General features: G+C 41.9%; 12 protein-coding genes across 12 annotated transcripts; 9 read left to right on the forward strand and 3 right to left on the reverse strand.

Annotated features, from left to right (window-relative positions):
• Positions 1-2,117: 2,117 nt before the first annotated feature.
• LOC128644412 (uncharacterized) lies at positions 2,118-66,503 on the reverse strand. Its single transcript, XM_053697037.1, has 5 exons — positions 66,061-66,503; positions 65,578-65,585; positions 4,333-4,734; positions 3,847-3,910; positions 2,118-2,587 (listed from the first exon to the last, which is right to left on the reverse strand). Exons 1-5 carry the CDS (start codon positions 66,463-66,465, stop codon positions 2,162-2,164), a joined length of 1,305 nt encoding a protein of 434 aa, XP_053553012.1. The 5' UTR covers positions 66,466-66,503; the 3' UTR covers positions 2,118-2,161.
• LOC128644416 (histone H2A type 1) lies at positions 4,194-4,810 on the reverse strand. Its single transcript, XM_053697041.1, has one exon. The coding sequence runs from the start codon at positions 4,719-4,721 to the stop codon at positions 4,329-4,331; it is 393 nt and encodes a 130-aa protein (XP_053553016.1). The 5' UTR covers positions 4,722-4,810; the 3' UTR covers positions 4,194-4,328.
• Positions 4,985-5,546, forward strand: LOC128644419 (histone H2B type 1-J-like). Its single transcript, XM_053697043.1, has one exon. It carries the CDS (start codon positions 5,017-5,019, stop codon positions 5,389-5,391), a length of 375 nt encoding a protein of 124 aa, XP_053553018.1. The 5' UTR covers positions 4,985-5,016; the 3' UTR covers positions 5,392-5,546.
• Positions 6,847-7,256, forward strand: LOC128644422 (histone H4). The gene has a single exon (XM_053697047.1). It carries the CDS (start codon positions 6,900-6,902, stop codon positions 7,209-7,211), a length of 312 nt encoding a protein of 103 aa, XP_053553022.1. The 5' UTR covers positions 6,847-6,899; the 3' UTR covers positions 7,212-7,256.
• LOC128644414 (histone H1B-like) lies at positions 28,308-28,969 on the forward strand. Its single transcript, XM_053697039.1, has one exon. It carries the CDS (start codon positions 28,313-28,315, stop codon positions 28,967-28,969), a length of 657 nt encoding a protein of 218 aa, XP_053553014.1. The 5' UTR covers positions 28,308-28,312.
• On the forward strand, positions 37,696-38,549 carry LOC128644415 (histone H1B-like). Its single transcript, XM_053697040.1, has one exon. It carries the CDS (start codon positions 37,696-37,698, stop codon positions 38,350-38,352), a length of 657 nt encoding a protein of 218 aa, XP_053553015.1. The 3' UTR covers positions 38,353-38,549.
• On the forward strand, positions 40,098-40,640 carry LOC128644421 (histone H2B type 1-J-like). Its single transcript, XM_053697046.1, has one exon. It carries the CDS (start codon positions 40,111-40,113, stop codon positions 40,483-40,485), a length of 375 nt encoding a protein of 124 aa, XP_053553021.1. The 5' UTR covers positions 40,098-40,110; the 3' UTR covers positions 40,486-40,640.
• LOC128644423 (histone H4) lies at positions 41,989-42,331 on the forward strand. The gene has a single exon (XM_053697048.1). It carries the CDS (start codon positions 41,998-42,000, stop codon positions 42,307-42,309), a length of 312 nt encoding a protein of 103 aa, XP_053553023.1. The 5' UTR covers positions 41,989-41,997; the 3' UTR covers positions 42,310-42,331.
• Positions 63,716-64,574, forward strand: LOC128644413 (histone H1B-like). The gene has a single exon (XM_053697038.1). The coding sequence runs from the start codon at positions 63,721-63,723 to the stop codon at positions 64,375-64,377; it is 657 nt and encodes a 218-aa protein (XP_053553013.1). The 5' UTR covers positions 63,716-63,720; the 3' UTR covers positions 64,378-64,574.
• A 1,420-nt stretch (positions 66,504-67,923) lies between the features above and the next one.
• Positions 67,924-68,756, reverse strand: LOC128644418 (histone H2A type 1-like). The gene has a single exon (XM_053697042.1). It carries the CDS (start codon positions 68,613-68,615, stop codon positions 68,223-68,225), a length of 393 nt encoding a protein of 130 aa, XP_053553017.1. The 5' UTR covers positions 68,616-68,756; the 3' UTR covers positions 67,924-68,222.
• Positions 68,757-68,873: 117 nt separating this feature from the next.
• Positions 68,874-69,440, forward strand: LOC128644420 (histone H2B type 1-J-like). The gene has a single exon (XM_053697044.1). The coding sequence runs from the start codon at positions 68,911-68,913 to the stop codon at positions 69,283-69,285; it is 375 nt and encodes a 124-aa protein (XP_053553019.1). The 5' UTR covers positions 68,874-68,910; the 3' UTR covers positions 69,286-69,440.
• Positions 69,441-70,509: 1,069 nt separating this feature from the next.
• LOC128644424 (histone H4) lies at positions 70,510-71,129 on the forward strand. Its single transcript, XM_053697049.1, has one exon. It carries the CDS (start codon positions 70,796-70,798, stop codon positions 71,105-71,107), a length of 312 nt encoding a protein of 103 aa, XP_053553024.1. The 5' UTR covers positions 70,510-70,795; the 3' UTR covers positions 71,108-71,129.
• Positions 71,130-135,000: the final 63,871 nt, after the last annotated feature.

Raw genomic sequence — 135,000 nt, forward strand, 5'->3', positions numbered from 1 at the left:
TAAAAAGGCCGCTAATCCCAAAGCCAAGAAGGCGGCTGCTAAAAAGTGATCGCTCCCTGCTCAGTCCTCACAACCAAAGGCTCTTCTAAGAGCCACCAACACTTTCCAGCAGAGCTGTGACATTGTTCACGTTTAAAGTGATGGTAAACTCTCCCCTTTTTAAAATCAGATCTGGAATGTAAGCACTATTTTAGATGGAGTTTAATTCATTAGCTGTAATGAAGATGCAGTATAACATGCTTTTTAATATAGATATGAAATTCAAATACTGCATGCTCCTCCGCCCACTTCAAAAGTAACATTTTCTGTGAGCTAACAGATTGAATTGTTGTCCAGTCAGCGCTCTCCCCATATGGCACTTTTGTTGTAGCTAGAGCATTGATTGGAGAGTAATTCAATCATTTAGCTGACAGGAAAATTGACCTTTGAAGTGGGTGGTGTAACGTGGGGTATTTTAATTTCATATCTATATTAATAACTAAGTTATAGCGCATCTTCATTGCACATGATGAATAAAACTCCATCTAAAATAGCGCTTACATTCCAGATCTGATTTTAAAAAGGGGAGAGTTTACCATCACTTTAACTTCGTTTTGTTTTTTATTATGTAGCTGATGATTCACATCAATCTGTTCTGCAGAGCACTGAAGAATAAGTTAAAATGAGTAATAAACCTACAGTAAATGGATTGTAAATACATGTAGTTGACTAATTACTTTAAAATACTTGTCTATAGTACATAAGTGTTGCCTTATCCTGTACAGTGAATGTCTGCGCTAATGTATGTTGGTTAAAACAGTAATTTTCACATCACGGTCTGTAATTGTAGAGCAGAAATCTCAGCGATAATAAGATTAATAATACTAGTAAAACGCAGTTCAGTTTATAAGGGGCAATAGTTTAGCTCCACTGTAGAATACATAATTGCTTTGCTGATACCGACTGGAGCTGCAGCTGTGAGTATCTGATTATGAAATAGGGAAGTGCTCCGTTTATTAGCACATTGTGCAGAATGACCAGTGTATATCTTGTTAAACCCCAGTCTCAGCTGACACCGAGGCATTGGCTCAGGGTTTGAATACAGAGAACGTCCTATGTGTAACATTTAGTTCATTATGGAAATGATTCACAAATACAATGCATAACCTAGGAATAAAAGTTACATTGTTTCCATTCAGTTTATTATGCTGTATAACAGATAACTTGTTAAAATGAGGGTACAATTAATTTGTTCTTCCTCCTTAATGTACTAATGTAATTTCCTAGTGTAGACTTTAATATAGATAAACCCTGTGTGTAAAGAGGTATATCAAATTATTGACACTCATTTAAGTCACCAACACGTTTAAAGTGACATTTGCACATGTACTGCGCTTGGTCTGAATCTTCTAGAGCTGATGCTATAAATGTATCACTAGTGCACCTTGAAGATGGAAAAGGGTTTCAATTTAATGTTCTTTGTCTGTTATCACTCGACTGATCTGCAACATTATAAAAACACTAGTAAACTGGTTAAATTTGTGTTTAATATATAATCAAATTACAGAAAAGCTTGATCATTACGCCCATGTGTTTGAGGTGCCTCTTGCAACCGTGTTACACCTATTGCATTGTGCAGCACATGAGCAAAGAAGCTGCTGTAAGTATACAAAAAAACAAACAAAAAAAAAACACCTCATGTCAGGGGGTACCAACCTGTAAATCTAAAAATATATGTAAATACAGAAAGTATATAAAGAGATAGCAGCGGATTAAAGTGAAAATCTGTTGGCTCTTTTCAGCCGTTATCAATAGTTATCACAATGCAAGATACCGACAGGTATGAGTGGTGAACTATATTGTGAAGGGATCATGATTAGTGTAGTTTAAAAACTAGATTTGTCAATAAAAAAAAAAAAGTATGGTTTGTGAAACAACAATGGCACTTAGGTAATATAAAGCTGAAGTCTTTAGCTGAGAGAATAGTAAGATTGTATGTGCGGTCTAAAATAAAGCAAGTGAATTTCCTGACTAACCATTGAGGTTGCGCGAACTATATACACATTGAAGTAGAAAAAAGGTTTCGGTGGGAGAGATTTAAAATAGCAGTGCAGCTCGTTGAAGAGACAATTTGGTGGCTCTTAAAAGAGCCTTTGGGTGAATATTGGGGTGTGCGGTGGGTCTAAGCTCTCTCCCCGCGGATCCTGCGGGCCAGCTGGATGTCCTTGGGCATGATGGTGACTCTCTTGGCGTGGATAGCACACAAGTTGGTGTCTTCGAAGAGCCCCACTAGATAAGCCTCGCTGGCCTCCTGCAGCGCCATGACCGCAGAGCTCTGGAAGCGCAGATCGGTCTTGAAGTCCTGGGCGATCTCACGGACCAGGCGCTGGAAGGGCAGCTTGCGGATGAGGAGCTCGGTGGATTTCTGATAGCGTCGGATCTCCCTGAGAGCCACTGTCCCGGGCCGATAGCGATGAGGCTTCTTGACTCCGCCGGTGGCTGGGGCGCTCTTCCTGGCAGCCTTGGTGGCCAACTGCTTGCGGGGAGCCTTCCCTCCAGTAGATTTGCGGGCGGTCTGCTTGGTACGGGCCATAGTGACTACTGAACTCTACTAGTCTGTTACTATATAATGTACTAGGGGAGCCAGAGAGGCTTTATATATAGCGTGCAGAGCGCCCTGATTGGCTGCAGTTTTTCCTACCTTCCTAACGATTGGCTATTGCGACCGTTTGGATATATATTAAAAAGACCGCCCTTTCAAATAATAAAGATTGATATCGATCAACGTAGAAATTATACCAAGTCTGATATTTAAGTAGCAGATATTTAGCGATAGAACCATACATATTCTTATAAAACCCACAGAGCACATCTGTTCCCCCTCAGCTACTAGTTATATTAAGCACCGAGCGTTATATCAATTAGCAGAGCAACAATATATCAGGCTGCGGTGAGGATGATACATTTAACGTTACCTTTAAAAAGAAGAGACAACTACAAAGGCGCTTTTGACTGTCTAGGAAATATAATATCATCAGCACCATATGACTGATCATATACCCCTGGGAAAATCTGCATCGGGGCTAAGTACAGTTTCTGCATTTATCTTATTGAAGAACATTATGAGAGTTTGTGTATGGAAAGTTGCAGCATAATAAGTGATCAGATGTTTTATGTTAAGTAAATAGCATACAGTTTGTCGGCAAATCAGGCGATATAGATTAGAAGAGCAGCATTAAAATGTTTCAGTCTTGTTTATCACTAGGGATGTACAATTTGTAATAAATATAATCCATAATAACTATACAGTGATAACTTATTAAAAAAATAAACACTTGTGCTTTATACTAAACTCTCCCAGGCTAATGCTGGTAAAGGCTCAGAGCTCCGTGATTGGCTGTAGTTCTCTCTCTCCTATTTACTGATTGGCTCCTCTGACCGTTAAGATTTAATTTAAAAATCCCGCCTGTTCCACAAACCTTTGTTAGTTACATTTCTATTCGGAACTTAATACATAATAAGTTTAATTAGCGTTATAAAAATGCGTAGCAGATCTTTACTGATGATCAAAACGTGAGAATCTGAAAAAGCCGCTCACGGGGGTAGCGATGTGTGCACGTATGGTATTATAGTCCGTGGAACATGTCTGTATATACAGTATGAAATTGAATAAGTCGATCTTTCTATAACAAATGCAGTATTAATAGTATCAATGATGTCAGGGCCCGTTACAGAGTATTTCATTTTGACTGCTGCCATAGAGCTTCCTTTACCTACTTGATAAGAAGTCATATGTATATAATGCCAGTCACCATCTAGCGATTATATCATATGGTACAAACGATGAAATGTATAGACATTTGTTACTTTGGAAAAGTGCAACAATGATTCAGTCTGAGGTATATTGTTTTGATTCACTATATCGTTTTCTCTACAAAACAACGGTAGGACGTGGGTGTAATATCTACATACCCTAATAGATTTTTATAACCATATTCCATTAAAGATGCACATTTTTCATTGAATGTATTGCTAGTTGGGAAACGATCATACAATTCTACTCATATTTATTAGTGACAAATAGTACGATCAAAGCTCTGCAATAAAAGCTTTTTACACCAAATGATGAGACGTTATAGTGTAAGTCAAAATTTAAATGTTTACATATTGTTATATAAACCATGATATGTTATAAACTGTGGGGTTTACACAAATGCAAAAGAAAATATTTATTTTTACTTTGAAAAGTAAATGGTATAAAATAGATAAGTGCAGCTGCTTTATGAAGGGTTGGTGGCTCTGAAAAGAGCCTTTGGGTTGTGATAGAGATTACAGTTCGGGTTCTGTGCTCACTTGGCCTTGGCCGGTTTGCTGCTCTCCGTTTTCTTGGGCAGGAGCACAGCCTGGATGTTGGGCAGAACACCGCCCTGAGCAATAGTGACACCACCGAGTAGCTTGTTGAGCTCCTCGTCGTTCCTCACAGCGAGCTGCAGGTGCCGGGGGATGATGCGGGTCTTCTTATTATCCCTGGCAGCGTTACCGGCCAACTCCAGGATCTCAGCGGTGAGGTACTCGAGCACTGCAGCCAAATAGACAGGAGCACCGGCTCCCACACGCTCAGCGTAGTTCCCCTTTCGAAGCAGTCTGTGCACACGACCAACTGGAAACTGCAGACCGGCTCTAGATGAGCGAGTCTTGGCCTTAGCACGGACTTTACCACCTTGTTTGCCTCGTCCTGACATGTTTACTAATACTCTTCGAATAACACGGAATGTAACTTAATTCTCGAGATGCATGGTCACATATACCCTGATTGACAAAGCAGAGTTCTCTGTGATTGGTTAGTTTTGGAGGGAACCAATGACGTTCAAAATTTGGTATACACCACTCATAAACTGCAGATTATATCACATGACATTTTCAACTAATCAACTATGAGTTTCAATAAACGCCCCTTTGATTGATGCAAATAAATAGAGCTGTTGGATTTGCCATCAATTATTAGTTATTTTGTTGTGAAGAGCTTATTTCCCAGCAATGCCTGAACCAGCCAAGCCAGCGCCTAAGAAGGGCTCCAAGAAAGCCGTGACTAAGACTCAGAAGAAGGATGGGAAGAAGCGGAAGAGGAGCAGGAAGGAAAGTTATGCCATCTACGTGTACAAGGTGCTGAAGCAAGTGCACCCGGACACTGGCATCTCCTCCAAGGCCATGGGCATCATGAACTCCTTTGTTAATGACATCTTCGAGCGAATCGCAGGGGAAGCCTCACGCCTAGCTCACTATAACAAGCGCTCCACTATCACTTCCCGAGAGATCCAAACTGCTGTCCGTCTGCTGCTGCCGGGAGAGCTGGCTAAGCACGCAGTGTCTGAGGGCACCAAGGCCGTGACCAAGTACACCAGCGCCAAGTAATCCTGATCCCATTGTTCACAATATCTTCTACAAACCCAAAGGCTCTTTTAAGAGCCATCCATATTTTCATTATCAGAGCTTATACTTGTTTCTCAGTGCGTATATAAAATATTTACGCCTCTATAAATAACTAAATATTGAATATGACACTACAAGTTTAGTTGTGGGGAAATGTTTTGTCGATATATTCTTTACTTTACATTAGTGGATATATGTATTTAAACTGAATAGACTTAAATTGTAACAGCATATGTTCATACACTTGCACTTTTCTTGCATTCATTTATAGAGAGACGGGTCTTTCACCAATTTAATCAATTTACAGATGCGCCGCCGCCTATAGGTTTAACTCCTTAATTTGGCCCAAAACGTTACCTATTATAACTGAGTAGGGATATTGAAACAATGTTTGGAAATCAGGAACATAAGTTTATTAGATTTAGTAACCGCTAACATCAGATAATACAGAGAACACACAGGAGACCGGGCTTATTTAAACCACTAACGGTCATACAGAGAAATGGCGGCAGATATGGAAGAAAAGGAAACGCCAGCTGCACGTTGATCCTATGCAGCAGTGAGAGACTATAAGAGTCGCTGTGTGGTTTGTTACGACTTTGCTGCTCTTTCTGTGAAATCCATTATGTAACATAAGATGACTGTTTATTTGCTTTCATTAATTCCGAATGAATAAAATTATCACAAGCTTAAAACCCCAGACATTTCCTCCCCTCACTTCACCTCTGATAGGCAAAGAGCCGTTGACTCACTGAAGTTCAATATTGATCGTATTAATATAATATAAACGTATACAAGTTGTTTTACTTGTCTATTAGGAAAAATCGCCGACTATTGTTCAGGTTCAACTAAATAGGGAAATAGAATTATAACTTTACTTCAGAACATGTTTTTATAATAGAATGAAACATAAAGTTCGAGCCTTTTCCCTCACACAAAGCTTATTTTAGCTAAATCATATGTTGTGATTATAACACAAGTTCATTTACGATTTCCTTCAAAAGATTTTGACAAAAAACTATGACCAGTAGGTGGTGCTGAGGGATAAGAAATCACATTAAAGGATGCAACGGCTCACAGATTGCCTTGGATGTGTTAGGTTTTCATGAATTTCAAATTGGATACTTTTTTTTTACAGTTATTACAATGATTTTATTAGCGCATATATTAATTTGTAACAAACGAGCATTTCTAAATTAATGTACAAATTATGCCAGTTAATTGTGCATTTAGTAAATGTTTCCAAAGCTTTGTACACATGCAAGACATTGTCAAAATCATATATAAACTAAGTATATTGTGACTCACAGGGGATTAATTGAGAAAGTAATTTCGGCTCTTGTAACCAACCAGAAGATGATACAATAAATCAGCCAATCAGAAAAGGCAAGTAAAAAAAAACACCTTTCAGTTCCAAATCAGGTTCTCGTCAGTACCATATAAGGAGGCGCTTTGGCTTTTTCGGAATCAGTTTACTCATTGAATTTACAATGTCTGGACGCGGTAAAGGAGGCAAAGGACTAGGAAAAGGCGGAGCAAAAAGGCACCGTAAAGTGCTCCGCGATAACATCCAAGGCATTACTAAGCCGGCTATTCGGCGCTTGGCACGTAGGGGAGGTGTCAAGCGAATCTCCGGACTTATCTACGAGGAGACCCGCGGAGTGCTCAAGGTCTTCCTGGAGAATGTCATCCGAGACGCCGTCACCTACACTGAGCATGCCAAGAGGAAGACCGTAACCGCTATGGATGTGGTGTATGCTCTGAAACGCCAGGGCCGCACTCTCTACGGTTTCGGGGGTTAAGCATTTTTTCCCCATTCACACAACCAACCCAAAGGCTCTTTTAAGAGCCACCCATATATTCATATATGGAGCTGTGATCGTTGTCTATTTTTTTTTTTTTTTATGATTTAGATTTTAATTTTCAAATATTGTAAGTTACTACAGATCTTTCATGAACTACTTATTTAACTTTATACATTTCTGCAGAGAAACGAAGGAAAAATGCAGATAACCTAATCTAAGAGGCAATGTGACTGCCCTACATACTTCTATAGTATAATCAGGTGATAAAACAACACTAGTTTGCCCACAGCCCCATGTTACACATACACAAAAGCTCCATTGATCTATCAGCTTTAGGGAACACTGTGTAACGTATCTTAACAATTGCATTAAACTATATGTTCTAGATAATGACCTTTATATAATGGTATCACGGATTATGATTTTCAAAATGTAGGCATAACGTGCATATTAATAGATACAGTAACATAATTCAATAAAGGATTTGACTTTATTTTTTCCATTTATAATATTTAGAGGGTATGTAACTGATCCTGCGATGTCTATGCAGCAGCGTGTCTACAGCTCTTTATATACACTGCGGCACATATAGATTGCATTATTAAATCAAATCCTGGATGTTTTGAGAGCTGCATTAATTGGCTCACTTTCTCGCAATTTGATTGGCTGGATTATTCCATTTAAACTATACACGTTTTAATAAAAAAAAAATAATCGTATTTACTTTGCATTTTTTATTTATTGTAGATGTAGCTAATAAAAAGATTTGGAATTATTGAATTGTAACGTTCTCTGTAAGATCAGTCTCTGTAGTACCAGAGATAAATGTAAAACTTCTGGTTACAATGAAGCTTGGCGATAGTTAATAATCTAAGATCCATGTAAGCCCCCCTCTCTGCCTCAAACTCTAAAGCCTAATGAAAAGCTGTACCTGGCTGACTATTTAGGTGTCGTTGTATATCATTTGCATAAAATTGTAAAATGTTATAGCTGAATCAAATACATTGTTTCTAATAAATAACTATACAAACAGACGAGTCATTTGTTTCAACCTCAAACCTTATTCTCTTGTCCCCACTGTAAAAAATATATCTCTATCTCTGTGTAATGGTTCCTGTGCTTCTCTGTTATAACCGTTGTGGACAAGGAGAGATAACATTGTATTCTACTAAATCACCACATATTATACACGAACACACAATAGAAGCATCATACAGGACAAATATCGCTCCCCCATGTGCAGTCTTTTTTGAAGTCTTCATCATTTTATCACTAACGATCTGCTGAGTCCGTGTCCGACTAATTGCTGTAATTATTTATATTGAAAATTGTAGTTCATATGTAGTGATGTGCAGTTCATGAACGAATCGTTCATTTGAACTGGTTCTTTTTACTGAACTGTATGAATCAGTTCACCAGACTGAACTGATTCGTTTGTAACAGTTCAGTTCCACAGGCAGCATGTAATATGATCCTAGAGTGAGGTCTCTGTTATAACTCTGGTTCTGCTATGAGACCTCACTCTAGGATCATATTACATGCTGTTGAATCAGTGTACTGCATCAGTGTACTGTGTACTGTTAACTCAGTGATTCATTAGCAACTGAGTGATTCATAGCAGAACCAGAGTTATAACACAGTTGCTAATGAATCACTGAGTTAACAGTACACAGTACACTGATTCAACAGCATTATATCATCCTAGGCTAGAGTGAGCATTGCAAATTAACCCTAAGGACCCCCTGTTAAATAAATAATGCTTTAATAAAATAGTGTCAACTTATTTTAAAGAACATAAATAAGTGTAATAACAAGAAAAAAATGCACTTACATATTTACTTAACTTAAACAATACTTTATTCTATCTTGATACACCAATGCAATTTTAAACAATTTACTTCTAATATATATATATATATATATATATATATATATATATATATATATATATATATATATATATATATATATATATATATATATATTTTAGAAGTAAATTGTTTAAAATTGCATTGGTGTATCAGGATAGAATAAAGTATTGTTTAAGTTAAGTAAATATGTAAGTGTATATGTAAGTAAATATGTAAGTGTATATGTAAGGATACTTTGAGAACAAAACAATATATATATATATATATATATATATATTGTTTTGTTCTCTAAGTATCCTTAAGAGTGTCAAGCTGAACTGAAGCAATTAGCAGCAGAGAGCAGCAGCAGAGAGCAGTACAGACACAGTGACTCAGGACTCATTCTAAATGATTCAGAATCGCTGGGTCTGTACTGAATCTGCGATTCTTCTGCTCTGCCCCTCAAGCGCATCATGTGATCAGTAGGTGAACTGATGAATCGGTTCATGAACCGGTTCAGTTAATCGAACTGTCCGAAATGAACCGATTCATCAGGATGAACCGAACTTCACATCACTATTCATATGTAAAACCGGCGGGCTTTTTTAATATTTACCTTAACGGTCACAATAACCAATCACTAAGAAGAGAGCAAAGCGAAGCAGCCAATCGGGGGGTTTAGACCTGCACTGCACTTAGTAACGGAAATATATTAAATAGTAAAACAATGTATTTCTGCATTTACTTATTAACTATTTGTTCACACTGTGCATTTATACTTGTTTACACTTGTTTTCTAACCCCTCTAGCAAAACCTCACTCGTCTCCCTAAAATGTTTATATTTTGTATAAAATAAAGTAAAACTACTTACATTTAAAGGGACACTAAACCCAAAAATTTTCTTTCGTGATTCAGAAAGAGAATTCAATTTTAAACAACTTTACAATTTACTTCTATTATCTAATATGCTTTATTTTTTAGATATCCTTTGTTAGAAAAATAGCAATGCACATGGGTGAGCCAATAGAACGAGGCATCTATGTGCAGGCACCAATCAGCAGCTACTGAGCCTATCTAGATATGCTATTCAGCAAAGAATATCAAGAGAATGAAGCAAAATAGATAATAGAAGTAAATTAGAAAGTTGTTTAAAATGGCACGCTCTATCTAAATCACGAAAGAAAAAATGTGGGTTTAATGTCCCTTTAAGCACAAATATACTCAACAACTCATCTAGATTTAATAGTTCCGTGACAGTTATAAAGTATAGAAGCTCCAGCTCTGATAGTGAATAAGTGAGTGCCACTAACACAAACGTCACGTGATATGTTCTGTTATACAGCACAACCCAGGTATTTACTCCGTAATACTATACTGTATCTGTTCTGCATTACACAGGGCATAGGGTTTCTCAGGACAAAGTAGTGTGCCAAAGTTATATAATAATAACAGTGCTGAAGACTAACAGGAGTTAAGATTATTATTTTTTTTTTATTATTATTATTTCATATGATTACAGATAGAGGGACAATGAGCAAAATATCTCATCTGCATTAAAAATACTAGACAAAGCCAGAGTATAGTAGCAGCTATGTATTATATACCCAGATATTTAATTAATCATTAATAGTAGAAAAGCACATTAAACACAAAGAATTATACACTCCCCAGACTTCCACTCACTAATACTAGGTGACAAGCAGATTAATAACTGGTCTACATTATACCCAGAGTTGTACTTACTAATTACTTAACACCAGAGGAAGAAGTACAGTAAATGCTCTTTGCATCATTCTAATATCAGTATGTGAGTACCATATCAGGGTGTAATGCAGAACAGTTATTGTGCTAATTGCCCCCCCCCCCCCCTAGAATTCATGAGTGAATATATGCGCTCAACAGGTCATAAATGGTCACTGGAGGTGAATATAACTATTAAAAAGGATCTGGGGTCAGATGTTCAAAAGTAACATGCATTGGGTGTTGGTAAATCTGCCACACTAGACCTAGGTTTTCCAGGTCACACAGGTGCAATGTGTGAGGGTGCTGCTTGTATACTGGGCGTTGTATTCAGCATGGCACACAGTGGCACTAGGCTTGGTATTGCTTACACACTGAGTCTGTGTTGAGTAGGACATTTGCAACTGGTATGGTTGCTGCTGGTAAACTGGTTCTAGAATGAGCCGGTCACACATGCATTCTGTGTGGGTGTAACCTGCACACTGGATCTGAGTTAACCAGTAATTTCCTAATGTAATAATAAATAATTCTAAAGAAAGATAGCATTCATATCTAGATAGGCTCAGTAGCTGCTGATTGGTGGATGCACTAATATGCCTTGTGTTATTGGCTCCACCAGGCAATTCCTCTCTGAAGAAGGAACACAGCAACCCCAGACAATCATTTTGGCCTTCATTAGGCCTCGTCAGTAAGGTGTAGCCATATTCCTCTAAGCACACTGAGCAAGAAGTCTATGTCTGGTTGCCCCTTTTCCCCATAGGGAGATTAAATACACATAGAGAGAAGCACAGTCACAAGAATGAACAACTGTCTCAAAACTATATATATATATATATATATATATATATATATATATATATATATATATATATATATATATATCATGTATTGTTACCAGCACAATGTATTAAATGCATTTAATTTAAGATGTATTCCATGCACTTTTTATGTGAAAAGCAGAGAATAAGCTATATTTCACTTTTTACCTCAGGCTGTGAACAATGCCATATCTGACATAAAATTGAAGCTTATCTCGAAATTCACATTTTTTTTTTTTTTTTAAATTGACATATATTTTGAACTCCAAGTGTTTTTATAAATCAAATATGACTTTTTTTATGAGACATCCACTATGTTAGATTGATCTCACATTGGGGGGGGGGGGGTTTATTTGTTACTACTGTAATATTTGTTTTAGCTCCAACAAAGGCTAACTCAACCACATTTGTGTTTTTTCCCAATACACTTTTATTTACTATAACTAGGCCTTTCTTTTTTAAATGACATTTACTAAATAACCAATTAAAGGAGAATGCATCTGAACTCTAATAGCCCTTTGCATGACTAAAAAAAAGGCTTTTCAGGCCTATACAATACTCACTGTAGGGGCACAATCCGATATACGGCACAGGTTTCGGTAGTTTCAGCTCGCACAGCAAGCTATCACATATACGGCGCCAACAGTTGCTAAAGTGCCGTAAGTCTGACAAACTAGCGATGTCCAGAAATCTGCGTATGTACAAATTTCTGGAGTCGCCAGTGACTTACGGCACTTTAGAAACTACCGCCGCCTACAAAAACTGACTAAAATATTAAATCTCCCGTAACTGTCTAACACGCCTCCCAAACATAGCCCAACATGTATACCCCTCTATCCGCAATCCCCCATCTCACTCCTAACAATAAATTTATTAACCCCTAAACCGCCACTCCCGGACCCCGCCGCCACCTATAATAACTGTATCACCCCCTAATGTGAGCCCCTACACCGCCGCCACCTACATTAAAATTATTAACCCCTAATCTAATCCCCCTACCCCGCCGCCACTTACATTAAAATGATAACCCCCTAATGTGAGCCCATACCCCGCTGCCACCTATTTAAACTACATTACTCCCTAATGTGAGCCCCTACCCCGCCGCTACCTATTTAAACTACATTACCCCCTAATGTGAGCCCCTACCCCGTCGCCACCTATATTAAAATGATAACCTCCTAATGTGAGCCCCTACTCCGCCGCTACTTATATAAACTACATTACCCCCTAATGTGAGCCCCTACACCGCCGCCACCTACATTAAAATGATTAACCCCTAATCTAATCCCCCTACACCGCCGCCACCTATATTAAAATGATAACCCCCTAATGTGAGCCCCTAAACAACCGCCACCTATATTAAAATGATTAACCCCTAATCTAATCCCCCTACACTGCCGCACCTATATTAAAATGATTAACCCCTAATCTAATCCCCCTACACCGCCGCCACCTATATTAAAATGATAACCCCCTAATGTGAGCCCCTACACAACCGCCACCTATATTAAAATTATTAACCCCTAATCTAATCCCCCTACACCACCGCCACCTATATTAAAATGATTAACCACTAAACTAAGTCTAACCGTAACACCCCCTAATGTAATTATTATTAAAATAAATCTAATTAATATTAATAATATTAACTAAATTATTCCTATTTAAATCTAAATACTTACCTATAAAATAAACCCTAATATAGCTACACTATAACTAATAATTACATTGTAGCTATTTTAGGGTTTATATTTATTTTACAGGTAACTTGGTATTTATTTTAACTAGGTACAATAGCTATTAAATAGTTATTAACTATTTAATAGCTACCTAGTTAAAATAATTACCAAATTACCTGTAAAATAAATCCTAACCTAAGTTACAAATACACCTACACTATCAATAGATTAATTAAATAAACTACAATTATCTAAACTAAAATATAATTAAATACACTAAACTAAATTTTAAACTAATTACACCTAATCTAAGCCCCCTAATAAAATAACAAAGCCCCCCCAAAATAAAAAAAACGTCCCTACCCTAAACTAAATTACAAAAAGTAATCAGCTCTATTACCAGCCCTTAAAAGGGTCTTGTGACACTAAACGGGTCCTGCCTTGTGACACTAAACGGGTCCTGCTTCGTCCCTGCCGATTGCAGCTATGTAGCTGGCAAGTGACCACAGCCTGTAGCCACCCCTGATGCCTGACAGCACCAGTACTCAGGTTCCCACCCTGTAGCAGACTCCAGCTACCAGACTAGGTAGCTCTGTCAGAGTCTCCTTCCTCTGCCTGGAACAGGCTGCTATGTAGCCCAGGAAAAGTGATTTTTAGCTGGAGCAAACCCAAATAACTAGACAGCATAGCATTAAGGTTTAACAGGAACTGATTTTATTGAAAACACACACTCCTTTTATACAGTCAGCTCATCTTGATAAGACCCTGGACAATCCCACTATTTTCCCGCCATTCCCGCCCCTCCAGACAGCCCGGCACCTCCATCGGAGCCACAGTCCCACATAATCCTATTCCCAATACATATGGGTGGCGGTTTCGGGGTGATCCCGGTGATGCGGCGGCTCATTTTAAAGCTCTCGTCCCCAGATTTCACAGTCCAAAAATTACAGTCCGAAGAATTTATGGGGTTAGGGGTGTCCAAACCCCCCCCCCCCCAAAGGAGCTCCCCATACGGCAATTTTCCCACCCCTTGTACTCTCCAGGGGCTACTAATCCCCAAAAGAGCGGAGCTCTGGGGAACATGGTTGCTGGAACGACCTGGGTTAAAATTTGCGGGTGTTCTGCTGTCCTGTGGCCGACCGGGAGTTCCAGGAGCCTGGCCAGCCTGAGAGGGGTTAGGTGGGTGTCCGTTGTAAGGCGGACGACCGGGAGTTCCAGGAGCCCGGTCAGCCTAGGAGGATTTTGCTGGTCATACACCAACTTTTCTCTGAACACAAAAACAAGCCTACACAAAGCAAACAAACAGCTTCCAGAGATGGTGGTTGCTCTGAGAAGCCCAAAACCACTGAGAAACAACAGGGGTGAGGTTGTAGGGGGGTGGGGGTAGCCTTACTTAGCCGTCTGATATCCATGACACCTCCCCCCTCTAGTTCGGCAGACCCGGCTAGACCCTTAACGGGTTGGCCTGGGGCTGTCCAACAGTGGCCCTCCACCTCTCGGTTGCTGAGAGAGGTTATCCCATCTCTCCTGAGCTTGGGGCATCCTGGGGGGTTTCTGCTGGCGTTTATACCCTGCGCCCTGGGCGCAGGGATAGTCACAAAATGCAAAGTCCCAAGTTTGCTAAGGCCGGCTCCCAAACAATTGCTGTTCCACAAGTTCCAGTGTCCTTAAGTTCCATGGCCAAACTGTTTTCCTCTGTGACACTCTGTTGAGTACCAGCCGACCCACCCACAAACAAAGCCAGTACCGGTTTCCCGGCTGTATACCCTCCCCAGACTGTTGGTGGAAGTTGCTCCTTGGTGGGGCAGGCAAAACTCGGGTGCCCAAACTTGTGGCCCCAACTGCATGAGAGGGTACCCCCCTGGCCTGCCTTCTGTGAGATATACTCCAGGACAAGAAAAGGGTATAGACCCTGCCAAGCTACTAAGGGGAGAGACCATCTGTCTCCTCTCCCGAGAAGGAGATCTACTGTTTTCCTCTGTGACACTCTGTTGAGTACCAGCCGACCCACCCACAAACAAAGCCAGTACCGGTTTCCCGGCTGTATACCCTCCCCAGACTGTTGGTGGAAGTTGCTCCTTGGTGGGGCAGGCAAAACTCGGGTGCCCAAACTTGTGGCCCCAACTGCATGAGAGGGTACCCCCCTGGCCTGCCTTCTGTGAGATATACTCCAGGACAAGAAAAGGGTATAGACCCTGCCAAGCTACTAAGGGGAGAGACCATCTGTCTCCTCTCCCGAGAAGGAGATCTACTGCTGGGGAGGGAGGTCTGCTACCTCCGCTCCATGGGAAACTGTGCTGCCGCTGGGGAGAGAGACCGACTGTTTCCTCTCCCTGAAAGGGATTCGGCCACTGGGGAGAGAGGGAGAGATATCGATACCCGTCTCTCCCTGCAAGGGCTTCTCTATAAGTAGAGTGAGGACGACTAGCTCTGATCCCAGGGGATGGCTCTGCCGCTGGGGAGAGAGACCGACTGTCTCCTCTCCCGGCTCCTGGCTCTGCCACTGGGGAGAGAGACCGACTGTCTCCTCTCCCGGCTCCTGGCTCTGCCGCTGGGGAGAGAGACCAACTGTCTCCTCTCCCGGGAAGGGGTTCTGTTTACGGGGAGGGAGGAAGACTACCTGCCTGCAAGTCGTGGCGGTGTCACCAAATCCTCTTCTGCAGAGCCATGCATTCCATGCTTGGCAGCCGTCAGCAGGTTTACCCAATGCGCAGTGTAGGTGATATAACTGCCCTGACCATGCTTTGCAGACCAGCTATCAGTGGTCATATGGACCCTTGCCCCAACACTGTGTGCCAGACATGCCATTACTTCCTTTCTTACAATCGAGTACAGGTTGGGGATTGCCTTTTGTGAAAAGACATTTCGGCTGGGTACCTTCCACTGCGGTGTCCCAATGGCTACACATTTTTTTAACGCCTCAGACTCCACCAGCTTGTATGGTAAAAGCTGGCGGACTAAGAGTTCAGACAAGCCAGCTGTCAGACGCCGGGCAAGGGGGTGACTTTGTGACATTGGCTTCTTACGCTCAAACATGTCCTTGACAGACACCTGACTGTGGGCAGATGAGCAGGAACTGCTCCGGAAGAGAGATGGAGTGGCGGATGGTTGAGAGGGGGCAAGGAGGACAGCAGTGGTTGACATGGCTGAAGATGCTGGACCAGAAGGAGGATGGCGGCTTTGAGTTTGATTGCTGCTTCTACTCATGTGTTGATTCCATAGGCGTTTGTGATGTGCAATTATGTGCCTTTGCAAAGCAGTTGTACCTAGGTGGGTGTTGGACTTCCCACGACTTAGTTTCTTTTGGCACAGTTTGCAAATGGCATCGCTGTTGTCAAAGGCAGACACACAAAAAAAATGCCACACTGCTGAGCTCTGCGATGACGGCATTCTGGTGGTGGCAACAGCACGCGTTGATTGGCGTGCTGTCTGGCTGACCCCGGGTGCCGATGCATGATGACCTCCCCCTGCTTACAACTCATCTCCTCCTCCTCCTCTCTGTCTCCCCATCTGAAATTTCCCCCGGTTCTTCTTCTCTTCTAGTGGGCACCCACGTGACATCCATGGACACATCGTCATTATCAACCGCTTCACTTGTATCTGACAAATCAACAAAGGAAGCAGCAGCGGGTACAACATCATCATCATCATCATCACACCGTACATCCATGTCTGTAATGCTGCCTGACTGAGACATATCACTGTTATCTACATCCTCTGTTAATGATGGTTGCGCATCACTCATTTCTTCCAACTGATGTGTAAATATCTCCTCTGACACATCAAGTGAAGTTGCTGTGGTGCTAGTGTTGGTGGTGGCGGCAGGCGGGCGAGTGGTAACTTGAGAGGTGCCCGAAGATAAGCTGGAGGAGGATGGTACATCAAGGTTCAGAGCGGAAGCTATAGAAGATTGGGTGTCCTGTGTTAAAAAGTCAACTATTTCCTCAGGATTTTTCGAGTTCATGGGATGTGGCCTCTGAACACTGGGCATTATTCTAGGGCCAAAGGGAATCACAGCACCATGACCACAACGGCACCTGCGGGGTGGCCTGCCTCTCATTTTTTTTTTTTTTTTAAATGTACACTTATACTACTATTAAACAAGATATGAGTGGTGGCACTGGGCAAGTGGGCACACTATATGCTGTGAGCCTGACACAAAAAAGCAGACTGATGTTTCACAATCCAAAAAGGTTTTATTTATTTATTTTTTTTTTTTTTTTTTTTTTTATTGAGATAGTCATGTATTATAACATGTACAAACAGTGAAGAAAAAAAAAAGAAATACAACAAGGCAACAAAAACATGTTGCTAACTATTACATTTGCAGTATCATCTTCTTGATAGTGATTCTAGTCACACTTACACAATTCCAAATGAGATAATATTTCTGCTATTAAATAACATATAAACCTTGTTTTTACAACTTATATTCATATATCTTAAATAAGTATTTAACACATTATATTCCATATATATTACTGTAGTCTACACTCTCATTTTCATTTTCCCCCACTCCTTTATCTATCTTTTAACCTTCTTCCTTCTTTCCTTCCCCTCTCTCTCTTCTTTTGGCTCATTATATTGTCAAATCGTGCATGCACCTTACTAATTCTAAGGCGATAGAACAAGTGAAAATAAAATCATACAAACAAACAAACGGAAAAAAAAAAAAAAAAAAAAAGGGGGAAAGTTTCCTTCCCTTCTCCTCCTCCCTTTTATATATAATACTGATTTTAACCTTAAACCTCTCACGCCCCGTCCCGCCCCTGCCCTACACTCTCCAGCTCCCCCTAAGTTGTTCCTCTTGAATATATATTGAATTTTCAAATGGTTTAATGATTATTTGTTGCATTGCCCGATCTAATGATCTTATATAGGGTTCCCATTTAAACATAAATTTTGCAATTTGTTTTTCGGATTGATTGTCTGTATCAAATTGTTCATATGTCAATTGCAACTGTATTCGCCTCAAGAAAACCTTTATGCTTAAACTCTTTTTGGAATTCCATTCGCTTAATATCATGTTTCTTACAATTAATATTATAGTATTTAGAAAACAAGTGTTTGACCCGTGAGTTGAGCCTTCAACTAAGAAAACAACTTCTTTTGGGGTAATGTCTAATCTAATCTTGCATTTCTTTTCCAACCAATAAGTGATTTTTAACCAAAAAGTTTTAATTTTAGGGCATGAGTACATACAATGTACTATATCTGCGTTTACATATCTACAACGTTTACAACAGTTATTTTGAGAATTGCCTCATTTCGCCATAACATATGGGGTTAAGTATACATGATGCAATATTTTAACTTGTGACTCTCTCCAACTAGATAGTAGGGTAGCTTTCCTTGTTCTATTCATGCTTCCTCTTATATCCTCCTCAGTTACTATAAGTTCTGGGGAGATTCTTAACCACTTATTGATTGATTCATAAACATATTTCATCCTAGTTTGGTCAATGAGTTTCTTATATAGTATTGAGCAACTAGTACTTCCTTGGGCATAGAGATTCATTATAGGAGTCAGCTTATCCCAATTATCTTTCATATAGATCACCCTTCCTAATGAATTACAATAGTGTCTTAGCTGTAGGTATATATAAAAATGTGAGTTCTCCCATCCAAACACATCTTTCAAATAATTAAAGTCCTGTATACATTTCTTCTGATTATCTATTAACTGGTATAGGTAGGTAAGGCCTCTTTCCTGCCATTTTTGGCATACTTCTGCATTCAGCATTACCCCAGGATTCCCTCCCAAAGGTAGAAAATTTGAAAAGTGAAAATCTATTTTCAAAATTTTACATAATTTTTGCCAAGCTATAATTAAGTTTGTAATGCTATCTAGTTTTTTTAATCCTATCTGGTAGCTTATTGTGATCTACATGTATTAAAGATTTTAAGCTAAATGGTTTTACTATGTTCTCTTCTAGATCTAAATCTATGAATTTATTGTTGTTGGAGATCCAAGCTAATACTATTTTGGCAAAGAACACCTGGTTATATAAAATTAGGTCAGGTAGCCCCATTCCGCCCCATTCATTTGAGATAGATAGTTTTGTATATGATATTCTAGCTTTTTTATCTTTCCAACAAAGTTGAGTTACAGCTCTTTTGATTCGTAATAAATCTTTGTTCTTAATTTTTAATGGTAAATTTTGGATAACATATAGAATTTTAGGTGTTGTTATCATCTTAAACATATTGATTTTCCCTGCTAGAGTTATAGGTAAATGTGACCATCTTTTAATTTCCTCTATAATTTTAGTAAATAGGGGTTCATAATTTAACTTATACCAGTCCCCTGGTGTGTTAGAGAAATGTATTCCCAAATATTTTATAAATGTATCTGCTACTTTAAACTTAGAGTCTAGAATAGAACCTTTCTGTTTTACTAACCACAGGATCTCAGATTTATGTATATTGACTTTATAGCCAGAAAATGACCCAAATGTTTCTATTATTTCCAATATTAATGGGATCTGTTCTTTTGAATTTCTTAAAAATATTAACATGTCATCCGCATATGCTGCTACTTTTATTTCAGTGTTCCCAATTCTTATGCCTTGAATCATTTCTCTAACTTGTATCATCAATGGCTCCAAGGCTAGATCGAATAAAATTGGTGAGAGAGGACACCCCTGTCTAGTGCCTCTGGACATTTCTATAAAATCTGATTGTTGTCCATTTATGCAGAAGGCAGTTTTTAGGGCGGTATAAATTTTTGATACATTCCAAGATATTACCTTTCAATCCAAACATCCTCAAAGTCTGAAAGAGATGATCCCATTCTACCGAGTCAAATGCTTTTTGTGCATCTAAAGTTAATAATAACAGATCCTCTCCTTTTTTAAAAAATTTATCTTTATTAGCCCATACATATGTAATAACATTTGTAACTCTTCTAATATTATAAAAAGATGATCTACCATTAATGAATCCTGATTGATCTGAATGTATTAAGGTCGGGATCACTTTTTGTAACCTTTCAGCTATGATACTTGTTAATATCTTTAAATCCAAATTTAATAACGAGTTTGGTCTATAGGATGCCATGTCTTGAGGGTCTTTCCCAGGTTTAAGTAATATTATAGTTGTAGAATCCATAAATCTATTTAACCTAAGTTCTTGAAGTGAAGAATATACATAGTTATAAACTCTTTCCAATATTGGTGCTATTTCTGTATTCATTAGTCTGTAGAATTCATTTGGGAGATTATCCGGACCGCTAGCTTTATTTGCTGATAGCTTTTTTATCTTCCCAATTATTTCCTCTAACTCTATTGGCCGGTTCAGCCAATCCAATTGATCTATCGGAATTTGGGGAACTTTAACTTCCTCCCAAAACTTCCTCTTTCTTTCCTGATTTATTCCGTGCGTTCTATATATATCTGAATAATATTCTTTAAAGGCTTTTAAGATGTCCTCTTGGGAGGATATATTAATATCTTCTCTTTTAATATTGGCTATAACTGTTCTTTTCTTATGTATTTTATTTAGACCTGCCAAATATCTACCTGACTTATTGCCAAACCTTTGGAATCTACTTTTAGCTTTTATCTCTTCTTGCGTATACTTTTGCATTAAAAATAAGTTCCGTTGGTTAGTGGCCGAAATGTATTTGTGCCAGTTTGCTATAGAAGCATCTCTAAGATATTGATTATAAGAATTATTTACTGTATTTAATAGCTGTAATTCACGTTTACCTAGTTTTTTTTTTTTTTATAAGCCATAAATGTGATCATCTCTGATTTTAAAACTGCTTTTGCAGTTTCCCAGTAAAGTATTGGTTCCCCCAAATGTTGACTATTATTAATCCTGAAACCCCCTTAAAAAGTTAAAGAATTCTGTATTTTCTGCCCAATATTTAGGGAAGAAGAAATTATTCCCCTTTTTAATTCGAGATCCATATGTTAAACCTATCGGTGCATGATCAGATATTGTTATAGGGTATATAGATGTATCTGTAACTAAAGGTATTACATTTTTTGAAACTAATAAGTGATCTATCCTTGAGTAAGATCTATGGGTTTTTGAAATACAAGTGTACTTTCGAACTCCTGGGTTCCTATATCTTCATAAATCACATAAGCCAATGTTGGCAGATATATCTTTAAAAATCTTAGTCTCTCTACGAGAATTCCTTCCTGGATCCTTCTTATTTCCAAACTGGAGTCTGTCTATTGGCATTCTGGGGACCATATTAAAATCGCCCCCCAAAATTATTTTTGTATCTAAATATTCCAATAATTTACGCTGAAGATCATCCCAAAATCTTTTATTATACTCATTAGGTCCATATACGTTGCAAATTGTGAAGACTTCGGAGTTGATTTCTACTTTAATAATAGCTACACGCTCATTCTCTTCTACTTTTTTTTCCACAATTCTATAATTTAAATTCTTATTGATAAGTATAGCTACTCCTCTTTTCCTTGTTTTACAATCAGTTGCAATAATTTCCCCTACCCAATTACATTTTAGTTTCATATATTCAATCTCCTTTAAATGGGTCTCCTGAATTAAGGCAATATCTGTTCCTAACGTTTTCAAATATTTTATTATAGCCTTCCTTTTAATAGGGGATGTTATCCCACCAACGTTCCATGAGATTATCTTGAGTTTTTGCATTATCTTACTATATAATTATAACTCTGTGTGTTCATGAGATGTTGGATTAAGCTTAAGAGTGTAATGAAAAAAAAACAGCGGGATCTGTAAAAGAGAGGGGGCTGGAGAGGAAGAGAGGGAGGAGAAAGAGAGAGCGAGAGAGAGAAAGAAAGAAAAAAAAAAAAAAAAAAAAGGGTTAAATAAAACATCCTTAACAACAAGGTTTACCCTTATTGCTTGTTTACTCTTTTTTATAAAATTTATACTCATATTTCAAATCAAACAATATGTAATAATTATTTACAAAGAAAAAAGAATCGAACTTGTTATTCCACCTTATTACTATCTCCTTAGGCAATTTTAAAAAAAATATTTAACTTCTTCAGGATCTTCAAAAACTTTCACCCCTTCTTCACCCTCATACTTCAATTTTGCTGGGTATATAACAACTGCTTTGTGCCCTGCTGCTATTAAGCTTGTACACAATGGAGTCATTTTTCTTCTTTTATTCAGTGTTTCCATTGAATAATCACTGAACATTAACAACTTTTTCCCGTTAAATTCCAAACTTCCTTTCTTTCTATATAAATTCATAATAACCTGACTGTGGGCAGATGAGCAGGAACTGCTCCGGAAGAGAGACGGAGTGGCGGATGGTTGAGAGGGGGCAAGGAGGACAGCAGTGGTTGACATGGCTGAAGATGCTGGACCAGAAGGAGGATGGCGGCTTTGAGTTTGTTTGCTGCTTCTACTCATGTGTTGATCCCATAGGCGTTTGTGATGTGCGATTATGTGCCTTCGCAAAGCAGTTGTACCTAGGTGGGTGTTGGACTTCCCACGACTCAGTTTCTTTTGGCACAGTTTGCAAATGGCATCGCTGTTGTCAGAGGCAGACACACAAAAAAAATGCCACACTGCTGAGCTCTGCGATGACGGCATTCTGGTGGTGGCAACAGCATGCGTTGATTGGCGTGCTGTCTGGCTGACCCCGGGTGCCGATGCATGATGTCTTACTGTGCCACTAGCTCCTTGCGACGACCTCCCCCTGCTTACAACTCATCTCCTCCTCCTCCTCTCTGTCTCCCCATCTGAAATTTCCCCCGGTTCTTCTTCTCTTCTAGTGGGCACCCACGTGACATCCACGGACACATCGTCATTATCAACCGCTTCACTTGTATCTGACAAATCAACAAAGGAAGCAGCAGTGGGTACAACATCATCATCATCATCATCATCATCATCACACCGTACATCCATGTCTGTAATGCTGCCTGACTGAGACATATCACTGTTATCTACATCCTCTGTTAATGATGGTTGCGCATCACTCATTTCTTCCAACTGATGTGTAAATAACTCCTCTGACACATCAAGTGAAGTGGCTGTGGTGCTAGTGTTGGTGGTGGCGGCAGGCGGGCGAGTGGTAACTTGAGAGGTGCCCGAAGATAAGCTGGAGGAGGATGGTACATCAAGGTTCAGAGCGGAAGCTATAGAAGATTGGGTGTCCTGTGTTAAAAAGTCAACTATTTCCTCAGGATTTTTCGAGTTCATGGGATGTGGCCTCTGAACACTGGGCATTATTCTAGGGCCAAAGGGAATCACAGCACCATGACCACAACGGCACCTGCGGGGTGGCCTGCCTCTGTCTGTCATTTTTTTTTTTTTTTTTTTAAATGTACACTTATACTACTATTAAACAAGATATGAGTGGTGGCACTGGGCAAGTGGGCACAGTATACGCTGTGAGCCTGACACAAAAAAAGCAGACTGATGTTTCACAGTCCAAAAAGTTTTTATTTTTTTTAATGTACACTTATACTACTATTAAACAAGATATGAGTGGTGGCACTGGGCAAGTGGGCACAGTATACGCTGTGAGCCTGACACAAAAAAAGCAGACTGATGTTTCCCAGTCCAAAAAGTTTTTATTTTTTTAAATGTACACTTACACTACAATTAAACAAGATATGAGTGGTGGCACTGGGCAAGTGGGCACAGTATACGCTGTGAGCCTGACACAAAAAAAGCAGACTGATGTTTCCCAGTCCAAAAAGTTTTTATTTTTTTAAATGTACACTTACACTACAATTAAACAAGATATGAGTGGTGGCACTGGCCAAGTGGGCACAGTATACGCTGTGAGCCTGACACAAAAAACGCAGACTGATGTTTCACAGTCCAAAAAGTTTTTATTTTTTTAAATGTACACTTACACTACTATTAAACAAGATATGAGTGGTGGCACTGGGCAAGTGGGCACAGTATACGCTGTGAGCCTGACACAAAAAAGCAGACTGATGTTTCACAGTCCAAAAAGTTTTTATTTTTTTAAATGTACACTTACACTACAATTAAACAAGATATGAGTGGTGGCACTGGGCAAGTGGGCACAGTATACGCTGTGAGCCTGACACAAAAAAGCAGACTGATGTTTCACAGTCAAAAAAGTTTTTATTTTTTTAAATGTACACTTACACTACAATTAAACAAGGTATGAGTGGTGGCACTGGGCAAGTGGGCACAGTATACGCTGTGAGTCTGACACAAAAAAAGCAGACTGATGTTTCACAGTCCAAAAAGTTTTTATTTTTTTTTAAATGTACACTTACACTAATATTAAACAAGATATGAGTGGTGGCACTGGGCAAGTGGGCACAGTATACGCTGTGAGCCTGACACAAAAAAGCAGACTGATGTTTCACAGTAGAAAAAGTTTTTATTTTTTTAAATGTACACTTACACTACTATTAAACAAGAAATAAGTGGTGCCACTGGGCAAGTGGGCACATTATATGCTGTGAGCCTGGCACACACGCTGGCAGGCAGGCAACTGCAATTAGATTACTCAAGCAGACTGATGTTTCACAGTCTTTTTTTTTTTTTTAATTTACACTACTGTTACACCAGATATGAGTGATGGCACTGGGCAAGTGGGCACAGTATACGCTGTGAGCCTGGCACACACGCTGGCAGGCAGGCAACTGCAATTAGATTACACAAGCAGACTGATGTTTCACTGTCAAACAAGGTTTTTTGTTTTGTTTTTAATTATTTACACTACTGTTACACCAGATATGAGTGGTGGCACTGGGCAAGTGGGCCGGGCACACATGCTAGCAGGCAGGCGACTGCAATTAGATTACACTAGCAGACTGATGTTTCACAGTCAAAAAATATATATATTTTTTAAATTATTTACTCTACTGTTACACCAGATATGAGTGGATTGCACTGGGCAAGTGGGCCTGGCACACACGCTGGCAGGCAGGCAGCTGCAATTAGATTACACTAGCAGACTGATGTTTCACAGTAGAAAATATATATATATATATATATTTATTTTTTATTATTTACACTACTGTTACACCAGATATGAGTGGTGGCACTGGGCAAGTGGCTTGGCAGGCAAGCAACTGCAATTAGATTACACAGGAAAAAAAATGATGTTCTAGCCCTAAAAAGGGCTTTTTTGGGGTGCTCTCCTTAAAGCAGAGATCAGATGAGTCCTTCAGGACTGTAGTGGACACTGAATACACTAGCCTAGCTACCAATTTCCCTATAAAATCACCAGCAGCTACACTGTCCCTCCTCTCACTAACAATGCAGCTTCCGAATTAATGTAAAATGGCTGCTGTCCAGGAGCTGGGAGGGTCTGGGAGGGAGTGTCTGCTGCTGATTGGCTGGAATGTGTCTGCAGACTGTGAGATACAGGGTCAAAGTTTACTCAATGATGATGAATAGGTGGCGGATCGAACATCGCATATGGAAAGAGGACATATGGCATCCTTTTGAACAATAGAGTACAGGTACAGCATTGATTTTAGAAACCCAGAGATAATTTTTAGGAACCAGGAAATTGAACAAAAAAAATATTGGACACCCAGTACACTTCTTTCTACTTCAGCCTTTTTATAAGAGGCTCCAGGACCCTCAACAAAAACAACAGTAGGAAAGAGGACATATGGCATCCTTTTGAACAATAGAGTACAGGTACAGCATTGATTTTAGAAACCCAGAGATAATTTCTTGGAACCGGGAAATTGAACAGAAAAATGATCGGATGGACACCCAGTACACTTCTTTCTACTTCAGCCTTTTTATAAGAGGCTCCAGGACCCTCAACAGAAACAACAGCAGGAAAGAGGACATATGGCATCCTTTTGAACAATAGAGTACAGGTAAGGCATTGATTTTAGAAACCCAGAGATAATTTTTAGGAAACAGGAAATAGAAAAAAACATTGATTGGACAACCATACCCTGTGCCCCTTTGTAACCTGTTGACTACTGGCCAAGTGGGCCAGCTGCACCTATGGACAGAGCTCCTTTATGACCTATTTACTCGTAGCCCAGTTTACCAGTTGCATATGCACCCAGTTACTGTGACGGACACTGGCTACCCCGACTGGGTAGCTCTGCCAAGAGGGTGCTTCCGAGAGAAGTTATATAGCCAGAGCCCACCCAAATAACCAGACAGAACCAGTATTCAGGTGGAACAAGCACATTCTTTATTGTGAAACACACATACTTATATACACCCAGCTCATCTTGATAAGGGTCTTATCTGACCCCCAGATTTCCCACCATTCCCGCCCCTTCAGACAGGCTAGCACCCCCCATAGTGTCCATAGCTCCATAGAGTCCCAGTGGTACAGAGGTGTTTATTCTGGGGTGATCCCGGGAGAGCGGCACTACTTCCAGGGTGTCGTTGTAAAGCGCTCGGTCCCCAGATGTCACAGTCCAAAAAGCAACATGACCCGTTGCTGGGGCCCAGAGCTGCTGGTGATCAAACATACACTGGGAAAGTCAGGGGAAGTAGGAGTTGTAGGGGGGTCAGAAAACCCAAGTTCCCAAAGGAGCTCCCTCCGGACAATCACCCAAACTCTTGCCCTCCCTAGGGGGTACCAATCCCCAAAAGAGCAGAGCTCTGGGGCAAAGCACTGCTGGAGCGACATGGGGTATAGATTATCAGGTGTCCGGGGTGATGCGGCTGACCGGCAGATCCAGAAGCCCGGCCAGCCGGAGAGGGGTTAGGCGGTCAAATATCAGCTCTTCCGTGAGGATGTACAAACCACATAAAAAAGCAATAGCAAGAGTCTGGGAGATTGTGTAAGCCATGAAAAGGCCAACAATGGTTTAAAAAGGAGTGAGCCAGGTAAGTAGGGGGGTAGCCTTGGCAGCCTTGTATCTGTGACAATTACCGTTTGTGAGCTGCTGATTCCAGGCATAGTGTATAAGATGCATGTCTAGCCAGCACTAACGTGATCTACGGACTCCAGAACCAGTGGGTCCGCTACACCTATACAAAGTGCCCCTTTATAACCTGCCAACTCCAGGCTTAGTTACCAGGTGCACCTAATTGTAGTGTCAATCACTGACCTGCTAACTCTAATTGTTGTGTGCCAGCTGTACCTATACGCAGTGCGTTTGTGACCTGCTAACTTTGGGTTCATTGTTCAAGGTTTACCTCTACCCATTTGTGAACTACTAACTCCAGGCCTAGAATTGCAGCTGCTCTTATATCCAGGGCCCTTATGTGACCTACTGACTTCCAGGCCAATGTCCCATCTGCAGCTTTATCTCCTATAAACAGTATGTTTTTGACCTTCTGATTATTCTATTATATTTTTTTTTTTAATTTGTAAACATTTTATTGAATTGTTGATTCTATAATTAATGCAGGTTGATTTAAAAAAAAACAACTTCATGGGCTATTGTTTAGCTATTCACAAGGCAAGTTATCTCCAATAATATGGAGGGTAAAATAGAAGATACATGTATTTCTCGTATATTTGCAAATGACAATTGCATTTAAATAATTAGACAAAGTACTGACTCCTAATTTCTCCAGAATTCACTCTCTCCAGTAGAGTAACACCCAGCTGTTGTAATTTCAAATGTGCTACTTGTTTCATTTATAGCATCTACTGATTGTGCTTTTATTGATACAATGTCACTTTTCTTGAAATAACATGATTTAGTAGAATGCATTGTGTTGTATAATGTGAAATTCAGGTTATTATTTGAGATATACAGATAACAAGGCTGTTCATAATAAGACAAGTCTGGGGCTCCTGGCATTTCAGCACACCCTGCGGCAGATAATACCGTTCTGTTTGCACTGTGCAGGCATTAGTCTGTAATATAAGGTGCACAGTTTCTGCTTGTGTGAGAGAGACACAGATATGACACATATAGTCTAATAAAATCTAGATTAAGTGAAGCTGTGGAAACACAAAATCTGTGCCATTTTGTAAACTAGGAGACATATGCGCCTACATGCAAGTAACCAATCAGAGAACACATCTGTAAATAGTATAGCCAATCACATCGCCACGTGGCTTCTATTTAAACACAAGAAAGAGCGCAATTAGTATATTCGTGTGACTAGAGACAAAATGGCAGAGACCGCACCAATTGCACCTCCCGCTGAAAGCGCCGCTCCTGCCAAGAAGCAGCCGAAAAAGAAGGCAGCTGTATCAGGTGGAGCCAAGAAAAGCCGTCCTGCAAAGTCCGGTCCCAGCGTGTCCGATCTGATTTTTAAAGCGGTGTCCGCTTCTAAAGAGCGCAGTGGGGTCTCCCTGGCAGCTCTCAAGAAGGCTCTGGCTGCGGAAGGCTACGATGTGGAGAAGAACAACAGCCGCCTCAAGCTGGCTCTCAAAGCCTTGGTGAGTAAGGAGCGTCTCGTCCAGCTGAAAGGCAGCGGGGCCTCCGGCTCGTTCAAGGTTAACAAGAAGCAGTTGCAGAGCCAGGAGAAAGCGGACAAGAAAAAGGCGCTGCCTGCAGCAAAGGCCAAATCCAATAAAGCAGCAAAGCCAAAGAGCAAAGCGGCCAAGTCCCCCAAGAAGCCCAAAAAGGCTCCATCTGCTGCAAAGAAAAGTCCCAAAAAGGCCAAGAAACCCGCAGGCGCCAAGGTTGCCCCTGCAAAAAGCCCGAAGAAGCCTAAAGCCGCCAAGCCCAAGAAGGTAGCAAAGAGCCCGGCTAAGAAAGCTGCCAAGAGCCCAGCTAAAAAGGCAGCTAAACCCAAAGCCAAGAAGGCGGCTGCTAAAAAGTGATTATTATTAATCCTGAAACCCTCTAATTTATTCCTTAAAAAGTTAAAGAATTCTGTATTTTCTGCCCAATATTTAGGGAAGAAGAAATTATTCCCCTTTTTAATTCGAGATCCATATGTTAAACCTATCGGTGCATGATCAGATATTGTTATAGGGTATATAGATGTATCTGTAACTAAAGGTATTAAATTTTTTGAAACTAATAAGTGATCTATCCTTGAGTAAGATCTATGGGTTTTTGAAATACAAGTGTACTTTCGAACTCCTGGGTTCCTATATCTCCATAAATCACATAAGCCAATGTTGGCAGATATATCTTTAAAAAATCTTAGTCTCTCTACGAGAATTCCTTCCTGGATCCTTCTTATTTCCAAACTGGAGTCTGTCTATTGGCATTCTGGGGACCATATTAAAATCGCCCCCCAAAATTATTTTTGTATCTAAATATTCCAATAATTTACGCTGAAGATCATCCCAAAATCTTTTATTATACTCATTAGGTCCATATACGTTGCAAATTGTGAAGACTTCGGAGTTGATTTCTACTTTAATAATAGCTACACGCTCATTCTCTTCTACTTTTTTTTCCACAATTCTATAATTTAAATTCTTATTGATAAGTATAGCTACTCCTCTTTTCCTTGTTTTACAATCAGTTGCAATAATTTCCCCTACCCAATTACATTTTAGTTTCATATATTCAATCTCCTTTAAATGGGTCTCCTGAATTAAGGCAATATCTGTTCCTAACGTTTTCAAATATTTTATTATAGCCTTCCTTTTAATAGGGGATGTTATCCCACCAACGTTCCATGAGATTATCTTGAGTTTTTGCATTATCTTACTATATAATTATAACTCTGTGTGTTCATGAGATGTTGGATTAAGCTTAAGAGTGTAATTAAAAAAAAACAGCGGGATCTGTAAAAGAGAGGGGGCTGGAGAGGAAGAGAGGGAGGAGAAAGAGAGAGCGAGAGAGAGAAAGAAAGAAAAAAAAAAAAAAAAAAAAGGGTTAAATAAAACATCCTTAACAACAAGGTTTACCCTTATTGCTTGTTTACTCTTTTTTATAAAATGTATACTCATATTTCAAATCAAACAATATGTAATAATTATTTACAAAGAAAAAAGAATCGAACTTGTTATTCCACCTTATTACTATCTCCTTAGGCAATTTTAAAAAAATATTTAACTTCTTCAGGATCTTCAAAAACTTTCACCCCTTCTTCACCCTCATACTTCAATTTTGCTGGGTATATAACAACTGCTTTGTGCCCTGCTGCTATTAAGCTTGTACACAATGGAGTCATTTTTCTTCTTTTATTCAGTGTTTCCATTGAATAATCACTGAACATTAACAACTTTTTCCCGTTAAATTCCAAACTTCCTTTCTTTCTATATAAATTCATAATAACCTGACTGTGGGCAGATGAGCAGGAACTGCTCCGGAAGAGAGACGGAGTGGCGGATGGTTGAGAGGGGGCAAGGAGGACAGCAGTGGTTGACATGGCTGAAGATGCTGGACCAGAAGGAGGATGGCGGCTTTGAGTTTGTTTGCTGCTTCTACTCATGTGTTGATCCCATAGGCGTTTGTGATGTGCGATTATGTGCCTTCGCAAAGCAGTTGTACCTAGGTGGGTGTTGGACTTCCCACGACTCAGTTTCTTTTGGCACAGTTTGCAAATGGCATCGCTGTTGTCAGAGGCAGACACACAAAAAAAATGCCACACTGCTGAGCTCTGCGATGACGGCATTCTGGTGGTGGCAACAGCATGCGTTGATTGGCGTGCTGTCTGGCTGACCCCGGGTGCCGATGCATGATGTCTTACTGTGCCACTAGCTCCTTGCGACGACCTCCCCCTGCTTACAACTCATCTCCTCCTCCTCCTCCTCTCTGTCTCCCCATCTGAAATTTCCCCCGGTTCTTCTTCTCTTCTAGTCTAGTGGGCACCCACGTGACATCCACGGACACATCGTCATTATCAACCGCTTCACTTGTATCTGACAAATCAACAAAGGATTGTGCTTCTAAATGGATAGACAAACAAATCGTGATGAATTTAAATCGTGATGAATTTAAATGAATAAACAAACAAATCGTGATGAATTTAAAAATGACTTAACTTCTAGATGAAAAAACAAACAAATCGTGATAAATTTAAAAAACTTTACTAAGATAAAAAACAGTATAAGATCGTTTCAATCGTATTGTATGGTTATACCATACAATGAATCTGTTTAGAGCATATGGGGGTACATCTTTATCGTAAAAAAATGCTAAAAGTTCGGATTTTTAATCCTTATGGTGAAAGATCGGATTTGTAATCCTTATGGTTTTCTTAAGTTGTGGCCACAACCAATTCTAAAACAGTTAAAATCCAAATGTAGTACTGTGCTGTTGTTAGTTTGCAGTTTTTTCTCCCCCTAACCGGACCTCTGATATTCCTTACCTCCGTGTTTATTTTCTTTGTATTACCTTGGGTTCTGGGAAGAGTGCTTTTGTAAGTAGGTCGAGTTCTCCAAGCGGCTTTGCCGCTGTTTGAATTTCCTCCGCAACTACTTCCTACCCTGATGTGCGTGTGACGTTGACGTTGTACACGGAGGACCTATCAGGCAACCGGATCGTGGGGGGAGTGTTTCTTGTACTGGAGCCAATCTTTCCACACTCGATGTCAGGTTTTCTACGCGTTTCAGCGCCGTAACTTGCGCCTTTATCAAGACTGTCAACGTCACACGCACATCAGGGTAGGAAGTAGTTGCGGAGGAAATTCAAACAGCGGCAAAGCCGCTTGGAGAACTCGACCTACTTACAAAAGCACTCTTCCCAGAACCCAAGGTAATACAAAGAAAATAAACACGGAGGTAAGGAATATCAGAGGTCCGGTTAGGGGGAGAATAAACTGCAAACTAACAACAGCACAGTACTACATTTGGATTTTAACTGTTTTAGAATTGGTTGTGGCCACAACTTAAGAAAACCATAAGGATTACAAATCCGAACTTTCACCATAAGGATTAAAAATCCGAACTTTTAGCATTTTTTTACGATAAAGATGTACCCCCATATGCTCTAAACAGATTCATTGTATGGTATAACCATACAATACGATTGAAACGATCTTATACTGTTTTTTATCTTAGTAAAGTTTTTTAAATTTATCACGATTTGTTTGTTTTTTCATCTAGAAGTTAAGTCATTTTTAAATTCATCACGATTTGTTTGTTTATTCATTTAAATTCATCACGATTTAAATTCATCACGATTTGTTTGTCTATCCATTTAGAAGCACAATTTGTGTATCAATTTATTTAGAGGTACAGTGATAATACACCGTGCATACACATTTTGAAGAAATAGAAGGGTTTTATAAAATTGTCCTTGAGGAATTTTAAGAGTCAACGTTTTGTTTTTGTTTGTTTATTTGTTCACATTTTTTGGAGAGACACTACTTAACACCAGAACCACACAAAAAATTTATGATTCAAAGAAATTATATTTATTCAAAGAAATTATATTTAACACAAGGAAGCAGCAGCGGGTACAACATCATCATCATCATCATCATCATCATCACACCGTACATCCATGTCTGTAATGCTGCCTGACTGAGACATATCACTGTTATCTACATCCTCTGTTAATGATGGTTGCGCATCACTCATTTCTTCCAACTGATGTGTAAATAACTCCTCTGACACATCAAGTGAAGTGGCTGTGGTGCTAGTGTTGGTGGTGGCGGCAGGCGGGCGAGTGGTAACTTGAGAGGTGCCCGAAGATAAGCTGGAGGAGGATGGTACATCAAGGTTCAGAGCGGAAGCTATAGAAGATTGGGTGTCCTGTGTTAAAAAGTCAACTATTTCCTCAGGATTTTTCGAGTTCATGGGATGTGGCCTCTGAACACTGGGCATTATTCTAGGGCCAAAGGGAATCACAGCACCATGACCACAACGGCACCTGCGAGGTGGCCTGCCTCTGTCTGTCATTTTTTTTTTTTTTTTTAAATGTACACTTATACTACTATTAAACAAGATATGAGTGGTGGCACTGGGCAAGTGGGCACAGTATACGCTGTGAGCCTGACACAAAAAAAGCAGACTGATGTTTCACAGTCCAAAAAGTTTTTATTTTTTTTAATGTACACTTATACTACTATTAAACAAGATATGAGTGGTGGCACTGGGCAAGTGGGCACAGTATACGCTGTGAGCCTGACACAAAAAAAGCAGACTGATGTTTCCCAGTCCAAAAAGTTTTTATTTTTTTAAATGTACACTTACACTACTATTAAACAAGATATGAGTGGTGGCACTGGGCAAGTGGGCACAGTATACGCTGTGAGCCTGACACAAAAAAAGCAGACTGATATTTCACAGTCCAAACAGTTTTTATTTTTTTAAATGTACACTTACACTACAATTAAACAAGATATGAGTGGTGGCACTGGGCAAGTGGGCACAGTATACGCTGTGAGCCTGACACAAAAAAAGCAGACTGATGTTTCCCAGTCCAAAAAGTTTTTATTTTTTTAAATGTACACTTACACTACAATTAAACAAGATATGAGTGGTGGCACTGGCCAAGTGGGCACAGTATACGCTGTGAGCCTGACACAAAAAACGCAGACTGATGTTTCACAGTCCAAAAAGTTTTTATTTTTTTAAATGTACACTTACACTACTATTAAACAAGATATGAGTGGTGGCACTGGGCAAGTGGGCACAGTATACGCTGTGAGCCTGACACAAAAAAGCAGACTGATGTTTCACAGTCAAAAAAGTTTTTATTTTTTTAAATGTACACTTACACTACAATTAAACAAGGTATGAGTGGTGGCACTGGGCAAGTGGGCACAGTATACGCTGTGAGTCTGACACAAAAAAAGCAGACTGATGTTTCACAGTCCAAAAAGTTTTTATTTTTTTTTAAATGTACACTTACACTAATATTAAACAAGATATGAGTGGTGGCACTGGGCAAGTGGGCACAGTATACGCTGTGAGCCTGACACAAAAAAGCAGACTGATGTTTCACAGTAGAAAAAGTTTTTATTTTTTTAAATGTACACTTACACTACTATTAAACAAGAAATAAGTGGTGCCACTGGGCAAGTGGGCACATTATATGCTGTGAGCCTGGCACACACGCTGGCAGGCAGGCAGGCAACTGCAATTAGATTACTCAAGCAGACTGATGTTTCACAGTCTTTTTTTTTTTTTAATTTACACTACTGTTACACCAGATATGAGTGATGGCACTGGGCAAGTGGGCACAGTATACGCTGTGAGCCTGGCACACACGCTGGCAGGCAGGCAACTGCAATTAGATTACACAAGCAGACTGATGTTTCACTGTCAAACAAGGTTTTTTGTTTTGTTTTTAATTATTTACACTACTGTTACACCAGATATGAGTGGTGGCACTGGGCAAGTGGGCCGGGCACACATGCTAGCAGGCAGGCGACTGCAATTAGATTACACTAGCAGACTGATGTTTCACAGTCAAAAAATATATATATTTTTTAAATTATTTACTCTACTGTTACACCAGATATGAGTGGATTGCACTGGGCAAGTGGGCCTGGCACACACGCTGGCAGGCAGGCAGCTGCAATTAGATTACACTAGCAGACTGATGTTTCACAGTAGAAAATATATATATATATGTTTTTATTTTTTATTATTTACACTACTGTTACACCAGATATGAGTGGTGGCACTGGGCAAGTGGCTTGGCAGGCAAGCAACTGCAATTAGATTACACAGGAAAAAAAATGATGTTCTAGCCCTAAAAAGGGCTTTTTTGGGGTGCTCTCCTTAAAGCAGAGATCAGATGAGTCCTTCAGGACTGTAGTGGACACTGAATACACTAGCCTAGCTACCAATTTCCCTATAAAATCACCAGCAGCTACACTGTCCCTCCTCTCACTAACAATGCAGCTTCCGAATTAATGTAAAATGGCTGCTGTCCAGGAGCTGGGAGGGTCTGGGAGGGAGTGTCTGCTGCTGATTGGCTGGAATGTGTCTGCAGACTGTGAGATACAGGGTCAAAGTTTACTCAATGATGATGAATAGGTGGCGGATCGAACATCGCATATGGAAAGAGGACATATGGCATCCTTTTGAACAATAGAGTACAGGTACAGCAATGATTTTAGAAACCCAGAGATAATTTTTAGGAACCAGGAAATTGAACAAAAAAATTATTGGACACCCAGTACACTTCTTTCTACTTCAGCCTTTTTATAAGAGGCTCCAGGACCCTCAACAAAAACAACAGTAGGAAAGAGGACATATGGCATCCTTTTGAACAATAGAGTACAGGTACAGCATTGATTTTAGAAACCCAGAGATAATTTCTTGGAACCGGGAAATTGAACAGAAAAATGATCGGATGGACACCCAGTACACTTCTTTCTACTTCAGCCTTTTTATAAGAGGCTCCAGGACCCTCAACAGAAACAACAGCAGGAAAGAGGACATATGGCATCCTTTTGAACAATAGAGTACAGGTAAGGCATTGATTTTAGAAACCCAGAGATAATTTTTAGGAAACAGGAAATAGAAAAAAACATTGATTGGACAACCATACCCTGTGCCCCTTTGTAACCTGTTGACTACTGGCCAAGTGGGCCAGCTGCACCTATGGACAGAGCTCCTTTATGACCTATTTACTCGTAGCCCAGTTTACCAGTTGCATATGCACCCAGTTACTGTGACGGACACTGGCTACCCCGACTGGGTAGCTCTGCCAAGAGGGTGCTTCCGAGAGAAGTTATATAGCCAGAGCCCACCCAAATAACCAGACAGAACCAGTATTCAGGTGGAACAAGCACATTCTTTATTGTGAAACACACATACTTATATACACCCAGCTCATCTTGATAAGGGTCTTATCTGACCCCCAGATTTCCCACCATTCCCGCCCCTTCAGACAGGCTAGCACCCCCCATAGTGTCCATAGCCCCATAGAGTCCCAGTGGTACAGAGGTGTTTATTCTGGGGTGATCCCGGGAGAGCGGCACTACTTCCAGGGTGTCGTTGTAAAGCGCTCGGTCCCCAGATGTCACAGTCCAAAAAGCAACATGACCCGTTGCTGGGGCCCAGAGCTGCTGGTGATCAAACGTACACTGGGAAAGTCAGGGGAAGTAGGAGTTGTAGGGGGGTCAGAAAACCCAAGTTCCCAAAGGAGCTCCCTCCGGACAATCACCCAAACTCTTGCCCTCCCTAGGGGGTACCAATCCCCAAAAGAGCAGAGCTCTGGGGCAAAGCACTGCTGGAGCGACATGGGGTATAGATTATCAGGTGTCCGGGGTGATGCGGCTTACCGGCAGATCCAGAAGCCCGGCCAGCCGGAGAGGGGTTAGGCGGTCAAATATCAGCTCTTCCGTGAGGATGTACAAACCACATAAAAAAGCAATAGCAAGAGTCTGGGAGATTGTGTAAGCCATGAAAAGGCCAACAGTGGTTTAAAAAGGAGTGAGCCAGGTAAGTAGGGGGGTAGCCTTGGCAGCCTTGTATCTGTGACAATTACCGTTTGTGAGCTGCTGATTCCAGGCATAGTGTATAAGATGCATGTCTAGCCAGCACTAACGTGATCTACGGACTCCAGAACCAGTGGGTCCGCTACACCTATACAAAGTGCCCCTTTATAACCTGCCAACTCCAGGCTTAGTTACCAGGTGCACCTAATTGTAGTGTCAATCACTGACCTGCTAACTCTAATTGTTGTGTGCCAGCTGTACCTATATGCAGTGCGTTTGTGACCTGCTAACTTTGGGTTCATTGTTCAAGGTTTACCTCTACCCATTTGTGAACTACTAACTCCAGGCCTAGAATTGCAGCTGCTCTTATATCCAGGGCCCTTATGTGACCTACTGACTTCCAGGCCAATGTCCCATCTGCAGCTTTATCTCCTATAAACAGTATGTTTTTGACCTTCTGATTATTCTATTATATTTTTTTTTTAATTTGTAAACATTTTATTGAATTGTTGATTCTATAATTAATGCAGGTTGATTTAAAAAAAACAACTTCATGGGCTATTGTTTAGCTATTCACAAGGCAAGTTATCTCCAATAATATGGAGGGTAAAATAGAAGATACATGTATTTCTCGTATATTTGCAAATGACAATTGCATTTAAATAATTAGACAAAGTACTGACTCCTAATTTCTCCAGAATTCACTCTCTCCAGTAGAGTAACACCCAGCTGTTGTAATTTCAAATGTGCTACTTGTTTCATTTATAGCATCTACTGATTGTGCTTTTATTGATACAATGTCACTTTTCTTGAAATAACATGATTTAGTAGAATGCATTGTGTTTTATAATGTGAAATTCAGGTTATTATTTGAGATATACAGATAACAAGGCTGTTCATAATAAGACAAGTCTGGGGCTCCTGGCATTTCAGCACACCCTGCGGCAGATAATACCGTTCTGTTTGCACTGTGCAGGCATTAGTCTGTAACATAAGGTGCACAGTTTCTGCTTGTGTGAGAGAGACACAGATATGACACATATAGTCTAATAAAATCTAGATTAAGTGAAGCTGTGGAAACACAAAATCTGTGCCATTTTGTAAACTAGGAGACATATGCGCCTACATGCAAGTAACCAATCAGAGAACACATCTGTAAATAGTATAGCCAATCACATCGCCACGTGGCTTCTATTTAAACACAAGAAAGAGCGCAATTAGTATATTCGTGTGACTAGAGACAAAATGGCAGAGACCGCACCAATTGCACCTCCCGCTGAAAGCGCCGCTCCTGCAAAGAAGCAGCCGAAAAAGAAGGCAGCTGTATCAGGTGGAGCCAAGAAAAGCCGTCCTGCAAAGTCCGGTCCCAGCGTGTCCGATCTGATTTTTAAAGCGGTGTCCGCTTCTAAAGAGCGCAGTGGGGTCTCCCTGGCAGCTCTCAAGAAGGCTCTGGCTGCGGAAGGCTACGATGTGGAGAAGAACAACAGCCGCCTCAAGCTGGCTCTCAAAGCCTTGGTGAGTAAGGAGCGTCTCGTCCAGCTGAAAGGCAGCGGGGCCTCCGGCTCGTTCAAGGTTAACAAGAAGCAGTTGCAGAGCCAGGAGAAAGCGGACAAGAAAAAGGCGCTGCCTGCAGCAAAGGCCAAATCCAATAAAGCAGCAAAGCCAAAGAGCAAAGCGGCCAAGTCCCCCAAGAAGCCCAAAAAGGCTCCATCTGCTACAAAGAAAAGTCCCAAAAAGGCCAAGAAACCCGCAGGCGCCAAGGTTGCCCCTGCAAAAAGCCCGAAGAAGCCTAAAGCCGCCAAGCCCAAGAAGGTAGCAAAGAGCCCGGCTAAGAAAGCTGCCAAGAGCCCAGCTAAAAAGGCCGCTAAACCCAAAGCCAAGAAGGCGGCTGCTAAAAAGTGATCGCTCCCTGCTCAGTCCTCACAACCAAAGGCTCTTCTAAGAGCCACCAACACTTTCCAACAGAGCTGTGACATTGTTCACGTTTAACTTCGTTTTGTTTTTTTATTATGTAGCTGATGATTCACATCAATCTGTTCTGCAGAGCACTGAAGAATAAGTTAAAATGAGTAATAAACCTACAGTAAATGGATTGTAAATACATGTAGTTGACTAATTACTTTAAAATACTTGTCTATAGTACATAAGTGTTGCCTTATCCTGTACAGTGAATGTCTGCGCTAATGTATGTTGGTTAAAACAGTAATTTTCACATCACGGTCTGTAATTGTAGAGCAGAAATCTCAGCGATAATAAGATTAATAATACTAGTAAAACGCAGTTCAGTTTATAAGGGGCAATAGTTTAGCTCCACTGTAGAATACATAATTGCTTTGCTGATACCGACTGGAGCTGCAGCTGTGAGTATCTGATTATGAAATAGGGAAGTGCTCCGTTTATTAGCACATTGTGCAGAATGACCTGTGTATATATTGTTAAACCCCAGTCTCAGCTGACACCGAGGCATTGGCTCAGGGTTTGAATACAGAGAACGTCCTATGTGTAACATTTAGTTCATTATGGAAATGATTCACAAATACAATGCATAACCTAGGAATAAAAGTTACATTGTTTCCATTCAGTTTATTATGCTGTATAACAGATAACAATTTGTTAAAATGAGGGTACAATTAATTTGTTCTTCCTCCTTGATGTACTAATGTAATCTCCTAGTGTAGACTTTAATATAGATAAACCCTGTGTGTAAAGAGGTATATCAAATTATTGACACTCATTTAAGTCACCAACACGTTTAAAGTAACATTTGCACATGTACTGCGCTTGGTCTGAATCTTCTAGAGCTGATGCTATAAATGTATCACTAGTGCACCTTGAAGATGGAAAAGGGTTTCAATTTAATGTTCTTTGTTATCACTCGACTGATCTGCAACATTATAAAAACACTAGTAAACTGGTTAAATTTTTGTTTAATATATAATCAAATTACAGAAAAGCTTGATCATTACGCCCATGTGTTTGAGGTGCCTCTTGCTACAGTGTTACACCTATTGCATTGTGCAGCACATGAGCAAAGAAGCTGCTGTAAGTATACAAAAAAAACAAACAAACAAAAAACACCTCATGTCAGGGGGTACCAACCTGTAAATCTAAAAATATATGTAAATACAGAAAGTATATAAAGAGATAGCAGCGGATTAAAGTGAAAATCTGTTGGCTCTTTTCAGCCGTTATCAATAGTTATCACAATGCAAGATACCGACAGGTATGAGTGGTGAACTATATTGTGAAGGGATCATGATTAGTGTAGTTTAAAAACTAGATTTGTCAATAAAAAAAAAAAAAAGTATGGTTTGTGAAACTACAATGGCACTTAGGTAATATAAAGCTGAAGTATTTAGCTGAGAGAATAGTAAGACTCTTCGAATAACACGGAATGTAACTTAATTCTCGAGATGCATGGTCACATATACCCTGATTGACAAAGCAGAGTTCTCTGTGATTGGTTAGTTTTGGAGGGAACCAATGACGTTCAAAATTTGGTATACACCACTCATAAACTGCAGATTATATCACATGACATTTTCAACTAATCAACTATGAGTTTCAATAAACGACCCTTTGATTGATGCAAATAAATAGAGCTGTTGGATTTGCCATCAATTATTAGTTATTTTGTTGTGAAGAGCTTATTTCCCAGCAATGCCTGAACCAGCCAAGCCAGCGCCTAAGAAGGGCTCCAAGAAAGCCGTGACTAAGACTCAGAAGAAGGATGGGAAGAAGCGGAAGAGGAGCAGGAAGGAAAGCTATGCCATCTACGTGTACAAGGTGCTGAAGCAAGTGCACCCGGACACTGGCATCTCCTCCAAGGCCATGGGCATCATGAACTCCTTTGTTAATGACATTTTCGAGCGAATCGCAGGGGAAGCCTCACGCCTGGCTCACTATAACAAGCGCTCCACTATCACTTCCCGAGAGATCCAAACTGCTGTCCGTCTGCTGCTGCCGGGAGAGCTGGCTAAGCACGCAGTGTCTGAGGGCACCAAGGCCGTGACCAAGTACACCAGCGCCAAGTAATCCTGATCCCATTGTTCACAATATCTTCTACAAACCCAAAGGCTCTTTTAAGAGCCATCCATATTTTCATTATCAGAGCTTATACTTGTTTCTCAGTGCGTATATAAAATATTTACGCCTCTATAAATAACTAAATATTGAATATGACACTACAAGTTTAGTTGTGGGGAAATGTTTTGTCGATATATTCTTTACTTTACATTAGTGGATATATGTATTTAAACTGAATAGACTTAAATTGTAACAGCACATGTTCATACACTTGCACTTTTCTTGCATTCATTTATAGAGAGACGGGTCTTTCACGAATTTAATCAATTTACAGATGCGCCGCCGCCTATAGGTTTAACTCCTTAATTTGGCCCAAAACGTTACCTATTATAACTGAGTAGGGATATTGAAACAATGTTTGGAAATCAGGAACATAAGTTTATTAGATTTAGTAACCGCTAACATCAGATAATACAGAGAACACACAGGAGACCGGGCTTATTTAAACCACTAACGGTCATACAGATAAATGGCGGCAGATATGGAAGAAAAGGAAACGCCAGCTGCACGTTGATCCTATGCAGCAGTGAGAGACTGTAAGAGTCGCTGTGTGGTTTGTTACGGCTTTGCTGCTCTTTCTGTGAAATCCATTATGTAACATAAGATGACTGTTTATTTGCTTTCATGAATTCCGAATGAATAAAATTATCACAAGCTTAAAACCCCAGACATTTCCTCCCCTCACTTCACCTCTGATAGGCAAAGAGCCGTTGACTCACTGAAGTTCAATATTGATCGTATTAATATAATATAAACGTATACAAGTTGTTTTACTTGTCCCTTAGGAAAAATCGCCGACTATTGTTCAGGTTCAACTAAATAGGGAAATAGAATTATAACTTTACTTCAGAACATGTTTTTATAATAGACTGAAACATAAAGTTCGAGCCTTTTCCCTCACACAAAGCTTATTTTAGCTAAATCATATGTTGTGATTATAACACAAGTTCATTTACGATTTCCTTCAAAAGATTTTGACAAAAAACTATGACTAGTAGGTGGCGCTGAGGGATAAGAAATCACATTAAAGGATGCAACGGCTCACAGATTGCCTTGGATGTGTTAGGTTTTCATGAATTTCAAATTGGATATTTTTTTTACAGTTATTACAATGATTTTATTAGCGCATATATTAATTTGTAACAAACGAGCATTTCTAAATTAATGTACAAATTATGTCAGTTAATTGTGCATTTAGTAAATGTTTCCAAAGCTTTGTACACATGCAAGACATTGTCAAAATCATATATAAACTAAGTATATTGTGACTCACAGGGGATTAATTGAGAAAGTAATTTCGGCTCTTGTAACCAACCAGAAGATGATACAATAAATCAGCCAATCAGAAAAGGCAAGTAAAAAAAAAACACCTTTCAGTTCCAAATCAGGTTCTCGTCAGTACCATATAAGGAGGCGCTTTGGCTTTTTCGGAATCAGTTTAGTTTACTCATTGAATTTACAATGTCTGGACGCGGTAAAGGAGGCAAAGGACTAGGAAAAGGCGGAGCAAAAAGGCACCGTAAAGTGCTCCGCGATAACATCCAAGGCATTACTAAGCCGGCTATTCGGCGCTTGGCACGTAGGGGAGGTGTCAAGCGAATCTCCGGACTTATCTACGAGGAGACCCGCGGAGTGCTCAAGGTCTTCCTGGAGAATGTCATCCGAGACGCCGTCACCTACACTGAGCATGCCAAGAGGAAGACCGTAACCGCTATGGATGTGGTGTATGCTCTGAAACGCCAGGGCCGCACTCTCTACGGTTTCGGGGGTTAAGCATTTTTTCCCCATTCACACAACCAACCCAAAGGCTCTTTTAAGAGCCACCCATATATTCAGATATGGAGCTGTGATCGTTGTCTATTTTATTTTTTATGATTTAGATTTTAATTTTCAAATATTGTAAGTTACTACAGATCTTTCATGAACTACTTATTTAACTTTATACATTTCTGCAGAGAAACGAAGGAAAAATGCAGATAATCTAATCTAAGAGGCAATGTGACTGCCCTACATACTTCTATAGTATAATCAGGTGATAAAACAACACTAGTTTGCCCACATCCCCATGTTACACATACACAAAAGCTCCATTGATCTATCAGCTTTAGGGAACACTGTGTAACGTATCTTAACAATTGCATTAAACTAAATGTTCTAGATAATGACCTTTATATAATGGTATCACGGATTATGATTTTCAAAATGTAGGCATAACGTGCATATTAATAGATACAGTAACATAATTCAATAAAGGATTTGACTTTATTTTTTCCATTTATAATATTTAGAGGGTATGTAACTGATCCTGCGATGTCTATGCAGCAGCGTGTCTACAGCTCTTTATATACACTGCGGCACATATAGATTGCATTATTAAATCAAATCCTGGATGTTTTGAGAGCTGCATTAATTGGCTCACTTTCTCGCAATTTGATTGGCTGGATTATTCCATTTAAACTATACACGTTTTAATAAAAAAAAAAATAATCGTATTTACTTTGCATTTTTTATTTATTGTAGATGTAGCTAATAAAAAGATTTGGAATTATTGAATTGTAACGTTCTCTGTAAGATCAGTCTCTGTAGTACCAGAGATAAATGTAAAACTTCTGGTTACAATGAAGCTTGGCGATAGTTAATAATCTAAGATCCATGTAAGCCCCCCTCTCTGCCTCAAACTCTAAAGCCTAATGAAAAGCTGTACCTGGCTGACTATTTAGGTGTCGTTGTATATCATTTGCATAAAATTGTAAAATGTTATAGCTGAATCAAATACATTGTTTCTAATAAATAACTATACAAACAGACGAGTCATTTGTTTCAACCTCAAACCTTATTCTCTTGTCCCCACTGTAAAAAATATATCTCTATCTCTGTGTAATGGTTCCTGTGCTTCTCTGTTATAACCGTTGTGGACAAGGAGAGATAACATTGTATTCTACTAAATCACCACATATTATACACGAACACACAATAGAAGCAGCATACAGGACAAATATCGCTCCCCCATGTGCAGTCTTTTTTGAAGTCTTCATCATTTTATCACTAACGACCTGCTGAGTCCGTGTCCGACTAATTGCTGTAATTATTTATATTGAAAATTGTAGTTCATATGTAGTGATGTGCAGTTCATGAACGAATCGTTCATTTGAACTGGTTCTTTTTACTGAACTGTATGAATCAGTTCACCAGACTGAACTGATTCGTTTGTAACAGTTCAGTTCCACAGGCAGCATGTAATATGATCCTAGAGTGAGGTCTCTGTTATAACTCTGGTTCTGCTATGAGACCTCACTCTAGGATCATATTACATGCTGTTGAATCAGTGTACTGCATCAGTGTACTGTGTACTGTTAACTCAGTGATTCATTAGCAACTGAGTGATTCATAGCAGAACCAGAGTTATAACACAGTTGCTAATGAATCACTGAGTTAACAGTACACAGTACACTGATTCAACAGCATTATATCATCCTAGGCTAGAGTGAGCATTGCAAATTAACCCTAAGGACCCCCTGTTAAATAAATAATGCTTTAATAAAATAGTGTCAACTTATTTTAAAGAACATAAATAAGTGTAATAACAAGAAAAAAATGCACTTACATATTTACTTAACTTAAACAATACTTTATTCTATCTTGATACACCAATGCAATTTTAAACAATTTACTTCTAATATATATATATATATTTTAGAAGTAAATTGTTTAAAATTGCATTGGTGTATCAGGATAGAATAAAGTATTGTTTAAGTTAAGTAAATATGTAAGTGTATATGTAAGTAAATATGTAAGTGTATATGTAAGGATACTTTGAGAACAAAACAATATATATATATATATATATATATATATATATATATATATTGTTTTGTTCTCTAAGTATCCTTAAGAGTGTCAAGCTGAACTGAAGCAACTAGCAGCAGAGAGCAGCAGCAGAGAGCAGTACAGACACAGTGACTCAGGACTCATTCTAAATGATTCAGAATCGCTGGGTCTGTACTGAATCTGCGATTCTTCTGCTCTGCCCCTCAAGCGCATCATGTGATCAGTAGGTGAACTGATGAATCGGTTCATGAACCGGTTCAGTTAATCGAACTGTCCGAAATGAACCGATTCATCAGGATGAACCGAACTTCACATCACTATTCATATGTAAAACCGGCAGGCTTTTTTAATATTTACCTTAACGGTCACAATAACCAATCACTAAGAAGAGAGCAAAGCGAAGCAGCCAATCGGGGGGTTTAGACCTGCACTGCACTTAGTAACGGAAATATATTAAATAGTAAAACAATGTATTTCTGCATTTACTTATTAACTATTTGTTCACACTGTGCATTTATACTTGTTTACACTTGTTTTCTAACCCCTCTAGCAAAACCTCACTCGTCTCCCTAAAATGTTTATATTTTGTATAAAATAAAGTAAAACTACTTACATTTAAAGGGACACTAAACCCAAAAATTTTCTTTCGTGATTCAGAAAGAGAATTCAATTTTAAACAACTTTACAATTTACTTCTATTATCTAATATGCTTTATTTTTTAGATATCCTTTGTTAGAAAAATAGCAATGCACATGGGTGAGCCAATAGAACGAGGCATCTATGTGCAGGCACCAATCAGCAGCTACTGAGCCTATCTAGATATGCTATTCAGCAAAGAATATCAAGAGAATGAAGCAAAATAGATAATAGAAGTAAATTAGAAAGTTGTTTAAAATGGCACGCTCTATCTAAATCACGAAAGAAAAAATGTGGGTTTAATGTCCCTTTAAGCACAAATATACTCAACAACTCATCTAGATTTAATAGTTCTGTGACAGTTATAAAGTATAGAAGCTCCAGCTCTGATAGTGAATAAGTGAGTGCCACTAACACAAACGTCACGTGATATGTTCTGTTATACAGCACAACCCAGGTATTTACTCCGTAATACTATACTGTATCTGTTCTGCATTACACAGGGCATAGGGTTTCTCAGGACAAAGTAGTGTGCCAAAGTTATATAATAATAACAGTGCTGAAGACTAACAGGAGTTAAGATTATTAATTTTTTTTTATTATTATTATTTCATATGATTACAGATAGAGGGACAATGAGCAAAATATCTCATCTGCATTAAAAATACTAGACAAAGCCAGAGTATAGTAGCAGCTATGTATTATATACCCAGATATTTAATTAATCATTAATAGTAGAAAAGCACATTAAACACAAAGAATTATACACTCCCCAGACTTCCACTCACTAATACTAGGTGACAAGCAGATTAATAACTGGTCTACATTATACCCAGAGTTGTACTTACTAATTACTTAACACCAGAGGAAGAAGTACAGTAAATGCTCTTTGCATTATTCTAATATCAGTATGTGAGTACCATATCAGGGTGTAATGCAGAACAGTTATTGTGCTAATTGCCCCCCCCCCCCCTTAGAATTCATGAGTGAATATATGCGCTCAACAGGTCATAAATGGTCACTGGAGGTGAATATAACTATTAAAAAGGATCTGGGGTCAGATGTTCAAAAGTAACATGCATTGGGTGTTGGTAAATCTGCCACACTAGACCTAGGTTTTCCAGGTCACACAGGTGCAATGTGTGAGGGTGCTGCTTGTATACTGGGCGTTGTATTCAGCATGGCACACAGTGGCACTAGGCTTGGTATTGCTTACACACTGAGTCTGTGTTGAGTAGGACATTTGCAACTGGTATGGTTGCTGCTGGTAAACTGGTTCTAGAATGAGCCGGTCACACATGCATTCTGTGTGGGTGTAACCTGCACACTGGATCTGAGTTAACCAGTAATTTCCTAATGTAATAATAAATAATTCTAAAGAAAGATAGCATTCATATCTAGATAGGCTCAGTAGCTGCTGATTGGTGGATGCACTAATATGCCTTGTGTTATTGGCTCCACCAGGCAATTCCTCTCTGAAGAAGGAACACAGCAACCCCAGACAATCATTTTGGCCTTCATTAGGCCTCGTCAGTAAGGTGTAGCCATATTCCTCTAAGCACACTGAGCAAGAAGTCTATGTTTGGTTGCCCCTTTTCCCCATAGGGAGATTAAATACACATAGAGAGAAGCACAGTCACAAGAATGAACAACTGTCTCAAAACTATATATATATATAATGTAGTGTTACCAGCACAATGTATTAAATGCATTTAATTTAAGATGTATTCCATGCACTTTTTATGTGAAAAGCAGAGAATAAGCTATATTTCACTTTTTACCTCAGGCTGTGAACAATGCCATATCTGACATAAAATTGAAGCTTATCTCGAAATTCACATTTTTTTTTTTTTTTTAAATTGACATATATTTTGAACTCCAAGTGTTTTTATAAATCAAATATGACTTTTTTTATGAGACATCCACTATGTTAGATTGATCTCACATTGGGGGGGGTTATTTGTTACTACTGTAATATTTGTTTTAGCTCCAACAAAGGCTAACTCAACCACATTTGTGTTTTTTCCCAATACACTTTTATTTACTATAACTAGGCCTTTCTTTTTTAAATGACATTTACTAAATAACCAATTAAAGGAGAATGCATCTGAACTCTAATAGCCCTTTGCATGACTAAAAAAAAGGCTTTTCAGGCCTATACAATACTCACTGTAGGGGCACAATCCGATATACGGCACAGGTTTCGGTAGTTTCAGCTCGCACAGCAAGCTATCACATATACGGCGCCAACAGTTGCTAAAGTGCCGTAAGTCTGACAAACTAGCGATGTCCAGAAATCTGCGTATGTACAAATTTCTGGAGTCGCCAGTGACTTACGGCACTTTAGAAACTACCGCCGCCTACAAAAACTGACTAAAATATTAAATCTCCCGTAACTGTCTAACACGCCTCCCAAACATAGCCCAACATGTATACCCCTCTATCCGCAATCCCCCATCTCACTCCTAACAATAAATTTATTAACCCCTAAACCGCCACTCCCGGACCCCGCCGCCACCTATAATAACTGTATCACCCCCTAATGTGAGCCCCTACACCGCCGCCACCTACATTAAAATTATTAACCCCTAATCTAATCCCCCTACCCCGCCGCCACTTACATTAAAATGATAACCCTCTAATGTGAGCCCATACCCCGCTGCCACCTATTTAAACTACATTACTCCCTAATGTGAGCCCCTACCCCGCCGCTACCTATTTAAACTACATTACCCCCTAATGTGAGCCCCTACCCCGTCGCCACCTATATTAAAATGATAACCTCCTAATGTGAGCCCCTACTCCGCCGCTACTTATATAAACTACATTACCCCCTAATGTGAGCCCCTACACCGCCGCCACCTACATTAAAATGATTAACCCCTAATCTAATCCCCCTACACCGCCGCCACCTATATTAAAATGATAACCCCCTAATGTGAGCCCCTAAACAACCGCCACCTATATTAAAATGATTAACCCCTAATCTAATCCCCCTACACTGCCGCACCTATATTAAAATGATTAACCCCTAATCTAATCCCCCTACACCGCCGCCACCTATATTAAAATGATAACCCCCTAATGTGAGCCCCTACACAACCGCCACCTATATTAAAATTATTAACCCCTAATCTAATCCCCCTACACCACCGCCACCTATATTAAAATGATTAACCACTAAACTAAGTCTAACCGTAACACCCCCTAATGTAATTATTATTAAAATAAATCTAATTAATATTAATAATATTAACTAAATTATTCCTATTTAAATCTATATTTAATATTTTAGGGTTTATATTTATTTTACAGGTAACTTGGTATTTATTTTAACTAGGTACAATAGCTATTAAATAGTTATTAACTATTTAATAGCTACCTAGTTAAAATAATTACCAAATTACCTGTAAAATAAATCCTAACCTAAGTTACAAATACACCTACACTATCAATAGATTAATTAAATAAACTACAATTATCTAAACTAAAATATAATTAAATACACTAAACTAAATTTTAAACTAATTACACCTAATCTAAGCCCCCTAATAAAATAACAAAGCCCCCCCAAAATAAAAAAAACGTCCCTACCCTAAACTAAATTACAAAAAGTAATCAGCTCTATTACCAGCCCTTAAAAGGGTCTTGTGACACTAAACGGGTCCTGCCTTGTGACACTAAACGGGTCCTGCTTCGTCCCTGCCGATTGCAGCTATGTAGCTGGCAAGTGACCACAGCCTGTAGCCACCCCTGATGCCTGACAGCACCAGTACTCAGGTTCCCACCCTGTAGCAGACTCCAGCTACCAGACTAGGTAGCTCTGTCAGAGTCTCCTTCCTCTGCCTGGAACAGGCTGCTATGTAGCCCAGGAAAAGTGATTTTTAGCTGGAGCAAACCCAAATAACTAGACAGCATAGTATTAAGGTTTAACAGGAACTGATTTTATTGAAAACACACACTCCTTTTATACAGTCAGCTCATCTTGATAAGACCCTGGACAATCCCACTATTTTCCCGCCATTCCCGCCCCTCCAGACAGCCCGGCACCTCCATCGGAGCCACAGTCCCACATAATCCTATTCCCAATACATATGGGTGGCGGTTTCGGGGTGATCCCGGTGATGCGGCGGCTCATTTTAAAGCTCTCGTCCCCAGATTTCACAGTCCAAAAATTACAGTCCGAAGAATTTATGGGGTTAGGGGTGTCCAAACCCCCCCCCCCCAAAGGAGCTCCCCATACGGCAATTTTCCCACCCCTTGTACTCTCCAGGGGCTACTAATCCCCAAAAGAGCGGAGCTCTGGGGAACATGGTTGCTGGAACGACCTGGGTTAAAATTTGCGGGTGTTCTGCTGTCCTGTGGCCGACCGGGAGTTCCAGGAGCCTGGCCAGCCTGAGAGGGGTTAGGTGGGTGTCCGTTGTAAGGCGGACGACCGGGAGTTCCAGGAGCCCGGTCAGCCTAGGAGGATTTTGCTGGTCATACACCAACTTTTCTCTGAACACAAAAACAAGCCTACACAAAGCAAACAAACAGCTTCCAGAGATGGTGGTTGCTCTGAGAAGCCCAAAACCACTGAGAAACAACAGGCGTGAGGTTGTAGGGGGGTGGGGGTAGCCTTACTTAGCCGTCTGATATCCATGACACCTCCCCCCTCTAGTTCGGCAGACCCGGCTAGACCCTTAACGGGTTGGCCTGGGGCTGTCCGACAGTGGCCCTCCACCTCTCGGTTGCTGAGAGAGGTTATCCCATCTCTCCTGAGCTTGGGGCATCCTGGGGGGCTTCTGCTGGCGTTTATACCCTGCGCCCTGGGCGCAGGGATAGTCACAAAATGCAAAGTCCCAAGTTTGCTAAGGCCGGCTCCCAAACAATTGCTGTTCCACAAGTTCCAGTGTCCTTAAGTTCCATGGCCAAACTGTTTTCCTCTGTGACACTCTGTTGAGTACCAGCCGACCCACCCACAAACAAAGCCAGTACCGGTTTCCCGGCTGTATACCCTCCCCAGACTGTTGGTGGAAGTTGCTCCTTGGTGGGGCAGGAAAAACTCGGGTGCCCAAACTTGTGGCCCCAACTGCATGAGAGGGTACCCCCCTGGCCTGCCTTCTGTGAGATATACTCCAGGACAAGAAAAGGGTATAGACCCTGCCAAGCTACTAAGGGGAGAGACCATCTGTCTCCTCTCCCGAGAAGGAGATCTACTGTTTTCCTCTGTGACATTCTGTTGAGTACCAGCCGACCCACCCACAAACAAAGCCAGTACCGGTTTCCCGGCTGTATACCCTCCCCAGACTGTTGGTGGAAGTTGCTCCTTGGTGGGGCAGGCAAAACTCGGGTGCCCAAACTTGTGGCACCAACTGCATGAGAGGGTACCCCCCTGGCCTGCCTTCTGTGAGATATACTCCAGGACAAGAAAAGGGTATAGACCCTGCCAAGCTACTAAGGGGAGAGACCATCTGTCTCCTCTCCCGAGAAGGAGATCTACTGCTGGGGAGGGAGGTCTGCTACCTCCGCTCCATGGGAAACTGTGCTGCCGCTGGGGAGAGAGACCGACTGTTTCCTCTCCCTGAAAGGGATTCGGCCACTGTGGAGAGAGGGAGAGATATCGATACCCGTCTCTCCCTGCAAGGGCTTCTCTGTAAGTAGAGTGAGGACGACTAGCTCCGATCCCAGGGGATGGCTCTGCCGCTGGGGAGAGAGACCGACTGTCTCCTCTCCCGGCTCCTGGCTCTGCCACTGGGGAGAGAGACCGACTGTCTCCTCTCCCGGCTCCTGGCTCTGCCGCTGGGGAGAGAGACCAACTGTCTCCTCTCCCGGGAAGGGGTTCTGTTTACGGGGAGGGAGGAAGACTACCTCCGCTCCCAGGGGATGGCTCTGCCGCTGGGGAGAGAGACTGACTATCTTCTCTCCCGGCTCCTGGCTCTGCCGCTGGGGAGGGAGACCGATTGTATCCTCTCCCAGGCAGGGGTTCAGCTTACGGGAGGGAGGACGACTACCTCCGCTCCCAGGGGATGGCTCTGCCGCTGGGGAGAGAGACCGACTGTCTCCTCTCCCGGCTCCTGGCTCTGCCACTGGGGAGAGAGACCGACTGTCTCCTCTCCCGGCTCCTGGCTCTGCCGCTGGGGAGAGAGACCAACTGTCTCCTCTCCCGGGAAGGGGTTCTGTTTACGGGGATGGAGGAAGACTACCTGCCTGCAAGTCGTGGCGGTGTCACCAAATCCTCTTCTGCAGAGCCATGCATTCCATGCTTGGCAGCCGTCAGCAGGTTTACCCAATGCGCAGTGTAGGTGATATAACTGCCCTGACCATGCTTTGCAGACCAGCTATCAGTGGTCATATGGACCCTTGCCCCAACACTGTGTGCCAGACATGCCATTACTTCCTTTCTTACAATCGAGTACAGGTTGGGGATTGCCTTTTGTGAAAAGACATTTCGGCTGGGTACCTTCCACTGCGGTGTCCCAATGGCTACACATTTTTTTAACGCCTCAGACTCCACCAGCTTGTATGGTAAAAGCTGGCGGGCTAAGAGTTCAGACAAGCCAGCTGTCAGACGCTGGGCAAGGGGGTGACTTTGTGACATTGGCTTCTTATGCTCAAACATGTCCTTGACAGACACCTGACTGTGGGCAGATGAGCAGGAACTGCTCCGGAAGAGAGATGGAGTGGCGGATGGTTGAGAGGGGGCAAGGAGGACAGCAGTGGTTGACATGGCTGAAGATGCTGGACCAGAAGGAGGATGGCGGCTTTGAGTTTGATTGCTGCTTCTACTCATGTGTTGATTCCATAGGCGTTTGTGATGTGCAATTATGTGCCTTCGCAAAGCAGTTGTACCTAGGTGGGTGTTGGACTTCCCACGACTTAGTTTCTTTTGGCACAGTTTGCAAATGGCATCGCTGTTGTCAAAGGCAGACACACAAAAAAAATGCCACACTGCTGAGCTCTGCAATGACGGCATTCTGGTGGTGGCAACAGCACGCGTTGATTGGCGTGCTGTCTGGCTGACCCCGGGTGCCGATGCATGATGACCTCCCCCTGCTTACAACTCATCTCCTCCTCCTCCTCTCTGTCTCCCCATCTGAAATTTCCCCCGGTTCTTCTTCTCTTCTAGTGGGCACCCACGTGACATCCATGGACACATCGTCATTATCAACCGCTTCACTTGTATCTGACAAATCCACAAAGGAAGCAGCAGCGGGTACAACATCATCATCATCATCATCACACCGTACATCCATGTCTGTAATGCTGCCTGACTGAGACATATCACTGTTATCTACATCCTCTGTTAATGATGGTTGGGCATCACTCATTTCTTCCAACTGATGTGTAAATATCTCCTCTGACACATCAAGTGAAGTTGCTGTGGTGCTAGTGTTGGTGGTGGCGGCAGGCGGGCGAGTGGTAACTTGAGAGGTGCCCGAAGATAAGCTGGAGGAGGATGGTACATCAAGGTTCAGAGCGGAAGCTATAGAAGATTGGGTGTCCTGTGTTAAAAAGTCAACTATTTCCTCAGGATTTTTCGAGTTCATGGGATGTGGCCTCTGAACACTGGGCATTATTCTAGGGCCAAAGGGAATCACAGCACCATGACCACAACGGCACCTGCGGGGTGGCCTGCCTCTCATTTTTTTTTTTTTTTTAAATGTACACTTATACTACTATTAAACAAGATATGAGTGGTGGCACTGGGCAAGTGGGCACACTATATGCTGTGAGCCTGACACAAAAAAGCAGACTGATGTTTCACAATCCAAAAAGGTTTTATTTTTTTTTTTATTTTTTTTTATTTTTTTTATTGAGATAGTCATGTATTATAACATGTACAAACAGTGAAGAAAAAAAAAAGAAATACAACAAGGCAACAAAAACATGTTGCTAACTATTACATTTGCAGTATCATCTTCTTGATAGTGATTCTAGTCACACTTACACAATTCCAAATGAGATAATATTTCTGCTATTAAATAACATATAAACCTTGTTTTTACAACTTATATTCATATATCTTAAATAAGTATTTAACACATTATATTCCATATATATTACTGTAGTCTACACTCTCATTTTCATTTTCCCCCACTCCTTTATCTATCTTTTAACCTTCTTCCTTCTTTCCTTCCCCTCTCTCTCTTCTTTTGGCTCATTATATTGTCAAATCGTGCATGCACCTTACTAATTCTAAGGCGATAGAACAAGTGAAAATAAAATCATACAAACAAACAAACGGAAAAAAAAAAAAAAAAAGGGGGAAAGTTTCCTTCCCTTCTCCTCCTCCCTTTTATATATAATACTGATTTTAACCTTAAACCTCTCACGCCCCGTCCCGCCCCTGCCCTACACTCTCCAGCTCCCCCTAAGTTGTTCCTCTTGAATATATATTGAATTTTCAAATGGTTTAATGATTATTTGTTGCATTGCCCGATCTAATGATCTTATATAGGGTTCCCATTTAAACATAAATTTTGCAATTTGTTTTTCGGATTGATTGTCTGTATCAAATTGTTCATATGTCAATTGCAACTGTATTCGCCTCAAGAAAACCTTTATGCTTAAACTCTTTTTGGAATTCCATTCGCTTAATATCATGTTTCTTACAATTAATATTATAGTATTTAGAAAACTAGTGTTTGACCCGTGAGTTGAGCCTTCAACTAAGAAAACAACTTCTTTTGAGGTAATGTCTAATCTAATCTTGCATTTCTTTTTCAACCAATAAGTGATTTTTAACCAAAAAGTTTTAATTTTAGGGCATGAGTACATACAATGTACTATATCTGCGTTTACATATCTACAACGTTTACAACAGTTATTTTGAGAATTGCCCCATTTCGCCATAACATATGGGGTTAAGTATACATGATGCAATATTTTAACTTGTGACTCTCTCCAACTAGATAGTAGGGTAGCTTTCCTTGTTCTATTCATGCTTCCTCTTATATCCTCCTCAGTTACTATAAGTTCTGGGGAGATTCTTAACCACTTATTGATTGATTCATAAACATATTTCATCCTAGTTTGGTCAATGAGTTTCTTATATAGTATTGAGCAACTAGTACTTCCTTGGGCATAGAGATTCATTATAGGAGTCAGCTTATCCCAATTATCTTTCATATAGATCACCCTTCCTAATGAATTACAATAGTGTCTTAGCTGTAGGTATATATAAAAATGTGAGTTCTCCCATCCAAACACATCTTTCAAATAATTAAAGTCCTGTATACATTTCTTCTGATTATCTATTAACTGGTATAGGTAGGTAAGGCCTCTTTCCTGCCATTTTTGGCATACTTCTGCATTCAGCATTACCCCAGGATTCCCTCCCAAAGGTAGAAAATTTGAAAAGTGAAAATCTATTTTCAAAATTTTACATAATTTTTGCCAAGCTATAATTAAGTTTGTAATGCTATCTAGTTTTTTAATCCTATCTGGTAGCTTATTGTGATCTACATGTATTAAAGATTTTAAGCTAAATGGTTTTACTATGTTCTCTTCTAGATCTAAATCTATGAATTTATTGTTGTTGGAGATCCAAGCTAATACTATTTTGGCAAAGAACACCTGGTTATATAAAATTAGGTCAGGTAGCCCCATTCCGCCCCATTCATTTGAGATAGATAGTTTTGTATATGATATTCTAGCTTTTTTATCTTTCCAACAAAGTTGAGTTACAGCTCTTTTGATTCGTAATAAATCTTTGTTCTTAATTTTTAATGGTAAATTTTGGATAACATATAGAATTTTAGGTGTTGTTATCATCTTAAACATATTGATTTTCCCTGCTAGAGTTATAGGTAAATGTGACCATCTTTTAATTTCCTCTATAATTTTAGTAAATAGGGGTTCATAATTTAACTTATACCAGTCCCCTGGTGTGTTAGAGAAATTTATTCCCAAATATTTTATAAATGTATCTGCTACTTTAAACTTAGAGTCTAGAATAGAACCTTTCTGTTTTACTAACCACAGGATCTCAGATTTATGTATATTGACTTTATAGCCAGAAAATGACCCAAATGTTTCTATTATTTCCAATATTAATGGGATCTGTTCTTTTGAATTTCTTAAAAATATTAACATGTCATCCGCATATGCTGCTACTTTTATTTCAGTGTTCCCAATTCTTATGCCTTGAATCATTTCTCTAACTTGTATCATCAATGGCTCCAAGGCTAGATCGAATAAAATTGGTGAGAGAGGACACCCCTGTCTAGTGCCTCTGGACATTTCTATAAAATCTGATTGTTGTCCATTTATGCAGAAGGCAGTTTTTGGGGCGGTATAAATTTTTGATACATTCCAAGATATTACCTTTCAATCCAAACATCCTCAAAGTCTGAAAGAGATGATCCCATTCTACCGAGTCAAATGCTTTTTGTGCATCTAAAGTTAATAATAACAGATCCTCTCCTTTTTTAAAAAATTTATCTTTATTAGCCCATACATATGTAATAACATTTGTAACTCTTCTAATATTATAAAAAGATGATCTACCATTAATGAATCCTGATTGATCTGAATGTATTAAGGTCGGGATCACTTTTTGTAACCTTTCAGCTATGATACTTGTTAATATCTTTAAATCCAAATTTAATAACGAGTTTGGTCTATAGGATGCCATGTCTTGAGGGTCTTTCCCAGGTTTAAGTAATATTATAGTTGTAGAATCCATAAATCTATTTAACCTAAGTTCTTGAAGTGAAGAATATACATAGTTATAAACTCTTTCCAATATTGGTGCTATTTCTGTATTCATTAGTCTGTAGAATTCATTTGGGAGATTATCCGGACTGCTAGCTTTATTTGCTGATAGCTTTTTTATCTTCCCAATTATTTCCTCTAACTCTATTGGCCGGTTCAGCCAATCCAATTGATCTATCGGAATTTGGGGAACTTTAACTTCCTCCCAAAACTTCCTCTTTCTTTCCTGATTTATTCCGTGCGTTCTATATATATCTGAATAATATTCTTTAAAGGCTTTTAAGATGTCCTCTTGGGAGGATATATTAATATCTTCTCTTTTAATATTGGCTATAACTGTTCTTTTCTTATGTATTTTATTTAGACCTGCCAAATATCTACCTGACTTATTGCCAAACCTTTGGAATCTACTTTTAGCTTTTATCTCTTCTTGCGTATACTTTTGCATTAAAAATAAGTTCCGTTGGTTAGTGGCCGAAATGTATTTGTGCCAGTTTGCTATAGAAGCATCTCTAAGATATTGATTATAAGAATTATTTACTGTATTTAATAGCTGTAATTCACGTTTACCTAGTTTTTTTTTTTTTTTATAAGCCATAAATGTGATCATCTCTGATTTTAAAACTGCTTTTGCAGTTTCCCAGTAAAGTATTGGTTCCCCCAAATGTTGACTATTATTAATCCTGAAACCCTCTAATTTATTCCTTAAAAAGTTAAAGAATTCTGTATTTTCTGCCCAATATTTAGGGAAGAAGAAATTATTCCCCTTTTTAATTCGAGATCCATATGTTAAACCTATCGGTGCATGATCAGATATTGTTATAGGGTATATAGATGTATCTGTAACTAAAGGTATTACATTTTTTGAAACTAATAAGTGATCTATCCTTGAGTAAGATCTATGGGTTTTTGAAATACAAGTGTACTTTCGAACTCCTGGGTTCCTATATCTTCATAAATCACATAAGCCAATGTTGGCAGATATATCTTTAAAAATCTTAGTCTCTCTACGAGAATTCCTTCCTGGATCCTTCTTATTTCCAAACTGGAGTCTGTCTATTGGCATTCTGGGGACCATATTAAAATCGCCCCCCAAAATTATTTTTGTATCTAAATATTCCAATAATTTACGCTGAAGATCATCCCAAAATCTTTTATTATACTCATTAGGTCCATATACGTTGCAAATTGTGAAGACTTCGGAGTTGATTTCTACTTTAATAATAGCTACACGCTCATTCTCTTCTACTTTTTTTTCCACAATTCTATAATTTAAATTCTTATTGATAAGTATAGCTACTCCTCTTTTCCTTGTTTTACAATCAGTTGCAATAATTTCCCCTACCCAATTACATTTTAGTTTCATATATTCAATCTCCTTTAAATGGGTCTCCTGAATTAAGGCAATATCTGTTCCTAACGTTTTCAAATATTTTATTATAGCCTTCCTTTTAATAGGGGATGTTATCCCACCAACGTTCCATGAGATTATCTTGAGTTTTTGCATTATCTTACTATATAATTATAACTCTGTGTGTTCATGAGATGTTGGATTAAGCTTAAGAGTGTAATTAAAAAAAAACAGCGGGATCTGTAAAAGAGAGGGGGCTGGAGAGGAAGAGAGGGAGGAGAAAGAGAGAGCGAGAGAGAGAAAGAAAGAAAAAAAAAAAAAAAAAAGGGTTAAATAAAACATCCTTAACAACAAGGTTTACCCTTATTGCTTGTTTACTCTTTTTTATAAAATTTATACTCATATTTCAAATCAAACAATATGTAATAATTATTTACAAAGAAAAAAGAATCGAACTTGTTATTCCACCTTATTACTATCTCCTTAGGCAATTTTAAAAAAAATATTTAACTTCTTCAGGATCTTCAAAAACTTTCACCCCTTCTTCACCCTCATACTTCAATTTTGCTGGGTATATAACAACTGCTTTGTGCCCTGCTGCTATTAAGCTTGTACACAATGGAGTCATTTTTCTTCTTTTATTCAGTGTTTCCATTGAATAATCACTGAACATTAACAACTTTTTCCCGTTAAATTCCAAACTTCCTTTCTTTCTATATAAATTCATAATAACCTGACTGTGGGCAGATGAGCAGGAACTGCTCCGGAAGAGAGACGGAGTGGCGGATGGTTGAGAGGGGGCAAGGAGGACAGCAGTGGTTGACATGGCTGAAGATGCTGGACCAGAAGGAGGATGGCGGCTTTGAGTTTGTTTGCTGCTTCTACTCATGTGTTGATCCCATAGGCGTTTGTGATGTGCGATTATGTGCCTTCGCAAAGCAGTTGTACCTAGGTGGGTGTTGGACTTCCCACGACTCAGTTTCTTTTGGCACAGTTTGCAAATGGCATCGCTGTTGTCAGAGGCAGACACACAAAAAAAATGCCACACTGCTGAGCTCTGCGATGACGGCATTCTGGTGGTGGCAACAGCATGCGTTGATTGGCGTGCTGTCTGGCTGACCCCGGGTGCCGATGCATGATGTCTTACTGTGCCACTAGCTCCTTGCGACGACCTCCCCCTGCTTACAACTCATCTCCTCCTCCTCCTCCTCTCTGTCTCCCCATCTGAAATTTCCCCCGGTTCTTCTTCTCTTCTAGTGGGCACCCACGTGACATCCACGGACACATCGTCATTATCAACCGCTTCACTTGTATCTGACAAATCAACAAAGGAAGCAGCAGCGGGTACCACATCATCATCATCATCATCATCATCATCATCATCACACCGTACATCCATGTCTGTAATGCTGCCTGACTGAGACATATCACTGTTATCTACATCCTCTGTTAATGATGGTTGCGCATCACTCATTTCTTCCAACTGATGTGTAAATAACTCCTCTGACACATCAAGTGAAGTGGCTGTGGTGCTAGTGTTGGTGGTGGCGGCAGGCGGGCGAGTGGTAACTTGAGAGGTGCCCGAAGATAAGCTGGAGGAGGATGGTACATCAAGGTTCAGAGCGGAAGCTATAGAAGATTGGGTGTCCTGTGTTAAAAAGTCAACTATTTCCTCAGGATTTTTTCGAGTTCATGGGATGTGGCCTCTGAACACTGGGCATTATTCTAGGGCCAAAGGGAATCACAGCACCATGACCACAACGGCACCTGCGGGGTGGCCTGCCTCTGTCTGTCATTTTTTTTTTTTTTTTTTTTAAATGTACACTTATACTACTATTAAACAAGATATGAGTGGTGGCACTGGGCAAGTGGGCACAGTATACGCTGTGAGCCTGACACAAAAAAAGCAGACGGATGTTTCCCAGTCCAAAAAGTTTTTATTTTTTTAAATGTACACTTACACTACTATTAAACAAGATATGAGTGGTGGCACTGGGCAAGTGGGCACAGTATACGCTGTGAGCCTGACACAAAAAAAGCAGACTGATATTTCACAGTCCAAAAAGTTTTTATTTTTTTAAATGTACACTTACACTACAATTAAACAAGATATGAGTGGTGGCACTGGGCAAGTGGGCACAGTATACGCTGTGAGCCTGACACAAAAAAAGCAGACTGATGTTTCCCAGTCCAAAAAGTTTTTATTTTTTTAAATGTACACTTACACTACAATTAAACAAGATATGAGTGGTGGCACTGGGCAAGTGGGCACAGTATACGCTGTGAGCCTGACACAAAAAAAGCAGACTGATATTTCACAGTCCAAAAAGTTTTTATTTTTTTAAATGTACACTTACACTACAATTAAACAAGATATGAGTGGTGGCACTGGGCAAGTGGGCACAGTATACGCTGTGAGCCTGACACAAAAAAAGCAGACTGATGTTTCCCAGTCCAAAAAGTTTTTATTTTTTTAAATGTACACTTACACTACAATTAAACAAGATATGAGTGGTGGCACTGGGCAAGTGGGCACAGTATACGCTGTGAGCCTGACACAAAAAACGCAGACTGATGTTTCACAGTCCAAAAAGTTTTTATTTTTTTAAATGTACACTTACACTACTATTAAACAAGATATGAGTGGTGGCACTGGGCAAGTGGGCACAGTATACGCTGTGAGCCTGACACAAAAAAGCAGACTGATGTTTCACAGTCAAAAAAGTTTTTATTTTTTTAAATGTACACTTACACTACAATTAAACAAGGTATGAGTGGTGGCACTGGGCAAGTGGGCACAGTATACGCTGTGAGTCTGACACAAAAAAAGCAGACTGATGTTTCACAGTCCAAAAAGTTTTTATTTTTTTTTAAATGTACACTTACACTAATATTAAACAAGATATGAGTGGTGGCACTGGGCAAGTGGGCACAGTATACGCTGTGAGCCTGACACAAAAAAGCAGACTGATGTTTCACAGTAGAAAAAGTTTTTATTTTTTTAAATGTACACTTACACTACTATTAAACAAGAAATAAGTGGTGCCACTGGGCAAGTGGGCACATTATATGCTGTGAGCCTGGCACACACGCTGGCAGGCAGGCAACTGCAATTAGATTACTCAAGCAGACTGATGTTTCACAGTCTTTTTTTTTTTTTTTAATTTACACTACTGTTACACCAGATATGAGTGATGGCACTGGGCAAGTGGGCACAGTATACGCTGTGAGCCTGGCACACACGCTGGCAGGCAGGCAACTGCAATTAGATTACACAAGCAGACTGATGTTTCACTGTCAAACAAGGTTTTTTGTTTTGTTTTTAATTATTTACACTACTGTTACACCAGATATGAGTGGTGGCACTGGGCAAGTGGGCCGGGCACACATGCTAGCAGGCAGGCGACTGCAATTAGATTACACTAGCAGACTGATGTTTCACAGTCAAAAAATATATATATTTTTTAAATTATTTACTCTACTGTTACACCAGATATGAGTGGATTGCACTGGGCAAGTGGGCCTGGCACACACGCTGGCAGGCAGGCAGCTGCAATTAGATTACACTAGCAGACTGATGTTTCACAGTAGAAAAAATATATATATATATTTATTTTTTATTATTTACACTACTGTTACACCAGATATGAGTGGTGGCACTGGGCAAGTGGCTTGGCAGGCAAGCAACTGCAATTAGATTACACAGGAAAAAAAATGATGTTCTAGCCCTAAAAAGGGCTTTTTTGGGGTGCTCTCCTTAAAGCAGAGATCAGATGAGTCCTTCAGGACTGTAGTGGACACTGAATACACTAGCCTAGCTACCAATTTCCCTATAAAATCACCAGCAGCTACACTGTCCCTCCTCTCACTAACAATGCAGCTTCCGAATTAATGTAAAATGGCTGCTGTCCAGGAGCTGGGAGGGTCTGGGAGGGAGTGTCTGCTGCTGATTGGCTGGAATGTGTCTGCAGACTGTGAGATACAGGGTCAAAGTTTACTCAATGATGATGAATAGGTGGCGGATCGAACATCGCATATGGAAAGAGGACATATGGCATCCTTTTGAACAATAGAGTACAGGTACAGCATTGATTTTAGAAACCCAGAGATAATTTTTAGGAACCAGGAAATTGAACAAAAAAATTATTGGACACCCAGTACACTTCTTTCTACTTCAGCCTTTTTATAAGAGGCTCCAGGACCCTCAACAAAAACAACAGTAGGAAAGAGGACATATGGCATCCTTTTGAACAATAGAGTACAGGTACAGCATTGATTTTAGAAACCCAGAGATAATTTCTTGGAACCGGGAAATTGAACAGAAAAATGATTGGATGGACACCCAGTACACTTCTTTCTACTTCAGCCTTTTTATAAGAGGCTCCAGGACCCTCAACAGAAACAACAGCAGGAAAGAGGACATATGGCATCCTTTTGAACAATAGAGTACAGGTAAGGCATTGATTTTAGAAACCCAGAGATAATTTTTAGGAAACAGGAAATAGAAAAAAACATTGATTGGACAACCATACCCTGTGCCCCTTTGTAACCTGTTGACTACTGGCCAAGTGGGCCAGCTGCACCTATGGACAGAGCTCCTTTATGACCTATTTACTCGTAGCCCAGTTTACCAGTTGCATATGCACCCAGTTACTGTGACGGACACTGGCTACCCCGACTGGGTAGCTCTGCCAAGAGGGTGCTTCCGAGAGAAGTTATATAGCCAGAGCCCACCCAAATAACCAGACAGAACCAGTATTCAGGTGGAACAAGCACATTCTTTATTGTGAAACACACATACTTATATACACCCAGCTCATCTTGATAAGGGTCTTATCTGACCCCCAGATTTCCCACCATTCCCGCCCCTTCAGACAGGCTAGCACCCCCCATAGTGTCCATAGCTCCATAGAGTCCCAGTGGTACAGAGGTGTTTATTCTGGGGTGATCCCGGGAGAGCGGCACTACTTCCAGGGTGTCGTTGTAAAGCGCTCGGTCCCCAGATGTCACAGTCCAAAAAGCAACATGACCCGTTGCTGGGGCCCAGAGCTGCTGGTGATCAAACGTACACTGGGAAAGTCAGGGGAAGTAGGAGTTGTAGGGGGGTTAGAAAACCCAAGTTCCCAAAGGAGCTCCCTCCGGACAATCACCCAAACTCTTGCCCTCCCTAGGGGGTACCAATCCCCAAAAGAGCAGAGCTCTGGGGCAAAGCACTGCTAGAGTGACATGGGGTATAGATTATCAGGTGTCCGGGGTGATGCGGCTGACCGGCAGATCCAGAAGCCCGGCCAGCCGGAGAGGGGTTAGGCGGTCAAATATCAGCTCTTCCTTGAGGATGTACAAACCACATAAAAAAGCAATAGCAAGAGTCTGGAAGATTGTGTAAGCCATGAAAAGGCCAACAATGGTTTTAAAAGGAGTGAGCCAGGTAAGTAGGGGGGTAGCCTTGGCAGCCTTGTATCTGTGACAATTACCATTTGTGAGCTGCTGATTCCAGGCATAGTGTATAAGATGCATGTCTAGCCAGCACTAACGTGATCTACGGACTCCAGAACCGGTGGGTCCGCTACACCTATACAAAGTGCCCCTTTATAACCTGCCAACTCCAGGCTTAGTTACCAGGTGCACCTAATTGTAGTGTCAATCACTGACCTGCTAACTCTAATTGTTGTGTGCCAGCTGTACCTATACGCAGTGCGTTTGTGACCTGCTAACTTTGGGTTCATTGTTCAAGGTTTACCTCTACCCATTTGTGAACTACTACCTCCAGGCCTAGAATTGCAGCTGCTCTTATATCCAGGGCCCTTATGTGACCTACTGACTTCCAGGCCAATGTCCCATCTGCAGCTTTATCTCCTATAAACAGTATGTTTTTGACCTTCTGATTATTCTATAATATTTTTTTTTTAATTTGTAAACATTTTATTGAATTGTTGATTCTATAATTAATGCAGGTTGATTTAAAAAAAAACAACTTCATGGGCTATTGTTTAGCTATTCACAAGGCAAGTTATCTCCAATAATATGGAGGGTAAAATAGAAGATACATGTATTTCTCGTATATTTGCAAATGACAATTGCATTTAAATAATTAGACAAAGTACTGACTCCTAATTTCTCCAGAATTCACTCTCTCCAGTAGAGTAACACCCAGCTGTTGTAATTTCAAATGTGCTACTTGTTTCATTTATAGCATCTACTGATTGTGCTTTTATTGATACAATGTCACTTTTCTTGAAATAACATGATTTAGTAGAATGCATTGTGTTGTATAATGTGAAATTCAGGTTATTATTTGAGATATACAGATAACAAGGCTGTTCATAATAAGACAAGTCTGGGGCTCCTGGCATTTCAGCACACCCTGCGGCAGATAATACCGTTCTGTTTGCACTGTGCAGGCATTAGTCTGTAATATAAGGTGCACAGTTTCTGCTTGTGTGAGAGAGACACAGATATGACACATATAGTCTAATAAAATCTAGATTAAGTGAAGCTGTGGAAACACAAAATCTGTGCCATTTTGTAAACTAGGAGACATATGCGCCTACATGCAAGTAACCAATCAGAGAACACATCTGTAAATAGTATAGCCAATCACATCGCCACGTGGCTTCTATTTAAACACAAGAAAGAGCGCAATTAGTATATTCGTGTGACTAGAGACAAAATGGCAGAGACCGCACCAATTGCACCTCCCGCTGAAAGCGCCGCTCCTGCCAAGAAGCAGCCGAAAAAGAAGGCAGCTGTATCAGGTGGAGCCAAGAAAAGCCGTCCTGCAAAGTCCGGTCCCAGCGTGTCCGATCTGATTTTTAAAGCGGTGTCCGCTTCTAAAGAGCGCAGTGGGGTCTCCCTGGCAGCTCTCAAGAAGGCTCTGGCTGCGGAAGGCTACGATGTGGAGAAGAACAACAGCCGCCTCAAGCTGGCTCTCAAAGCCTTGGTGAGTAAGGAGCGTCTCGTCCAGCTGAAAGGCAGCGGGGCCTCCGGCTCGTTCAAGGTTAACAAGAAGCAGTTGCAGAGCCAGGAGAAAGCGGACAAGAAAAAGGCGCTGCCTGCAGCAAAGGCCAAATCCAATAAAGCAGCAAAGCCAAAGAGCAAAGCGGCCAAGTCCCCCAAGAAGCCCAAAAAGGCTCCATCTGCTGCAAAGAAAAGTCCCAAAAAGGCCAAGAAACCCGCAGGCGCCAAGGTTGCCCCTGCAAAAAGCCCGAAGAAGCCTAAAGCCGCCAAGCCCAAGAAGGTAGCAAAGAGCCCGGCTAAGAAAGCTGCCAAGAGCCCAGCTAAAAAGGCCGCTAAACCCAAAGCCAAGAAGGCGGCTGCTAAAAAGTGATCGCTCCCTGCTCAGTCCTCACAACCAAAGGCTCTTCTAAGAGCCACCAACACTTTCCAGCAGAGCTGTGACATTGTTCACGTTTAACTTCGTTTTGTTTTTTTATTATGTAGCTGATGATTCACATCAATCTGTTCTGCAGAGCACTGAAGAATAAGTTAAAATGAGTAATAAACCTACAGTAAATGGATTGTAAATACATGTAGTTGACTAATTACTTTAAAATACTTGTCTATAGTACATAAGTGTTGCCTTATCCTGTACAGTGAATGTCTGCGCTAATGTATGTTGGTTAAAACAGTAATTTTCACATCACGGTCTGTAATTGTAGAGCAGAAATCTCAGTGATAATAAGATTAATAATACTAGTAAAACGCAGTTCAGTTTATAAGGGGCAATAGTTTAGCTCCACTGTAGAATACATAATTGCTTTGCTGATACCGACTGGAGCTGCAGCTGTGAGTATCTGATTATGAAATAGGGAAGTGCTCCGTTTATTAGCACATTGTGCAGAATGACCAGTGTATATCTTGTTAAACCCCAGTCTCAGCTGACACCGAGGCATTGGCTCAGGGTTTGAATACAGAGAACGTCCTATGTGTAACATTTAGTTCATTATGGAAATGATTCACAAATACAATGCATAACCTAGGAATAAAAGTTACATTGTTTCCATTCAGTTTATTATGCTGTATAACAGATAACAATTTGTTAAAATGAGGGTACAATTAATTTGTTCTTCCTCCTTGATGTACTAATGTAATCTCCTAGTGTAGACTTTAATATAGATAAACCCTGTGTGTAAAGAGGTATATCAAATTATTGACACTCATTTAAGTCACCAACACGTTTAAAGTAACATTTGCACATGTACTGCGCTTGGTCTGAATCTTCTAGAGCTGATGCTATAAATGTATCACTAGTGCACCTTGAAGATGGAAAAGGGTTTCAATTTAATGTTCTTTGTCTGTTATCACTCGACTGATCTGCAACATTATAAAAACACTAGTAAACTGGTTAAATTTTTGTTTAATATATAATCAAATTACAGAAAAGCTTGATCATTACGCCCATGTGTTTGAGGTGCCTCTTGCTACAGTGTTACACCTATTGCATTGTGCAGCACATGAGCAAAGAAGCTGCTGTAAGTATACAAAAAAACAAACAAACAAAAAACACCTCATGTCAGGGGGTACCAACCTGTAAATCTAAAAATATATGTAAATACAGAAAGTATATAAAGAGATAGCAGCGGATTAAAGTGAAAATCTGTTGGCTCTTTTCAGCCGTTATCAATAGTTATCACAATGCAAGATACCGACAGGTATGAGTGGTGAACTATATTGTGAAGGGATCATGATTAGTGTAGTTTAAAAACTAGATTTGTCAATAAAAAAAAAAAAAGTATGGTTTGTGAAACTACAATGGCACTTAGGTAATATAAAGCTGAAGTCTTTAGCTGAGAGAATAGTAAGATTGTATGTGCGGTCTAAAATAAAGCAAGTGAATTTCCTGACTAACCATTGAGGTTGCGCGAACTATATACACATTGAAGTAGAAAAAAGGTTTCGGTGGGAGAGATTTAAAATAAACATAGCAGTGCAGCTCGTTGAAGAGACGATTTGGTGGCTCTTAAAAGAGCCTTTGGGTGAGTGAATATTAGGGTGTGCGGTGGGTCTAAGCTCTCTCCCCGCGGATCCTGCGGGCCAGCTGGATGTCCTTGGGCATGATGGTGACTCTCTTGGCGTGGATAGCACACAAGTTGGTGTCTTCGAAGAGCCCCACTAGATAAGCCTCGCTGGCCTCCTGCAGCGCCATGACCGCAGAGCTCTGGAAGCGCAGATCGGTCTTGAAGTCCTGGGCGATCTCACGGACCAGGCGCTGGAAGGGCAGCTTGCGGATGAGGAGCTCGGTGGATTTCTGATAGCGTCGGATCTCCCTGAGAGCCACTGTCCCGGGCCGATAGCGATGAGGCTTCTTGACTCCGCCGGTGGCTGGGGCGCTCTTCCTGGCAGCCTTGGTGGCCAACTGCTTGCGGGGAGCCTTCCCTCCAGTAGATTTGCGGGCGGTCTGCTTGGTACGGGCCATAGTGACTACTGAACTCTACTAGTCTGTTACTATATAATGTACTAGGGGAGCCAGAGAGGCTTTATATATAGCGTGCAGAGCGCCCTGATTGGCTGCAGTTTTTCCTACCTTCCTAACGATTGGCTATTGCGACCGTTTGGATATATATTAAAAAGACCGCCCTTTCAAATAATAAAGATTGATATCGATCAACGTAGAAATTATACCAAGTCTGATATTTAAGTAGCAGATATTTAGCGATAGAACCATACATATTCTTATAAAACCCACAGAGCACATCTGTTCCCCCTCAGCTACTAGTTATATTAAGCACCGAGCGTTATATCAATTAGCAGAGCAACAATATATCAGGCTGCGGTGAGGATGATACATTTAACGTTACCTTTAAAAAGAAGAGACAACTACAAAGGCGCTTTTGACTGTCTAGGAAATATAATATCATCAGCACCATATGACTGATCTTATACCCCTGGGAAAATCTGCATCGGGGCTAAGTACAGTTTCTGCATTTATCTTATTGAAGAACATTATGAGAGTTTGTGTATGGAAAGTTGCAGCATAATAAGTGATCAGATGTTTTATGTTAAGTATATAGCATACAGTTTGTCGGCAAATCAGGCGATATAGATTAGAAGAGCAGCATTAAAATGTTTCAGTCTTGTTTATCACTAGGGATGTACAATTTGTAATAAATATAATCCATAATAACTATACAGTGATAACTTATTAAAAAAAATAAACACTTGTGCTTTATACTAAACTCTCCCAGGCTAATGCTGGTAAAGGCTCAGAGCTCCGTGATTGGCTGTAGTTCTCTCTCTCCTATTTACTGATTGGCTCTTCTGACCGTTAAGATTTAATTTAAAAATCCCGCCTGTTCCACAAACCTTTGTTAGTTACATTTCTATTCGGAACTTAATACATAATAAGTTTAATTAGCGTTATAAAAATGCGTAGCAGATCTTTACTGATGATCAAAACGTGAGAATCTGAAAAAGCCGCTCACGGGGGTAGCGATGTGTGCACGTATGGTATTATAGTCCGTGGAACATGTCTGTATATACAGTATGAAATTGAATAAGTCGATCTTTCTATAACAAATGCAGTATTAATAGTATCAATGATGTCAGGGCCCGTTACAGAGTATTTCATTTTGACTGCTGCCATAGAGCTTCCTTTACCTACTTGATAAGAAGTCATATGTATATAATGCCAGTCACCATCTAGCGATTATATCATATGGTACAAACGATGAAATGTATAGACATTTGTTACTTTGGAAAAGTGCAACAATGATTCAGTCTGAGGTATATTGTTTTGACTCACTATATCGTTTTCTCTACAAAACAACGGTAGGACGTGGGTGTAATATCTACATACCCTAATAGATTTTTATAACCATATTCCATTAAAGATGCACATTTTTCATTGAATGTATTGCTAGTTGGGAAACGATCATACAATTCTACTCACATTTATTAGTGACAAATAGTACGATCAAAGCTCTGCAATAAAAGCTTTTTACACCAAATGATGAGACGTTATAGTGAAAGTCAAAATTTAAATGTTTACATATTGTTATATAAACCATGATATGTTATAAACTGTGGGGTTTACACAAATGCAAAAGAAAATATTTATTTTTACTTTGAAAAGTAAATGGTATAAAATAGATAAGTGCAGCTGCTTTATGAAGGGTTGGTGGCTCTGAAAAAAGCCTTTGGGTTGTGATAGAGATTACAGTTCGGGTTCTGTGCTCACTTGGCCTTGGCCGGTTTGCTGCTCTCCGTTTTCTTGGACAGGAGCACAGCCTGGATGTTGGGCAGAACACCGCCCTGAGCAATAGTGACACCACCGAGTAGCTTGTTGAGCTCCTCGTCGTTCCTCACAGCGAGCTGCAGGTGCCGGGGAATGATACGGGTCTTCTTATTATCCCTGGCAGCGTTACCGGCCAACTCCAGGATCTCAGCGGTGAGGTACTCGAGCACTGCAGCCAAATAGACAGGAGCACCGGCTCCCACACGCTCAGCGTAGTTCCCCTTTCGAAGCAGTCTGTGCACACGACCAACTGGAAACTGCAGACAGGCTCTAGATGAGCGAGTCTTGGCCTTAGCACGGACTTTACCACCTTGTTTGCCTCGTCCTGACATGTTTACTAATACTCTTCGAATAACACGGAATGTAACTTAATTCTCGAGATGCATGGTCACATATACCCTGATTGACAAAGCAGAGTTCTCTGTGATTGGTTAGTTTTGGAGGGAACCAATGACGTTCAAAATTTGGTATACACCACTCATAAACTGCAGATTATATCACATGACATTTTCAACTAATCAACTATGAGTTTCAATAAACGCCCCTTTGATTGATGCAAATAAATAGAGCTGTTGGATTTGCCATCAATTATTAGTTATTTTGTTGTGAAGAGCTTATTTCCCAGCAATGCCTGAACCAGCCAAGCCAGCGCCTAAGAAGGGCTCCAAGAAAGCCGTGACTAAGACTCAGAAGAAGGATGGGAAGAAGCGGAAGAGGAGCAGGAAGGAAAGCTATGCCATCTACGTGTACAAGGTGCTGAAGCAAGTGCACCCGGACACTGGCATCTCCTCCAAGGCCATGGGCATCATGAACTCCTTTGTTAATGACATTTTCGAGCGAATCGCAGGGGAAGCCTCACGCCTGGCTCACTATAACAAGCGCTCCACTATCACTTCCCGAGAGATCCAAACTGCTGTCCGTCTGCTGCTGCCGGGAGAGCTGGCTAAGCACGCAGTGTCTGAGGGCACCAAGGCCGTGACCAAGTACACCAGCGCCAAGTAATCCTGATCCCATTGTTCACAATATCTTCTACAAACCCAAAGGCTCTTTTAAGAGCCATCCATATTTTCATTATCAGAGCTTATACTTGTTTCTCAGTGCGTATATAAAATATTTACGCCTCTATAAATAACTAAATATTGAATATGACACTACAAGTTTAGTTGTGGGGAAATGTTTTGTCGATATATTCTTTACTTTACATTAGTGGATATATGTATTTAAACTGAATAGACTTAAATTGTAACAGCATATGTTCATACACTTGCACTTTTCTTGCATTCATTTATAGAGAGACGGGTCTTTCACCAATTTAATCAATTTACAGATGCGCCGCCGCCTATAGGTTTAACTCCTTAATTTGGCCCAAAACGTTACCTATTATAACTGAGTAGGGATATTGAAACAATGTTTGGAAATCAGGAACATAAGTTTATTAGATTTAGTAACCGCTAACATCAGATAATACAGAGAACACACAGGAGACCGGGCTTATTTAAACCACTAACGGTCATACAGAGAAATGGCGGCAGATATGGAAGAAAAGGAAACGCCAACTACACGTTGATCCTATGCAGCAGTGAGAGACTATAAGAGTCGCTGTGTGGTTTGTTACGACTTTGCTGCTCTTTCTGTGAAATCCATTATGTAACATAAGATGACTGTTTATTTGCTTTCATTAATTCCGAATGAATAAAATTATCACAAGCTTAAAACCCCAGACATTTCCTCCCCTCACTTCACCTCTGATAGGCAAAGAGCCGTTGACTCACTGAAGTTCAATATTGATCGTACTAATATAATATAAACCTATACAAGTTGTTTTACTTGTCCCTTAGGAAAAATCGCCGACTATTGTTCAGGTTCAACTAAATAGGGAAATAGAATTATAACTTTATTTCAGAACATGTTTTTATAATAGAATGAAACATAAAGTTCGAGCATTTTCCCTCACACAAAGCTTATTTTAGCTAAATCATATGTTGTGATTATAACACAAGTTCATTTACGATTTCCTTCAAAAGATTTTGACAAAAAACTATGACCAGTAGGTGGTGCTGAGGGATAAGAAATCACATTAAAGGATGCAACGGCTCACAGATTGCCTTGGATGTGTTAGGTTTTCATGAATTTCAAATTGGATACTTTTTTTTTACAGTTATTACAATGATTTTATTAGCGCATATATTAATTTGTAACAAACGAGCATTTCTAAATTAATGTACAAATTATGTCAGTTAATTGTGCATTTAGTAAATGTTTCCAAAGCTTTGTACACATGCAAGACATTGTCAAAATCATATATAAACTAAGTATATTGTGACTCACAGGGGATTAATTGAGAAAGTAATTTCGGCTCTTGTAACCAACCAGAAGATGATACAATAAATCAGCCAATCAGAAAAGGCAAGTAAAAAAAAAAACACCTTTCAGTTCCAAATCAGGTTCTCGTCAGTACCATATAAGGAGGCGCTTTGGCTTTTTCGGAATCAGTTTACTCATTGAATTTACAATGTCTGGACGCGGTAAAGGAGGCAAAGGACTAGGAAAAGGCGGAGCAAAAAGGCACCGTAAAGTGCTCCGCGATAACATCCAAGGCATTACTAAGCCGGCTATTCGGCGCTTGGCACGTAGGGGAGGTGTCAAGCGAATCTCCGGACTTATCTACGAGGAGACCCGCGGAGTGCTCAAGGTCTTCCTGGAGAATGTCATCCGAGACGCCGTCACCTACACTGAGCATGCCAAGAGGAAGACCGTAACCGCTATGGATGTGGTGTATGCTCTGAAACGCCAGGGCCGCACTCTCTACGGCTTCGGGGGTTAAGCATTTTTTCCCCATTCACACAACCAACCCAAAGGCTCTTTTAAGAGCCACCCATATATTCATATATGGAGCTGTGATCGTTGTCTATTATTTTTTTTTTTTTATGATTTAGATTTTAATTTTCAAATATTGTAAGTTACTACAGATCTTTCATGAACTACTTATTTAACTTTATACATTTCTGCAGAGAAACGAAGGAAAAATGCAGATAACCTAATCTAAGAGGCAATGTGACTGCCCTACATACTTCTATAGTATAATCAGGTGATAAAACACTAGTTTGCCCACAGCCCCATGTTACACATACACAAAAGCTCCATTAATCTATCAGCTTTAGGGAACACTGTGTAACGTATCTTAACAATTGCATTAAACTATATTTTCTAGATAATGACCTTTATATAATGGTATCACGGATTATGATTTTCAAAATGTAGGCATAACGTGCATATTAATAGATACAGTAACATAATTCAATAAAGGATTTGACTTTATTTTTTCCATTTATAATATTTAGAGGGTATGTAACTGATCCTGCGATGTCTATGCAGCAGCGTGTCTACAGCTCTTTATACACAGTGCGGCACATATAGATTGCATTATTAAATCAAATCCTGAATGTTTTGAGAGCTGCATTAATTGGCTCACTTTCTCGCAATTTGATTGGCTGGATTATTCCATTTAAACTATACACGTTTTAATAAAAAAAAAAAATCGTATTTACTTTGCATTTTTTATTTATTGTAAATGTAGCTAATAAAAAGATTTGGAATTATTGAATTGTAACGTTCTCTGTAAGATCAGTCTCTGTAGTACCAGAGATAAATGTAAAACTTCTGGTTACAATGAAGCTTGGCGATAGTTAATAATCTAAGATCCATGTAAGCCCCCCTCTCTGCCTCAAACTCTAAAGCCTAATGAAAAGCTGTACCTAGCTGACTATTTAGGTGTCGTTGTATATCATTTGCATAAAATTGTAAAATGTTATAGCTGAATCAAATACATTGTTTCTAATAAATAACTATACAAACAGACGAGTCATTTGTTTCAACCTCAAACCTTATTCTCTTGTCCCCACTGTAAAAAATATATCTCTATCTCTGTGTAATGGTTCCTGTGCTTCTCTGTTATAACCGTTGTGGGCAAGGAGAGATAACATTGTATTCTACTAAATCACCACATATTATACACGAACACACAATAGAAGCAGCATACAGGACAAATATCGCTCCCCCATGTGCAGTCTTGTTTGAGTCTTCATCATTTTATCACTAACGATCTGCTGAGTCCGTGTCCGACTAATTGCTGTAATTATTTATATTGAAAATTGTAGTTCATATGTAAAACCGGCGGGCTTTTTAAATATTTACCTTAACGGTCACAATAACCAATCACTAAGAAGAGAGCAAAGCGAAGCAGCCAATCGGGGGGTTTAGACCTGCACTGCACTTAATAACGGAAATATATTAAATAGTAAAACAATGTATTTCTGCATTTACTTATTAACTATTTGTTCACACTGTGCATTTATACTTGTTTACACTTGTTTTCTAACCCCTCTAGCAAAACCTCACTCTCTCCCTAAAATGTTTATATTTTGTATAAAATAAAGTAAAACTACTTACATTTAAAGGGACACTAAACCCAAAAATTTTCTTTCGTGATTCAGAAAGAGAATTCAATTTTAAACAACTTTACAATTTACTTCTATTATCTAATATGCTTTATTTTTTAGATATCCTTTGTTAGAAAAATAGCAATGCACATGGGTGAGCCAATAGAACGAGGCATCTATGTGCAGGCACCAATCAGCAGCTACTGAGCCTATCTAGATATGCTATTCAGCAAAGAATATCAAGAGAATTAAGCAAAATAGATAATAGAAGTAAATTAGAAAGTTGTTTAAAATGGCACGCTCTATCTAAATCACGAAAGAAAAAATGTGGGTTTAATGTCCCTTTAAGCACAAATATACTCAACAACTCATCTAGATTTAATAGTTCCGTGACAGTTATAAAGTATAGAAGCTCCAGCTCTGATAGTGAATAAGTGAGTGCCACTAACACAAACGTCACGTGATATGTTCTGTTATACAGCACAACCCAGGTATTTACTCCGTAATACTATACTGTATCTGTTCTGCATTACACAGGGCATAGGGTTTCTCAGGACAAAGTAGTGTGCCAAAGTTATATAATAATAACAGTGCTGAAGACTAACAGGAGTTAAGATTATTATTTTTTTTTATTATTTCATATGATTACAGATAGAGGGACCAGTGGCGTCACTAGGGTTGGTGTCACCCGGTGCGGTAAGTCATGGTGTCACCCCCCCCCAGAAAGCAGACACACACAAAAACACAGGCAAACACACATACAAACACTCAGACACACTTAAAACATACTCAGATGCACACACAAACACTCGGAAACAAACTCAGACACACACACAAAAACACACACACAAAAACACTGAGACACACAAAAACTCAGACACACACATACAAAATATGTAAACTGCACTGCATTAATTATAAAGCTCATGCCTAGAGCTGCTCCCTGGCTCAGCAGAACATCAAATGAAAGATAAACAGAGCACTCTAAAATAAATCACTGAAGAAAAGGTTTAGGCGCACAAACTATGAAAATTCTGCTCTCTGACTCTGTTCCAAGTCTGTCAGTGCACAGCCCTGGGCCGCATGTCACTGAGCAGTGAGCACAGATAGGCAGGCAGGTTTAGGCTAGCAGCGCAACTTTGCAAGCCCCATGGCACACCCACAACATTCATAGTGAAATTGGGCAGGGGAGGAGCAAAGTACAAACAAGCAAAAGCAGCCAGGAAAACTATTTGTTGAAATTGCAGCACTGGCTCAAGGGGCAAAAAAATTGTGTGTCTACAACTTCCCCAGTCCCACTAATGTTCACAAATGCCAGCCTCTAATAAAATAATCTATGCATCTCAACATTGTATTTCTTTGTGTCACCCGGGTGCGGCCCGCCCCCCCCGCCCCCCCCCTAGTGACGCCACTGAGAGGGACAATGAGCAAAATATCTCATCTGCATTAAAAATACTAGACGAAGCCAGAGTATAGTAGCAGCTATGTATTATATACCCAGATATTTAATTAATCATTAATAGTAGAAAAGCACATTAAACACAAAGAATTATACACTCCCCAGACTTCCACTCACTAATACTAGGTGACAAGTAGATTAATAACTGGTCTACATTATACCCAGAGTTGTACTTACTAATTACTTAACACCAGAGGAAGAAGTACAGTAAATGCTCTTTGCATTATTCTAATATCAGTATGTGAGTACCATATCAGGGTGTAATGCAGAACAGTTATTGTGCTAATTGCCCCCCCCCTTAGAATTCATGAGTGAATATATGCGCTCAACAGGTCATAAATGGTCACTGGAGGTGAATAAAACTATTAAAAAGGATCTGGGGTCAGATGTTCAAAAGTAACATGCATTGGGTGTTGGTAAATCTGCCACACTGGACCTAGGTTTTCCAGGTCACACAGGTGCAATGTGTGAGGGTGCTGCTTGTATACTGGGCGTTGTATTCAGCATGGCACACAGTGGCACTAGGCATGGTATTGCTTACACACTGAGTCTGTGTTGAGTAGGACATTTGCAACTGGTATGGTTGCTGCTGGTAAACTGGTTCTAGAATGAGCCGGTCACACATGCATTCTGTGTGGGTGTAACCTGCACACTGGATCTGAGTTAACCAGTAATTTCCTAATGTAATAATAAATAATTCTAAAGAAAGATAGCATTCATATCTAGATAGGCTCAGTAGCTGCTGATTGGTGGATGCACAAATATGCCTTGTGTTATTGGCTCCACCAGGCAATTCCTCTCTGAAGAAGGAACACAGCAACCCCAGACAATCATTTTGGCCTTCATTAGGCCTCGTCAGTAAGGTGTAGCCATATTCCTCTAAGCACACTGAGCAAGAAGTCTATGTCTGGTTGCCCCTTTTCCCCATAGGGAGATTAAATACACATAGAGAGAAGCACAGTCACAAGAATGAACAACTGTCTCAAAACTATATATATATATATATATATTTATTATTATTATATACATGTATTGTTACCAGCACAATGTATTAAATGCATTTCATTTAAGATGTATTCCATGCACTTTTTATGTGAAAAGCAGAGAATAAGCTATATTTCACTTTTTACCTCAGGCTGTGAACAATGCCATATCTGACATAAAATTGAAGCTTACCTCGAAATTCACATTTTTTTTTTTTTTTTTAAATTGACATATATTTTGAACTCCAAGTGTTTTTATAAATCAAATATGACTTTTTTTTATGAGACATCCACTATGTTAGATTGATCTCACATTGTGGGGGGGTTATTTATTTGTTACTACTGTAATATTTGTTTTAGCTCCAACAAAGGCTAACTCAACCACATTTGTGTTTTTTCCCAATACACTTTTATTTACTATAACTAGGCCTTTCTTTTTTAAATGACATTTACTAAATAACCAATTAAAGGAGAATGTATCTGAACTCTAATAGCCCTTTGCATGACTAAAAAAAAGGCTTTTCAGGCCTATACAATACTCACTGTAGGGGCACAATCCGATATACGGCACAGGTTTCGGCGCAAGCGTGGTAACCTGCGCCGCCAGTAGTTTCAGCTCGCACAGCGAGCTATCACATATACGGCGCCAACAGTTGCTAGAGTGCCGTAAGTCTGACAAACTAGCGATGTCCAGAAATCTGCGTATGTACAAATTTCTGGAGTCGCCAGTGACTTACGGCACTTTAGAAACTACCGCCGCCTACAAAAACTGACTAAAATATTAAATCTCCCGTAACTGTCTAACACGCCTCCCAAACATAGCCCAACATGTATACCCCTCTATCCGCAATCCCCCATCTCACTCCTAACAATAAATTTATTAACCCCTAAACCGCCACTCCCGGACCCCACCGCCACCTATAATAACTGTATCACCCCCTAATGTGAGCCCCTACACCGCCGCCACCTACATTAAAATTATTAACCCCTAATCTAATCCCCCTACTCCGCCGCCACTTATATTAAAATGATAACCCCCTAATGTGAGCCCATACCCTGCTGCCACCTATTTAAACTACATTACCCCCTAATGTGAGCCCCTACCCCGTCGCCACCTATATTAAAATGATAACCTCCTAATGTGAGCCCCTACTCCGCCGCTACTTATTTAAACTACATTATCCCCTAATGTGAGCCCCTACACCGCCGCCACCTACATTAAAATGATTAACCCCTAATCTAATCCCCCTACACCGCCGCCACCTATATTAAAATGATAACCCCCTAATGTGAGCCCCTAAACAACCACCACCTATATTAAAATGATTAACCCTTAATCTAATCCCCCTACACCGCCGCACCTATATTAAAATGATTAACCCCTCGGGGGGCGTGTCCAGGCAGCGCCGGGAGAGGAAGCAGACTCAGAGAGCTCCAGCATGAGACTGTAATTTTCTCACATTTTATAAGAAACCACACAGTATTAACGGCAAACTTTTGGTCAACTATTTACACCAGGACTTGCTGACCACGATGATACCAAGCTCTGAGATATTTCTCATGCCTTTCTTTCGATCTGATATATTAAGGCCCTGAGACGCAGGACTTTGATTATCCTCTCCCGGCGTTCCGACTACCATAACTACCACATTCGCCATTAAACAACCTAATCCCTTATACGCGGTACTGTAAGTGAGAGTACACCAACCAATTCGGCTTCATCTCCCTGTGATAAAGAAGAGGGTCATACTCGAACACGCACGCAACATCGAGTCAAAATGGAGGCTGTTGTCATTGCAGCGCTCACCGCTCTGGAACATACCATGGACTTACAGTATGCTGACTTGCGGCTTCATATCTCTATGCTACGAAAGGGAGAGCCGGTTCCGCCATGTCAAGAGGCTAATCAACCAATTTATCACCCGTTACAGAAAGGAAGGGGGAATGTCACCCCCCCCGACAAACCTGACCGCTATCTCTGAGGGCCGGTCCATGACTGAGCAGGATAAGTGTTCCGGTAGCCATCTCAGGTCGACTAAGGTGACTCATCTATCAGTAAGCCCTGGTAATCAGCAGCGTAGATGGTCAGCTGAGTGTTCTGGGGTTGCTGCTTCTCCGCTAGATCCTGTGGTGGGGTGGCCGACCATCACTGGTACAGAGTCTAGATCCTCAACAGATAAGTACACAGCACAACCCCTTTTGAGAAAGCCACCCCATGTACAGCAAAGGAGAACTCAACTGACCCTACGAACACTTGACAAACGCCCCTTAAAAATCACATGCCAGGACTGGGCATTCTTCCCCACTATCGCTTCTTTGTACTACCCCATTCATAGGGCTTTGCTCGCAGGGCTTTACCGGGAGAACTGGAAAGCTACAGGGGAGAATAATTTCACTCAGTCTCATCAATATATAAATGTGGAATCCTGGGAAATCATATTTATAGGTCTCCTCTATGGACATAATAGCAGAGTTGGAATAGGTTAGATATATTTTCTATGCCTGGTGTGCTGTAATGGCTTGAGGCACCCACAGCTCTGAAACATTGCACACTCTATTATGTGGACACTCTAAGGAGGACAGTGTTACTATATGATGATAGCTGATAACTTGAGATGTACTCTGGTTTGATGACCTGAAGCTGACTTGTATATATGTTGCATGTTATCAGAGGGGATTTATTATGTATGTAGCTTATATAAGTTTTTATTGCCTAAAGGTCACAGTTATATTCGTTTAAAATGTTACTTCATCTGACTCATACTACTTGTACTATAGAATAATCCTTCTACGTAAGAGCATAGCCTTGCTCATCCATATATGCTTATGTATCTATCTACTGCTGTCAATTGTTTATATTCCATATTCCCAGCACCCCACCTTATTATCTCAGAGGGCCAAACTGTGCATAAGCTTTATAATCATTTTACTCTCTATTCTTATTTACTACAAAATGTGGAGTCCAGAAATAGCCCCACTGCACTATATATGTTATCTATATTTATTCATCACTGGGGGTTTTAATTCACAAACTATTCCCTCCAATATTTTATGCTTTTATCCAGCTCATCTTGGTAATATTTCATTGCCCCATACTGAACACCATATACCACATTGTTTTTTTTTTCTCATTTCCACTCTACTCGGTCCACAGCATCCCATACACACCTGTAACCTTCCTTACCTCATAATAGTAGTGTATTTGCCTCCCCTCCATACCCAATCTCTATGCTTCCCCTTAGACGACATACCCCATATTTCTATGTAGACCAATATTCATCCAGTTATATAACTCTCTGGACATGGCTTCCCCCCTCCCACAATTACTTAAAACAGCTTTTCCCCGCTCCCCTTCTCAATTGCCACACGAACCATAGTGCTACCCACTCACACATGAAGGTATGGTTACTTTTTCCTCTTAACATTTATCCTGTGTTTTGTCCCCCTTTATAGATAATTAACTAATCTAATTCATAGAGCCCTTTGTATGACAAACGATCATCCCATGGTCTACATGGAAATATATACCAGCACCATACTATAACCCTTCATTCTTGGTGACATTTGGTTTCTAAGATTGGAGACATTAAATACATGTATACAGTTTGCTTAGTTCAGGTTATATTTTACTCATTTTCAACTAGACAACATAGACTATTGAACAGACACTCTACTTCTGGACCCCCTCCTACGGTCACATTACCCCTTCTTTAGATCAATATACAGCTAACATGCCACACACGCACCTCTCATAACATCACATTATAAGCTATTACACACATAGCATACCCTTGGTCATTCTTGCCTAGTCGTGTTCTTGGATTATAGTTTTAGTAAGACCCCAGAGGGACTGTGAATATTTCTAGAGTAATCCAGGCTACAACCACCTTTCTGCCCACCCCAATAAATTAAGCTTAAGAGATCAATAATGGTTCCACTAATCCATAATAACAATCCCACACCTCTCACACATCTAGACACGCTCCCCCCCCACCTTTGTTATCCCTTTTTTTTTAACCAGAGTGGCTCCTGTCCGCTGAATCCCCCCTCTCCCCAAAATTAAACCTTCTCACTAACTCCATCTTGCCATAACTCACCCTGAAATAATACACCATTTTAGAGTCTTCGCAGTAAGATGGGGACCATCCTTATCCTCTATAAGCTAAAGGTTATAAAATGAGGTTGCTTCACCATATGCGCCAGTTAATCATCTCAGTTCTATGTAAGTCTCATATCTCTACCTCTATCTCTGTATACTATACATCCTACAGTTCACATTGTGGACATAATTTTGTACTCTTAGCCAGAATTTAATCACTATATGTTGGATTTATGACATAGCTAATGTATACAGCTTAAATCTTCATTCACAGACCTGTCTTATATCTGGACATATGTTTGCTTTGTGTTTTTGTGCATTACCTCAATAAAAAATTATTTAAAAAAAAAAAAAAAATGATTAACCCCTAATCTAATCCCCCTACACCGACGCCACCTATATTAAAATGATAACCCCCTAATGTGAGCCCCTACACAACCGCCACCTATATTAAAATGATTAACCCTTAATCTAATCCCCCTACACCACCGCCACCTATATTAAAATGATTAACCACTAAACCTAAGTCTAACCCTAACACCCCCTAATGTAATTATTATTAAAATAAATCTAATTAATATTAATAATATTAACTAAATTATTCCTATTTAAATCTAAATACTTACCTATAAAATAAACCCTAATATAGCTACAATATAACTAATAATTACATTGTAGCTATTTTAGGGTTTATATTTATTTTACAGGTAACTTGGTATTTATTTTAACTAGGTACAATAGCTATTAAATAGTTATTAACTATTTAATAGCTACCTAGTTAAAATAATTACCAAATTACCTGTAAAATAAATCCTAACCTAAGTTACAAATACACCTACACTATCAATAGATTAATTAAATAAACTACAATTATCTAAACTAAAATATAATTAAATACACTAAACTAAATTTTAAACTAATTACACCTAATCTAAGCCCCCTAATAAAATAACAAAGCCCCCCCGAAATAAAAAAGTCCCTACCCTAAACTAAATTACAAAAAGTAATCAGCTCTATTACCAGCCCTTAAAAGGGCCTTGTGACACTAAACGGGTCCTGCCTTGTGACACTAAACGGGTCCTGCTTCGTCCCTGCCGATTGCAGCTATGTAGCTGGCAAGTGACCACAGCCTGTTGCCACCCCTGATGCCTGACAGCACCAGTACTCAGGTTCCCACCCTGTAGCAGACTCCAGCTACCAGACTAGGTAGCTCTGTCAGAGTCTCCTTCCTCTGCCTGGAACAGGCTGCTATGTAGCCCAGGAAAAGTGATTTTTAGCTGGAGCAAACCCAAATAACTAGACAGCATAGCATTAAGGTTTAACAGGAACTGATTTTATTGAAAACACACACTCCTTTTATACAGTCAGCTCATCTTGATAAGACCCTGGACAATCCCACTTTTTTCCCGCCATTCCCGCCCCTCCAGACAGCCCGGCACCTCCATAGGAGCCACAGTCCCACATAATCCGATTCCCAATACATATGGGTGGCGGTTTCGGGGGTGATCCCGGTGATGTGGCGGCTCATTTTAAAGCTCTCGTCCCCAGATTTCACAGTCCAAAAATCAGCATGATTTGTTACTGGGGACCGGAGTTACAGTCCGAAGAATTTATGGGGTTAGGGGTGTCCAAAACCCCCGGTTCCCAAAGGAGCTCCCCATCCGGCAATTTTCCCACCCCTTGTACTCTCCAGGGGCTACTAATCCCCAAAAGAGCGGAGCTCTGGGGAACATGGTTGCTGGAGTGACCTGGGTTAAAATTTGCGGGTGTTCTGCTGTCCTGTGGTCGATCGGGAGTTCCAGGAGCATGGCCAGCCTGAGAGGGGTTAGGTGGGTGTCCATTGTAAGGCGGCCAACCGGGAGTTCCAGGAGCCCGGTCAGCCTAGGAGGATTTTGCTGGTCATACACCAACTTTTCTCTGAACACAAAAACAAGCCAACACAAAGCAAACAAACAGCTTCCAGAGATGGTGGTTGCTATGAGAAGCCCAAAACCACTGAGAAACAACAGGGGTGAGGTTGTAGGGGGGTGGGGGTAGCCTTACTTAGCCGTCTGATATCCATGACACTTCCCCCCTCCAGTTCGGCAGACCCGGCTAGACCCTTAACGGGTTGGCCTGGGGCTGTCCGACAGTGGCCCTCCACCTCTCGGTTGCTGAGAGAGGTTATCCCATCTCTCCTGAGCTTGGGGCATCCTGGGGGGTTTCTGCTGGCGTTTATACCCTGCGCCCTGGGCGCAGGGATAGTCACAAAATGCAAAATCCCAAGTTTGCTAAGGCCGGCTCCCAAACAATTGCTGTTCCACAAGTTCCAGTGTCCTTAAGTTCCATGGCCAAACTGTTTTCCTCTGTGACACTCTGTTGAGTACCGGCCGACCCACCCACAAACAAAGCCAGTACCGGTTTCCCGGCTGTATACCCTCCCCAGACTGTTGGTGGAAGTTGCTCCTTGGTGGGGCAGGCAAAACTCGGGTGCCCAAACTTGTGGCATCAACTGCATGAGAGGGTACCACCCTGGCCTGCCCCCTGTGAGATATACTCCAGGACAAGAAAAGGGTATAGACCCTGCCAAGCTACTAAGGGGAGAGACCATCTGTCTCCTCTCCCGAGAAGGAGATCTACTGCTGGGGAGGGAGGTCTGCTACCTCCGCTCCATGGGAAACTGTGCTGCCGCTGGGGAGAGAGACCGACTGTTTCCTCTCCCTGAAAGGGATTCGGCCACTGGGGAGAGAGGGAGAGATATCGATACCCGTCTCTCCCTGCAAGGGCTTCTCTGTAAGTAGAGGGAGGACGACTAGCTCCGATCCCAGGGGATGGCTCTGCCGCTGGGGAGAGAGACCGACTGTCTCCTCTCCTGGCTCCTGGCTCTGCCGCTGGGGAGAGAGACCGACTGTCTCCTCTCCCGGCTCCTGGCTCTGCCGCTGGGGAGAGAGACCAACTGTCTCCTCTCCCGGGAAGGGGTTCTGTTTACGGGGAGGGAGGAAGACTACCTCCGCTCGCAGGGGATGGCTTTGCCGCTGGGGAGAGAGACTGACTATCTTCTCTCCCGGCTCCTGGCTCTGCCGCTGGGGAGGGAGACCGATTGTCTCCTCTCCCAGGCAGGGGTTCAGCTTACGGGAGGGAGGACGACTACCTCCGCTCCCAGGGGATGGCTCTGCTGCTGGGGAGAGAGACCGACTGTCTCCTCTCCCGGCTCCTGGCTCTGCCGCTCTGACCCGTGGTGTGTTAAGTAGTATTATTCTTAGCAGTTTAATACCTGTTACTCCCCCTATCGGGGGAGGTCTATATGGGCTGCATTTTTGGAACAGGGAGATGGAAGAAGATGATTGGTCTGTCCTCCTACTTCAAATTTGGTCTAAACACAAGTGGCTGTCTCAAATCAGTCCGGCCACGAGATAGATAGATTTGATAGATAGATATACATAGATTGATAGTTAGATAGAATCAATAGAAGATAAATAGATCAATTTGATAGATATATAATTACCCTTACAAAGTATAATAATAAAACATGCGTTCTGGGAGCCATGGTAACTAGATTGTGTTAAGTAGTACTATTCTTAGCACTTTAATCCATATAACTCCCCCTATCGGGGGAGGTCTATATGGCCTGCATGATCACCCTGACAAATTATAACAACAAGACATGCGGTCTGGGACCCATGGTAACTAGGTTTTGTTTATATTAGTACTATTCTTAGCACTTTAATCCATGTTACTCCTCCTATCTGTGTAGGTCTATATGGCCTGCATGATTACCCTGAGAAAGTATAACAACAAGACATGCGGTCTGGGACCCATGGTAATTAGGTTGTGTTTAGTAGTACTATTCTTAGCACTTTAATCCCTTTTACTCCCCCTATCGGGGGAGGTCTATATGGCCTGCATGATTACCCTGACAAAGTATAACAACAAAACTTGTTGTCTGGGACCCATGGTAACTAGGTTGTGTTAAGTAGTACTGTTCTTAGCACTTTAATACCTGTTAGTCCCGGTATCGGGGGAGGTCTATATGGCCTGCATGATTACCCTGACAAAGTATAATAATAAAACATGCGGTCTGGGAGCCATGGTAACTATGTTGTGTTAAGTAGTACTATTCTTAGCACTTTAATCCCTGTAACTCCCCCGATTGGGGGAGGACTATACGGCCTGCCTGATTACCCTCACCAAATATAACAACAAGACAAGCGGTCTGGGACCCATGGTAACTAGGTTGTGTTTATATTAGTACTATTCTTAGCACTTTAATCCCTTTTACTCCCCCTATCGGGGGAGGTCTATACGGCCTGCCTGATTACCCTCACCAAATATAACAACAAGACATGCGGTCTGGGACCCATGGTAACTAGGTTGTGTTAAATTGTACTATTCTTAGCACTTTAATCCCTGTAACTCCCCCTATCGGGGGAGGTCTATACGGCCTGCCTGATTACCCTCACCAAATATAACAACAAGACATGCTGTCTGGGACCCATGGTAACTAGGTTGTGTTAAGTAGTACTGTTCTTATTAGTTTAATACCTGTTACTCACCCTATCGGGGGAGGTCTATACGGCCTGCCTGATTACCCTCACCAAATATAAAAACAAGACATGCGGTCTGGGACCCATGGTAACTAGGTTGTGTTTATATTAGTACTATTCTTAGCACTTTAATCCCTTTTACTCCCCCTATCAGGGGAGGTCTATACAGCCTGCCTGATTACCCTCACCAAATATAACAACAAGACATGCGGTCTGGGACCCATGGTAACTAGGTTGTGTTAAGTTGTACTATTCTTAGCACTTTAATCCCTGTAACTCCCCCTATCGGGGGAGGTCTATACGGCCTGCCTGATTACCCTCACCAAATATAACAACAAGACATGCTGTCTGGGAACCATGCTAACTAGTTTGTGTTAAGTAGTACTGTTCTTATTAGTTTAATACCTGTTACTCACCCTATCGGGGGAGGTCTGTACGGCCTGCCTGATTACCTTCACCAAATATAACAACAAGACATGCGGTCTGGGACCCATGGTAACTAGGTTGTGTTTATATTAGTACTATTCTTAGCACTTTAATCCCTTTTACTCCCCCTATCGGGGGAGGTCTATATGGCTTGCCTGATTACCCTCACCAAATATAACAACAAGACATGCGGTCTAGGTTGTGTTAAGTAGTACTGTTCTTATTAGTTTAATACCTGTTACTCACCCTATCGGGGGAGGTCTATACGTCCTGTCTGATTACCCTCACCAAATATAACAACAAGACATGCGGTCTGGAACCCATGGTAACTAGTTTGTGTTTATATTAGTACTATTCTTAGCACTTTAATCCCTTTTACTCCCCCTATCGGGGGAGGTCTATACGGCTTGCCTGATTACCCTCGCCAAATATAACAACAAGTCATGCGGTCTGGGACCCATGGTAACTAGGTTGTGTTTATATTAGTACTATTCTTAGCACTTTAATCCCTTTTACTCCCCCTATCGGGGGAGGTCTATACGAGCTGCCTGATTTACCCTCACCAAATACATGCGGTCTGGGACCCATGGTAACTAGGGTGTGTTAAGTAGTACTGTTCTTATTAGTTTAATACCTGTCACTCACCCTATCGGGGGAGGTCTATATGGCCTGCATGATTACCCTGACAAAATATAATAATAAGACATGCGGTCTGGGACCCATGGTAACTAGGTTGTGTTTTAAGTAGTACTATTCTTAGCACTTTAATCCCTGTTACTCCCCCTATCGGGGGAGGTCTATATGGCCTGCATGATTACCCTGACAAAATATAATAAGACATGCGGTCTGGGACCCATGGTAACTAGGTTGTGTTTATATTAGTACTATTCTTAGCACTTTAATCCCTTTTACTCCCCCTATCGGGGGAGGTCTATCTGGCCTGCCTGATTACCCTCACCAAATATAACAACAAGATGTGCGGTCAGGGAACCATAGTAAGGTTACTTCCTTTTGCACAATCAAGTATACCAGTTGCAGAGGTTCTGACCCTGCATTATGGCTGCAGCTCTCCCTAAAAGAGGGATCTGTTACAGAGTCTGTGGGCCTGTATGCAAAGAGCTGGCCTTCCTGAAAGGAGCAGCAAGGCAGATCAAAAGTTGCAATATACATTTGATAGATAAGAAATACAGAGATCGATAGATGCAATATATATTTGATACATACGATTGATAGATAGATAGATTAGATCGATTGATAGATTAGATAGATAAATAGATAGATAGATTTGATAGATATATAATTTCAATGACAGAGTATTACAAGACGTGCGGTCAGGGAACCATGGTAAGGTTACTTCCTTTTGCATAATGGAGTACAGGTTGGGGTCTTTGCCTTTTTGTGCTGTTTGATTCTTTCAGGTATACCAGTTGCCGAGGTTCTGACCCTGCATTCTGGCTGCACCTCTCCCTGCAAGAGAGATTGGTTACAGAGTATGTGGGCCTGTATGCAAAGAGCTGGCCTACCTGAAAGGAGCAGCAAGGCAGAGGGATCAATTCATGCCTATAAGAAACCAGAGGGCATGATACCTGCTGGAAGTGTGCAGTGAGGCAGAGGGATCTATTCCTGCCTAGAAGCAGAAAGGCAGAGGGGACGCTACCTGCCTGGGAGCCCACTGAGACCAGCCCAGATGGGGGAGATACAGCCGCTGGCTTGACCCCGGTCTCAGCAACGATAGCCCTGGTCCCACTATTTGGAGGCAGAGGGATCAATTCCTGCCAAGAAGCAGCCTGGCAGGTGGATTTATTCCTGCATAGAAGCAGACAGGCAGAGGGGACGATACCTGCCAAGAAAGAGCTGCAGTGCAGAGAGGATGCTACCTGACTGGGAGTCCACTGAGACCAGCCCAGCTGCGGGAGATACACCTGCTGGCTTGACCCTGGTCTCAGCAACTATATCTCTGGTCCCACTATATGGTGGCCACCCCTGTGTTTGGACAGAGGAAGGGAGACCCCCTAGTGGAGTAACGTTACATCCGGGAGATGAAAAAAGATGTTTGGACACCCAGTACAGGTCATTCTCCTTCAGCCTTTTTATACGAGGGTCCACGACCCCCAACAGGCGCAACAGCATGAAACACCACATATGGCATCCTTTTGCACAATAGATTGCAGATATGACATTGATTTTAGGAACCCAGAGATAATTTTTAGGAACCGGGAGATGGAAAAAGATGCTTGGACCCCCAGTGTAGGTCGATCTCCTTCAGCCTTTTTAGACGAGGGTCCCCGACCCTCAACAGAAACAACAGCATGAAACACCACATATGCCATCCTTTAGCACAATAGAGTACAGGGATGGCATCAATTTTAGGAACCCGGACATAATTTTTAGGAACCGGGAGATAGAAAAACATTCTTGGACCCCCAGTACAGGTTGTTTTCCTTCAGCCTTTTTAGACGAGGGTCCCCGACCCTCAACAGAAACAACAGCATGAAACACCACATATGCCATCCTTTAGCACAATAGAGTACAGGGATGGCATCGATTTTAGGAACCCGGACATAATTTTTAGGAACCGGGAAATTGAACAAAAAAACATGCTTGGACACCCAGTACAGGTCGTTCTCCTTCATGCTTTTTATACGATGGCCCACGACCCTCAACAGGCACAACAGCATGAAACATCACATATGCCATCCTTTTGCACAATAGATTACAGATATGGCATTGATTTTAGGAACCCGGAGATAAGTTTTAGGAACCGGGAAATTGAACAAAAAACATCCTCGGACACCCAGTACAGGTCGATCTCCTTCAGCCTTTTTATACGATGGCCCACGACCCTCAACAGGCACAACAGCATGAAACACCACATATGCCATCCTTTTGCACAATAGATTACAGATATCGCATTGATTTTAGGAACCCGGAGATAACTTTTAGGAACCGGGAAATTGAACAAAAAACCATGCTTGGACACCAGTACAGGTCGTTCTCCTTCAGCTTTTTTATACGATGGTCCATGACCCTTAACAGGCACAACAGCATGAAACACCACATATGACATCCTTTTGCACAATCAAGTACAGGTATGGCATAGTTTTTAGGAACCCATAGATATTTTTTTTTTCAGAACCGTGAGATGGAAAAAGATGCTTGGTCGGTCCTCCTACTTCAAATTTGGGGCACTGCGCGTGCAATCTACTGTGCCACCAGATATGAGTGGTGTGTTAATGACTGAGTACTATTCTTAACAGTTTCATCACTGTTATGTGCCGTTTTTTGGTTTAAGTTCTGTAGCCACAGTGCAGCACCAGAGGCCAGAAAAATTAGGCATGTCCAAATGCCTGAAAAATTCGGTATTGTTGCAGCCGTTGCTGTAGCAGCGGCCAGAAAAATTGATGTTTGTAAAACAGTTAGAAAGTGCCCTAAAACCTTGCGGGTTGAACACTAGTTGTTGGCGGATAAGTCACGCAAGTCATCCTGCATTCTAAGAAAAAATACGCCAGCGTGTGTACCATTTGTAGCCCAAGGCAGCTCATCTCATCATCAGGCCTTTTTTACTCAAATGTATCGCCCAATGTCAGTCCCTTCGGGATCCATCCCTCATTCATTTTAATAAAGGTGAGATAATCAAGACTTTTTTGACCTAGGCGACTTCTCTTCTCAGTGACAAAACCTCCTGCTGCACTGAAGGTCCTTTCTGACAGGACACTTGTAGCGGGGCAAGCCAGAAGTTCGATTGCAAATTGGGATAGCTCAGGCCACAGGTCAAGCCTGCACACCCAGTAATCAAGGGGTCCATTGCTCCTCAGAGTGTCGAGATCCTCAGTTAATGCTAGGTAGTCTGCTACCTGTCAGTTGAGTCTTTCTCTGAGGCTGGATCCCGAAAGGCTCTGGCGATGCATAGGAGTTAAAAAGGTCCGCATGTCCTCCATCAACAACATGTCAGGAAAGCGTCCTGTCCTTGCCGCCGTGGGAGGAGGAGGAGGATTACTTTCATCTCTTCCCCTGTTAGATTCCCATTGTGCTGTGACATCACACTTTTACACTGTGTAAAGCATAGTTTTTAATTTATTTTTGAACTGCTCCATCCTTTCCGACTTGCGGGAATTTGGTAATATTTCAGTCACTTTATGCTTATACCGGGGGTCTAGTAGTGTGGACACCCAGTACAGGTCGTTCTCCTTCAGCTTTTTTATACGAGGGTCCCTCAACAGGCACGACAGCATGAAAGACCCCATTTGCACAAGTTTGGATGCCGAGCTAATCATGTCCCGTTCCTCGTCCTCACTGATGTCACTGAAGGTATCTTCTTCCCCCCAGCCACGTACAACACTACGGGTACCAGATAGATGACATCAACGAGCACCCTGGGATGCCTGTTGTGCTTGGTCTTCTTCCTCCTCCTCCAAGCCACATTCCTCCTCTGACTCCTCTTCCTCACAATCCTCTTCCTGCGTTGCCGCAGGTCCAGCAAGCGATGCTGATAAGGCTGTTTCTGGTGGTGATGGACACCACAACTCTTCCTCTTCATGCTCATCTATGGCCTGATCCAGCACTCTTCGCAGGGCACGCTCCAGGAAGAAAACAAATGGTATGATGTCGCTGGTGGTGCCTTCGGTGCGACTGACAAGGTTTGTCACCTCCTCAAAAGGACGCATGAGCCCACAGGCATTGTGCATGAGCGTCCAGTAATTTGGAAAAAAAATCCCTAGCTCCCCAGAGGCTGTCCTAGCACCCCAGTCATACAAATACTCATTAACAGCTTTTTCTTGTTAGAGCAGGCGGTCGAACATTAGGAGTGTTGAATTCCACAGTGTCGGGCTGTCGCAAATCAAGCTCCTCACTGGCAGGTTGTTTCGACGCTGGATATCGGACAAGTGCGCCATGGCCGTGTAGGAACGCCTGAAATGGCCACACACCTTCCTGGCCTGCTTCAGGATGTCCTGTAAGCCTGGGTACTTATGCACAAAGCATTGTACAATCAGATTACACACATGTGCCATGCACAGCACATGTGTCAACTTGCCCAATTTCAATGCCGCCACCAAATTACTTCCATTGTCAGAAACAACCTTGCCAATCTCCAGTTGGTGCAGAGTCAGCCACTGATCCACCTGTGCGTTCAGGGCGGACAGGAGTGCTGGTGCGGTGTGACTCTCGGCTTTCAGACAAGTCAACCCCAAGATGGCGTGACACTGCCGTATCCGGGATGTTGAATAGTACCTGGGGAGCTGGGGGGGTGCTGTTGATGTGGAGCAAGACACAGCAGCAGAAGAGGACTCAGCCGAGGAAGAGGTTATGGAAGAGGATGGAGTAGGAGGAGTAGAGGAGGTAGCAGCAGGCCTGCCTGCAAGTCATGGCGGTGTCACCAACTCCTCTGCAGAGCCACGCATTCCATGCCTGTCAGATGTCAGCAGGTTTACCCAATGCGCAGTGTAGGTGATATACATGCCCTGACCATGCTTTGTAGACCAGCTATCAGTGGTCATATGGACCCTTGCCCCAACGCTGTGTGCCAGACATGTCATTACTTCCTTTCGTACAGGTTTGGGATTGCCTTTTGTGAAAATAAATTTCGGCCAGGTACCTTCCACTGCGGTGTCCCAATAGATACAAATTTTTTGAAAGCCTCAACTCCACCAGCTTGTATGGTAAAAGCTGGCGGGCTAAGAGTTCAGACAAGCCAGCTGTCAGACGCCGGGCAAGGGGGTGACTTTGGGAAATTGGCTTCTTACGCTCAAACATGTCCTTGACAGACACCTGACTGTGGGCAGATGACCAGGAACTGCTATGTGGAGGATGGTTGAGAGGGGGCAAGCAGGACAGCAGTGGTTGATGTGGCTGAAGATGCTGGACCAGGAGGAGGATGGCGGCTTTGAGTTTGTGTGCTGCTTCTACTCATGTGTTCTTCCCATCGGCATTTGTGATGTGAGACCAGGTGGACTTCCCACGACTCAGTTTCTTTTGGCACAGGTTGCAAATGGCATTGCTGTTGTCAGAGGCAGACACACAAAAAAAATGCCACACTGCGGAGCTCTGCGATGACGGCATTCTGGTGGTGTCAACAGCATGCATTGATTGGCATCGGCGTGCTGTCTGGCTGACCCCGGGTGCCGATGCATGCTGTCTGACTGTGCCACTAGCTCCTTGCAACGACCTCCCCCTGCTTCCAACTCGTCTCCTCCTCCTCTCTGTCTCCCCATCTGAACTTTCCCCCTCTTCTTCTTCTCTTCTAGCAGGCACCCACGTGACATCCACGGACACATCATCATCAACCGCTTCACTTGTATCTGACACATCAACAAAGGAAGCAGCAGCGGGTACAACATCATCATCATCATCACACCGTACCTCCATGTCTGTAATGCTGCCTGACTGAGACATATCACTGTTATCAACATCCTCTGTCAATGATGGTTGCGCATCACTCATTTCTTCCAACTGATGTGTCAATACCTCCTCTGACAGATCAAGTGAAGCGGCTGTGGTGCTAGTGTTGGTGGTGGTGACAGGCGGGTGAGTGGCACTGGTCACTTGAGAAGAGTTGCCCAAAAATGGTGCGTCAAGGTTAGGACTAGGAGCAGAAGCTGTAGAAGATTGGGTGTCCTGTGTTAGCCATTCAACTAGGTCCTCTTCAGAACTTTTCGCGTCCCTGGCACCTGGCCTCTGAAGAATGTGCATAGTTGTAGGATCTAAAGGAATCACAGCACCACGACCACGACAGCACCTGCGGGGTGGCCTGCCTCTGCCTGTCATTTTTTTTTTAAATGCAAACTTACAATACTATTAAACAAATTATGAGTGGTGGCACTGGGCAAGTGGGAACAGTATACGCTGTGAGCCTGACACAAAAAAACAGACTGATGTTTCAAAGTCAAAAATGTTTATTTTTTAAATATTAAAAGTACTGTGACAACAAATATGATTGGTGGCACTAGTTGGCAAGTGGGCCTGGCACACATGCTAGCAGGCAGGCAACTGCAATTCAATTGCACTAGCAGACTGATGATTCACAGTCAAAAAAGTTTTGATTTTAAATATTTTCAAAACTGTTATAACAAATATGATTGGTGGCAATAGTTGGCAGCAAGTGGGCCTGGCACACACGCTGGCAGGCAACTTCAATTAGATTACACTAGCAGACTGATCTTTCACAGTCAAAAATATTTTTTTTTTAAATATTTACACTACTGTTATAACAAATATGATTGGTGGCACTAGTTGGCAAGTGGGCCTGGCACACACGCTGGGAGGAAGGCAACTGCAATTAGATTACACTAGATGACTGATGTTTCTCAGTCAAAAAAGTTTTTATTTTAAATATTTACAATACTGTTAGAATAAATATGATTGGTGGCACTAGTTGGCAAGTGGGACTGGCACACACGCTGGCAGGCAGGCAACTGCAATTCAATTGCACTAGCAGACTGATGATTCACCGTCAAAAAAGTTTTTATTTTAAATATTTACACTACTGTTATAACAAATATGATTTGTGGCACTAGTTGGAATGTGGGCCTGGCACACACGCTGGCAGATAGGCAACTGCAATTAAATAACAATAGCAGACTGATGTAAAAGTTTTTTTTTGTTTTTTTTTAAAGTTACAGTAATGTTACAACAGATAGGAGTGATGGCACTCAGGATAGAAGTAGGCACAGTATGTGCTGGCAGCCTGACACACAGGCTGGCACTAGTGGCAGGCTGGCCTGGCAACTAAAATTAAATAACACTAGAAGAGGACTGATGTAAAAAAAAAATAAAAAAAAAAATTACACTAATGTTACACCAGATATAAGTGGTGGAAAAACGAGCTATTAATCACACTATATGATGTGGGCCTGACACACAGGCCTGATGGGAAATTAAATTAGATTACACTAGCAAAATTATTATTTTATTTTTTTTTTAAATTTACAATAATGTTAAGCAGATATGAGTGGTGGATGGCACAGCAATTAACCACAGTATATGCTGTGTGAGACTGACACACAGGTCTGATAGAAAATGAAATTAGATTACACTAGCAAAATGATTTTAAAGGTTTTATTTTTTTTTAAATTTACACTAATGTTTGTTAAACAGATATCAGTGGTGGCACAGAGCAATTAACCACAGTCTATGCTGTGTGAGCCTGACACACAGGCCTGATTGAAAATGAAATTAGATTACACTAGCAAAATGATTTAAAAATGTTGTTGTTTAAATTTACAATAATGTTGATACTTTCAAACCGCCTTTAACTGCGTATTTTCTTACAAAAAGCTGTGGACACTAAGATTTTAACAGGATAACCCCACTTAATGAATGCAAAGATCGCTGGAAGTGCAGAAAACTATAGAAGATTCAGTTCTCTAATCTGAAGATAACCACGCGGCATTGTACACTATAGCTTGAGGAGCTATGGATCAGTGTGGAACATAAGCAGCGATGGCCTTGTGAAGCAGCAGCTCTACTCCTATACGCTACAATTTCGCTCAGTATATATACCCATAACGCTATTCATTTAGTGGGTCTTCTATACCATTATAGAGCGAATTCAGGCCCAATATGGCGGAGATCATTTTACTTTTGCAGCAGTTGGGAGACAAGCTAGATGCGCAATTCCTCCTACTGAGAGCAGAAATTATCTCAGACTGGAGTCCTGTGAGAGAGGAGAGCGGATTTAGCGAGAGGGGGCCATAGTGTGTAAAAAACCTCAGTCGCATAACATCAGCAGGCTCTCCCTCACTTACACTGCGTGGACCCGAGAACAGCCGTGATCTGAATTTCCCGTGCACGGGCACTCACCACTCTGCTTCTTTGGACAGTGATGTCCGGTCGCCACGACAGTCATCCGCCCAAGTAGAGAAACCCGCTTCATGCTCCAGTGGCAGTGGAGGTCTCGAGGAGATGGGGGATACAGCTGCTCCTGTAGCGTATAGTGCCGATAGAGACACTTGTGACAGCTCCCTAGCTATTGGTGCTAAACCACTAGAATCCGGACCGAGCCTGATGGTGCACACTACCTTAGGTGCTGCCTGTCACATAGAGAAGAGGAGCTCTGACAATGACCGACACCTGAGATCTGTGGAAACCCCATTTTGCAACGGAGCCTTGCCAATTTCTACCTCCTTCCTATATAAAAGGCCCATGATGAACTTCCTTGGTGTGCAGAGATTACAATTCATCCCTCCCTGCTCGGGCCTCTTGGCAACTGGAGTGGGATAAGGCAGCATGTTACACCACTGTTGATGGGTCACCCTAACACTCTCACAGCTAGCCTGACATTTATATCTATACAGCTTGGAAGTCAGAGGATAAAGTCTGTTATGAAGATATTACTGTCTGATGCTTTAGACTTTACAGGGTAAACAGGGGAATTTTACTGTTCCATTTCCCTTGTGCACATGACTCTCACAGACTGATTTATGTTTAATGGCTTCTATTCTAGTGTTAAACACATATTATACATATTCAACTATTAGCTTGATATCATATCTAAGTATGCTATTAGTATTGGGTGGTAATGTAGATATTAACTACCGCTAGTATATATCTTTTTGTTAGTCACCCAAATTAATAATAGATAGCTTCTAATGCCTGGTGCTTTGAGGCATACTATTTCACAAGACTTGTCTTTTTTCTCTTTCCTTGTTCCTCACTAGTTCTGAACTGACTGACTATCCTACCCCAGTTCATTGTTTGCATGCTGTTGAAACTGTCCATATTATAGTAGAAATGGCACATAATTTTTCCCTACTAAAACATATTTTCATATAGCAATGCTTGTACAAGCTTATAGATATCCTAGCAAACTGTTTTTTCATTAAGGTTAAATATTACCACACATTGTTTTGTTTTTTGCTTCAGTATAAGATATTTTCCTGTGAAACACGCTTTTGATATTTTGTCAGGTTTTAGGATCTGCAAATAGTAACTAATCGTTGATGGCTGTACAAACTCTGCAAGTAAGGCAACTTTTTTCCTTTTCATTAATTTTTTTTTTTTTTTTTCTTTACCGCTATACCAATATGAACCTCTAACAATAACCTCTCTGCTATTGTATACATACAACTTGGATAAGGTCTCAGATATTGCTGTCAATTATACATGTCTTTAATGCTACTACAGAAACGGGTTATTGCTGGCTTGCTCCATTTTATTGTATATTTTACACACTGTAGAGTTAGCTGAGAAACATCCAAGCTATGCAGGGCACGACTACCTGGCAAATTAGGGAACATCCCTTCACCGTCTTTATGTCCACAAGAAAAGTTTTGATACTTCCATTAGTATTACCCTAGAGTGGCCTATTGTGTAACTTCGCTAGCACATGGTGTAACTGTCTGGCTGTCTGCGGCCGGGACAGACTGGACAGTTTTAACTACTATATATTGCACATCTTTAACTAGGACAGGGACCGTGCTGGTCTCTTAAACACCCCTATGATCGCTGCCCTTATGATTATTTTTGATCTCACTACTACATGTATTCAGTTCTATGCTACAGTCATAGCCTTTTGTAAGCATTGCTTATGTGGAATATCCACTATTTTCTTTAACTAATCCCTCTTTGTATATACTAGGAAGCTCCCTCACAGTGCTACTATAAGTATCTACATCATTAGAATCCTTAGGGAATATTAGCGATAACTACCTATATTGTTTAAGCCGTAGTCCATAAGATACAGGTCCATGTGTACAAGGGTCACTGTGCCATCCCAAGTTCCCCATCACCTAATCCAACTAAGGGCTAAATTCTCCTTTATATATATAAGATTATACTCCATGTCTGTTTTGCCTCATGTTGCTTTGTTTCAATATGCTCTATTTAGAAGGTTTTCCAAATTGTGTATACCAACATTAGCAAACTTACCATTTTTGGCAACTTTGATATACTATACAGCTATTTTTTAAGACTCCCCCCCCTTTATTATTATCCCCCTCCCTTATACCGAGCGGCTCTTGCCCGCTGAATTTCCCCCTATATACTCTGACCCAAGAGAGGTCAGACAAAAGCCAACTCCCTACACCATACCGTTATTAATTTATTGAGTGCCTTGTTTATTAGAGTAGGGACTATTGGATATATTATATATATAAAAACTGAGGTTTTTTCGTTATGTGTTCCAGACACTCTTGCTTGCCATAAACTACCTTGCATTTTATGTTAATGGTTTCAGGAATAATGTTCTAACTCATGTAAGTAGCCAGTTTCTGTTTATTGAACCTGATGTATCATTTAATAACAGATCTCATCTATACACATGTGCCACGGCTGGTGTTTGAATATAGTGACATCAATAACTGTAATGCTGGTACTTTAATGCTTTAGTTTCAGTGCAATTTCTACATGAGAAATGTATAATTATTCTTCTTGTTTATGATCTGTGCCTGGACACATTTTCTGTTTTGTGATTATTTTACACTACCTCAATAAAAAAATATTTAAAAAAAAAAAAAAAATTACAATAATGTTAAGCAGATATGAGTGGTGGCTGGCACAGAGCAATTAACCACAGTATATGCTGTGTGAGCCTTAGACACAGGCCTGATAGAAAATAAAATTAGATTACACTAGCAAAATGATTTAAAAGTTTTGTTGTTTAAATTTACACTAATGTTAAGCAGATATCAGTGGTGGGACTAATCACAGTATATGCTGTGAGCCTCACACACAGGCTGAAAGCCAGGCAAATGCAAATAAAATTACAAAAAAAAAAACAAAACAAAAAAAAACTGAAGTTCTAGCCCTAAAAAGGGCTTTTTGGGGTGCTGTCCTTACAGCAGAGATTAGATGAGTCCTTCAGGACTGTAGTGGACACTAAATACACTAGCCTAGCTATCTATTTCCCTATAATGTCAGCAGCAGCAACACTAAACCTCCTCTCACTAAGCAAGCAAGATCATAATGAATCTAAAATGGCTGCTGCCCAGGAGCTGGGAGGGTCTGTGAGGGAGTGTCTGCTGCTGATTGGCTCAAATGTGTCTGAAGGCTGTGAGATACAGGGTCAAAGTTTCCTCAATGATGACAAATAGGGGGCGGATCGAACATCGCATATGTTCGCCCGCAACGGCGAACGCGAACAAGCTATGTTCGCCGGGAACTGTTCTCCGGTGAACTGTTCGCGACATCACTATTAAAGAATACAAAGGGTGTATCCTGAGCACAGGGCAGCATGTGAAAATAATGTGTTAAAAAAAGGACACTAGGGCTGACATTCTATGAGAAAAAGTTCCAATTGATTTGATTCTCATAATAGCTTATTTGAATTAAAATAATTTAAAATGATAGATTGATTTGACTTAAGAGAGTTGCATCTGGTTGCACAAAGTATAGACTAGAGTATTAATTCCCACCTAGCATGCCATGGTACTCCCCCCTCATATTGTTACACAGTGAAGGGACTGGCTGAACTTGGTGACTGAGTATAAGGGGTTAACAGCTGTGCAAGTCATTGCAGCCATTGTGTGGTGGTGTATAGATTCTGCAACCCTTTCTGGTTACAAAATCCAATGACGGACAGCTTGTTCAGTCTGATTTTGCAACCAGTAACGTGTGGGTGCCATATAATTCCTCGACCAGTGTAAATCAGCTGTTTTAAGGAGGTTTGGCCTCTAGCGCATGTGCAGTGAGCGCCACAAACCTCCAGCAGCTGATTACACGTCACCGGAAGTGACGTGTTATTTTAGAACACCGGCAAAGCCGTGATAGCACACGTGGTGCTTGCCTCACGGGAGTGGGCAGGGCAAAGAGTCTGTGAAACCAGGAATAGAATACATGAAAAGTGGGTGAGCCGCCATCTATGTTGTGGTATAACTTGTCCTGACAGAAGTCATGTACATAATAATATAGCATTGTCTACCACAGAAAGTCCTGTCTCGCCTTACCTTGATGACAACACTTTTCTATATTCTTTAGCTTGTTTTTTGTGAGACCAGAAACAACCATGGCTGTTATAAAAATATAACTTTGCATATTTTTTCTTATATTTACAGTATTAAAAATATAGTTGACAAATAAATGAAAGTTGTAAATATAGTCACAAAAGTAAACAAACAGTGCAGTTCATTTATGAGAACATAACTGTCCATCAATCCCTTCTTAAAATTTTATAAATGTGGAAAAATATGTGTGAATCCATATATATATATATATATATATATGTGTAACAAACACTCGCCTTGCGCTCACACTACCCGTCTAATGCTTCCTCCTTCCTGGCTACGGCACACTGGAGCGTGGGAGACGTCACTCATAGACGTTCTGCGCAGGGGATCCAAGCTGCAGCGCTCACTTCATCCAAAGAGCGCTGAAAAAGTGTATAGGATACAAAGAAAAGTCCGGATCCTCAAATGCAGATAAAACATAAATCCTTTATTTGATAATGCAGGTAAAAGCATAGAGTATCGGCAGATACAGTTATTGAACCAAGACTGACATTATAACATAGACAGCTGGGCAATCTGCAGCAGACATGTTTCGTGCCTACAGGCACTTGTTCACTGCTCACAGGTGTCCCAGCTCTTCATCCTTAAATAGGTATTCCTTAAAGGTATAGAGACTCAAATGAGTAAATGGTAATCTAATTATTGTCTATGTTAATTACTATTATAATATATTCAATTCACAGATACATATATACATATGAAAGTCACTGAGCTCAAATAAACACTTCAGTTCATACACTTAAAAATACTAATATGAACTATTAAAGATTAAATATGAATGAATACACATAAACTGTTCATAATCTTATAACCAAATGCATATAGTGAACAATCATAATGTAAAGGGGCTATATACAAAGACATGTATATTAAATTGAGTGTGGAAGTCTAAGGATTAGATTTATACTATCCCCTGTTTAATGTATAAATATGAAAAAATTCCTCTCTTATTTATGTTAAATATACAAATCTATATTCCTTCTAAAATTTAATCCCTGAGGAATGATAGTATTGAGGGAAAAAATCCAGAATACTTCCCTAGTATCTAGCTTTGTTTCTCTGTCACCTCCCCTCTTCCATAGGGGTACATGGTCTATTGCTTGGACCATTAATAAGCTGGCATCAGAGTTGTGGTACTCTCGAAAATGCCTAGCTATTGGGGTGTCAGACTCAATATCATCTATTGACCTGAGGTGTGCCAAGAATCTGTCCTTTAAGGATCTCTTAGTTTTTCCCACATACTGCTTATAGCACCCCCTACAGGTCAATAGATATATTACATGTGTGGTGTTACAGTTTAAATAAAAATTAATTTTGTACGTTTTTTGAAGATGGGTTGAAACAAATGTTACCCCCTCTGATACATGATCACAGGTCTTACAAACATTCCTTCTGCATTTGAAAAAGCCTTTCCGCTTTTTCAACCAACACGTTGCAGAACCACTTCCAGAACTGTCAGAGGGAGAAACATGGTTTCCTATAGTTTTCCCCTTCTTAGAGATAAAGTCACATCCTTTTTGAATTATTTTCTTTAATGCCAAATCTGTATATAAGATTGGAATACATTCTTTTATGATGTTACACACTTCCCCATATTCGAGACTGTAAGTTGTTATAAATTTGGGTCTATTTTCATCCTGCTTATCCTTGTTGTATCCCTGTCTTTTACGATATCTTAACAGTTCATTCCTTGGTATGATGTTTACATCATTCCTAGCTTTTTCTAACACTCTAGGGGAATAACCCCTGTTCAATAATCTTTCTGTAATCAAATTAGCTTGAATTTCATAACTTTCATTAGTAGTACAATTTCTCTTGGCCCTTATGTATTGACCCTTAGGAATACCATTTAGGGTATGTCTTGGATGACATGAGTTATATTCTAGAATAGTATTGCCTGCTGAGGCCTTTCTAAATAGATCTGTTTCTATCATCTCCTGTGTGGCACTACCCTTTAATGTTATATCCAGGAAGCAGATTGAGCTCTTATGCTGTTCCCCTATCAGCTTAATGCCACAGTTATTATTATTCAAATAATCACAAAATCCTTCTATTTCACTTTCCTCACCATCAATTATAAAAATCAGATCATCTATGAATCTTGCATAGAAAATGATCTTATTACGGAGGGGGTTACCATCTCCAAAGACGTGGAACCGCTCCCACCATCCCATAAAGAGATTGGCGTAACAGGGGGCAAACTTGGCCCCCATAGCGGTTCCACGCCTCTGGAGATAGAAACCTCCCTCAAACATGAAATAATTGTGAGTCAATAGGTATTCAATTGATGTCAGAATAAATTGTTTGGTGGTCACATCATAATTGCTATGTGTATCTAAAAAATATCCAATAGCATCTAGCCCTTTATCATGTTTGATGGCTGTATATAGTGAGGCTACATCTACCACCAAAAACCTATAAGATGACTTCCATTTAATATTCTGCAATTTTACCAGTAAGGAGGTGGTGTCTTGTATAAAGCTTGGAAGTTCTTTCACCAATGGCTGCAAGTAACTATCTATGAGCTCCGAAAGAGATTCATTTAATGAATTTATACCAGCAATTATGGGACGCCCCGGGGGATTAAACATGTCTTTGTGCGTCTTAGGGAGGTAGTGAAATATAGGTGTCACTGGATACTCTGGGATTAACATATCCTCAATAGCCTGATTAATGACATTATTGTATCTAGTGTGTTTTACTATATCTTTCAAAATTTCTTTATACTGTAAAGTTGGATTTTCTTTTAATTTTACATATACTTCCTTATCACTTAGTTGTCTACTGGCTTCTTTTAAATATGAATCCCTATTAAGTACTACCACATTTCCCCCCTTGTCTGAGGCTCTCACCACAATTTTGGTGTTGTCTGAAATCTTTTTAAGTGCCTGTTTTTCTTTAAAGGATAAATTATGTCTTTGTTTCTTCTCTTTCTTATCGAGTTCCCTTAGTTTTTCCTCAACTACTTTTTGAAAGGTCTCCACCGGGTGAGTTCTAGAATGCACCGGATAGAAATTGCTTTTCTTCTTAAATTTAGACAAATCTATATCTCTTTCCGTAATTAACGTATTAGATAGTTCCTGTGTATTCTCATTTAATAAGCCTTGTAGGTCAAATACAGAACACTGCTCAGAAAAGGACAAAAATTCTTTATCAGATTCAACTTTTGTAGAAATTACATTGCTATGTTCTTTCTCAGCATCTGCAAAATGTTTACGCAATAACAATTTCCTCACGAATTTGTTTACATCTAAAACAGTGTTAAACAAGTTGAAGTGCTGTGAAGGAACATAATTCAGACCCTTGGATAATACCTTTATTTCATCATCATTTAAAATTGTATCAGACAGATTGATTACATTAGTATTTAAGCATATTTCTTTATCTGTTTTGCTAATCTGGTAGGGTAGGTCTTCAGCTGAATTTTTTGTTTGGGGTGTGATATACCCTCCTGGCCTTCCCTGAGTGTTTGTTTTTGTTCCTTTGCCCCTTTTCCCCCTGTGTGTTTTTTTCTTCCTGATGGTAAAGTCTCTGCCTGTTCGTTTTTTGAAACATGGCTTGCAGAGGTTTCAAGTGGTTTTAAAACTAGAGATTCTGTGCAGTCATTGGTCATTTCTCCCTCTGAGGACTCCACCTCATATTCCGTGTCAGAGAAAGTGACTTGTTTAACTTTTTTCTGTTGATTCCTTTTCTTTGTATCCTATATATATATATATATATATATATATATATACAGAGAATAAGCCATATTTCACTTTTACCTCAGGCTGTGAACAATGCAATATCTGACATAAAATTGAAGCTTATCTCAAAATTCAAATTTTTTTATTTTTTTATTTATTTATTTTAAACTGACATATATTTTGAACTCCAAGTGTTTTTATAAATCAAATAATACTTTTTTATGAGACATCCACTATGTTAGATTGATCTGACATTGGGGGGGGGGGGGGGTTATTTGTTACTACTGTAATATTTGTTTTAGCTCCAACAAAGGCTAACTCAACCACATTTGTGTTTTTTCCCAATACACTTTTATTTACTATAACTAGGCCTTTCTTTTTTAAATGACATTTACTAAATAACCAATTAAAGGAGAATGTATCTGAACTCTAATAACCCTTTGCATGACTAAAAAAAGGCTTTTCAGGCCTATACAATACTCACTGTAGGGGCACAATCCGATATACGGTGCAGGTTTCGGCGCAAGCGTGGAAACCTGCGCCGCCCGTAGTTTCAGCTCGCACAGCAAGCTATCACATATACGGCGCCAACAGTTGCTAAAGTGCCGTAAGTCTGACAAACTAGCGATGTCCAGAAATCTGCGTATGTACAAATTTCTGTAGTCACCAGTGTCTTACGGCACTTTAGAAACTACCGCCACCTACAAAAACTGACTAAAATATTAAATCTCCCGTAACTGTCTAACACGCCTCCCAAACATAGCCCAACACGTATACCCCTCTATCCGCAATCCTCCATCTCACTCCTAACAATAAATATATTAACCCCTAAACCGCCACTCCCGGACCCCACCGCCACCTATATTAACTGTATCACCCCCTAATGTGAGCCCCTACACCGCCGCCACCTACATTACAATTATTAACCCCTAATCTAATCCGCCGCCACTTACATTAAAATGATAACCCCCTAATGTGAGCCCCTACCCCGCTGCCACCTATTTAAACTACATTACCCCCTATTGTGAGCCCCTACCCCTACACCGCCGCACCTATATTAAAATGATTAACCCCTAATTTAATGCCCCTACACAGCCGCCACCTATATTAAAATGATAACCCCCTAATGTGAGCCACTACACAACCGCCACCTATATTAAAATGATTAACCCCTAATCTAATCCCCCTACACTGCCGCCACCACCTGTATTAAAATGATTAACCACTAAACCTAAGTCTAACCCTAACACCCCCTAATGTAAATATTATTAAAATAAATCTAATTACTTACCTATAAAATAAACCCTAATATAGCTACAATATTACTAATAATTACATTGTAGCTATTTTAGGGTTTATATTTATTTTACAGGTAACTTGGCATTTATTTTAACTAGGTACAATAGCTATTAAATACCTAGTTAAAATAATTACCAAATTACTTGTAAAATAAATCCTAACCTAAGTTACAAATACACCTACACTATCAATAGATAAATTAAATAAACTACAATTATCTAAACTAAAATATAATTAAATACACTAAACTAAATTTTAAGCTAATTACACCTAATCTAAGCCCCCTAATAAAATAACAAAGCCCCCAAAATTAAAAAATGTCCCTACCCTAAACTAAATTACAAAAAGTAATCAGCTCTATTACCAGCCCTTAAAAGGGCCTTGTGACACTAAACGGGTCCTGCTTCGTCCCTGCCGATTGCAGCTATGTAGCTGGCAAGTGAGCACAGCCTGTAGCCACCCCTGATGCCTGACAGCACCAGTACTCAGGGTCCCACCCTGTAGCAGACTCCAGCTACCAGACTAGGTAGCTCTGTCAGAGTGTCCTTCCTCCGCCTGGAACAGGCTGCTATGTAGCCCAGGAAAAGTGTTTTTAGCTGGAGCAAACCCAAATAACTAGACAGCCTAGCACATATACGGCGCCAACAGTTGCTAAAGTGCCGTAAATCTGACAAACTAGCGATGTCCAGAAATCTGCGTAAGTACAAATTTCTGTAGTCGCCAGTGACTTACGAAACTTTAGAAACTACCACCGCCTACAAAAACTGACTAAAATATTAAATCTCCCGTAACTGTCTAACACGCCTCCCAAACATAGCCCAACACGTATACCCCTCTATCCGCAATCCTCCATCTCACTCCTAACAATAAATATATTAACCCCTAAACCACCACTCCCGGACCCCAACGCCACCTATATTAACTGTGAGCCCCTACACCGCCGCCACCTACATTACAATTATTAACCCCTAATCTAATCCGCCGCCACTTACATTAAAATGAAAACCCCCTAATGTGAGCCCATACCCCGCTGCCACCTATTTAAACTACATTACCCCCTAATGTGAGCCCCTACCCCGCCGCTACCTATTTAAACTACATTACCCCCTAATGTGAGCCCTTACCCCGCCGCCACCTATATTAAAATGATAACCCCTAATGTGAGCCCCTACACCGCCGCCACCTACATTAAAATGATTAACCCCTAATCTAATCCCCCTACACCGCCGCCACCTATATTAAAATGATAACCCCCTAATGTGAGCCCCTACACAACCGCCACCTATATTAAAATGATTAACCCCTAATCTAATCCCCTACACCGCCGCCACCTATATTAAAATGATTAACCCCTAATCTAATCCACCTACACCGCCGCCACCTATATTAAAATAATTAACCCCTAATCTAATCCTCCTATACCGCCGCACCTATATTAAAATGATTAACCCCTAATCTAATCCCCCTACACCACCGCCACCTATATTAAAATGATAACCCCCTAATGTGAGCCCCTACACAACCGCCACCTATATTAAAATGATTAACCCCTAATCTAATCCCCCTACACCACCGCCACCTATATTAAAATGATTAACTATTAAACCTAAGTCTAACCCTAACACCCCCTAATGTAATTATTATTAAAATAAATCTAATTAATATTAATAATATTAACTAAATTATTCCTATTTAAAACTAAATACTTACCTATAAAATAAACCCTAATATAGCTACAATATAACTAATAATTACATTGTAGCTATTTTAAGGTTTATATTTATTTTACAGGTAACTTGGTATTTATTTTAATTAGGTACAATAGCTATTAAATAGTTATTAACTATTTAATAGCTACCTAGTTAAAATAATTACCAAATTACCTGTAAAATAAATCCTAACCTAAGTTACAAATACACCTACACTATCAATAGATTAATTAAATAAACTACAATTATCTAAACTAAAATATAATTAAATACACTAAACTAAATTTTAAGCTAATTACACCTAATCTAAGCCCCCTAATAAAATAACAAAGCCCCCCCAAAATAAAAAAACGTCCCTACCCTAAACTATATTACAAAAAGTAATCACCTCTATTACCAGCCCTTAAAAGGGCCTTGTGACACTAAACAAGCCTGCCTTGTGACACTAAACGGGTCCTGCTTCATCCCTGCCGATTGCAGCTATGTAGCTGGCAAGTGACCACAGCCTGTAGCCACCCCTGATGCCTGACAGCACCAGTACTCAGGTTCCCACCCTGTAGCAGACTCCAGCTACCAGACTAGGTAGCTCTGTCAGAGTGTCCTTCCTCTGCCTGGAACAGGCTGCTATGTAGCCCAGGAAAAGTGATTTTTAGCTGGAGCAAATCCAAATAACTAGACAGCATAACATTAAGGTTTAACAGGAACTGATTTTATTGAAAACACACACTCCTTTTATACAGTCAGCTCATCTTGATAAGACCCTGGACAATCCCACTATTTTCCCGCCATTCCCGTCCCTCCAGACAGCCCGGCACCTCCATAGGAGCCACAGTCCCACATAATCCCAATACATATGGGTGGCGGTTTCGGGGTGATCCCGGTGAAGCGGCAGCTCATTTTAAAGCTCTCGGTCCCCAGATTTCACAGTCCAAAAATCTGCATGATTCGTTACTGGGGACCGGAGTTACAGTCCGAAGAATTTATGGGGTTAGGGGTGTCCAAAACCGCTGGTTCCCAAAGGAGCTCCCCATCCGGCAATTTTCCCACCCCTTGTACTCTCCAGGGGCTACTAATCCCCAAAAGAGCGGAGCTCTGGGGAACATGGTTGCTGGAGCGACCTGGGTTAACATTTGCGGGTGTTCTGCTGTCCTGTGGCCGACCGGGAGTTCCAGGAGCCTGGCCAGCCTCAGAGGGGTTAGGTGGGTGTCTGTTGTAAGGCGGCTGACCGGGAGTTCCAGGAGCCCGGTCAGCCTAGGAGGATTTTGCTGGTCATACACCAACTTTTCTCTGAACACAAAAACAAGCCAACACAAAGCAAACAAACAGCTTCCAGAGATGGTGGTTGCTCTGAGAAGCCCAAAACCACTGAGAAACAACAGGGGTGAGGTTGTAGGGGGGTGGGGGGTAGCCTTACTTAGCCGTCTGATATCCATGACACCTCCCCCCTCCAGTTCGGCAGACCCGGCTAGACCCTTAACGGGTTGGCCTGGGGCTGTCCGACAGTGGCCCTCCACCTCTCGGTTGCTGAGAGAGGTTATCCCATCTCTCCTGAGCTTGGGGCATCCTGGGGGGTTTCTGCTGGCGTTTATACCCTGCGCCCTGGGTGCAGGGATAGACACAAAATGCAAAGTCCCAAGTTTGCTAAGGCCGCCTCCCAAACAATTGCTGTTCCACAAGTTCCAGTGTCCTTAAGTTCCATGGCCAAACTGTTTTCCTCTGTGACACTCTGTTGAGTACCGGCCGACCCACCCACAAACAAAGCCAGTACCGGTTTCCCGGCTGTATACCCACCCCAGACTGTTGGTGGAAGTTGCTCCTTGGTAGGGCAGACAAAACTCGGGTGCCCAAACTTGTGGCACCAACTGCATGAGAGGGTACCCCCCTGGCCTGCCCCCTGTGAGATATACTCCAGGACAAGAAAAGGGTATAGACCCTGCCAAGCTACTAAGGGGAGAGACCATCTGTCTCCTCTCCCGAGAAGGAGATCTACTGCTGGGGAGGGAGGTCTGCTACCTCCGCTCCATGGGAAACTGTGCTGCCGCTGGGGAGAGAGACCGACTGTCTCCTCTCCCTGAAAGGGATTCGGCCACTGGGGAGAGAGGGAGAGATATCGATACCCGCCTCTCCCTGCAAGGGCTTCTCTCTAAGTAGAAGGAGGACGACTACCTCCGATCCCAGGGGATGGCTCTGCCGCTGGGGAGAGAGACCGACTGTCTCCTCTCCCGGCTCCTGGCTCTGCCGCTGGGGAGAGAGACCGACTGTCTCCTCTCCCGGCTCCTGGCTCTGCCGCTGGGGAGAGAGACCGACTGTCTCCTCTCCCGGCTCCTGGCTCTGCCGCTGGGGAGAGAGACAGACTGTCTCCTCTCCCGGGAAGGGGTTCTGTTTACGGGGAGGGAGGAAGACTACCTCCGCTCCCAGGGGATAGCTCTGCCGCTGGGGAGAGAGACCGACTGTCTCTTCTCCCGGCTCTGCTGCTCTGACCCATGGTGTGTTAAGTAGTATTATTCTTAGCAGTTTACTACCTGTTAATCCCCCTATCGGGGGAGGTCTATATGGTCTGCATTTTTGGAACAGGGAGATGGAAGAAGATGATTGGTCTGTCCTCCTACTTCAAATTTGGCCTAAACACAAGTGGCTGTCTCAAATCAGTCCGGCCACGAGATAGATAGATTTGATAGATAGATATACATAGATTGATAGTTAGATAGAATCGATAGAAGATAAATAGATCGATTTGATAGATATATAATTACTCTTACAAAGTATAATAATAAAACATGCGTTCTGGGAGCTATGGTAACTAGGTTGTGTTAAGTAGTACTATTCTTAGCACTTTAATCCCTGTAACTCCCCCTATCGGGGGAGGTCTATATGGCCTGCATGATCACCCTGACAAATTATAACAACAAGACATGCGGTCTGGGACCCATGGTAACTAGGTTTTGTTTATATTAGTACTATTCTTAGCACTTTAATCCATGTTACTCCCCCTATCTGTGTAGGTCTATATGGCCTGCATGATTACCCTGAGAAAGTATAACAACAAGACATGCGGTCTGGGACCCATGGTAATTACGTTGTGTTTAGAAGACCAGTGTTTAGGTGGAACAAGAACATACTGTCACAGATACCAGACCAAAGTCCAAAATACATCAGAACTCACCAGGTTAACAAAATTCCATCTTTATTGGGACATCAAGGTAAAACAAAAGACAACGTTTCGGACCTCTAGTCCTTAGTCATATCAATACACAAATGCAGGTATCTCACCTTTATAAAGGGGTAGGTACATAAAACCACACTTCCAAATATTTAACCCATTAGTCACATATTCACAAGCAAATTTAGTGATACATAGAAAACATGGAGAATAGGCCACCTAGTGGCGGAAAATGTCAGAATATACATATATACAAAATATTCTTTCATATGTAACAAAAAGCAACAACATACAATATATAAACATGATATGATGCATGTACAAAATAACAGGTACATCATACAGAGAACCATGTATCATTATCAAAGCAGAAGGGGGCATCCTGTATATCAAAGAAAGACCAAAAGGTCATATTCCTTGTTCATACCTATCAGATGACAGGTTTCCAATTTCTTAATCCAAAAGACATCCTTCTGCTTTAAAAAGTCTCATCTTCTTTACAAAGACATCCTGAGAACTTGGCATATGGCTCTTCGTCATCTTGGCCGAAACTACCCCCCCTCCAGATTGATTTCACTTATGGGAAACATTTATTTTCCACCCGGTATTGATACCTCACCTTTTAACGTGTGGGAAACGGCTGAGCTGCGCACTATTTGGGACGCTCTGGATCTGGCTACACGAGTATAATTTTATGTGTACTTGTAAAATCGGCATTACATTACTAACATGATCACCTGTTCTAGGGCCTGAGTTGTAAACCTGTTTTGGGGAACTGAGTGACAGGACTTGGCATTATGTGGATATCCCTGTGCCTCCGGGTGCAGGGGACAAATGCAAGCAGGGAGCAACAGTTATGTTATGACCCCTCCAGTCAACCTAAAATTGGGGTGCCATCGTCGGACAGCCCCAAGCCGATCCATTGGGATCTAGCCGGGTCTGCCAGACTATAGATTGGGATACCAGGACTGCCAAGGATACCCCCCAACACCCTACTACATGGCTCACTCATTTTCACATCAGATTTGGCCTTTTTATGGCATATGCAATCTCCCAAAACTCTTCTTATTCTCTTTTATGCTGTTTGTACTTCTTCACGGAAGAAATGATCGCCTAACCCCTTTCCACCTGGCCCTGCTCCTGGAACTACCGGCCGGCCGCACCATCCCGGTCACCCGCTAACCTTCACCACAGGTTGCTCCAGTGAACCTTTTCTCCATTGGTACCCACTAGGGAGGGCAAGAGGTGGGGTGATTGCCGGAAGAGAGCGTGGTGTGTGTTATTGTATGTGTGTGATGTGTATGTTGTATAAGAGTGTGTGTGGTGTGAATAAGAATGTGTAGTGAGTGTATGTGTTGTATAATAGTATGTTTGGTTTGTGTTATATGAGAGTGTGTGTAGGTGTGTGTTTGTGTATGTGTGTGGTAGGTGTGTGGTGTGAATACTGTGACGGATACCTCGGCTACCCCGACTGGGTATCTCCGCCAAACCGGTACTTCTTTCTCCCTGGTGACTCCAGCTATGTAGCCCAAGAAAATGATTCTATTAGGGGCCCACCTAAATGACTAGACAGACTAGCATCCAGGTGAAATAAGACTGACTTTATTGGGACAAACACACATCTTTTATACATACAACTCATCTTGATAAAACAGGAGACAATGCCACAGTTTTCCCACCATTCCCGCCCCTCCAGACAGGCTGGCGCCGATCATAGCAGCCATGTTCCTCCAGATTCCCAGGGGTGGCAGTTTAGTTATATTGTAGCTAGCTTAGGGTTTATTTTATAGGTAAGTATTTAGTTTTAAATAGGAATAATTTATTTAATTGTAGTTATTTTATTTAGATTTATTTAAATTATTTTTAAGTTAGGCGGCGGTTAGGGTTAGACTTAGATTTAGGGGTTAATAACTTTATTATAGTGGCGGCGACATTGGGGGCGGCAGATTAGGGGTTAATAATTGTAGTTAGGTTGCCCATAGGAATCAATGGGGCTGCGTTAGAAGCTGAACGCTGCTTTTTTGCAGGTGTTAGGTTTTATTTCAGCCAGCTCTGCCCCATTGATTCCTATGGGGAAATCGTGCATGAGCACGTTTAGCCAGCTCACCACTACCGTAAGCAACGCTGGTATTGAGGTGAGATGTGGAGCTAAATTCTGCTCTACGCTCACCTTTTTGCGGCTAACGCCGGGTTTGTAAAAACCCGTAATACCAGCATTGTCTTAAGTGAGCGGTGAGGGAAAACTGTACGTTAGACACGCACACCATTACCAACAAAAACCTGTAATCTCACTGATTGAGAATAAGCCACCTAGTGGCAGAAAATGGCAGAATATACATACATACAAAATATTCTTTCAAATGTAACAAAAAGCAACAACATACAATATATAAACATGATATGATACATGTACAAAATAACAGGTACATCATACAGAGAACCATGTATCATTATCAAAGCAGAAGGGGGCATCCTGTATATCAAGGAAAGACCAAAAGGTCATATTCCTTGTTCATACCTATCGGATGACAGGTTTACAATTTCTTAATCCAAAATAAATCCTTCTGCTTTAAAAACCATTAAGTCTCATCTTCTTTACAAAGACATCCTGAGAACTTGGCATATGGCTCTTTGTCATCTTGGCCGAACCTACCCCCCTCCAGATTTATTTCACTTATGGGAAACATTTATTTTCCACCCGGTATTGATACCTCACCTTTTAATGTGTGGGAAACGGCTGAGCTGCGCACTATTTGGGACACTCTGGATCTGGCTACACATGGTATAAAATCCTTTACAGATTTGCAAACGCAGTATACCACAAGTACAATTTTATGTGTGCTTGCAAATGCGGCATTACATTACTAACATGATCACCTGTTCTAGGGCCTGAGTTGTAAACCTGTTTTGGGGAATTGAGTGACAGGACTTGGCATTATGTGGATATCCCTGTGCCTCCGGGTGCAGGGGACGAATGCAAGCAGGGAGCAACAGTGATGCTATGACCCCACCAGTCAACCTAAAATTGGGGTGCCATTGTCGGACAGCCCCATGCCGATCCATTGGGATCTAGCCAGGTCTGCCGGACTATAGGTTGGGAGCACTGTCACGGATATTAGGACTGACAAGGATACCCCCCAACCCTCTACTACATGGCTCACTCATTTTCACATCAGATTTTGCCTTTTTATGGCATATGCAATCTCCCAAAACTCTTCTTATTCTCTTTAATGCTGTTTGTACTTCCTCACGGAAGAAATTATCCCCTAACCCCTTTCCACCTGGCCCTGCTTCTGGAATTACCGGCCGGCCGCACCATCCCGGTCACCAGCTAACCTTCACCCCAGGTCGCTCCAGTGGCCCTTTTCCCCTTTGGTACCCACTAGGGAGGGCAAGAGGTGGGGTGATTGCCGGAAGAGAGCTCCCTTGGGAACTTGGGGTTTCAGACCCCCTTACAACCACTACCCCTCCCCTGCTCACCTGGTGTACCTTTCATAACCCGCCGCTCCACTCCCAAGCAATGGCTTTTTGGACTGTGGCATCTGAGGACTAAGGGCTTTCCAACGACAATCTGGAAGTGCTGCTGCTCCCCCTGGGTTCATCCTAAAACTGCCTCCTCTGTATCACTGGGACTCTATGGGACTATGGCTGCTATGGAGGCGCCAGACTGTCTGGAGGGGCAGGAAATGTGGGAGATCTTGGGCTCAGATAAGGCTCTGAATGTATATATAAGCTGTGTGGTTTTCACAATAAAGTCTGTCTATGTTTCACCTGAATAACTGTCTTGTCTGGTTATTTGAGTGGACTCTGGATATCACTGTCACAGATACTAGGGTGCAAGGCTTTAACCCCTACACCCTACTAACTATCCCCCTCTTATTTCTTGGCAATTTTGGGCTCCTCAGAGCAACCACAATCGCCAAACCCTTCCCTTTGGTTAGAAATGTATTTTTGAAAGAGCTGATCCTTGACCTGGAAAACTCTCCTAGGCTTGCCGGGCTCCTGGAACTGCCGGTCGGCTGCATCAAGGCCAAACACCCATCTTACCCCTCTCAGACTAGCCGGGCTCCTGGAACTCCCAGTCGGCCACTTCACAATGGACACCCGCTAAAGGTGGGGTGATTGCTCTAGGGGATCTATGTGTCGCCCCCAGCTTCCCTTGTATTGTTACCCTCAACCTTAGTCTGTTCTTGAGTACCTTTGCCAGGCTGCCTCTCCTTTCTCAGGTAACATGTCACTTTTTGGACTGTGGCAGCTGGGGACCAGGAGCTTTCCAATGACACCCTGGAAGAGCTGCTGCTCCCCCTGGACCACCCAAAAAACACGACCTAGATACTGTGGGGGTCTATATGTGACTATGGCTCCTATAGAGGCACCAGCCTTTCTGGAGGGGCAGGAATGGCGGGATCAGATAATGCTTTTATTAAGATGAGAATGTGTATGTATATAAGCTGTGTGGTTTTCCCAATAAAGTCTGTTTGTGTTTCACCTTTTACTGTACTTGTCTGCTTTTTAGGGTGGGCTCTTATTATAAACACTTTCTCGGCTCTATAGCTACAAGTTCCAGATACTGGAAGGACTCCTTTGGCAAAGCTAAGCAGTCAGGAAAGCCGGAGTCTGTCACACCCACTTCCAACCATACCCTGTGCCCCTTTGTATCCTGCTGACTACTGGCCAAGTGGGCCAGCTGCACCTATGGAGAGAGCTCCTTTATGACCTATTTACTCGTAACCCAGTTTACCAGTTGCATATGCACCCAGTTACTGTGACGGACACTGGCTACCCCGACTGGGTAGCTCCGCCAAGAGGGTGCTTCCGAGAGAAGTTATATAGCCAGAGCCCACCCAAATAACCAGACAGAACCAGTATTCAGGTGGAACAAGCACACTCTTTATTGTGAAACACACACACTTATATACACCCAGCTCATCTTGATAAGGGTCTTATCTGAACCCCAGATTTCCCACCATTCCCGTCCCTTCAGACAGGCTAGCACCCCCCATAGTGTCCATAGCCCCATAGAGTCCCAGTGGTACAGAGGTGTTTATTCTGGGGTGATCCCGGGAGAGCGGCACTACTTCCAAGGTGTCGTTGTAAAGCCCTTGGTCCCCAGATGTCACAGTCCAAAAAGCAACATGACCCGTTGCTGGGGCCCAGAGCTGCTGGTGATCAAACGTACACTGGGAAAGTCAGGGGAAGTAGGAGTTGTAGGGGTTCAGAAAACCCAAGTTCCCAAAGGAGCTCCCTCCGGACAATCACCCAAACTCTTGCCCTCCCAAGGGGGTACCAATCCCCAAAAGAGCAGAGCTCTGGGGCAAAGCACTGCTGGAGCGACATGGGGTATAGAATATCAGGTGTCCGGGGTGATGCGGCTGACCGGCAGATCCAGAAGCCCTGCCAGCCAGAGAGGGGTTAGGCGGTCAAATATCAGCTCTTCCGTGAGGATGTACAAACCACATAAAAAAGCAATAGCAAGAGTCTGGGAGATTGTGTAAGCCATGAAAAGGCCAAAGGTGGTTTAAAAAGGAGTGAGCCACGTAAGTAGGGGGTAGCCTTTGCTGCCTTGTATCTGTGACAATTACCGTTTGTGAGCTGCTGATTCCAGGCATAGTGTATAAGCTGCATGTCTAGCCAGCACGAACGTGATCTACGGACTCCAGACCTAGTGGGTCCGCTACACCTATACAAAGTACCCCTTTATAACCTGCAAACTCCAGGCTTAGTTACCAGGTGCACCTAATTCTAGTGTCAATTACTGACCTGCTAACTCTAATTGTTGTGTGCCAGCTGTACCTATACGCAGTGCGCTTGTGACCTGCTAACTTTGGGTTCATTATTCAAGGTTTACCTCTACCCATTTGTGAACTACTAACTCCAGGCCTAGTATTGCAGCTGCTCTTATATCCAGGGCCCTTATATGACCTACTGACTTCCAGGCCAATGTCCCATCTGCAGCTTTATCTCCTATAAACAATATGTTTTTGACCTTCTGATTATTCTATAATATTTTTTTTTTACTTTTTAAACATTTTATTGAATTGTTGATTCTATAATTAATGCAGGTTGATTTTAGAAACCAACTTCAGGGGCTATTGTTTAGCTAATCACAAGTCAAGATATCTCCAATAATATGGAGGGTAAAATAGAAGATACATGTATTTCTCGAATATTTGCAAATGACAATTGCATTTAAATAATTAGACAATGTACTGACTACTAATTTCTCCAGAATTCACTCTCTCCAGTAGAGTAACACCCAGCTGTTGTAATTTCAAATGTGCTACTTGTTTCATTTATAGCATCTACTGATTGTGCTTTTATTGATACAATGTCACTTTTCTTGAAATAACATGATTTAGTAGAATGCATTGTGTTGTATAATGTAAAATTCAGGTTATTATTTGAGATATACAGATAATAAGGCTGTTCATAATAAGACAAGTGTGGGGCTCCTGGCACTTCAGCACACCCTGCGGCAGATAATTAGTGATGTCGCAAACTTAAAAATTTCGGTTCGCGAACGGTGGACTCGAACTTCCGCTGTTGTTCGCGAACCGGCGAACTGCGCGAACCGCCATTGACTTCAATAGGCAGGCGAACTTTAAAACCCACAAGGACTCTTTATGGCCACAATAGTGATAGAAAAGTTGTTTCAAGGGTACTAACACCTGGATTGTGGCATGCTGGAGGGGGATCCATGGCAAAACTCCCATGGAAAATTACATAGTTGATGCAGAGTCTGCTTTTAACCCATAAAGGGCCTAAATCACCTAACATTAATAAATTGTTTGCAATAACATGCTTTAAAATATCAGTTATGATGTTGTATCGATCAGGTAGTGTAAGGGTTACGCCCGCTTCACAGTGACAGACCAAACTCCAAGTGTAACGCACCGCAAACAGTCCATTTGCACAACCACGAGATAGATAGATTTGATAGATAGATAGATACATAGATTACATAGCTCAATAGATGCAATATACATATGATCGATACAAATTACATCGATCAAAAGATGCAATATACATTTTATAGATACGAATTACATCGATCAATAGATGCAATATACATTTGATAGATACAATTGATAGTTAGATAGATTTGATAGATAAATAGATAGATTTGAAAGATATATAATTTCCCTGACAGAGTATAACAATAAGACATGCGGTCTGGGACCCGTGGTGTGTTAAGTAGTACTATTCTTAGCAGTTTACTACTACCTGTTACTCCCCCTATCGGGGGAGGTCTATATGGCCTGCATTTTTGAAACAGGGAGATGGAAGAAGATGATTGGTCTGTCCTCCTACTTCAAATTTGTCCTAAACACAAGTGGCTGTCTCAAAACAGTCCGGACACGAGATAGATAGATTTGATAGATAGATATACATAGATTGATAGTTAGATAGAATCGATAGAAGATAAATAGATAGATTTGATAGATATATAATTACCCTGAAAAAGTATAATAATAAAACATGCAGTCTGGGATCCATGGTAACTAGGTTGTGTTAAGTAGTACTATTGTTAGCACTTTAATCCCTGTTACTCCCCCTATCGGGGGAGGTCTATATGGCCTGCATGATTACCCTGACAAAGTATAACAACAAGACACGCGGTCTGGGACCCATGGTAACTAGGTTGTGTTAAGTAGTACTTTTCTTAACAGTTTAATCCTTCTTACTCCCCCTATCGGGGGAGGTCTATATGGCCTGCATGATTACCCTGACAAAGTATAACAACAAAACATGCGGTCTGGGAGCCATGGTAACTAGGTTGTGTTAAGTAGTACTATTCTTAGCACTTTCATCCCTGTAACTCCCCCTATCGGGGGAGGTCTATATGGCGTGCATGATTACCCTGACAAAGTATAACAACAAGACACACGGTCTGGGACCCATGGTAACTAGGTTGTGTTAAGAACTACTGTTCTTAGCAGTTTAATCCCTCTTACTCCCCCTATCGGGGGAGGTCTATATGGCCTGCATGATTACCCTGACAAAGTATAACAACAAAACATGCGGTCTGGGAGCCATGGTAACTAGGTTGTGTTAAGTAGTATTATTCTTAGCACTTTCATCCCTGTTATTCCCCCTATCGGGGGAGGTCTATATGGCGTGCATGATTACCCTGACAAAGTATAACAACAAGACACGCGGTCTGGGACCCATGGTAACTAGGTTGTGTTAAGTAGTACTGTTCTTAGCAGTTTAATCCCTCTTACTCCCCCTATCGGGGGAGGTCTATATGGCCTGCATTATTACCCTGACAAAATATAACAACAAAACATGCGGGCTGGGACCCATGGTAACTAGGTTGTGTTAAGTAGTACTATTCTTAGCACTTTCATCCCTGTTACTCCCCCTATCGGGGGAGGTCTATATGGCGTGCATGATTACCCTGACAAAGTATAACAAGACACGCGGTCTGGGACCCATGGTAACTAAGTTGTGTTAAGTAGTACAGTTCTTAGAAGTTACATCCCTCTTACTCTCCCTATCGGGGAGGTCTATATGGCCTGCATGATTACCCTTACAAAGTATAACAACAAAACATGCGGTCTGGGACCCATGGTAACTAGGTTGTGTTAAGTAGTACTATTCTTAGCACTTTCATCCCTGTTACTCCCCCTATCGGGGGAGGTCTGTATGGCGTGCATGATTACCCTGACAAAGTATAACAACAAGACACACGGTCTGGGACCCATGGTAACTAGGTTGTGTTAAGTAGTACTGTTCTTAGCAGTTTAATCCCTCTTACTCCCCCTATCGGGGAGGTCTATATGGCCTGCATGATTACCCTGACAAAGTATAACAACAAAACATGCGGTCTGGGACCCATGGTAACTAGGTTGTGTTAAGTAGTACTGTTCTTAGCAGTTTAATCCCTCTTACTCCCCCTATCGGGGGAGGTCTATATGGCCTGCATTATTACCCTGACAAAATATAACAACAAAACATGCGGGCTGGGACCCATGGTAACTAGGTTGTGTTAAGTAGTACTATTCTTAGCACTTTCATCCCTGTTACTCCCCCTATCGGGGGAGGTCTATATGGCGTGCATGATTACCCTGACAAAGTATAACAAGACACGCGGTCTGGGACCCATGGTAACTAAGTTGTGTTAAGTAGTACAGTTCTTAGAAGTTACATCCCTCTTACTCTCCCTATCGGGGAGGTCTATATGGCCTGCATGATTACCCTTACAAAGTATAACAACAAAACATGCGGTCTGTGACCCATGGTAACTAGGTTGTGTTAAGTAGTACTATTCTTAGCACTTTCATCCCTGTTACTCCCCCTATCGGGGGAGGTCTGTATGGCGTGCATGATTACCCTGACAAAGTATAACAACAAGACACACGGTCTGGGACCCATGGTAACTAGGTTGTGTTAAGTAGTACTGTTCTTAGCAGTTTAATCCCTCTTACTCCCCCTATCGGGGAGGTCTATATGGCCTGCATGATTACCCTGACAAAGTATAACAACAAAACATGCGGTCTGGGACCCATGGTAACTAGGTTGTGTTAAGTAGTACTATTTTTAGCACTTTCATCCCTGTTACTCCAGGTCTATATGGCGTGCATGATTACCCTGACAAATTATAACAACAAGACATGCGGTCTGGGACCCATGGTAACTAGGTTGTGTTAAGAAGTACTGTTCTTAGCAGTTTAATCCCTCTTACTCCCCCTATCGGGGGAGGTCTATATGGCGTGCATGATTACCCTGACAAAGTATAACAACAAAACATGCGGCCTGGGACCCATGGTAACTAGGTTGTGTTAAGTAGTATTATTCTTAGCACTTTAATCCCTGTAACTCCCCCTATCAAGGGAGGTCTATATGGCCTGCATGATTACCCTGACAAAGTATAACAACAAAACATGCGGTCTGGGACCCATGGTAACTAGGTTGTGTTAAGTAGTACTATTCTTAGTACTTTCATCCCTGTAACTCCCCCTATCGGGGGAGGTCTATATGGCCTGCATTATTACCCTGACAAAATATAACAACAAAACATGCGGTCTGGGACCCATGGTAACTAGGTTGTGTTAAGTAGTACTATTCTTAGCACTTTCATCCCTGTAACTCCCCCTATCGGGGGAGGTCTATATGGCGTGCATGATTACCCTGACAAAGTATAACAACAAGACACACGGTCTGGGACCCATGGTAACTAGGTTGTGTTAAGAACTACTGTTCTTAGCAGTTTAATCCCTCTTACTCCCCCTATCGGGGGAGGTCTATATGGCCTGCATGATTACCCTGACAAAGTATAACAACAAAACATGCGGTCTGGGAGCCATGGTAACTAGGTTGTGTTAAGTAGTATTATTCTTAGCATTTTCATCCCTGTTATTCCCCCTATCGGGGGAGGTCTATATGGCGTGCATGATTACCCTGACAAAGTATAACAACAAGACACGCGGTCTGGGACCCATGGTAACTAGGTTGTGTTAAGTAGTACTGTTCTTAGCAGTTTAATCCCTCTTACTCCCCCTATCGGGGGAGGTCTATATGGCCTGCATTATTACCCTGACAAAATATAACAACAAAACATGCGGTCTGGGACCCATGGTAACTAGGTTGTGTTAAGTAGTACTATTCTTAGCACTTTCATCCCTGTTACTCCCCCTATCGGGGGAGGTCTATATGGCGTGCATGATTACCCTGACAAAGTATAACAAGACACGCGGTCTGGGACCCATGGTAACTAAGTTGTGTTAAGTAGTACAGTTCTTAGCAGTTACATCCCTCTTACTCTCCCTATCGGGGAGGTCTATATGGCCTGCATGATTACCCTTACAAAGTATAACAACAAAACATGCGGTCTGGGACCCATGGTAACTAGGTTGTGTTAAGTAGTACTATTCTTAGCACTTTCATCCCTGTTACTCCCCCTATCGGGGGAGGTCTGTATGGCGTGCATGATTACCCTGACAAAGTATAACAACAAGACACGCGGTCTGGGACCCATGGTAACTAGGTTGTGTTAAGTAGTACTATTCTTAGCACTTTCATCCCTGTTACTCCCCCTATCGGGGGAGGTCTGTATGGCGTGCATGATTACCCTGACAAAGTATAACAACAAGACACACGGTCTGGGACCCATGGTAACTAGGTTGTGTTAAGTAGTACTGTTCTTAGCAGTTTAATCCCTCTTACTCCCCCTATCGGGGAGGTCTATATGGCCTGCATGATTACCCTGACAAAGTATAACAACAAAACATGCGGTCTGGGACCCATGGTAACTAGGTTGTGTTAAGTAGTACTATTTTTAGCACTTTCATCCCTGTTACTCCAGGTCTATATGGCGTGCATGATTACCCTGACAAATTATAACAACAAGACATGCGGTCTGGGACCCATGGTAACTAGGTTGTGTTAAGAAGTACTGTTCTTAGCAGTTTAATCCCTCTTACTCCCCCTATCGGGGGAGGTCTATATGGCGTGCATGATTACCCTGACAAAGTATAACAACAAAACATGCGGTCTGGGACCCATGGTAACTAGGTTGTGTTAAGTAGTATTATTCTTAGCACTTTAATCCCTGTTACTCCCCCTATCAAGGGAGGTCTATATGGCCTGCATGATTACCCTGACAAAGTATAACAACAAAACATGCGGTCTGGGACCCATGGTAACTAGGTTGTGTTAAGTAGTACTATTCTTAGTACTTTCATCCCTGTAACTCCCCCTATCGGGGGAGGTCTATATGGCCTGCATGATTACCCTGACAAAGTATAACAACAAGACACGCGGTCTGGGACCCATGGTAACTAGGTTGTGTTAAGTAGTACTATTCTTAGCACTTTCATCCCTGTTACTCCCCCTATCGGGGGAGGTCTATATGGCGTGCATGATTACCCTGACAAAGTATAACAACAAGACACACGGTCTGGGACCCATGGTAACTAGGTTGTGTTAAGTAGTACTGTTCTTAGCAGTTTAATCCCTCTTACTCCCCCTATCGGGGAGGTCTATATGGCCTGCATGATTACCCTGACAAAGTATAACAACAAAACATGCGGTCTGGGAGCCATGGTAACTAGGTTGTGTTAAGTAGTACTATTCTTAGCACTTTCATCCCTGTAACTCCCCCTATCGGGGGAGGTCTATATGGCGTGCATGATTACCCTGACAAAGTATAACAACAAGACACGCGGTCTGGGACCCATGGTAACTAGGTTGTGTTAAGTAGTACTGTTCTTAGCAGTTTAATCCCTCTTACTCCCCCTATCGGGGGAGGTCTATATGGCGTGCATGATTACCCTGACAAAGTATAACAACAAAACATGTGGTCTGGGAGCCATGGTAACTAGGTTGTGTTAAGTAGTATTATTCTTAGCACTTTCATCCCTGTTATTCCCCCTATCGGGGGAGGTCTATATGGCGTGCATGATTACCCTGACAAAGTATAACAACAAGACACGCGGTCTGGGACCCATGGTAACTAGGTTGTGTTAAGTAGTACTGTTCTTAGCAGTTTAATCCCTCTTACTCCCCCTATCGGGGGAGGTCTATATGGCCTGCATGATTACCCTGACAAAATATAACAACAAAACATGCGGTCTAGGACCCATGGTAACTAGGTTGTGTTAAGTAGTACTATTCTTAGCACTTTCATCCCTGTTACTCCCCCTATCGGGGGAGGTCTATATGGTGTGCATGATTACCCTGACAAAGTATAACAAGACACGCGGTCTGGGACCCATGGTAACTAGGTTGTGTTAAGTAGTACTGTTCTTAGCAGTTTAATCCCTCTTACTCTCCCTATCGGGGAGGTCTATATGGCCTGCATGATTACCCTGACAAAGTATAACAACAAAATATGCGGTCTGGGACCCATGGTAACTAGGTTGTGTTAAGTAATACTATTCTTAGCACTTTAATCCTTGTTACTCCCCCTATCAAGGGAGGTGTATATGGCCTGCATGATTACCCTGACAAAGTATAACCACAAAACATGCGGTCTGGGACCCATGGTAACTAGGTTGTGTTAAGTAGTACTATTCTTAGCACTTTCATCCCTGTTACTCCCCCTATCGGGGGAGGTCTATATGGCATGCATGATTACCCTGACAAAGTATAACAACAAGACACGCGGTCTGGGACCCATGGTAACTAGGTTGTGTTAAGTAGTACTGTTCTTAGCAGTTTAATCCCTCTTACTCCCCCTATCGGGGGAGGTCTATATGGCCTGCATGATTACCCTGACAAAGTATAACAACAAAACATGCGGTCTGGGACCCATGGTAACTAGGTTGTGTTAAGTAGTACTATTCTTAGCACTTTCATCCCTGTTACTCCCCCTATCGGGGGAGGTCTATATGGCATGCATGATTACCCTGACAAAGTATAACAACAAGACACGCGGTCTGGGACCCATGGTAACTAGGTTGTGTTAAGTAGTACTGTTCTTAGCAGTTTAATCCCTCTTACTCCCCCTATCGGGGGAGGTCTATATGGCCTGCATGATTACCCTGACAAAGTATAACAACAAGACATGCGGTCTGACACCCATGGTAACTAGGTTGTGTTAAGTATTACTATTTTTAGCACTTTAATCCCTGTAACTCCCCCTATCGGGGGAGGGCTATACGGCCTGCCTGATTACCCTCACCAAATATAACCACAAGACATGCGGTCTGGGACCCATGGTAACTAGGTTGTGTTAAGTAGTACTGTTCTTATTAGTTTAATACCTGTTACAAACCCTAATGGTGGGAGGTCTATATGGCCTGCATGATTAGCCGGACCAAATAAAACAACAAGACATGCGGTCTTGGACTGGGACCCATGGCTAACTAGGTTGTGTAAAGTAGTACTATTCTTAGCACTTTCATCCCTGTTACTGCCACCTCTCGAGGGAGGTCTACATGGCCATCATGATTAGCCTAACAAAGTACAACAATAAAACCTGGGCTCTTTTTCAGTAGTACTGTTCTTATTAGTTTAATACCTGTTACAACCCCTAATGGTGGGAGGTCTATATGGCCTGCATGATTACCCTGACCAAATAAAACAACAAGACATGCGGTCTTGGACTGGGACCCATGGCTAACTCGGTTGTGTAAAGTAGTACTATTCTTAGCACTTTCATCCCTGTAACTCCCCCTATCGGGGGAGGTCTATATGGCCTACATGATTACCCTGACAAAGTATAACAACAAAACATGCGGTCTGGGACCCATGGTAACTAGGTTGTGTTAAGTAGTACTGTTCTTAGCAGTTTAATCCCTCTTACTCCCCCTATCGGGGGAGGTCTATATGGCCTGCATGATTACCCTGACAAAGTATAACAACAAGACATGCGGTCTGACACCCATGGTAACTAGGTTGTGTTAAGTATTACTATTTTTAGCACTTTAATCCCTGTAACTCCCCCTATCGGGGGAGGGCTATACGGCCTGCCTGATTACCCTCACCAAATATAACCACAAGACATGCGGTCTGGGACCCATGGTAACTAGGTTGTGTTAAGTAGTACTGTTCTTATTAGTTTAATACCTGTTACAAACCCTAATGGTGGGAGGTCTATATGGCCTGCATGATTAGCCGGACCAAATAAAACAACAAGACATGCGGTCTTGGACTGGGACCCATGGCTAACTAGGTTGTGTAAAGTAGTACTATTCTTAGCACTTTCATCCCTGTTACTGCCACCTCTCGAGGGAGGTCTACATGGCCATCATGATTAGCCTAACAAAGTACAACAATAAAACCTGGGCTCTTTTTCAGTAGTACTGTTCTTATTAGTTTAATACCTGTTACAACCCCTAATGGTAGGAGGTCTATATGGCCTGCATGATTACCCTGACCAAATAAAACAACAAGACATGCGGTCTTGGACTGGGACCCATGGCTAACTCGGTTGTGTAAAGTAGTACTATTCTTAGCACTTTCATCCCTGTAACTCCCCCTATCGGGGGAGGTCTATATGGCCTACATGATTACCCTGACAAAGTATAACAACAAAACATGCGGTCTGGGACCCATGGTAACTAGGTTGTGTTAATTAGTACTATTCTTAGCACTTTAATCCCTGTTACTCCCCCTATCAAGGGAGGTCTATATGGCCTGCATGATTACCCTGACAAAGTATAACAACAAAACATGCGGTCTGGGACCCATGGTAACTAGGTTGTGTTAAGTAGTACTATTCTTAGCACTTTCATCCCTGTTACTCCCCCTATCGGGGGAGGTCTATATGGCGTGCATGATTACTGTTACGGTTACCCTTAGTCTCGCTGAGAGATGGACCGCTTAGTAGCCTGGATTCCTATTGCTGAAGAGGGGAGAAACTGCTTTCCATAGTATTCTATATGAGTCTCGCAAATGTAGAATAATCCCCCTTAGCTGTAGTACAGCTAGGATACCCTTCTGCCCACAAAAACGAGTCAACGCTGCGATTGAGGGACAACCAAGAACTGAGGACTGGGATGCCCAGCCTGCTTTTTATTTAGGTTACATGCACACAGGGCACTCCCAGGGGGGGAAGCATAAAATCCCCCATCACACATTTAGACAAAGCCCTTGGACAGGCCACCGCAGATAACAAGTACACACAAGAAAACAATTGAGTCCTTCTTATCACCTAGCAGTGAATGCTTATCACAAACTTAATTACAGTACACAATATGCTAGGAAACCTGCCTCAGAAAATAGTTTTCTCAAAACTGAACAGAGTTAACCCTTTATGAAATGATACTTGTTACAGTTTTCTTGGAGCCCTTCTTAGGCGCTGGCTTGGCTGGTTCAGGCATTGCTGCTGGGAAATAAGTTTCTTCACAACAAAATAACTAATGCTTCTGTAACAGTGCTCCCTTTCTGTGGAACACTCTGGCAGACACGGTCTGACCCCTTTTCGGGGCAGACTAAGGCTGTCCAGACCGCTGGTTATGCGGGGCTGAGGTCGGTTTGTCTGGACAACCCGTCGGCGTTGCCATTCTGTTTCCCAGGTCTGTAAGTAATGGTGAAATTGAAGGGTTGCAACGATAAACTCCAACGTAATAGCCTGCCATTATCTCCAGAGACCCGGTTCAGCCACACCAACGGGTTATGGTCGGTGACCAGAGTGAACTCCTGCCCATATAAATAGGGAGTCAATTTCTTTAATGCCCACACCAAAGCCAAACACTCCTTTTCGACCGCTGCATAGCTGACTTCGCGGGGCAGGAGCTTCCGGCTGATGTAGGCAACTGGATGCTCCCCTCCATCTTCGCCTACTTGGCTGAGGACGGCTCCCAGCCCGAACATGGAAGCATCTGTGTGGACGATAAAACGTTTGTTAAGGGCTGGAGCCGCCAAGACAGGAGCGTTAATTAGAGCATTTTTGAGAGCCTGGAAAGCCGTTTCACAGTGGGGAGACCACAGGACCTGTCGAGGTAAGTTCTTCTTGGTCAAGTCAGTCAGGGGTTTGGCAAGTGTGCTGTAGTCTGGTACGAACCGTCTATAGTACCCTGCCGTGCCCAGGAAGGCTAGGACCTGAGTCTTAGTGATGGGGGTGGGCCAATTGGCGACAGCTTCTATCTTGGCCGGCTCTGGTCGCTGCTTTCCACACCCCACCCGGTGACCCAGGTACTGTACCTCGGCCATCCCAAAGTGGCATTTTTCTGGCTTCAGAGTCAGGCCAGCAGCCCGGATCTGATCCAGAACCATTCCTATGTGAGCTAAGTGGTCCTCCCATGACTCACTGTGGATCGCTATGTCGTCCAGGTAGGCGCAAGCAAAACTCTGAAAGCCATCCAGGAGCCTATCCACCAAGCGCTGGAATGTAGCTGGGGCATTCTTCATCCCAAACGGCATTACCCTAAACTGATATAAGCCGAATGGGGTGACGAATGCCGACTTGGGGATAGCCTCCGGGGCCAGGGGAATCTGCCAGTAACCTTTGCAGAGGTCAATAGTGGTCAGGTAATTTCCCCTGGCTATACGATCGAGTAGCTCGTCTACCCTGGGCATAGGGTAAGCGTCCGTCACAGTCTTTTCATTGAGCCTCCGATAGTCTACGCAGAACCGGGTGGTCCCATCTTTCTTGGGCACCAAGACAACTGGGGAGGCCCAGGGACTATCGGAGGGCTCAATTACCCCGAGTTGGAGCATCTCATCGATCTCCTTCTTCATTCCTATCCTAACTGCTTCGGGGATTCGGTACGGAGCCTGGCGCAAGGGAGCTTGTCCCGGAGTATCTACCTGGTGGGTGGTTAAAGTAGTGAACCCTGGCTTCGGGGAGAAGGTGAGGTGTTTGGACTGTAGGAGTTGGTTGAGCTGCTCCCTTTCAGTGGGGCTAAGTCGGTCTCCTATCTGAACCTGAGCCACTATACCTGTGGGGAGACTCTTTTCTAATAGGTCTGGAATGGGTAGACTGTCGGGGCCTTCCTGAGGGGAACAACATACGGCCGTCACGTTCTCTGGTCGCTCAAAATATTCCTTGAGCATGTTTACATGGAATGTCTTTCTAAGATTGTTGTCGTGGCAGCTAGCTATCACATAAGTGGTGTCTCCCCTTTTCTCTACGATCTGGTAGGGGCCCTGCCAGGACGCCTGCAATTTGTCTGTCTTCACCGGCTTAAGTACTAACACCTTTTGTCCTATGGTAAAGATTCTCTTTCGGGCCCCCCGATCGTACCATACTTTCTGTCTTCTCTGGGCCGACTGGAGATTAGCCCGCACGGATTTGGCTAATTGCTCCATTCGGTCCCTGAGTTCCAGCACGTATGGCACAATGGGGACACCGTCAGTCTCCATCTCTCCCTCCCAGTGCTCCCGGATCAGGTTTAGGGGTCCCCGTACCTTTCTTCCGTAGAGCAACTCGAAGGGAGAGAACCCTGTCGTTTCCTGGGGCACCTCCCGATAAGCAAAAAGGAGGTGCGGCAGGAAGCGTTCCCAGTCTCGGTATTCCTGAGTGAACGTCTTGAGCATTTGCTTGAGGGTCCCATTGAACCTCTCACACAGCCCGTTCGTCTGGGGGTGGTATGGGGAGCTCAGGAGGGACTTAATTTTGCAAACCTGCCAGAGTTGTTGGGTCAATTCAGCCGTAAATTGGGTGCCTCGGTCGGATAGGATTTCTTTTGGAAATCCTACCCGGGAGAACACCTGTACTAGTGCATTCGCTACCGTATCCGCTTGTATGTTGGATAGGGCGACAGCCTCTGGGTACCTGGTAGCGTAGTCCACTACGGTAAGAATGTAGCGCTTACCGGAGGGACTAGGGGTAGCCAGTGGTCCCACTAGGTCAATAGCAACCCGGCTGAAGGGTTCCTCTACAATGGGCATATTTACTAGATGGGCTTTAGGGTGATCGCCTCGCCTTCCTACTCGTTGACACACATCGCAGGTGTTACAGTAAGTTCTAACGTCGGCGTGTACCCCTGGCCAAAAGAACGTGTGAGTAATGCGGTGTAGGGTACGGGTTACAGCTAGGTGGCCTGCTAAGGGGATGTCATGGCCTATCTTGAGGATTTCTTGACGGTATTTGTGGGGCACTACCAGCTGTCGCCTACGCTGTCCCCTTTTCTCTGTCCAGCGGTATAGTTTCCCTTTTTCCCATAAGAATGTTTCATTATCTGCCCCGCCCCCTCCGGTCTCTGCTCGTTCCCGGTACTTTTGTAAGGTCGGGTCAGTCTTAGACTCTGTCTCGAAAGCATCTGGGGTGTCCCAGGGTATGGGGCCTAACATGTCAGGCAATGTCGGGGTAGGTCTTACCTGTGTCTCCCGCACTGGTGAGAGTTCTCGCTCCGTCCGGGCTTGGGCCCGTGTAGTCACTGGGTCCGCCTCGTTGTTGCATACTGGAGCATAGGCAGAAGTCATGGGGCCCAAATCATTGCCCAGTAGTACTTCGGCAGGTAAATTATCCATTATGCCCACGTTCACAGCCCCCTTTCCCGCTCCCCAATCAAGATGCACTTTAGCTGTTGGAATTTTGTACACATCCCCCCCCGCCACTCTAACGGCCACAGTCTGTCCAGATCGCTTGTGCTCCGGCACCAAATGACTCTGTACCAGCGTGATAGTAGCCCCTGTGTCTCTCAATCCCTCGGTAGATCGCCCCTCGAGCCATACCTTCTGCCGATGGTGCTGGCGGTTATCTGAGGCAGCATATACAGGGTCCGCCTCGTGAAGCGGCCCCAAATATTCCTCCATAGGGGCCTCTTGGTTAACACAGAGGGTCCGGGCCGGACGATATGCCCCAGAGGGGTAATTGTAATTCCTGGGTGTCTGGTGCGTATTAAGGGGGCAGCTAGCCATGAAATGCCCTGGTTGCTTGCATCGGTGGCAAGTCGGTCTGGGACGCTCAGAGCTGTTATTGGGTGGTCCTGAGTGTCGGGCGGGCCCTGCGGGCACCGGGGCTCGGAATTCAGCACGAGGGGGTGCACGGTAAACCTCTCTGGGTTCGTGAAGACGGGAGTCATAATGTTCATCGGCCAATTTGGCTGCTTCTTCTAAGGTAGAAGGTCGCCTGTCTCGCAGCCATTCCTTCCCTTGCTGTTCCATGCCATTATAAAAATGTTCTAAGAGAAACAATTGTAAAATTTCCTCACCAGTCACCGCTTTACTTCCGCTCATCCAGTGATTTGCCGCTCTCCGCATTCGGTGCGCCCATTCCATATGGGTATCGTTAGGCTTCTTTTTCGTGCCCCGAAACTGTCGGCGATACGCGTCCGGAGTTACTGCGTACCGTCGCAACAGTGTCTCCTTAACTAGCTCATACTGTGTCACTTCCTCAGCACCCAGAGTACGAAAGGCTTCCAGGGCTCGCCCGGATAGTTTCCCAGACAATATCGTGGGCCACTCCCTGTTGGGAATCTGGTGCAGGGCACATTGCCTTTCGAAGTCCGCCAAATATTCATCAATCCCTGTCTCGCTCTCTAGGAAGGGTCGAAATGCCGCATAGGGTATCTTGGGCCTCCCAGCATTTTCGACAGGGATGATTACCTGCGGGGCTTCAGCATTGCGGTGTGCGTTCGCTAGGTTGAGTTCGTGGGCTCGAGTCTCTCGTATATCCTTGTCCGCTTCCGCCATCAACTGCTGTACCAATTCCATGGAGGGGTTCGGCCCGTACAGTGAGAGCCTCTCCCGAACAATCCTGGTTTTTTCGTCACTAATCGTGGTCGGTGTTTCCGCCATTGTGAAGCTCTGATCCAGTTCGGTCAATTCTGCGATCAGCTCTCTCCTCGGCCGGTTGCTGGCGTACCCCCCTCTGCTTTCAAGTAAATCCTTTAGGGTTGTACGCTTCAATTTTTCGTAAGCGCTCTCCATCCGTTCTGTACCTCTCCTAGGAAATCCAGGAAAAATCCCACCGCTGCCGCCAAATGTTACGGTTACCCTTAGTCTCGCTGAGAGATGGACCGCTTAGTAGCCTGGATTCCTATTGCTGAAGAGGGGAGAAACTGCTTTCCATAGTATTCTATATGAGTCTCGCAAATGTAGAATAATCCCCCTTAGCTGTAGTACAGCTAGGATACCCTTCTGCCCACAAAAACGAGTCAACGCTGCGATTGAGGGACAACCAAGAACTGAGGACTGGGATGCCCAGCCTGCTTTTTATTTAGGTTACATGCACACAGGGCACTCCCAGGGGGGGAAGCATAAAATCCCCCATCACACATTTAGACAAAGCCCTTGGACAGGCCACCGCAGATAACAAGTACACACAAGAAAACAATTGAGTCCTTCTTATCACCTAGCAGTGAATGCTTATCACAAACTTAATTACAGTACACAATATGCTAGGAAACCTGCCTCAGAAAATAGTTTTCTCAAAACTGAACAGAGTTAACCCTTTATGAAATGATACTTGTTACAGTTTTCTTGGAGCCCTTCTTAGGCGCTGGCTTGGCTGGTTCAGGCATTGCTGCTGGGAAATAAGTTTCTTCACAACAAAATAACTAATGCTTCTGTAACAATTACCCTGACAAATTATAACAACAAGACATGCGGTCTGGGACCCATGGTAACTAGGTTGTGTTAAGTAGTACTGTTCTTAGCAGTTTAATCCCTCTTACTCCCCCTATCGGGGGAGGTCTATATGGCGTGCATGATTACCCTGACAAAGTATAACAACAAAACATGCGGTCTGGGACCCATGGTAACTAGGTTGTGTTAAGTAGTACTATTCTTAGCACTTTCATCCCTGTTACTCCCCCTATCGGGGGAGGTCTATATGGCGTGCATGATTACCCTGACAAATTATAACAACAAGACATGCGGTCTGGGACCCATGGTAACTAGGTTGTGTTAAGTAGTACTGTTCTTAGCAGTTTAATCCCTCTTACTCCCCCTATCGGGGGAGGTCTATATGGCGTGCATGATTACCCTGACAAAGTATAACAACAAAACATGCGGTCTGGGACCCATGGTAACTAGTTTGTGTTAAGTAGTACTATTCTTAGCACTTTAATCCCTGTAACTCCCCCTATCGGGGGAGGTCTATATGGCCTGCATGATTACCCTACCAAAATATAACAATAAGACATGCGGTCTGGGACCCATGGTAACTAGGTTGTGTTAAGTAGTACTATTCTTAGCACTTTAATCCCTGTAACTCCCCCTATCGGGGGAGGTCTATATGGCCTGCATGATTACCCTGACAAAGTATAACAACAAAACATGCGGTCTGACACCCATGGTAACTAGGTTGTGTTAAGTAGTACTATTCTTAGCACTTTCATCCCTGTAACTCCCCCTATCGGGGGAGGTCTATATGGCCTGCATGATTACCCTGACAAAGTATAACAACCAAACATGCGGTCTGTGACCCATGGTGGTACTGGTATAACTAGGTTTTCTTAAGTAGTACCTTTATTGGGATATTTCCATTTTTTCTTAAGTAGTACTATTCTTAGCAGTTTAATCCCTGTGATTGGTCTGTCCTCCTACTTCAAATTTGTCAAAAACACAAGTGGCTGTCTCAAAACAGTCCGGACACGAGATAGATAGATAGATAGATAGATATACATAGATTGATAGTTAGATAGAATCGATAGAAGATAAATAGATAGATTTGTTAGATATATAATTACCCTGACAAAGTATAATAATTAAACATGCGGGCTGGGACCCATGGTAACTAGGTTGTGTTAAGTAGTACTATTCTTTGCACTTTAATCCCTGTGACTCCCCCTATCGGGGGAGGTCTATATGGCGTGCATGATTACCCTGACAAAGTATAACAACTAAACATGCGGTCTGGGACCCATGGTAACTAGGTTGTGTTAAGTATTACTGTTCTTAGCAGTTTAATCCCTCTTACTCCCCCTATCAGGGGAGGTCTATATGGCGTGCATGATTACCCTGACAAAGTATAACAACAAGACACATGGTCTGGGACCCATGGTAACTAGGTTGTGTTAAGTAGTACTGTTCTTAGCAGTTTAATCCCTGTTACTCCCCCTATCGGGGGAGGTCTATATGGCGTGCATGATTACCCTGACAAAGTATAACAACAAGACACATGGTCTGGGACCCATGGTAACTAGGTTGTGTTAAGTAGTACTGTTCTTAGCAGTTTAATCCCTCTTACTCCCCCTATCGGGGGAGGTCTATATGGCTTGCATGATTACCCTGACAAAGTATAACAACAAAACATGCGGTCTGGGACCCATGGTAACTAGGTTGTGTTAAGTAGTACTATTTTTAGCACTTTCATCCCTGTTACTCCCCCTATTGGGGGAGGTCTATATGGCGTGCATGATTACCCTGTCAAAGTATAACAACAAGACACGCGGTCTGGGACCCATGGTAACTAGGTTGTGTTAAGTAGTACTGTTCTTAGCAGTTTAATCCCTCTTACTCCCCCTATCGGGGAGGTCTATATGGCCTGCATGATTACCCTGACAAAGTATAACAACAAAACATGCGGTCTGGGAGCCATGGTAACTAGGTTGTGTTAAGTAGTACTATTCTTAGCACTTTCATCCCTGTAACTCCCCCTATCGGGGGAGGTCTATATGGCGTGCATGATTACCCTGACAAAGTATAACAACAAGACACGCGGTCTGGGACCCATGGTAACTAGGTTGTGTTAAGTAGTACTGTTCTTAGCAGTTTAATCCCTCTTACTCCCCCTATCGGGGGAGGTCTATATGGCCTGCATGATTACCCTGACAAAGTATAACAACAAAACATGCGGTCTGGGACCCATGGTAACTAGGTTGTGTTAATTAGTACTATTCTTAGCACTTTAATCCCTGTTACTCCCCCTATCAAGGGAGGTCTATATGGCCTGCATGATTACCCTGACAAAGTATAACAACAAAACATGCGGTCTGGGACCCATGGTAACTAGGTTGTGTTAAGTAGTACTATTCTTAGCACTTTCATCCCTGTTACTCCCCCTATCGGGGGAGGTCTATATGGCGTGCATGATTACCCTGACAAATTATAACAACAAGACATGCGGTCTGGGACCCATGGTAACTAGGTTGTGTTAAGTAGTACTGTTCTTAGCAGTTTAATCCCTCTTACTCCCCCTATCGGGGGAGGTCTATATGGCGTGCATGATTACCCTGACAAAGTATAACAACAAAACATGCGGTCTGGGACCCATGGTAACTAGGTTGTGTTAAGTAGTACTATTCTTAGCACTTTCATCCCTGTTACTCCCCCTATCGGGGGAGGTCTATATGGCGTGCATGATTACCCTGACAAATTATAACAACAAGACATGCGGTCTGGGACCCATGGTAACTAGGTTGTGTTAAGTAGTACTGTTCTTAGCAGTTTAATCCCTCTTACTCCCCCTATCGGGGGAGGTCTATATGGCGTGCATGATTACCCTGACAAAGTATAACAACAAAACATGCGGTCTGGGACCCATGGTAACTAGTTTGTGTTAAGTAGTACTATTCTTAGCACTTTAATCCCTGTAACTCCCCCTATCGGGGGAGGTCTATATGGCCTGCATGATTACCCTACCAAAATATAACAATAAGACATGCGGTCTGGGACCCATGGTAACTAGGTTGTGTTAAGTAGTACTATTCTTAGCACTTTAATCCCTGTAACTCCCCCTATCGGGGGAGGTCTATATGGCCTGCATGATTACCCTGACAAAGTATAACAACAAAACATGCGGTCTGACACCCATGGTAACTAGGTTGTGTTAAGTAGTACTATTCTTAGCACTTTCATCCCTGTAACTCCCCCTATCGGGGGAGGTCTATATGGCCTGCATGATTACCCTGACAAAGTATAACAACCAAACATGCGGTCTGGGACCCATGGTGGTACTGGTATAACTAGGTTTTCTTAAGTAGTACCTTTATTGGGATATTTCCATTTTTTCTTAAGTAGTACTATTCTTAGCAGTTTAATCCCTGTGATTGGTCTGTCCTCCTACTTCAAATTTGTCAAAAACACAAGTGGCTGTCTCAAAACAGTCCGGACACGAGATAGATAGATAGATAGATAGATAGATAGATAGATATACATAGATTGATAGTTAGATAGAATCGATAGAAGATAAATAGATAGATTTGTTAGATATATAATTACCCTGACAAAGTATAATAATTAAACATGCGGGCTGGGACCCATGGTAACTAGGTTGTGTTAAGTAGTACTATTCTTTGCACTTTAATCCCTGTGACTCCCCCTATCGGGGGAGGTCTATATGGCGTGCATGATTACCCTGACAAAGTATAACAACTAAACATGCGGTCTGGGACCCATGGTAACTAGGTTGTGTTAAGTATTACTGTTCTTAGCAGTTTAATCCCTCTTACTCCCCCTATCAGGGGAGGTCTATATGGCGTGCATGATTACCCTGACAAAGTATAACAACAAGACACATGGTCTGGGACCCATGGTAACTAGGTTGTGTTAAGTAGTACTGTTCTTAGCAGTTTAATCCCTGTTACTCCCCCTATCGGGGGAGGTCTATATGGCGTGCATGATTACCCTGACAAAGTATAACAACAAGACACATGGTCTGGGACCCATGGTAACTAGGTTGTGTTAAGTAGTACTGTTCTTAGCAGTTTAATCCCTCTTACTCCCCCTATCGGGGGAGGTCTATATGGCCTGCATGATTACCCTGACAAAGTATAACAACAAAACATGCGGACTGGGACCCATGGTAACTAGGTTGTGTTAAGCAGTACTATTTTTAGCACTTTCATCCCTGTTACTCCCCCTATTGGGGGAGGTCTATATGGCGTGCATGATTACCCTGTCAAAGTATAACAACAAGACACGCGGTCTGGGACCCATGGTAACTAGGTTGTGTTAAGTAGTACTGTTCTTAGCAGTTTAATCCCTCTTACTCCCCCTATCGGGGAGGTCTATATGGCCTGCATGATTACCCTGACAAAGTATAACAACAAAACATGCGGTCTGGGAGCCATGGTAACTAGGTTGTGTTAAGTAGTACTGTTCTTAGCAGTTTAATCCCTCTTACTCCCCCTATCGGGGGAGGTCTATATGGCGTGCATGATTACCCTGACAAAGTATAACAACAAAACATGCGGTCTGGGACCCATGGTAACTAGGTTGTGTTAAGTAGTACTATTCTTAGCACTTTCATCCCTGTTACTCCCCCTATCGGGGGAGGTCTATATGGCGTGCATGATTACCCTGACAAATTATAACAACAAAACATGCGGTCTGGGACCCATGGTAACTAGTTTGTGTTAAGTAGTACTATTCTTAGCACTTTAATCCCTGTAACTCCCCCTATCGGGGGAGGTCTATATGGCCTGCATGATTACCCTACCAAAATATCACAATAAGACATGCGGTCTGGGACCCATGGTAACTAGGTTGTGTTAAGTAGTACTATTCTTAGCACTTTAATCCCTGTAACTCCCCCTATCGGGGGAGGTCTATATGGCCTGCATGATTACCCTGACAAAGTATAACAACAAAACATGCGGTCTGACACCCATGGTAACTAGGTTGTGTTAAGTAGTACTATTCTTAGCACTTTCATCCCTGTAACTCCCCCTATCGGGGGAGGTCTATATGGCCTGCATGATTACCCTGACAAAGTATAACAACCAAACATGCGGTCTGGGACCCATGGTGGTACTGGTATAACTAGGTTTTCTTAAGTAGTACCTTTATTGGGATATTTCCATTTTTTCTTAAGTAGTACTATTCTTAGCAGTTTAATCCCTGTGATTGGTCTGTCCTCCTACTTCAAATTTGTCAAAAACACAAGTGGCTGTCTCAAAACAGTCCGGACACGAGATAGATAGATAGATAGATAGATAGATAGATAGATAGATAGATATACATAGATTGATAGTTAGATAGAATCGATAGAAGATAAATAGATAGATTTGTTAGATATATAATTACCCTGACAAAGTATAATAATTAAACATGCGGGCTGGGACCCATGGTAACTAGGTTGTGTTAAGTAGTACTATTCTTTGCACTTTAATCCCTGTGACTCCCCCTATCGGGGGAGGTCTATATGGCGTGCATGATTACCCTGACAAAGTATAACAACTAAACATGCGGTCTGGGACCCATGGTAACTAGGTTGTGTTAAGTATTACTGTTCTTAGCAGTTTAATCCCTCTTACTCCCCCTATCAGGGGAGGTCTATATGGCGTGCATGATTACCCTGACAAAGTATAACAACAAGACACATGGTCTGGGACCCATGGTAACTAGGTTGTGTTAAGTAGTACTGTTCTTAGCAGTTTAATCCCTGTTACTCCCCCTATCGGGGGAGGTCTATATGGCGTGCATGATTACCCTGACAAAGTATAACAACAAGACACATGGTCTGGGACCCATGGTAACTAGGTTGTGTTAAGTAGTACTGTTCTTAGCAGTTTAATCCCTCTCACTCCCCCTATCGGGGGAGGTCTATATGGCCTGCATGATTACCCTGACAAAGTATAACAACAAAACATGCGGTCTGGGACCCATGGTAACTAGGTTGTGTTAAGTAGTACTATTTTTAGCACTTTCATCCCTGTTACTCCCCCTATTGGGGGAGGTCTATATGGCGTGCATGATTACCCTGTCAAAGTATAACAACAAGACACGCGGTCTGGGACCCATGGTAACTAGGTTGTGTTAAGTAGTACTGTTCTTAGCAGTTTAATCCCTCTTACTCCCCCTATCGGGGAGGTCTATATGGCCTGCATGATTACCCTGACAAAGTATAACAACAAAACATGCGGTCTGGGAGCCATGGTAACTAGGTTGTGTTAAGTAGTACTATTCTTAGCACTTTCATCCCTGTAACTCCCCCTATCGGGGGAGGTCTATATGGCGTGCATGATTACCCTGACAAAGTATAACAACAAGACACGCGGTCTGGGACCCATGGTAACTAGGTTGTGTTAAGTAGTACTGTTCTTAGCAGTTTAATCCCTCTTACTCCCCCTATCGGGGGAGGTCTATATGGCGTGCATGATTACCCTGACAAAGTATAACAACAAAACATGCGGTCTGGGAGCCATGGTAACTAGGTTGTGTTAAGTAGTATTATTCTTAGCACTTTCATCCCTGTTATTCCCCCTATCGGGGAAGGTCTATATGGCGTGCATGATTACCCTGACAAAGTATAACAACAAGACACGCGGTCTGGGACCCATGGTAACTAGGTTGTGTTAAGTAGTACTGTTCTTAGCAGTTTAATCCCTCTTACTCCCCCTATCGGGGGAGGTCTATATGGCCTGCATGATTACCCTGACAAAGTATAACAACAAAACATGCGGTCTGGGAGCCATGGTAACTAGGTTGTGTTAAGTAGTATTATTCTTAGCACTTTCATCCCTGTTATTCCCCCTATCGGGGGAGGTCTATATGGCGTGCATGATTACCCTGACAAAGTATAACAACAAGACACGCGGTCTGGGACCCATGGTAACTAGGTTGTGTTAAGTAGTACTGTTCTTAGCAGTTTAATCCCTCTTACTCCCCCTATCGGGGGAGGTCTATATGGCCTGCATGATTACCCTGACAAAATATAACAACAAAACATGCGGGCTGGGACCCATGGTAACTAGGTTGTGTTAAGTAGTACTATTC

The sequence above is a fragment of the Bombina bombina genome, unplaced genomic scaffold (assembly GCF_027579735.1).
Source record: "Bombina bombina isolate aBomBom1 unplaced genomic scaffold, aBomBom1.pri scaffold_698, whole genome shotgun sequence".
Classification (NCBI taxonomy): domain Eukaryota; kingdom Metazoa; phylum Chordata; class Amphibia; order Anura; family Bombinatoridae; genus Bombina; species Bombina bombina.

Bases quoted from the DNA above. Each gene is read 5' to 3' on its own strand.
- LOC128644416 (XM_053697041.1), bottom strand. From the start codon at position 4,721: ATGTCAGGACGAGGCAAACAAGGTGGTAAAGTCCGTGCTAAGGCCAAG.
- LOC128644419 (XM_053697043.1), top strand. From the start codon at position 5,017: ATGCCTGAACCAGCCAAGCCAGCGCCTAAGAAGGGCTCCAAGAAAGCC.
- LOC128644422 (XM_053697047.1), top strand. From the start codon at position 6,900: ATGTCTGGACGCGGTAAAGGAGGCAAAGGACTAGGAAAAGGCGGAGCA.
- LOC128644414 (XM_053697039.1), top strand. From the start codon at position 28,313: ATGGCAGAGACCGCACCAATTGCACCTCCCGCTGAAAGCGCCGCTCCT.
- LOC128644415 (XM_053697040.1), top strand. From the start codon at position 37,696: ATGGCAGAGACCGCACCAATTGCACCTCCCGCTGAAAGCGCCGCTCCT.
- LOC128644421 (XM_053697046.1), top strand. From the start codon at position 40,111: ATGCCTGAACCAGCCAAGCCAGCGCCTAAGAAGGGCTCCAAGAAAGCC.
- LOC128644423 (XM_053697048.1), top strand. From the start codon at position 41,998: ATGTCTGGACGCGGTAAAGGAGGCAAAGGACTAGGAAAAGGCGGAGCA.
- LOC128644413 (XM_053697038.1), top strand. From the start codon at position 63,721: ATGGCAGAGACCGCACCAATTGCACCTCCCGCTGAAAGCGCCGCTCCT.
- LOC128644412 (XM_053697037.1), bottom strand. From the start codon at position 66,465: ATGGCCCGTACCAAGCAGACCGCCCGCAAATCTACTGGAGGGAAGGCT. The intron at 3,911-4,332 runs GTGAGCACAGAA...GTTGTTTTGTAG, and splicing joins AGCAAACCGGCCAAGGCCAA to AGAAAACGATATAGTGAATC. The intron at 2,588-3,846 runs GTAACAAATGTC...ACAGACTAGTAG, and splicing joins CATTGTTGCACTTTTCCAAA to AGTTCAGTAGTCACTATGGC.
- LOC128644418 (XM_053697042.1), bottom strand. From the start codon at position 68,615: ATGTCAGGACGAGGCAAACAAGGTGGTAAAGTCCGTGCTAAGGCCAAG.
- LOC128644420 (XM_053697044.1), top strand. From the start codon at position 68,911: ATGCCTGAACCAGCCAAGCCAGCGCCTAAGAAGGGCTCCAAGAAAGCC.
- LOC128644424 (XM_053697049.1), top strand. From the start codon at position 70,796: ATGTCTGGACGCGGTAAAGGAGGCAAAGGACTAGGAAAAGGCGGAGCA.